Source organism: Mustela nivalis, assembly GCF_964662115.1.
Source record: "Mustela nivalis genome assembly, chromosome: 3".
Classification (NCBI taxonomy): domain Eukaryota; kingdom Metazoa; phylum Chordata; class Mammalia; order Carnivora; family Mustelidae; genus Mustela; species Mustela nivalis.
In genome coordinates, this window is record NC_139022.1 from 111995588 (window position 1) to 112139766 (window position 144179).

Genomic DNA, 144179 nt, shown 5'->3' on the forward strand with positions numbered 1-144179 from the left:
TAGGGGACGATCAGAATGGTGGACGGGAGGAGAAAGGACAGTCATTTCTGTTTCTCAGTGGCAGTCGTACCTGACCCTGAGAGGCTCCTGGCCTGCAGCCTCGTCTCCACGGTGCACACGATCCACGCTGGAGGTGGCCACATCTCACGAGAAGCAGTTGCAGTCACTCACCTCCTATAGCTGCATGCTGTGGTCTAGAATGCCCCCCCCAATAGTTCACGGTGAAATCCTAACCCCTGAGGTGACGTGTGTCATGAGTGTGTCACTTGTGAAGAGATGCCGTATGAAATTCCTAGCCCCTTCAGCACACGAAGATCTGAGGTGTCTGCATCCTGGAGGAGCCCCCCTCACAGGATCACACTGGCTCCCTGATCACGGACTTCCAGCTTCCAGAACTGTAAGAAGTCAACTCCTCTTGTTTATAAGCTGTCTGGTCTAGGGTATTTTGTTGGAAGAGCCCCCACAAAGCCACTATCCAAGCAGCAAAAATTAGATATAAGCAAAACCTGCAGAAATTTATGAAAATGTTAATGTGACAAAATAGACATTATTGAAAACTTGAGAACTGGAATTTGGACTCTGGGTGCTTGTGCTCAAAGCAGCAATGACAATTCTTAAACTCGTGTTTGCACGGTTCTGAACAGTGAAACAGTGATGTTTCCAGACACCCAGAAACCTCAACTAAAATGTCTATGGACAGTGCCTGAGTGTGCTGCTGCACAGAATCGGGATCTAATATAAAGAATCAGCTCAAATATTTGAAAGGCCCAGATGGTATAAAGGAGGCATGTGTTGAGGCAGCTGAAATTAATAAATGAAGAAAAAGGTGATCAGGTGAAGTTCTGAGGAATTTTAAATAATCTTTCTTGCTGATCCTTGAGCAGACCAAAACCAAAAACAAAAACCCTTGCTTGGGAGTCCTTTCTGGGCCCCCAGAGCAAGCTATCATGCATTCACTGATCTAAAGCTTCCACACAACTGAGTTGTAAAGGATCCAGTGGAGTGTAGGTTAGAGTTGGCCAGTGTCTTTGCTCTGTAGCTGTCGCCTTGCTGTCAGACTCCCATCACCTGGCCTTCAATATCAGGAGCACACCCTTTCCCCACTGCTTGTGAGGCTCCGGATCAAACATCTGGCTCTCCTTATTCTGATACTAACTTCCTTCCTTTGGGCATCAAAGGGCAGACAGAAATTGTTAAGATGATGAGAGGCTGAAGGTTGGGGTTACACGCAGCCCAGAGGCTGTAGCTACTTGGTGGAAAGCATCAAAAACATCAAAAAAATGAAAAGTGAATGTGCTAAAAATATAAGTTCTGAGCAACATGAGTTGTTTACTGGTTTAAGTTTTATTAGCCCGTGAGGAATGGAGACAATAAACCTAAGGTAACCTTTCCTTTGCTTTCTTTATAGTGTACTCAAAGCATATTTCAAGCAGAGGGTAAATAATTTCCTGTCAGTTTTGAAGATTTTTGCATTTCCACAAGTTTTAGCAAATTCCCGGCTATGTCTCTAAAGCATAAAAAGTAGGATAGATCTATAAAAAGTTTAGCTTATGAACCCTTGTGCATTTTATTCATGTCCTTTGAAACTGTGCTCAAAATAGAATCCTCATAAACCACTATCAGTTTCTTCAGATACTTTAATCAGGATGCCTTATTCTTACTATTTTATCAGTTGTGGAAAGAACTTCACCTTAACCCAATTACCTCAGTCTTCGGCCATGAAATGACAAATGTTATGATAATTTTTTGAAATACTAATATTTTTCCCATTGATTTTTCTACTTCAGAACCAACCTTACTTGGCCCATCTCCTAATACAGCCAAACCTACGGCCCAATGCACAAGGCTCCACACAGTGAGGAGTTTCTAACTGGATGTACTTGGTGAGTATATCCATATTCTTTGTCCTAAGCCAGGGATTCTCAGCTGTGGCACTATGACATTTGGGGCTGGGTAAGTCTTTGTTTGGGGAGGGAAGGGTGCTGTTCTCTGCACCACAGATGATTAGCAACCCCACCTGCCTCAAGCTGGGACAACCCAAACTGCCTCTAGACACTGGAAGTTTTTCCTGAGGAGCAAACTGTCAGCTACCTCCAAACTTGCTGTCATGTTGGAAATGGTCCATACCTGCCCAATATGGTAGCTACCAGCTTTTAAAAAGGGATGGTTTTGCAGGACATTAATCTTAACTGAAACTATAAGAATGCCAAAAATACCCTCTGAGTGAATTCTAGTTGGCCTGAACTAAGAAAGGAAAAACCAAACCAGGATGGAAAGAAAACATTTATTGAATCAAAATCAATAATTTCTTTTAATATCTACAAGCCAACACTGAATGAACACAATGTACAAAAAAAGTATGCTTATATTATAAAAATATGTCAATTTTATCTTCTGGGTGCTGAGCAGAAGTCATTTTAAAACAAAATCAAGGCAAACTTACTTGCTCTCTATAATGAAACTGCTATAATTTAATAACAAAAGTGAAAGCTAATATATACTCACAAAATATCTTTAAAGGCGATAATGCTGCATTGGAAATGCTGAACCCAGTCACCATAGTGAACATTTCTTATTGGCACCAACTTCTGCCTACATCATGGGAAAGCACCTCTTGTAGCAAATGCAGATCACTGACAGAATCCATGGCATTGGTTAAACCTTCATTCAGTTTCCTGTGCACTGAATGTTAGCATGTATTTCAGCAAAGTACTAACAGTCAATCCTATTGCTTTAGATTAAATTTTAAAATGAGACACATGGCCCAAGATTTACAATCCCACTGATGATGTGGGGAACTTGCCACCCTTCACTATCTTCAAGCCTCCCTAAAAAAATCTGTGTTTAAGATTACTGTGTTAAAATTTTTTGTCATTTCTTCTTGAATTTATTGGCACCTTCCCTCAGCATATGGTCTTGCACACGGGGTGGCTACTGCAGGTCAGTTACACACTCAAGAGCATACACTTGGGGTCACCACAGAGATATGCTCCAGAACTCAGTGAAGTATTTGGTCCACACAGAAGATCTTGATTAGAAAAAAGAGAAGTAAAACAACAACAACAACAAAAGCGAGGGGGGGGGGGTAAAACAAATCAGGAGTTCAAGACCTAGGAGCAGGGCTCCCTGTACTAGGAATCCTGGAGTTATAGGACATATATAAAAGTCCTACTAATTTTTAAAGTCAAAATAGACTAAAGAGCATCACTATGGACAAGGCCCAGAAAATCCAAGGTCTTCTAAGACCATGGACAAAGCACTATCCATGGCAGGACACAGACTCTGGCTGAGAAGAACGACATGGGTCCTCAGCAAATGCCAGAACGCAGTATACACACCGTAAATTAAACTGCAAATGGCCTTGTTTTATTAGTAAGCATAAATGTTTCCTTGACAGATTCTCTCTGGGACTGACACCTATGAAGCCTCCAACTGTTGAAATACAAGCACTGAGGAATCCAGCGCCTCACTGCACTGGTCAGTTCTATTCAGAAGCACCGCTTTCCTGGTTTGCCTTATATAAGCTATTTATCCAGTTACCTGGTTCATAAGAACCTGGGACTAAGATGCAAAGAAAATAATTACTTACCTAATTTCTTAGCTGTCTACATTTTCACCTAAGTCCCATTTGCTGCATAAAATATTAATCCTACTAAATGTAGTTAGTCAGGACTACACTGGACATAGGATTTAAACAACAAGAATACATACACCATACCCTCACAGAGAAGGGGAAGTACTTACAGAAATACCTGAAATACACATCATTTATGAAGAATAAAGATTATGGAGCCTGAGCAATGGTTTCTCACCAATCTCCTAACAAATCACCATATAGATTTCTTCACTGGCAACAATTTGGCCAAGTCACTCTATTGCTCTGGGTTAACTTCCACTGCCCCAAAACAGGTTTGAATATGGAAAGGCCACTGACACTGCAGTTAGTAGTACCGGCCAGAAGTTAATAGTGGAAACACATAGATCATCATATTAAAATAAGTCAAAACAGAGTGAGTACACATGAGCCTGGATGAGGGCCTGACCACAGCACTCTGACACACAACCACACTCGTTCGCAAATCACAGGTCCTCACTCTCAGAATAAATACATCGAACATTTACAACTGAATGAACACCTTATGAATGCCAGGTTTTAATTATAGAGTAAGCTACAGGTTATCTTTGTGTGTGTGAAACTGATATGACTTGGTGCCACAGCTAACCTCTCTCTAACAGCAGCAGTTACCCTCAGCCCACAGCAGCAAAGAAACACTCATTTCTGGGCTCCCAGACAAAGCAACTTCATAAAGCATGCGATATCTATTCTGCTCAAGTTTCAAATGAATAAAAATGATCATTGTGCTTATGGATGTCATACCTTCCAAAATATACAGAAACAGTGACTAACAATAGCAGGTCCTACCTTACCAACAAACTCATAAGGCAGAGAGCTGGAGATGGAAATAGAAACGTTTAAAATGGGGGGGGGGGGATGCAAAATAGTGCTAGCATTCACAAAAAAAGATCATGCTAAGATCAGATCCATAATTGATAAAAATGAAGCCACGATCCAAAGTCCGTGAGTCCAAAGGCATGCATGCCAGCCGAAGGAAATGCAAGGTTCATCTGACAACAGCTTCTTCAGAGCAGAACAAGAACGTCTCACTGGAGAAATCACAACAGGGTGAACAAGATGCCATCACACTTCTTTTTTGTATTTGAAAAGGAATCACAACAACAAATTAAAGAGGAGTGAAAAGAGAAAACACAAATTCACAATGACCTATAAAACCAAAAGAAAAATCCAAATTATTTTTACACTTTAATGTTTAATTTGTAAATTTTATCATCAAAGATTTCTCAACCATGCAGTCTAAAACATCAAGGTACTTCACTACACAGGACATTCCCCAAAGTATCAATACTCAAAATAGTAATTTCATTCATGTTTAAAGGATACTATCTGTCAAAGGCTCCTCCCCACCTGGCTGTTGGATCATGAGGGAAAGAACAAGTGAAAACTACTACTCAAAGTGCCTACAACCAGCCCGTGAAACCCTTAGCAGGGTAAAATATTTTGGCCTTTTCCAGCATATGACGCAGATACTCACAGGAGACAGGACTCGGGGCTATCCAGCCTTCGTATCGACAAGCTGCATCTGCACACTGGCAGACATCCCACCCCCGTAGCCTCCCTTCGACTGCATCTGGTTCTGAATGGAGCTAACCTAAAATAAGACAAAAACAGAACCAAATCAAGAACTAGGGACAATGCAACTGATCCTGGTCTCAATGTTTTAGCTAAGCAGTTTTGAGAAGGATCCTTTCTACAGAAAAAAATCTGTTTTTATAGACTTAAATTTCTGATTGCCCTTAGGGAAATGGTGAGGCTACTAAAAACACATTTCAGGCTTCAACTCCCTCTCCCCACTTAGCAGTGATAAAATAGCTGTGTTGTGATTCACAATGTACTTGGTAACATTTCAAAAACAGAAGTATACAGAGCAACTCCAGTTCTTACTTTAGACACCTCGTTCACATAGGTGATCACCTCAATTACTGAGAATCGAATAAAAATAAATACAAAGGAAATTAGACCAAAGATAAATTTTCAAAGGTCCCATGTGGTAAAACTTACATAACCGATACAGCCTTAAAGAATCCAAATTTATTCATCTATAGTCATTGTAACCTGGGTTAAGTATCTCTAAAGATCTGTGAAATAGTTAACATGATAATTTCTCCTCCCCACCAAACTGATGGACTGTAGGATACTGAACTGCTGGGTTCTTCTTTTACTTGGTGGAAGCAAAGGCAAATGAACTTATTGGCAAGCTGAGAAGTGCCCTTAGTGGACCAAAATTACTCCAATCTTACTTAGTTCATACCAACTCGCAACAAATGGTAAGTACAGAAGAGAATCAGGCTAGATTACCAGAAAAAGGAGCAGTGAGAAGGTGCTGGAGCTACTGACTGAACAGTGCTGAGGCCGAGCAGGGGTGATCTGCTCGAAGGGTCCCTCACCTGTCCATGGTTCCCTTGGGGGACAGCAGAAGGGAACAACATCCATTAATTAATCTACTTATCAAATACTTACTGTGCACATGATAGAAAATATGCTGTGTGAGGTATTTTCAACGTCGATCCTGAGTCCGTATATTTAAGCAAAGGAAGTAAGATCTGCCTCCTTTCTGAGCAAGGCAGGTTTAAATTTATTCTAGTAGAAAAGCAAAATATAAAATGTATACCTTCTTTAGATCCAGAAGGGTTTCACTGAGAAAAATCTTGGGTGGAACTTCTTACTCTAATTATGGCCTTATCTATATTCACATTACTCAAATGACCACTTCAGTTAGAAGTATTAAAAAAAAAAAACAAAAAAACCCTGAAATCTATAGGCCTATTTATTTTCAGTAACCTTGCTCAGTCTGAGAAGGCTACCAGCATAAGCTATCTGTTCGAAGTCATTTCCTGTTCCTTTCAGATAACCAATTTTGTGGCATGAACATGTTTCTATACAGGTACCAAAAATTCCCCCACCTAACGTGTTACCTTTTCTAGGCATTTCTGGGCTATTTAGAAAAAGTAACATTTTTGTGTTTTTCCATAGTGCATTCATAATGTCATGCTGCTTCTAGGCAAGAAAAAACCTGGTTTTTCTCCAAAAGTCAGTTGTTCAATTTCAAACAATACAATTTGGATTTTCTAATGGATTATTTTTGACTGTGTATATATTGTATTTTAACACAATAACACTCTCTTATTAAAGGAATCATGGGATCTATTTCTAGTATGAAAGGTAATCTTGGGAAGAAGAGTGTGTTTAGAGGAAAAGAGACACTCCCCCAAGTCATCTGCCCCTTCAGGAATCCAGTGCCAGGGCTTTCCATTTGCACCGAGCCAAGTACCTCATCCATGCTGCCCAGTTCTTAGTTTGCCTTAAGTTAGTCTATCCTATTTCTGCAGATAAACCACATTTATGGTTTTGTCTCACTCTGTGCAATACTATTATTGCACAGAAGAAAAGACTTCTCTCACCAAATCAGGCTCATATCAGTGACATCTCTCCACTGATGTCACCTGCAGGAACTCGGGGATTCCATAACATTGACCCTAACACACCCGCTCAAGCAGTAGCCTGGAACCGCGTGTGCGCATCATCACACAGACAGAAAACCTCTTGGAGACACAGTGGGTTCTAACAAGCTCAGACACACTTCATTAAAACATCTAGTCCGTAAGCAGAGCAGGCTGCCTGGACTCCGCAGGTAGACTAACAGCAGAGGGCTGTCTGGAACCAGCTCTCAGCCGAAGCCGCAGACCCGGATGCCCTACAGGAAGGAGACTGTCCTTAAGCTCTAGCTACGCTGCTGGCAACGAGGGTCCCCCACATCCATGACAGGCTCCTAGTGCAGACAAAACGTCAAAGAGGAATTTTTAAAGAAATCCTGAAATGTGTATAAACAGTATTTAAAAAGTTAAATACCATGAACTAAAAATATCATTCTGGAGTTTTTTAAAAACGTGAAATGGGGAAGAACATTTGTTAAAAAAATAAAATTCATGTATAATAAATTTGAAGCCATTCGCTCGACTTGTATGGGTAATAATAACCCTATTAACAAAAGCTATAGGTTCTCATTTCATCTTTGCATTTCATGCTGATCCAGGAAACAAAGCTACTGAATTGTATTGTGACAGTAACCTGACACCTCTTACATTTCCACAAAAGCAGTTGAACAAAACAAAGTACTTTTCCTACAGATTTAAAACAAACAAGATGTTTCCTTTCAGGAAGCTACACATGTTATCCCTTTGCTCACCTAGTAACTGATGTGACAAACTTCTTTGCTGTATCCAGGATATATGATCTACCTGTTTTAAAAGTCTCTGAGCTCTTATTAAGTCTTTTGTTAATTCTGTCCAGTAAATAAGTATACAATGGATAATTCTATATTTATACAAGCCTTAATGACTTTCTGGTTCTAAACACTTTAGAGGTCATTTAGACATATCAGTTTACTTTACAACTGCGGGTAAGATACTTTGTAGCTTATTACTTTAAGACAAAAAGAAGGACACCCTGACTTGGCAGCGCTTCTCTTACAGAGCACTGTTTTGTTGGCTGAACATTAAGGAGTACACATGTTCAAGTGAGTAAATCTAAAGTATGTTTTGAAATTCACTGAAATCTCTATAAAAGATAGCAAATATATACAAGTATTTACATTAATTATGAATAAATCACAAACATTCTAATATCAAGAAAAGGCTAGTCTTTTATAAGATAAATGCAATAAATATGTTTGCAAAAGGCAACTTAATTGAAGAGAGAAGAAATTAAATATTACTAAAAGGAAGACATTCACATTCCTTTGCAAGGAGTCAGGAGAGCCAAAAGGCCATAACTATCATTGTAAATTCAACTCCTTTTAAGTATTTTTTCAGGAGAAAGGTAGAAATAAAGGCATAGGTTAGCAAGTTAGAGGAGAGATTAATTTTCCACTGCTTATTTTCTTCTTTGGTCATATTACGTACTTATATTCAATATCTACAAATTCAGTGAGTGCTGTATAATCTTAAAGAATGTATGTAGCTGTCATACAGGTGACCTAAGTCTGTGCCCCAACACCCATCTGCATCTTCCAACAATACACTTACTGAATTCATTCCACTGAATAGGTCTCCCGATCCTACATGAGCCGTGTGCACAAAATTTGTTGGCTCTCCAATCATACTTCGGTCAATCCGCCGGCGCCTTTTCTAAAATACAGGAAAGAATGTGTTGAGAAATGTTTTTATTAGCAACATGCTTATTCTGTTGGATCTATTTACTGCGGATGAATGATTTTAATGTCCACAGTACAATTTCCCCAGGACATCCGGATCCCAACATCTTGGGACTATCAGAATTACCTCAAGAGATATATGCGCACGCACACACACAAAATGACTGGTAAAGCAAAACAGGTTATCATTTAGAACTTAAAATACATTATTTTGCCTAGCTTTGGCCACTGACTTATTTGTATAATAACTATTTGGGTTTTATTGTTTCAAAAGAGGTAACTGTAAAATTATCACCAGTGACCCTTATGCTTAGCAAAGAATACAGTGTGATTTGAATAGAACATTGATGTTAACATCACTTTCTAGCTTTCATTAATAAACTGACATTATTTTGATTATTTTTACTTAGATTATACCCCCACAACCATTCCACACTAGAATGAATCAGCTGCTTTGTTTGGAGGAGATGAACAGTCTGTTCACTCTCCTCTGGTCTGAGATGGCTGGGAATGAAACCCTATCCAAACTCAGTCTACTAGGCTAGGGCTTAATGACCCCTCCTAAATTCTGCCAACCACCTCTTACAGGGTACAGAATGCTGCTGTCACAGTAACTTCTGCTACTATCTGTAATCCTTGCCCCACCAATATGCCCATTCTCATTACAGGAAGTTCCTTATCCTACTGTTTCACTGATCATGAGATCTTTCCAGGGACAAAGGTTATCTTAAATCTGTCCCATGTTTTCCATGACCCCTTAGATACTGTGATCTGAGAGGGGACTGCACAGATGGCTCAGTGTCCCAACACCAATGCTGCTACTTCCCTTTGAACAATATACTCCAGAAATTACACTGAGTCTACCTCAACTGAAATGCTGGTAAATCCTAAACACTTACCAAGACAGACCCAAGTAACACCACCTCAGGATTAAAATACAATCTTCTACAAAGCTACAAAAATGGGGAGCTCATATATTAATTTCAGAAGCCAACATACATTGTTTGGCCACCTTCTAGCTTTACAGATGCCATTTAGAATCCCTTAAGAAGCCCAAGTTTTTCCTCAGAAATACTTACGTTCGTGGAGAGAGTGGGCTCTCTCCAAGTTCGCTAGTTTCTCCATCCGGTGCTTCCCATGGCAGGTGGTGTCCCTGTCTATCTGAACATAGGCATTCCTACATATTGGAAAAGTTTTTTTCTATTATGTTTTTATAACATTCCTTGTGTTCATTTGTGCAATTTGTTTCACTCTTAGGTGAACAATAGATTATGTGTGAGAATGTGTGTGTGTGTGTGTGTGGGTTTGTATAATCTTCCAATTTTCTGTTATTTTTATCTAATGTTTTTATTTCTCTTTATAGTTTTGCTGTACTGAAAACTAACTAACTTTAGTTGATCTTCTTCAGAAATCCACAAATTTTTCTTACAGACCACGACGTAAAGAGGCCATTCCATGTATTGTAGCTGCAACTGCACTGTGGTCCTTGCAGCATGAAAGCCACTACACACAGTGCACAAACAAAGCAAGGATAGCTCCATTTTAGTGAACATTCACTCACTCATGGGAACGAGGAGCAGATCCCAGCTCTAGAAAAAAAATTTTTTTAAGCAGGAGCTACATCAGACTATTTTTCAATTACGGTTATTTTTTCAGAAGCTCTGCTATGAAATTACATCACTGCAGTACTTTTTCATCTGAGAATTTGTATTACGGGTTTCCATTTTCCCTCTCAAAATGCTTGACTGTATAAATTATAGTCTGTAACAGTAGGAGCAAAATATTCTCATTTACTTCAAGCCCCCTTTTCAAGGGTTGATAAATTCAGTCTTTTGAGGCCCTCCTCCCTCAGATTCTAGAAAAATTTCAGGTTAAGAAGGTGTCAGAAAACCAAGAGAGGATCCAGAACTTTTGTCTATGTTCTTCAATTGTTCTATTTGTCAGCACAAGGCATGGATTTCTTGCTATCTCTATCTTACTCACTGCTACTTCAGGTGCCCTAAATGTATCTCAGACTCCATGCCCCTCAGCACAGACCTGACACCCACAGCATCCTTTGTCTAGGAACACCCATACCAGCAGTGTGCTGGTTCCCCCAGACTCTCAGTTTATCTGTTTCTACCCAGTCCATTCAGTGTACTTCCCCTTCACACTATTCTAAGATAACACAGCATAAATGAGCCATAAGAAGCAAAGCTACCTTCTCTTTTTTAGGAGTAAGGTAAGGAAAGAAGATGCTAATAGCTTTGTGCCTATTTTCTTCTTGGCTATACTGTTACCATCCACTGAATCTGCTTTGTTAGAAAGTTGTATACCCAGGCACATAAATGTATCTTCACCATCAAAAATATAAGAATTGTCTCAATTCCTGGGCCAAATTGTTGGGGTTTCTTGCCCAGTAAGGCCCTTGACTGACAGAAGGACTTCTAGCTTCTTGGCACTCTCCACACAGGAGGAAAGGGTGGATGGCTCCAGTTGAAGACAAAGGACAGCACTCAAGTTCCAGGGGCTAATGGCATCTATGGGCCTGCAGACTTTTCCTCCTAAGGCCTTGTGCAACTCACTCACAGGTCAGACAGCTCCACACGGCTCAGCCGGAGGGCCCTCTCATGCAGGTTAAGGGATGGGAACATTTCAGAGAGTAAGATCTACTTTACGGACACTGGGAGTCTTGACCATCCCTTGACCTATGAACACAGAGGAGAAACTTCTCGGGTTCTAACTTCATAATTTCCTCTGGAATGGTGTGTTCAAGGCTTAGCAAAAGGCTACGCTTAGCTCACATCTCCACACTAAATGATTTATTCTAACAACTGAACTACTAAAGGAAGATGGTGGGAGAGAAATCATCACCAGGCACTTAGGCCACTACCCAACTCCCCAGAAATGTCTCCTCAAAGTAATGAATGGATCAGGTGGTTAATCAAAATCAAAGACTATAACAAACATTCTGAATACTAAGGAAGGACGTTCAACAGAGACTACTCTCATACTAAAAATGAAAGGACAGGTAATTAATTTGTAAATCTGAAAACAGTGAATACATTTTAACTTCAACTTCACTGAGTTAAGAGGTTTTCCCCTTTGATTTTAGAAGGTTTCTTTGTGCTATTAATCTGACATCAATTTAAAGTACAGAGGTTAAAGGTTTTGTTGTTGTTTTTAAGATTTATTGGGGGGGGGCAGTGACAGAAAACGAACAGGGGAGGGGCAGAGGGAGAGGGAAAAGCAGAAGTCAGATGCTTAACAGACTGAGCCACCCACATGCTCCAGGACAAGTTGGTTTTTAAAGTCTAGTCTACAATATACAGCTGACAGGAAGGCTGGAGGAGCCAAAGAAGTCATTACAGTAATGTTGGTGGAAAGAGATTATTTGGATTCAATTACAGCAGCTGAGGTGGAAAGAACTAGGTAGATTTAAGAGATACTCAGTGGGTAAAATCAATAGCATTTGGTTGTTGACTGGATTTGAGAAGTAAGGAGCAGTGTAAGTTAAGAAAGATGCACAGATTTCCCATCTGAGAAGAATGTACACAATTCACAGGGGCAGGTAACACTGGAGGAGGGCCAGGCTTTAGGAAGATGATGAAAGTGCTTAAGACGCACGGACTTTGAGTTATGTCTGAGACATCCAAGTAAAGTTATCAAGAGGGCAAGCTGGATACGTGGATATAGGATTCTGACAAAAGAAATCAAGTCTCACCAGCACAATAAAGAAGGAAAGTGCACCCCACCATCAAGTGGAGAAAAATTAGTGATCAAAGGAGGCTTTAAAAAAAAAAAAAAGCCTGAAAGGGAGGAGGAAAATCTGGTGTGTGTTCTCTTCAAGGTGTCATGGAGGGTTCAGGCAAACACAACTAAAAGCAGGTGAGAGGTCAGATAAAGACTGAAAAGAATGCCTATGGAGGGGTAAGAGTGAAGGACTTCTGAAGAGCCGTACGAGTGTGCAAGAGGCAGGAAATGGAACATCGAACACAACGGAACACAGTCTGGCCATCTATCTGGATAAGGACAAGAAAGAATGGGCTGAGCTGAAAAGAGGACTTAATCTTTCCTTTTAAGATGAGAAAGACTTGGGGTGCCTGGGTGGCTCAGTGGGTTAAAGCCGCTGCCTTCGGCTCAGGTCATGATCCCAGAGTCCTGGGATCGAGTCTCGCATCGGGCTCTCTGCTCAGCGGGGAGCCTGCTTCCTCCTCTCTCTCTGCCTGCCTCTCTGCCTACTTGTGATTTCTCTCTCTGTCAAATAAATAAATAAAATCTTAAAAAAAAAAGATGAGAAAGACTTGATCTGAAGGTTAATTTCTGGTAATATCCAGTGAAAGAGTCTGAAAGTAAAAATGACCATCAACATGGTAAATTCCAGGGAGGGTACAAAGGACAGATCTAGACACAGGTTAAGATGTTCTTTGGGTTTGTATTGTTTATTAACCTAGATGCTAAGTATAATTACATATTTCAAAATACAAAAATGTACTATTTTTCAGTCACTACGGACACTTAAATAATAGGACACTTCTGTGGTATGTTGTATTAAGAATACAAGACAGAGAAGATTTAAATCATGGGCAAACAAGGGGAATTCCAGAGTTGGGCCTCTGCAAAGAAAAACAGGAAATGGTGCACTCACTCTGATGCGTATTAACTGTTGTCAGTAGCAGAGTCATCGTTTTTCCTGGAAACACTCTGCTCTTTATAAGGTACTCTATTAAGACTGTCAACCTTCTGAATAATTCTTGCCATCCTTGAAATACTATTATTCTACATAAGATCAAGGATTTTAGTTGGGTTAGGGATAAGATTAGGGAAAATGTCTCTTCATATTTACTCAATGTCAATGATCCCTCAGTAAAGTGGTTTAATCTTACAGATACATCATGAAAATTTCTTTTAAGCTATCATTTTTAAGTAATCTTTATACCCAACAGGGGGCTCGAACTCATGACCCAGAAAGCAAGAGTCGCATGCTCTACCAACAGAGCCTGCCAGGTGCCTCATACTGAAGTATTTTGGGATGAAATGTGATGTCCAGAATTTGCTTAACATTCTCCAACTAGAGGAAGGGTTTGACAGTATAAGAGGATGCCCTCCACTGACAACTCTGAAGCTGTGTCTCCGTACATGGGGGGGGGGGGGGTCTCTTCCCTCTATTTCTGTGTATATTTGGTAATTTTCTAACAAGTTTTTCAAAATAAGTTTTTTAAGAAGATGTGAGTTCTCTCCTACTTACACCTTTACACAAAAACCTAACAAGTACTGCTTAAAAGTAAAAACTGTGTAATATGAGAATGAATCATCAACACTTCATCTCTTTTCTGATTTCCACCAGAACTGAGTTTTGTCCTCATTCTTTCTGATACAATTCTAACATCATTCCCTACTTCCTGTCTTCCTCCCAAAAGTATTAGAAGATCTATTTTAAGTTTTTGAAAACTACACTGCAGAGCTACCATATAGTATTTGGCTAACAGCTACAATATCAATTTAGTTTGTGCCATTCATTTGCATCACTCATGCACTCCCATCGCATGTTTTTTCTCTGAAAAAAAAAAAAAAAAAATTACAACTGAAAAAAACAGCTTAAGCAGTAAGGCCCAGTGGCAAGGTGTTTGGTGTACTCAGAGCTTCCACAAGGTTTCTCTGCAGTGTTCTCAGCTCTGCCCTCCTGTCAGTTTCAGCCTCAGGCTAGTAGCCAACAGTGTTGCAGCAATCTAAGGCCTTCCATCTGTGTTTACAGACACAGAGAAAAATAGTGCTTTATAAAAAACAAGGCAAATTTCCCCTGAGGTCTCCACAAAACTTCCCCTGGCATCTGAGTTCTAAGCCCTGTCTTGAAACAACCCCTCTCATCCAGAGAATGTCTTCCCTGAGCCAAACTCTTGAACCCAACCAATCACTGCTGAAGGACGGCAGTCTCTGAGGAACAGCACAGACCTCGTCACAGGTCCCCAAGAGCAAGGGGTCAGCAGCTTCAACTATGGCTCATGTATCACAGAGGATGGGGAGAACTGATGCTGGGCTTGTAATGATACTATATCCAACTAGGCATCTAGTATGAAACCTAAAAATTACTAGTCAAATATTTATTTAAAAAAACAGGGGCGCCTGGGTGGCTCAGTGGGTTAAGACTCTGCCTTCGGCTCAGGTCATGACCCCAGGGTCCTGGGATCGAGCCCCGCATCAGGCTCTCTGCTCAGCAGGGAGCCTGCTTCCTCCTCTCTCTCTGTGATCTCTGTCAAATAAATAAATTTTAAAAATCTTAAAAACACACATACACACACACACACACAAAACGGAAAGGGCACCTGACTGGCTCAGTCTATTAAACGTCAGACTCTTGATTTCAGCTTCAGTCATGAGACCGAGCCCCACAGCAGGCTCGGCGAGCTCAGGGGGGCATGTGCTTGAGATTCTTTCCTTCTGTCCTTCCCCACGTGCACACATGCATACACTCTCTAAACTAAATAAATCCTAAAAAAACAAAAAACAAAACAAGAAAACACCCTGGAACATACCATTTGGAGAAAGAATTACTCTGAAATTCTCCTTCCAACAGATCCCTCTTCTTGGGTTTCTCACTTCTTTCTCCTCCTACTTCCATTTCTGTGCTACTGTTTATTTTGTGTAAACCAACATTCCTCTTCGCTCCTGCACATCTTATTAAGGCTAAGCTGATGACTATTGGCCTCTTTTCTACTTTTCTGGGCTTGAGATGATACATTCAACTGCTTACGACAAATCCAGAGGACATGCACGCTTCCTGAGTCCAACACTGAATACATAACCTTCGTGAAGCCCACGCCCCTCTCCAGTCCCTGTTTGGTAAACAACGTTTCTGCCAGTATTTCCAGTCAGGTTGGAGGGCTATCCCTCACTCACTGCGTCTTCTCCCTCACACATGGTCACATCCAATTAGCAAAACATCCTGTGGAGTCAGCCCACTTCCTCTCTCGGTCCCCACATTAGTGTCACACAGCCTTATTTCAGGCCCCTGAGCCTCTCCCCTGCCTCCCTACAGGAGCCCCTCACTAACTTGCTTCCAACCTCCTTTCCCCTCCCAAAATGCTTCACCTAAATCTGGACATTCTCAACTACAAAACCGATCATGTTACTCATCCATTTCAAATCACTCAATGGCTTCCCAAAACTTCCAGGATAAATTCAAAACTCCAGAGCCTATGGGGACCCTGTCTTTCTTGCCAACTTCATCTTTAACTACATTCCTTCAAGCATTCTAAGCTTTCATCTGCTATTTCAGGTTTCCTACATACACTGTGCCCTTCCAGTACTCCTCCTGGAAGAATCTTTCCGACGGCCTTTAATTTCACTAACCCAGTCCTGCCTCCCTTACACCCTTGAGTCTGGGGTTATGGCCCCTCAGTATTCCGGGACCACATGTTTACCTACCAAAGTAAACTGGCATCTCACACTCAATTTAAACTGTCCCCTGGATGGGAGATGTGTTCCTATATAGGTTGCCACGTAAAATGTGAATCTACAAGGCCCAGTACATAGTGTACAGCAATTCATCAAAAGAACTTTTTATGAATGAATAAATTTATGAAGTAATAGTAATAACAGTGTGGAGCCCAACACAGGGCTTGAACTCATGACCCTGAGATCAAGACTGGAGTTGATATAAAGAGTTGGACACTCATCTGACTGAGCCACCCACATGCCTCAACAATTCATGTTTTTAAGTCATAATTTTTCGAATGCATTTCTGCAATAATATAAACACTCCCCCCAAAAATAAAATAAATTCACTAACTCCCCCAGATTTCTTGAATAGTAACTAAATAGAGCTTCTAGAAAAACAGTGATTACTTTATCACTTAAGTGATCACTTAAAAGTTCAAACTTCCTCTAGGACTTCTGTCTGGGCAATTTAGTGCACAAACACATGCCACTGAGGAGCAATTCAGGGCCAGGGTCCACAGGGTAACAGGAGGCTTTAGGTAAGAGCACAGGTAGGTACTTCTAGAAACGGACACAGTGAATAGAAAATGAATATGCCAGGGTGCCTGGTTGGCTCAAAGAGCATGTGACTTGATCTCGAGGTCTTGAGTTTTAAGCCACATGTTCAGTGTCAAGATCACACACAAAAAAAAAAACTTACAAGAAAAATTAATGTGCCTGCCATTTGGGGCTGTGAAAAAAGCTGGTACCTTTAGGCTGTAAGACAGGAATCACACCAGGGCAGCCTAAGTAAATGAACAACTGAAAAAGAAAGATATGCTACTGACTTAACTTGGTGACCTAGACAAAGTATATCCCAGCCTACGTATCTTATGAAATATACCCATGATCCCCAGCAAATATCCACGAGCCCCACACAGTATATTCAATTTGAGGGAAACACAATGATACTCAACTTATGTATGATACTGTGTGAACTAGTAAAGCAAGATAATTCAAAATTTCAATATCATGAAAGAACTTCAGCTACCAACACTGGGACTCCAATGAATACTTTTTAATTGATTAAGTTCTTCTTTCCAGTTTATCTCTTAACTCAAGCAAAAGACCCTGCAGAATGGAAACTACTCCCTTAAGCAGTAAGGACTGCCCTGAACAGGCAAGACCCTCCTAACAGACTATAAGACAATGGTCAACTTGACCTTCACTGCCCACCCGGTGCATGAACTCAACCACCTCTGTCTCACATTTTCCTTATGTAAACCTGGAGACATTTTCGGGATTCTGGACAGTCTTTGAGATATTAGTCCACTGTCTTCCCAGTGCTGGGACTCATTGAAATAAATTCCTTTTTACCACCACTCTTCTAGCGGTCTGTGGATTTTGTCAGCAGCAAATGGCCAGACCTGGTCTGCTTGGTACTGCTAGAGCTAGGTGCTCCAGCAGCCCTCCACTCCAGCTACAATGACAGCACCCACTCTTTTTAACGGCACATGTCTGCAAAGCGGTGCTTTCTAGAGTGCTGTGATAAGAACCCAAGTACTGTACAAAAGATAACATGGAACTAGAAGAGAGGGTAGTGGTCTTCATTCTGATTCCATGGTTTGAGGAGTTATGTAATACCTAACACCCACATCCTGTAAGCCACCCTGATTGTATCAGAAGGAAAAAAAGAAATTCATTTTTCTTTTGTTGTATTTTTAAAGTCGACCAAAATGTTAGGACATAGTGTTTATTACGTTGTCTGCACAAAACTAGTTACCAAATCTGTAAAGAATTTCTCTTGGCCTAGAGGTGCCATGAAAAACGTTACTCAAGTGTTAAGGGCACCAAAAACAAACTCTGAGAGCCTCTGAAGGAGGTTTATTTTTTTGAAATATTGACAGTATGACTAGGCAACAGGCATTTCTAAAGCAAATAGTTACTTTTTTCTATGAGACTACTGACAGTGATTCCCTGGATACATGAGGTGACTTTGAGAGGCCTCCAACTGTCCAATTAGTTCATACAACGGAAAAAAACAGAATAACAAAAGCTATAAAAATGGATTTAACATTCTTTGTAGAAAAGGAAAAGTCGGTCTTCACTCACAAAAAACAGAAACAACTTTTACAGTAGTAATGTACCAACGCTCTCACCCCAAACCTACTCCACTTAGCAACTGGCTATCATTCCTTAAGACCCAGCTCAAACTCAGTCTCATAAGTTGTGGTCACTGATTAATCCATGATCTGAGCATTCAGAGAACAAGGCTCATATTTCGATGACAGCACTTAAAACACCAAAATAGTTTACTTGTAGTTTGATTTTCCTACCATAGTACACATTCTTCTAGGACCATAACATGCCTGACAAAAAATAGAAAATAAATGGCTGCTGTATGATAAACGGCTTATAAAGAAACAATTTCAGCTCAGTTTTCTAAAACCTACTAGTCTTATCCAGTATCCAGACCAAATGTTTTTCAAGGACCTACTTTATATGGAACACGTTTAAAGGGGGAGACAGGTAATGCAAATTCTAGTGGAGTTTAATTTCTGCGCAAAAAATCGCTCATCTGATGGCTTTTTTTCCCCTCTGCCTCACAGTAATGCTGTATTTAGAGCTCAACTGGCATCACTATTTTGGTTTTAGATTGGGTAGAACCTCAATAGCAGTTGTTCTCAAACTTTGTGCACATCAGAATTCTTGGAGAGTTTGTTAAAATGCAGGCTGGAGAGCTCACTTGCAGAATTTTAAATCCAGCAGTGTTGGGGAAAGGCCAGGAATCTGCTTGTCTAACAACAGTCCAAGTGATGCTGATGGCTCCATGGTTTAGAAACAGTGGCTTTAAAGACTTACAGCTGCATATTTTAAAATGAATAATGGCTAATACTTAAGAGCCATACCACATGTCACACCTATTTCTAAGCACTTTAAACACAAGAACTCAATTGCTAATACCTTGAATAGCAGAATGTGACATTTTAATATTGCCTTCAAATCTCAGGGCCTCTGGCCAACTCTCACTTAGTGTATCTTGACCTTTGCTCAAGTCTATGAATTATACTCTCACTTGTTCAACTGTTATACTCCCTGAATAAAATATTACAATCTTTGTTTTTTTAATTACTTAGAAAGCCATTAGGTTGAATGGTTTTTCTCATTAAAAATAAACAGCTTGGGGTGCCTGGGTGGCTCAGTGGGTTAAGCCTCTGCCTTTGGCACAGGTCATGGTTTCAGAGTCCTGGAATTGAGCCCTGCATTAGGCACTCGGCTCAGCAGGGAGCCTGCTTCTCCCCCTCTGTCTCTGACTGCCTCTCTGTCAAATAAACAAACAAAATCTTTAAAAATAAATAAATAAATAAAAACCACCTGAAACCATAAAACTCCTAGAGAAAAACATAGGGGATAAACTCTTGGAAACTGTGGTCTTAGCAGTAATTTTTTGCATTTGAAACCAAAAGGAAAAACAATAAAAAAATAAGTGGGGGGGCACCTGGGTGGCTCAGTGGGTTAAGCCGCTGCCTTCGGCTCAGGTCATGATCTCAGGGTCCTGGGATCGAGTCCCACATCGGGCTCTCTGCTCAGCAGAGAGCCTGCTTCCTCCTCTCTCTCTCTGCCCGCCTCTCTGCCTACTTGTGATCTCTGTCAAATAAATAAATAAAATCTTAAAAAAAAAAAAAAAAGAGTGGGACTGCATGAAACCAAAAAGCCTTTGCCCAGCAAAGGAAACTGTCAACAAATTAAATGGCAACCTACGGAATGAAACAAATTATTTGCAAATTATATATAAGGGGCTAATACACAAAATACATAAAGAACTCATACAACAGCCAAAAAACAAACAACCTAGCTAAAAATTGTGTGGAGAATCTCAACAGATATTTCTCTAAACAAGACATACAGATGACCAACAGGTAAATGGGAAGGTACTCAACATTAGGAATTATCAGGGAAATGCAATTCAAACCACAGTAAGGTATTACCTCATGCCTATTAGAATGTCTACCATCAAAAAGATAAGAAATAGGATTCCTGGGTAGCTCAGTGGGTTAAAACCTCTGCCTTTGGCTCCAGTCATGATCTCAGGGTCCTGGGATCGAGCCCCACATCAAGCCCCGCATCAGGCTCTCTGCTTAGCAGGGAGCCTGCTTTCTCCTCTCTCTCTGCCTGTGATCTCTGTCAAATAAATAAATAAAATCTTTAAAAAAAAAAAAAAAAGACAAGAAATAGCACATGTTTGCAGGAATGGAAATAAAAGGAAACCCTATCACACTGCTGGTGAGAATGTTAACTAGGGTTAGCTCCTATAGAAAACAGTTCAGAGGTTCCTAAAAAATTAAAACTACCATATGATCCCCCAATTCTACTACTGGGTATATATTTGTTGGTAACAACATGACTAGCTCCAAAAGGTATGTGCCTTCATGTTCACTGCAATATATTTATAATAGCCAAAAGGCATGGAAACAACCTAAGCATCCACTGATGATAGAGGGACAGAACACAAAGATGTATTATGCATACACATGAATATTACTCTGCCATTAAAAAGGAAGGAAATCCTACCATTCACAACAACATAGGTGAACCTGGAAGGAAGGCATGCTAAATGAAGTTAAGTTAGAGAAAAACAATTACCTTATGATCTCACTTATATAAGCAATCTTTAAAAAAAAAAAAAAAAAAAACTTACAGAACCAGAGAACATACCAGTTTTTCAGAGGCAGTCAGGTTAGGGTGGGGTAGGGGAAATGGGTAAAAGTGGTCAAAAGATACAAACTGCCAGCTACAAGATATTAAGTTCTGGAGATGTACTACAGAGCAGCATGGTGGATGACCCAGTGTACAGCACAGTTAATGATCCTGTATTGTTTATTTGATTGTTGCTGAAACAGTAGATGTTAAAAATCCTCATCTCAGGAAACAAACATCTGTAGCTAATATGAGGTGATGGCTATTAGCTGGACTTACCATGGTAATCACTTTGCAATACAGTAGACCCTTGATTAACAGGAGGTTTGAACTGTGCAGGTCCACTTATATGTGGAGATTGTCCGATACATGTAGTATGGTACTATCAATGTATTTTCTCTTCCTAAAGATCTTCTTAATAATATTTTCTTTTTTCCTTATTATAAAGGTACAATATATAATAGAGATAACATACAAAGTATATGTTAATTATTTATGTTATCAGTAAGGCTTCTGATCAACAGTAGACCATTAGCAGTTAAGTCTTAAAGGAGTCAAAAGTCATACATGGATATTCGATTATGTGGGGGATCTGTCTCTACCTCTGCACTGTTAGAGGGTCAACTGCATATATGTACATCAAATCCTTTACACTGTATACCTTAAACAAATATAATGTTATATATCAGTTACATCTCAAAATTGTAGGGGAAGAGAAGAGCCTATCCCTATCTCACAGAGGGAAATAGCTCCATTGTTCTCTCCTACGAATTACCCCTAACCATTTTAATTCCCTACCTGTGGATCCTAACCAAGTTTTCTACAACACACTTCCAGCATGAGTCATGGTTTTATTTGAATAATGATTTGATAAATCATAAGCATACCAGGATGATTATACAGAGGTCATAAAAACCTATTTACAGGTATCGCTAATGATTTGACCTACCCAATCTACTATCTCCCATCTGTGTCCATGAGCCCTTTCACTGATGAGTCAAACGAACTTTGAAGATAGTATGTAAATATAGTATGTTATACTCTATTTTTTTTCCTTTTTTTTTTTTTAAAGATTTTATTTATTTATTCATGAAAGATAGAGACAGAGAGAGAGAGAGAGAGGCAGAGGGAGAAGCAGGCTCCCCAATAAGCAGGGAGCCCGATGCAGGACGCGATCCCAGGACCCCAAGATTATGACCTGAGTTGAAGACAGATGCTTAACCATCTAAGCCACCCAGGTGTCTATACTCTATTAATAGTAAGGAAAACAAAACAGAGCAAGAAAAGTTTTTCCACTAATCAGACATAAAAAAGCAACTCTGGAAAAATAAGCACTGTTATTGTCACTTAAAATATACAAAAATATATGATTCCTCACAAGATTTTATTACCCATTAATCCATCAACATGTATCTAATGAGTTTCAATACACTGCTCAAAATGACACAACACTTAGAAATTTAAGGGAAAGGGGGTGAAAACCATATGAATAAACTGTGTAAGATAACATTGGAGGCCTCTATCTTTTTTTATCTTTCATACCAAAATTTATTAAATATGGCACAAAAGTCAAAAGAGCTTACCAGACCTTAGCTTTGCTAAAACCACCAAAGCTATATAACTAGCATTAGATCTTTAGTCTTCTTTTACTTCTTCACTTCAGTTATTCTGTCAATGTAAAATAGTCTCCAAGTTTATTTCAGTATTTGGTAAACAGATACAAGTTTCTGACTGTAAAGCTACAATTTACCAAAAGATAAAGAGTTGTGTTTACAATTTCATACCCTTAGCTCCTACTCTACTGATTGGGTAACTTCTTTTTTTCATATAGTAGCTTAGGGTATTCCAGACTTACAATAATAATTTTTTTATTGTTCTTAAATGATTTAAGGCAATTTTTAACATGTTTACCAGAAATAATAATAGATATCCAAAGTGACCAAGTGCGATTTATTCTTGTGCATAAATAAATACAAATCTTTATAGTGGACACATGCCATTTCTTTCTGCATATTTTTTGTTCTGGAAACACCAGTCTCCTTCCTTTCCTTTCAGGAAGTCATCTCTTCCCAAACCCAACCATACATTTTGATAGGCTGCCAATGACAACAGTCCACAACCCTGATTCCAAGGGTGTGCATACAACACAAACTGTGCCAGAATTCTTCACTGGGAAGGACGAATGCAAGCAAAAGTCCTTTGCTCCTAATGGTTGTTAAACTGAGATGATGAACCTGAACCTGAGGGCAACCATGTTTCCTATGAAGAAAAACACCTACCTCCAGTCAGAAAGTAAGAAGCCAATGTGCCAAGAATCAAGAAAGCGACAGAGGTGGGTCAGAACAGTGCCCCAGGCCCAAGATACAGAAGTTTAAGAAGCCAGATCCAGTTTTCCCATGACTAGTAATATAGCTGATAGAACAACTTATGGAAGTCTGATGAAATTTTTTTTTTAAAGATTTTATGTATTTATTTGGCAGACAGAGATCAGAAGTAGGCAGAGAGGCAGGCAGAGAGAGAGGAGGAAGCAGGCTGCCCACTGAGCAGGCACCCTGGAAGTCTGATAAAATTATAACCCAAAACCACCCCATTAATAGGTTAAGGTGCAAAGTGAAGAGAAACCAAAAGTGAGACACTGCAGAGACCTTAAAAAAAAAAAAAAAAAAAAAAAATCTGCCCTGGGCGCCTGGGTGGCTCAGTGGGTTAAAGCCTCTGCCTTCGGCTCAGGTCATGATCCCAGGGTGCTGGGATCGAGCCCCACATCGGGGGTCTCTGTTCAGTGGGGAGCCTGCTTCCTCCTCTCTCTCTGCCTGCCTCTCTGCCTACCTGTGATCTCTCTCTGTCAAATAAATAAATAAAATCTTTTAAAAAGAAAAAAAAATCTGCCCTCAATAACTAGTAGCCTACTTTAAATTCCATATTCTTATAGTTAGGTCAAAACTTTCAAAAATAGTAAGACTTTTCAGTATACAAGTTATACTATACCTTCTACTCTGGGGCAATAAGTGATAATTCTGTTCCTCTGGTTTCTAGATCTTGGTACACTCACTGGAATGCCAGCAGTAGCCCTCAGGTCAAAGGGCTTATATTAAGGAGACATTTCAATAAAAGATGAGAGCCACACTACCTATCACCCAGCTAGAGTTACAAGCAAGGGATTCTCTCAAAGTACCAAAAGGCAGGATATTTCATGCTAGAAAATATTTACCAATGGTGGGTTACTGAAAATGAACTCAAAATCCAATCCTAAGTAGAGACCTCTTTATTTTGCCCTTTAGAGTTTAATAGATAACTAACCTTCCCCCCTTTTCACTATAAATTTTGCAGTTGGTAACAGATGAGAGGTTTGAAGGAGACCCCCAATTTTTTTTTAAAGATTTTATTTATTTGACAGAGATCACAAGTAGGCAGAGAGGCAGGCAGAGAGAGAGACGGGGGAAGCAGGATCCCTGGTGAGCAGCGAGCCCAATGTGGGGCTTGATCCCAGATCCCGGGATCATGATCCGAGCCAAAGGCAGAGGCTTTAACCCCCTGAGCCACCCAGGCACCCCCCCACCAATTTTTTTAAAAAGACTGTATCTATTCATTTGACAGAGAGAGGCAGTGAGAGAGGGAGCACAAGCAGGAGGAGTGGAAGAGGGAGAAGCAAGCTCCCTGCTGAGCAGGGAGCCCCATGTGGGGCTTGATCCCAGAACCTTGGGATCATGACCTGAGCCAAAGGCAGATGTTTAATGACTGAGCCACCCAGGTGTCCCCCAAAATTTTTTAAAAGCAATCTCTAAGCAAGTTTGGATTAAAGTGACACACTGCAAGTATGAAAAACTGAAGCACAAAACAGGTTTAAAAAATAATCTGAAATCTGTTTTCTAAGTACTAATGACAGATTTTTCAGAGCTTTTGAGTATAAAAGCCTTTACAACACGAGAGATTTCTGCCGCCGCACCCCCACCATCAATCCACCTGAGACTATTTCTGTACAAGGTACACTCAAGCATGTGTGTAGGCATGCATAGCATAGCTAACTTCAGACTGGCAGAACACCTTGTATATCTTGCACAAAAAACATGATTTAATAAGATGGCCTCCACTGATTTCAGTACAGTGAGACCTGTATTGGACTTCCGACCTCTAAGTATACATAATAAATTCGTGTCGCTTTCACCTACTAAATGTGATAGACAATCTGCTACTGCAGCAGCAGGAAACTCATGTTCCTAGGGAGGTCGTCTTACTCCACGAGGTTCCACAGCTCCTACTAAAGCACATCTGGGAATCTTTGTGTCCTCGAGTCTTTCCTTCTCTACCATACTGACAGTTGCTCTAAAATAAACATCTTAAGTTTCAAAGAAAGTCCTATAATTCCCCCCACACACTATGTGAAACAGAGAAAGATCAACTGTTTATCTTAACTTTTTATAAATATTCTAAATATTGTTCACAAGTGAGCCAAGCAGAGTTCTATAATTAATTTTCTTGTACTATGTATATTGAATTGCTTCTTTTTCTTTGTTTCAATACTGTCCATAAATATCTTATAGTAACAACTGGTTAAACAGCTAAACAGCTGGCCCACACAGTCTGAAATGTTGTTATTTCAGTTCAGGCACATGTTCTTGTATTGTTACTTTGGAAATTTATTCTTGAAGGAATTCTAAAGAGCAGGGCGTGAGGCTGCTTCTTGTGGGTATCCCCTCTGTAGGTAACTAGTTGTGGCTGTGGCTCAGCCAATTCCTACTCTATCAACCACTTTTTATTATCTCTCTTCCATGGTAATTACCTCTTTAACCTTTTTGTCTTTGTGAATTTTATCTTTTCATACCTTTTTGTTTTTTAAATTCCTTTAATGTGGTGTAAAGTGGGTTTCAGGAGAAAAGAAATGGAGGAAGTGTGTGTGAGGAAGTCCAACATTCTCATCTTAAGTTAGGCAACTGGATTTCTCTTCCTTGTAACTGCGAACCAAGCCAAAATACTTGGGGCAAGAGACCAACTCTTCAAACTTGAAAGATCCTGTTCATTTCAAATATAATGTACTTAGAAATAATCAATGGAGATAAAAACAAGAAAAGGCAGAAAGAAATATTTTTAAATGAGAGGAACCCACAATTTATCAACTCAACATTCATTATTATAAGAGCACTCTGTAAGCCAGGCACTACACTAAGCACTTTACATAAATTATCTTATTTGACATACTTAACCTATTATCTACTTTAATATATTCAATCCTAGGAGTTGGGATTATTACTCCTATTTTTCCTATCATTATTCCTATTTGCAAATGTTTAATCTCCTCAAGGTCAAAGATTAAGTAAGTACTGGCACTAGAATTCAAACCCTTATCTGAACAACTCTAACCCCCCCAGAAATCCAGGTATCATAAGATAAGGAAGGGGGGGAATTTGTTTTTTCATAACTACCCTTAACTTTGGGGTTCCTAAAAATGAGATCAATTTCCCATAGCTGACTACTACTGAAAGCAAATTTCTCTTACGTTCCTTACTAATTTTACCTATTCTTTTTTTTTAAAAGATTTTATTTATTTATTTGACAGAGAGAGATCACAAGTAGGCATAGAGGCAGGCAGAGAGAGAGAGAGGAGGAAGCAGGCTCCCTGCTGATCAGAGAGCCCGATGGGGGACTCGATCCCAGGACCCTGAGATCATGACCTGAGCCGAAGGCAGCGGCTTAACGCACTGAGCCACCCAGGCACCCTAATTTTACCTATTCTTAAAGTACTCAAGAATATGGTACCTAGTAATAGCTTTTCTGTGTTAAATGAAAAGAAAGTTCTGTTTACTTAATCTATATGCAGAACTCACACAGCTAATACTTTTTCCAGTATTTTAATGCCTTTTGAATATAATATATTCATATATGAGTACATGCAGAAGTACTTGTGTATGTTAAGATCCCAGTGAGGAAATTACCCAGGTAGACACTGTAGTAACAAATAAAACCAAATTCAAAACCATACAAAGAGGGGCAGAAGGAAAAATGCAAAGAAGTAATGAAAATGACAGATATGTATATCATTAAGTTAATATATATGAAAGTATTTGAACTAAGAAGGTCTATAAAAATGGTAGATAATAATTAACATTTGATGGTAAGGAGAGCCTTTTAAAATGTTGAAACTGCTGGCTTCATCTTAACTTATTAAAACTACTGATGTGCATTTGCATACCTTCATAATTCAATTTCATATCCAATACATTATTCATTTCCATTTGGATATAAGTTGGAAACACACACCAAAAAGTAAACCAATCTTAAAATGCAAAGGCTCTACCATTAACTCATTAGTCTTAACTTAGTTTACTAGTTAAGCCAAATCTGCATGTCAGCACAAAAAAGCATTTGACTAGATGTCTATACAAAAATTACTTTCAGTTCACAAATAAAAACAGAAAAATCACAAATAAAACAACACCTTACCTCTAAAACAGAGGAATTTAAGCACAAAATTAGCTTTTCGATGAACTAAAAGAAAGTTCATTGTACAAAAGCAAATGGAGTATTAAGTACCAGAAATGTCTTATCTAAAAAATCAGAAGAATTTTTACTATGTACAAAGGTGCTAAGGGACCTTAGTACCTTTCAGTGTACTCGGGACTTAAAGGAGATAACAGCTGAGATCTTACAATCTGCTGCTAATAAAACTTATCTGTAATATTTTCTACCCACTACAAACAAGTTTTTGTTTAAAGATTTTTGTTTATTTACATGAGAGAAAGTGAGTGAAAGAGAGAAAGAGAGAATGAGAGTTCAGAGAGTCAGAGAAAGAAGCAGCCTTGCCACTGAGCAGAAAGCCCAATTCAGGGCTCAATCCAGGACCCCAGGATCATGACCTGAGCTGAAGGCAGACAATTAACTGACTGAGTCACCCAGGAGCCTACAAATAAGTTTAAAGTAGAGAAGGATAAGAAACAATGGTTTTTTTCTATGTGTTTACATCAGTGAGAAACATATTCTTAAGAAGTGCCTCTAAAAATGTTCAATAGGGGCACCGGTGTGGCTCAGTGGGTTAAAGCCTCTGCCTCCGGCTCCGGGTCATGATCCCAGGGTCTTGGGGTAGAGCCCCGCATCGGGCTCTCTGCTCAGCAGGGAGCCTGCTTCCTCCTCTCTCTCTCTGCCTGCCTCCCAGCCTACCTGTGATCTCTATCTGTCAAATAAATAAATCTTTAAAAAAATAAAAATAAAAATGTTCAATATACTATAAACCTAAGTATCTATCCCAGATAATTATTACATTACCACTACAGCATGAGGCTCCAGAAAATATTTAAATTCTAATTTCTCCTTAATCATAGAGTACATAAGATTTGTATAAACACTTCATTTTTCTACAATAGTGAATAGTTTGTTACCTGCCTGGTATACTCACTTTTTAAAATTTTTTAAAATAATAAAATTTATGATCCTTAACAGTATTATTTCCTTTCCTGTTTGTATATAATACCAAGACAATGTGAGAATCAGAACCCAATCCACACTAACTCTAGACATATAAAGACTTATTCTTCATTCTTGCTGTTTTCTGGGTTTAAAAAACCCTAAGATTCAGTAAAAGAAAACAAAACTTATGCTGCTATTTTAGAAGGGCCTTTATTTTAGCCATTTTAAAAATTTACCACCTTGGGGCATCTGGGTGACTCAGTCAATTTAGCATCTCCCTTTGGCTCAGGTCATGATCTTAGAAGATCAGGTCATGATCTAGGATGAAGTCCCAAGTCAGGCTTCCTGCTCTGCAGGGAGTCTGCTTCTCCCTCTCCCTCAGCACCTTCCTCCCGCTTATGAGCACACACTCAAGCTCTCTCTCAAATAAATGAAATGATACAGACTTTCACACTACTTACACAAATGACACAAGTTATAACTGAAGACATATTTTCTAAATAAACCTAACAATATCCCAGATGTGGTCAGCTGAGTAGCAAACAACAGACCTTTTAAGAAATGTTTCAGTATTCCTATAAGTAGCTAGTTAATATAAGCTCACATTACTCAACATGACCTCCAAGATAAGGAAGACTTTCTTTATGAACATAAGGATATGGATTTTCTAGCCAGCATAAAGAAAAATAAAAAGGATTATTTGTCATATACATACATACTTTTTAATTATTTTACCACAATGGGCTTTTTCCCCTCCTGGTTCGTACAAAAAATTCTTCCTGACTTTCTTTTCCTTTTAGTAGTATTTTTAAGAGTTATCTAAAAGTATCTTTTTTTTTTTTAAATATTTTATTCATTTGAGATAGAGTGTGAGAGCATGTAAGTCAGAGAGAGAGCACAAGTGGGGTTGGGGGCACAGATTCTCTTCTGAGCAGGGAGCCTGCTGCAGAGCTGGATCCCAGAATCCTGGGATCATGACCTGAGCCAAAGGCAGATGCTTAACCAACTGAACCATCCAGACACCCCTATCTAAATGTGTCTTTTCTGTACACTTAGAGAAGTGATCTTATCCTAGAATAAAAGTAGAATGTGCTGATGAACAAAAGTGTCAAGAGCTGAATTGGGGAATTCTACTTTAAGAAATCTCTGATCTGTGTATAATTCTGAGGCTCCCAACTGAAGAGTTGAAAAAAGTCAGGTTACTTTTCACTCCCTTACATTAAAATCCAAGAAAACACACCACAGTTAAAACTTCAAAGAGATGCCATTACTTTTCTTCCAGACTGATAAAAACGTAAAAGTCTGTCAATACCATATATTCATGAGGACATGGAACAATGGGACACTCAAAATACTGGTGGAAATGTAAACTGACCACAACAAATTAAAACAATTTGGTCTGGCATGGTAAAAATGACTGCCCTTAGACTTCAAAGCCACTGATTCCACTCCTACATATATACCCTAAACAAACTCAAATACGTATTCACCAGATAACACACTCACAGAAAGGCACAAGAAGGTTACTGCTAACAACTCAGATTTTCAAAAGGCTGATAGTGGATAAATATATTATGGTATAGTCATATAAGAAAATTTGCAAGAAAAATGAAATTTAGTTACCTGGATGAACATGGACCCATCTCAGAAAGTTAATACTGAATTAAAGAAGAAAACATAAAATTACATCCAGAAGAACCCCATTCATTTCAAGTTAGAACAAGTAAACTAAATTACACTGTTTAGGGATACATACATAGATGGTAAAATAATAAAACAGATGTAAGTGATTACTCTAAGACCCAAGGTAGTGTTGCCTCCAACTGTTGGAGTAGGGGTGTATTTGGAAAGCACAATAGGAAGCTTCTAGGATGTAATGTCCCATTTCTTAATTTAGGTAATATTTTCTTCCTAATATTTTTGTTTCATAATTATTATACTGTATGTTTAGATGTAAAATAAACTTTTAAATTATTAATTTTCTGGTGTAAAAGTGTGGTTATGTTAAATAACAGTCATTTACAGGAATAAATACTGACATAATTATGGATAGAATTATATAATACTTGGTAGTGGTGTTCAAAATAATAAAGGCAAAAGTGAATGAAGTAAGATAAACAAAATCACTAAAGAAATGAAATTGTTGGGCGCCTGGGTGGCTCAGTGGGTTAAGCTGCTGCCTTCGGCTCAGGTCATGATCTCAGGGTCCTAGGATCGAGTCCCGCATGGGGCTCTCTGCTCAGCAGGGAGCCTGCTTTTCTCTCTCTCTCTCTCTCTGCCTCTCCATCTACTTGTGATCTCTGTCAAAAAAATAAAATCTTAAAAAAAAAATGAAATTGTTGAAGCTGAAAGATGAGTGCATGGAATTCATAACCTACTGTCTATATTTAATACTTATTACCTTTGCTGTTGTTCTCCCTCTTTTTAAAGATGTATTTAATTAGAGAGAGAGAGCACACAGCAGGGGGAGGGCCAGAGGGAGGAGAGCTCCATGGGACTCAATCCCAGGACCCTGAAATCATGACCTGAACCAAAATCAAGAGTCAGAAGCTTAACCAAATGAGCCACCCCTGCACGTCCCACTGTTACCCCTTTTTAAGTAACAAAAGATGGCAGCAATCATCAATGGCTTGCTAAGAAATAGCTTGCTGACTCTGAGGAATAGAGTAAAAAACTCCAATCTAAACAAAGATCAATTTAAGAAAAGCAATAAGCAAAAATACCTAACATTTACAAACTTATAAAAGCACTGTAACCTCTGAAAAGAATGGCTTTCTACTATCTTCCCCCACTCATCTCCAAACTTGAACTCACATGAATTGCTAGGGGCACTAACTACCAGAGTGTCCTGATTGGTTAAGGGCAAAAACCTTCCACTCTATCCTCATGTCAAGAGCCTTTCTAATTTGTCCTTAAGCACATATACACAAATTCAGCTTTCTCCTCAGGATATTAAGTACACAGGGAATACAAACCACCACACCCCAAAGCAGCTGACTCTGAGGAAACATGGTGGTCACTCCTGAGACAGGGCATAAAATAGTTTCAGGAAACAATTTTTTTTTTTTAAAGATTTTATTTATTTATTTGAGAGAGACAGACAGTGAGAGAGAGCATGAGCGAGGAGGTCAGAGGGAGAAGCAGACTCCCCATGGAGCTGGGAGCCCGATGCGGGACTTGATCCCGGGACTCCGGGATCATGACCTGAGCCTAAGGCAGTCGTCTAACCAACTGAGCCACCCAGGCGTCCCAGGAAACAATTTTTTAAAAAATTTTATTTATTTCAGAGAGAGAGCATGAGAGGGGAGGTCAGAGGGAGAAGCAGACTCCCCGCCCAGCAGGGAGACCGATGCAGGACTTGATTCCAGGACTCCAGGATCATGACCTGACCTGAAGGCAGTCACCCAACCAACTGAGCCACCCAGGCGCCCCATCAGGAAACATTTTAATCAGTCCTCTGCAATACCTTTCTAAAAAGTAGGGATATTTTTCATGTCTCAACAGATAAGGATAACTGCCTTTTTATTAAGTAATTCATCTATTAAGTGTTTTGAGATTCCTGTGATTATATAACATGATTTTAAATGTACTTAAATCAGAAGCATGTACATTTTTGTTTTCAGAAAAAGGAATGAAGATAACACTTTTACCATATGCACACTGCATATGTGGCATACAGAATGTGCTTCATAAAAAGAGGAACTTCGTTCTAAATGAACATACCACCTGAGGTCACAGAATAAAGCACCTCTGAAGAAGCACCACACTTGAGTAAGTACTCCTCGACTTTACATAAAGCACCTGAAATCGTACAGCACCCTTAGCTAGTTTCCTCTAGAGCCTTCCACAGAATTGTTAGTTCTCCTCTCAGGCTGCAGTCACGGCTTTGATGCTTGTCAGGATGTCTACAGTCTTCTTTCAATTCCTAAACATCTAGTGACACATGCCATCCTCCTCCCAATTCCTCAACCATTTCCCTTGAAGAAACCTCAAGCACTTGAGAACATCGAACACAATGTTCTTAGTTTTCTTGTGGCCTGTCCAGCATCATCACACACATACAAACATATAACTGTAGGTTAAAACTGTATCAGAACAACAATAACAACAAAAATGGCAGAAAGAAAAGCTACGGAGGGAATAAACAACCTTATTGCAGAACACTCTATAGGCTGATCAAGAATTGCCGGCTGAGTGTGCAGTAAGGGAGTAACTCACCAGCCCTGAGTGTGACAGTATAGTCAGTAAGGGCTCACTCTCAGTCTGGGCTTACAGAAACATTCAAACCACTAGAAAAAGACTATGTTCTGGGGCACCTGGATGGCTCAGTGGGTTAAAGCCTCTGACTTTGGCTCAGGTCGTGATCTCAGGGTCCTGGGATCGAGCCCACCATGGGGCTCTCTGCTCAGCAGGGAGCCTGCTTCCCCCTCTCTCTCTGCCTACTTACGATCTCTTTGTCAAGTAAATAAATAAAATCTTAAAAAAAAAAAAAAAAGAGTATGTTCTATTTGATATTTTTGCTCAAAACCATTCAATGATTTCCCATTTCATAAAGAACGGATACCATAAAATCTTTTCATGGCCTGAAAGACCACATGTGAATAGGCCCTTAGCAACTTCTGTGAACTCATCTCCAAGCACCATCCCCCGTGCTTACAGCCACTTGGCCTTCTCTGATGCTATACACATACACACACTGCTCTCTCTAGTCTGACTAGAATTCATGTGCCTTATTCCCTTACATCCTTGCTTAAATAACACTTCACCAGAGAGGTCTTCACTGTACAACCTTAATACCCCTATTTCTCCTTCTTGATCTTCATTCCCTGCTTTCCTTTTCCAAAGAGCATTTATCATCACTTGACATCACATACACTTATTCATTCACTAAGTTTCTCCTTCACTAGAATGAGAGCCATGATGGCAGAAACAATGTCTGCTTTACTCATTGTTATTTCATCAGTACCCAGCACTGCAGAAATCCTGGAGCATTCGTGTATGCACAAACTTAGGATGACTGTGTGTGTATGTCTAAGTAAACTAACACATTTCAGAGACAAACAGCATTACAAAATATCATAAAATAAAATGAAAAGTGGGGGAAGGTTGTAATTAATATTCATTGTTTTTGAGGATACCTTAGAAGTTTATTACCTTGATTGTGGTGATGGTAACACAAGTGTGTACATATGTCCAAATTCATTATATTGTATACATGAATTATTTGCAGTTTTTGGTATACCAATTATGCTTTAATAAAAGTCCATCAGTACTCCAACACGCAACAATAAGTAAAAAGGTAAAAAATCAAAAGGTATCAGAAAGGTAAATCAAAAGGTTATCAGAAAGGTAAAGAATCAAAAAGGTAAATAATCACTACAAACCTATAAAGAGCTGCCTATCTTTTCATTTTTTTAAAAAATTAAATCGCAAGGCAGCAACCACCCACTTTTAAATTTCTAACTTTAGCTATAATTAGCAACAGCAACTACAGCATTTATAAAATACAGTTAACTTGAGAAGTTTGGATTGCCAAGACTCAAAAAAACTGGGACTCTATTATACTCTGTACTCTGCTGTGCTAAACTGAACGAGTAGGAAGAAAAAGTATGATTCTTATGCCACTTCACAGAAAAATGCATTCTGTTTTCTTCCCATATTGGGTTCTTTTTCACACATGGAATGCGCAAGAGTAGGGGGTGGCAAAGAACGAGTAGGAGAGCTGGCATTCAACACTTCATTTCAGAAAATACTTTAGAAACCTTTAGAGATGACCAAGCAGCTTTCAAAAAAGGCACTCTTGATAGTGTCTTATAGAACTGCAAGGATATGTTTTTGTAAACTATAAACATATGTAAAATTATTAGTGCATTCTTTAAATGTTTTTCTGATGCCAATAAGCTATTATTCTTGTACTATAATAACCACATGGGGGGCGCCTGGGTGGCTCAGTGGGTTAAGCCGCTGCCTTCGGCTCAGGTCATGATCTCAGGGTCCTGGGATCGAGTCCCGCGTCGGGCTCTCTGCTCAGCAGGGAGCCTGCTTCCTTCCCTCTCTCTCTCTGCCTGCCTCTCAGTGTACTTGTAATTTCTCTCTGTCAAATAAATAAATAAAATCTTTAAAAAAAAAAAATAATAACCACATGGCCTTTTTGAGTTTTGTGTGATTTTTCTCAGCAGGCCAAAAAGAATAAAAAATCACATGCCCATGGAACATTTATGGAGTATTTCACACAAATATATATTATTCAACAATAACACAGTACTGACACGTTATATGTATGCAAAAAACTGAAGCTATAAATCCTTCGTGTAGCAGAAAATGTATTTCTAAAGTCTCGTATTTGTAATTCCAAGGCCTTCTGTTCCTGGTGTTTGCACTCCTAATCTATATTTTCCTATTTTAGCTACTAGTGACTATACCTACATCACATACTGCAACAGGACTCACTTTATTATACACATTACAAATACTAGTCATGAAAAAAATCAATCTTTTCTTTTTGAGTTGACATTTTAATTATAACCCCAGTGGAAAGTTTGACAGTAGAATGTGAGCTCTGAAAATTATTATTACATTGTCTTGAGGAATTAATGATGATAAAATGTCAGTTTTGAGTGATAACAGTAAATTATAAAGAAAAACTTATGGAACTCCTTTTTATTTCCTGATGTACCATGAGTATTCATCATAATTTACTTGATTAAAAATACCCAAACAATGGGGCGCCTGGGTGGCTCAGTTGTTAAGCAGCTGCCTTAGGCTCAGGTCATGATCCCAGGGTCCCGGGATTGAGCCCCACGTCAGGCTCCCTGCTGGGCAGAAAGCCTGCTTCTCCTTCTCCCACTCCTTCTGCTTGTGTTCCCCTCTCACTGTGTCTCTGTCAAATAAATAAATAAATAATCTTTAAAAAAAAATAAGAATACCCAAACAGTGGAAAAACACAAAGTAAAAAAAATCAATCTTAAAAAAATAAAGCAATACTGGGGCGCCTGGGTGGCTCAGTCGGTTGAACATCCAACTCTTAGTTTTGGCTCAGGTCATGATCTCAGGATTGTGAGATCCAGACCTGCACTTGGCTCCGTGCTCATGCAGAGTCTGCCTGGGGTTCTCGCTTTCCCTCTTGTCCCCCTGCTCTCCCCTTGCTCTCACGCTCTCTAAAATACATAATACATAAATAAATCTTAAAAAGAAAAAAATTTAAAAATCTTTAAAAAAATACAAAATACTGGTTTCTGGTGTGGCACATAAAGAGTTTTGTGAGGTTTCACTCCCACCCACACACACAAAAAATGTTGAACGGACTAAAAACCACCAACTCTTCTCAGATCCATTAGAGAACCTAGATCACAGAGAGAATCACTGCTTCCAAAACCAGACACACACAGAAAACCACAATTTATGGGAGCAGAAACTTAAGAAACTTCCAGGTATCCAGGACCAGTGCAGGAAAATGTAAACTGTATCTGATGAATCAGTGGAAGAGGAATGTATATGAATTTAAGGGTTAAAAGCCACGGGGGGAGGGGGGCAGTCTTAGGTTTACCTCCAGGAATTCCACCCTATTCTCAAGAGAAGATGAGAGAAACAGCTCCTTGTGCTTCAGCCAAGAAAAAGGAAATACAGACATTTCTCAGTAAGGCAGGCCATTCTGTTCTTAACAAAGCCAACCCCTGGTACACCTGGGTGGCTCAGTCAGTTAAGCATCTGCCTTCAGCTCAGGTCATGATCCCAGGGTCCTGGAATCTAGTTCCAGATCAGATTCCCTGCCGGAGGGGCACCTACTTCCCCCTCTTCCACTCCCCTTGCTTATGCACGAGGGCAGGTGCTCTCTCTTTGACAAGTAAATAAAATCTTTAAAAAACAAAACAAAACAAAAGCCAACTCCTCGAGACACACACTTTTAACCAGAGCTAATGGGCTGGCGTTTTACCATGAACTAACCAACTCCTGGAAAGGGAATTATCCAATCCCAGACCCCCACCCCACCCCAGCAGCTTAGCCTTCCATACAGAGAAAGAGAAATATCTAATTCCAGCCCCTTCTAAGGTTTTTGCTTCAACCACGGAGTTCAAAACAAAACACTAAAAAGCACTTCCCTGAGTTAACAGCCCAGGGGCACAGACTCACTAAAAAAACCGAAATCCAACCACAACAGCACAAAATGCTTCCCCTTCCCCCACGCCTTATCAACACATCAATAAGGTTTCACAGAAAAAGGACGGAATTGAAAGGAGACATCTCAGACCTTTTTAAAGAAGTCTCCAAGCAAAAAAAAAAAAAAAAAAAAAGAAGTCTCCAAGAAAACAAGGCACAAAAACAAGGACACCAGTGGAAATTTTATCCTGACACCTATAGCTTCAGTCATCACAGCCCAGCACTACTACAGATAAACATAAAACCTCATGTTTACCTTAGTTCCTTTACTCAGTGTTACCCTATGTCTGACTTTCAACAAAATTTTACAAGGCATACTGAAACAATATGGCAACAGATTTTTAAAACTCCTTAGTTTAAAAACTGTTGAAAATTAAATCCTTGATAGTATCATGGATAACAAATTATACACAATAACTTAAATGTACAGGTAAACATATATTCGCTATATATACCCATATTATGCTTTATTTAGAATCTGTCCCATTTCCTTTCTCCCCTTCCCCCACATCACTGAAAATACTCAATATTAAGCTGGAGACCTCAACCAATGCAATAAGACACCAGGATAAGACATTCACTCATGAGGAAAAAGACTTAAAAAAAAAAAAAAAAAGAACCTATCACCATACAAAGGTATTTTGAAAATATAAACTATTTAGTAAGATGCATGGTTAAGAAAATTAGTGGATAAATATTTTCATTTCCTATATACTATTAAAATTCTCTTAGGAAATGTAATTAAAGAACAGAATTTGATTTACAACAGTAAGAAAAAACCCCAAAACACTTAGAACAAATCTAGTAAGAAATGTGCATAATTTAATGATAAAATTTTTAAGCTTTACTGAAAGAATAGAAAGGGACTATATAAAACATATATATATATATATATGCTTTGTTTTTAAATATTTTATTTATTTATTAGACAGACAGAGATCACAAGTAGGCAGAGAGACAGGCAGAGAGAGAGGAAGGGAAGCAGGCTCCCCACTGAGCAGAGAGCCTAAAACTAGATCCCAGGACGTGGGGATTGTGACCTGAGCCAAGGCAGAGAGGCTTTAACCCACTGAGCCACCCAGGTACTCAAAACATTTGCCATGTTTCTCAAAGGGATGGTTCAGAATTTTGAAGACATCAAATCTCACTCATTTGCATCTACATATAACACAATTGTAAAGTAAGCACCTACAGAATTAAAAATACACATTACAAAATACTTCATATAGAGAGAAAAGATAGAGAAAGACCTGATAAGGAACCACAGAACAACAAGCCAGCTCACAAGACAGTACCAATACTATTGGAAAAGATCCATGAAAGAGATTTCCTTTATGATACAGCAAAAATTTACTTAGTAACTACAGCAGTTAAAACAGTATGGTAGTGGCACAGGTGTAAACACAGGTACCAAAAAAAATAAAAGACTTCAGGAATGGACCCTTCAAATATATGAAAACATGGTTTTTAGCAAAAGTGACATTCGAAAAAACTCCTAAAAAGATTATTTAATAAACTGTCTTTAGGTAGCTGATTAGCATGAACTAATAGACCCCTGCCTCACACCACAAAGAACAATCTTCCCTATTCCATGGGCCAAAGAGCCAAATGTGAAAAACAAAATTATAAAAGTTGTAAAAGGGCTAATGGCAGAGTAAGTAGCACAAGGATTCTGCAACAAATGCACTGGCAACATCTATCTGATACAACTATTTTAGAACTCTGGAGTCTGTTCAAGGCTTGCAGCCTCCAAGGTAAGACCTGGAAAATAAACTACATTTAATTTCAGTCAATTTCAGCTCTAAGTACAGTAGCAGCTACACATCTCCACCCACTCCTAGCTGTTTCCTAGAGCGGCTTAACACACATCTTGTGGAACCAGGATGGGCAAAAATGAACCTCTCCTTCAATTACCTGTGCTTTTCATCATGAAGGAGCAAAGAGGGGCACCTTTGCGCTTCCCCTCTAGTTAATCACTTGCAGGGGATTTAAAAGCCAGCACCCTTTCTCCTCTCCCTCCAAACCCCTGACATTTTTCACTTTTTCTCCCTTTGGGAGCCAGACATGAAAGACTAAGACATTCAAAAAACACTGCATACCTGAGGAAAATTAGAAAGTGAGTGCATATGCCCAGGAACAGGCTCTAAAAATATTTGAGGAGATATCAAGATTACACCTCATTCTTCCATTTATGTTCTTACAAATGTAAATGAGTCAATATAAATTCACTTATTCAGCCAGCCAGCCAGACAGCCAGCTAACCAACTGGCATGTAAAGCTACATGCTCCAAGATAATAGATTTGCTCCTGAAAATACAAAGTCAATATGGTCAGGACCCCCAAAGAACTAAAAATGTGGTGGTAAAACGGTAGAACAGTTATTTACCATAAAGAAATTCTAGGCTATAATAGAAAAGTAAAGTAAGGAGCCAGTGGGAATACATGAGGTAATGGCTAAGTCAGGAAAAAGCTGAAGATCTGACAGAGGTGACATTTGATCTAGGCATCTTAAAAGATGAACAGAAAATTAGAGTTGGAGGGCAAGATTTGGCAACAACAATATGAGTGCACAGGTTAGAAGGCACAAAAGCAGGACATGCACCAAAAATTCACCTAAGACCCATTACTAGCTACAGAACTTTAAGCAAAAACTGTATCTATTCCAGTTGAATAAGGGTAATGGTATCTTCCTCGGATGGTAGCTGAGAGGAAAAAGAAGTGGTAGGTCAAGAATGATGTGAACAATCTGGCTTCCACAACTTTTACCCAATGACTTTCAAGGCTGACTCCACTGTTTTACTTCAAGCTGGGGTTTCAACCTCTCACTGTTCCTCTAGAAGCCGTCTACTTGGTAGAGGAGACAATCTCCTCAGTCATGTATAATGTTTAGCACAGTTCTTGACATACAGTATTTACTCAAAGTTTTTTCTCTCTCCTTTTTTAACCAGATGTTCAGAGTTCCATGAACTACTTTCTGACACTTCTTAGATCTGCCCTGCAATTACCACCAGGGGCCTCTCAGCTTGAGAACCAGTGGTACATTTAATAAGCACCCCACCCAATCTGTACACATATTACTTCATACTTACAGGCTGAGGCTGTTCTGCAATACAGCAGTTGAAACACAACCAGAATTCACTCATGCTTATAGTCCACAGTATAAATGAGCACCAATGAAGTTTTCAAATCTTGGCTCAGGAAACTTCACAAAGCAAGCTCCTTGATATGCTGAATGTCCAATGATGCCCAAAAAATAATTTTATTAATTCTCTGTGTTCTTGTTCCTGGAAGTCAAGTATCTTATACAGTCAATTTAATGAAGAAAGTCAATCTGTTTTCCTTTCTTTCCTTCTTGTTCTACAGAGACTCGCTTCTCAACCACCAGGAAGGTACAAAAATTGTTGTCCTGATGCAGGGCGTCTAACAGGTAGTCTAAAAAGAAGGAAAAATAGAAGAAAATAAGTACTTTACTTATGCTTAGATGCTTTTTTTTTAACTCTGTGACAAAATTAAAAATATTTCCCCAAAAAGTAAGCATTGAAAAAAAAAATTTTAATAAACTGATATCCAATAAAATTTTCTGAATACTCTTGAGTGTCAGGTATTAGGAATACAGCAGTGAAATAAGAAATCCTTGACTTCATAGGGCATCCTATTTTATGACTATAAAATTCTGAATTATTCTAATAACTTTATTTTTTTAAATCACTAACTAGAACACCATGATAGACATACAAAAGTCTGAAATTCCAAGAGAATTTTCATTTTCATACAGGTTTCTTCACCTGAACTTCTGTTCTCAAAGATAACCCAGAAAGTAACTGGTAGAGCAATCCACTCCTCTTAGATAATTAAGTAGCTGTTTAACTCATCAATAACCATAAACAAAAGTAGCAGCCTCTCCAATGACACTGAAATTGAACATGAAAGATGGACAGGGTCTAATTTTGGCTTCATTTTGTGAATTAAGACATTAGATTCCTGCCACCACCATCACCAGAATCAGTGTCAGTAAAAACAGTTTATATCCCACTGGTAGCCAACCAAGATGAGTCATTCAGAATCATGTCAGGCAATTTTCTATGTGGAGCTGGGCAAAGAGTGAACCTATGCTTTCTTCGTGACGCCAAAGCTGTTGACTTTAAGAAAGACCTTAGCCCAGTAAATTCCAAACTTCATGTAGATGATTGTTCTGAGATAATAATGCTGACAAGCACAGACAAGAGAGGAGAGCAAGTCTAGAAGACATGAACCTCTACTTCTACTCATCCCGAAGACCAGTTTGACCTATGAGCCTGAGCTTTTGTTTTGTGAAGCTGTTTCTCTCTCTTGACCCTGAAGCTACACTGAAATGGATTTCTATCACTGAAGCCTAGTACAATCATCTGGTAAAGGTGTCCACTAGACCCCTGGATGTACAGTTCTGAAGCCAAGGAAATTTCGCTGGAATTACCAGCAGATCATAAATTAAGACATGAATCCTAAATTCTTTTCCTTTGTAAGATTTATTTATTTATTTATTTATTTATTTTTAAAGATTTTATTTATTTATTTGACAGACAGAGATTACAAGTAGACAGAGAAGCAGGCAGAGAGAGAGGAAGGGAAGCAGGCCCCCTGCCGAGCAGAGAGCTGACGTGGGACTCGATCCCAGGACCCTGAGATCACGACCCGAGCCAAAGGCAGCGGCCTAACCCACTAAACCACCCAGGTGCCCCTATTTATTTATTTTAGAGAGAGAGAAAATGGGGGAGAGGAAAAAGGGGCAGAGGGAGAAGGAGAGAGAACCCAAGCTCACCAACACTCAACTGACTGAGCCATCCAAGCGCTGTCGCATCCTAATTTCTAAAGAAAGCTGCATCATGAAAAGCAAAGAGGGCCTAATAGAGAACTTTAAGTAATAGAATCATTTAACTATGGGTAGAGGAAAAAAAGTCCAGCAAGAATATTTGGGTATTACCACAAAGAGAGAGAGGGGAGGAAAACCAGTTAATGTATCACTGGAGCCTCTTTCAAGAAGGAAGTTGTGAATGGTATTAACAGCTAAGGAAATAGCAAAGACAGAGAAATGTCCATCAGAATGGGCAGAAGAAACTAGGTGGCCCTGGCTACATCAGTTTCACTGAAGTAGTGTAGGCAGATATCAGATTGAGTGAGTTGAGAAGTGAGTGAAGGGAAAGAAGCAGAGTCAACAAATTTAAGAAATATTTCCCAGAGAAGACATGGTAGGGTGGTAGATACAGGGAAGAAAAAAGCCATCCGGGAATGAAAAGATCAAAGACGCATTAACCAGATTACTCAAAGAGGTATTAACATTTTTGTCCCAAGTCATCAAACAGATACCACATATTTACAAATCTCTGAAAAAGATACCATACATTTATAAGCTATGCCAACTATAAATCAGTAAAAGACAGCTAGCTACATTACAGGATCACAGACCCTGAACACTAAGCGAAATAACATTCTTTCGTGTTCTCCAAAGCCATGACTGGAAACGTGGTAAGACATAAATGACAATCATTTTTGTATTTGTATGGATGAAAATCTTCAATAACATAAATGCATATATGTTTAATGTCACAAATGTGGGACTCTGATTCTACAGAGCTCAGCGGACAAATGTCCTAACATACTACAGGAAAATGACAGGTTAAGACTTAAGCCTATGTTCAAGAAGGAAGAAAATTTATATTCTTGCCATAGTTAAAATTGAGAACCTGGAAGATTTATTTTTAAGCAGGGATGAATATTCCTCATCTCACCCAAACTTCCAAAACAAAGAAATGGCAATGTTGTAACTGACTTTGTCCAATGAACTAGGTAAATACTGTGAAGGTTCAGAAGCTCAAGAGAACATTAGGTTTCACTTACTTCCTTCTTAGGAAGAATCTAAGAAGGAAAGGGTAAAATTCACAATAACAGGAACATTATTTTAGTGTTGCATTGAAGAAGCTTAATTCCTGATCAAAGACCTCAAGCATTAACAAGTCATTGTGCCAACTGTAAAATAAGTCATGAAGATGAAAGAAGTACAACATAGGGAATACAGTCAATAATACGGCAATAACAATGGTGGTGAAACATTGTAACTACATTCCTCTCTTGATGAGCATTTCATAATGTATATAATTGCCAAATTACTATGCTGCAAGCCAGAAACTACTATGTCAACTACACTGCATTATATAAAAAAAAAATTTTTTAATGAAAAAAGATGACATTGTGAAATGGAATTTTTTTTTTAAGATTTTATTTATTTGACAGAGATCACAAGTAGGCAGAGAGGCAGGCAGAGCAGGGGTGGGGGATGGGGGGTGGGGAGGTGGGGGGGTGCGGTGCAGGCTCCCTCCTGAGCAGAGTCTGATGCGGGGGCTCTATCCCAAGACCCTGATACCATGACCTGAACCGAAGGCAGAGGCTTAACCCACTGAACCACATCAAATGAAATCTCTCTTAACCAAGTCTATCTATAAAAACCTTTGTTTGAAACTGAAAAGTCTTTATGTTCATCATTGTTGCAACACACACATGGAAAAACTTCGCATCTTTTGGATTTAAAATCTGGTGTTTAAAAATCTATGTTTTAATTTACTCTAGTTTCTTATCTACATATAAAGGCAGGCAAATTTGCTTTTTACTTGCAAATTATGTTTTCCAGAAAGCATCTTCAAATATTAATTTTGGACGGGGAGGTGTAGATTCTTCTCTTTAAAAATTTTATTTATTTGAGAGAGAGAGAGAGAGAGAGAGAGAGGGTGAGCACAGAGGTAAAGGGAAAGTGAGAGTGAGAAGCAGACTCCCCCTGAGAAAAGCCCTATGTTGGACTCAATCTCATGACCTGAGCTGAAGGCAGACGCTTGACCAACTGAGCCACCCAGGCATCAACTTCTTCTCTTTTTAACTAACTGTTCTTTCTGTTTAATACTAAAATAAATAGCTTCCTAATATACAATCTGTAATAATTTATCACTTAACACCCTGCATTTTTCCAAATTCAAACCTCCTTCCCATTTAGAACAAAGTTCTTCATTAACTTGTGAATTTTAAAATATACAATTTCCCACTCACAGGTATCTGGGAAAATGACATTCACAAGACCTCCTCTTCTCTCATATTCAGTTGAAGAATGATTTTTAAAAGTGCAATAATTTGGGGCGCCTGGGTGGCTCAATGGATTAAAGCCTCTGCCTTCGGCTCAGGTCATGATCCCAGGGTCCTGGAATCAAGCCCCGAATCGGGCTCTCTGCTTAGCAGGAAGCCTACTTCCCTTCCTCTCTCTCTGCCTGCTTCTCTGCCTACTTCTGATCTCTCAAATAAATAAATAAGATCTTTTAACTAATAAATAAATAAATAAATAAATAAATAAATAAATAAATATGCAATAATTTGTGCCTCATTTTGGGAAATAAGAGAGACAGGATATACAGCTTAAGTTATTTCCACCTAGATAATCAATCTGGTGAAATGTACTTTCAAACCAAGCAGATGTTTGCAACTCCACAGCTCTGTATTTGTTAAGTAAATATATAAATCTAAAAATGTCTCAAATAGGGTGCCTGGGTGGCTCAGTGGGTTAAGCCGCTGCCTTTGGCTCAAGTCATGATCTCAAGGTCCTGGGATCGAGTCCCACATCAGGCTCTCTGCTCAGCAGGGGAGCCTGCTTCCCTCTCTCTCTCTCTGCCTGCCTCTCCGTCTACTTGTGATTTCTCTCTGTCAAATAAATAAATAAAATCTTTAAAAAAAAAATGTCTCAAATATGCCTTGGAATGTCAAGTCAATACATTTCCATCTTCCTGCTTTTCTAAATGAACTTCCTTGTCAGAATTATTTTTCAAACGTATATAGACTTGAAACATTTATATATGAATAATACTTGAGAGAAGTATTAAATTTATCACAATATCCCTAGTAATATATAAACTTCAATTACTTTCATTTCTTAAGCTGACAGGTGCTTAAAAATGTCCATTCTGAAAACCTTATACTTTTAAAATCTTAAGACAATGAAAGGAGCGTCACTTTGCAATATCAACATCTAAACTTGGCTTAAAACACAGTTAAGCACATCCCACACATATATAAGGGGTCAGACTGCTCTATAGCGCCAGAGGGTTATTTCACAAATGCATAGATTCACAAGACATACAATTTTAGAACAGCTTAAATTAAATTACCTAGCCATTTAGTGATTGGCAGAGATCCCTTGAATTAAAAGCTCAGTCTCCCCATTTTTAAAGAGACTGGCATGAATCCAAAAAAACAAAAACCCACAACCCTGTAGTAGTATTCTCCACCATCAGCTTTCCTCTCCCATTCTGCACTTTTATCAGTTTTCATCTCTCCAGAGTAAACATTTAGTAATAGAAATGCTGGATCTTATGCTAATTTAATTTTAATTTTGTAAGAAACTGTTCACCCGTTTTCCAAATCCATTGTACCATTCTGCACTTGTGCCAGCAATCTATGAGCATTCCCATTGTTTCACAATTGTCAGTCTTTTCATTATTGGTCATTCAAGTGGTATGAAGTAGTATCTTGCTGCAGTTTTAATTTGCACTTTGATGGTAACTAATGATAAGCTTATTGGCAATTTATCTATCTTCTTTGGTTACATATGTTGAGATCTTCTGCTCATTTTTACTTTAGTTATCTTACTCAGTTGTGTTCTTTATATATTCTAGATAAAGTCCATTGTCCAAAATATGCACTGTGAATATCTTTTCCTGGGCTTTCTTTTTTTAAACATCTTTCGGGGTGCCTGGGTGGCAGTGGTTAAGTGAGAGGTCATGATCTCAGAGTCCTGGGACCTAGCCCCAAAGCCTGCTTCGCCTTCTGCCCTTCCCCCTGCCTGTGTGTTCTCTCTCCTCTCATTCTTTCTCAGATAAAGAAATAAAATCTTGGAAAAGAAAAATCTTTCAAAGTGGTGTTTTTTTGTTTTTTTTTTGTTTTTAAAGATTTTACTATTTTATTTGACAGATCCCAAGCAGGCAGAGAGGCAGGCAGAAAGAGACGGAAGGAGGCGGCTCCCTGCTGAGTAGAGCCCGATGCGGGGCTCAATCCCACAGATGCTGGTATCATGGACCTGAGCCAAAGGCAGAGGCTTTAACCCACTGAGCCACCCAGGTGCCCCTCAAAGTTTTATTTTTAATTTGATAGTCTGGTTTATCAATTTTATCTTTTGTAACTTGTGCTTTTTGTGGACTGTCTAGGTTCTCTGCATTTTCATATACATTTAGATTCACTTTGTGTCGATTTCTACAAAAAAGCTTCCTTCACTTCTGATTGGGACTGCATTTATACTAACAACTACATAATGGATAGTTACATTTTAACAATATTGAGTATTCAAATTCATCAACATGACATACCCAAGAATTTGTAGTTTTCAGTGTACACACTTTACATGTGTTTTTCATCAGTTTTGGGGTTTTTTTTTCCCCCAAGATTTTATTTGAGAGAGAGAGCAAGAGACAGCAGGTGAGCAAGTACAAGCAGGGGGAGGAGCACAGGGAGAGTGACAAGCAGACTCCCTGCTTAGCAAGGAGCTTGATGCTGCGAGACTCAACCCCAAGCCCCAGGGATCATGACCTAGGCCGAAAGCAGATGCTTAACCAACTGAGCCACCCAGAACATTAATCACTGATACTGTGTTCATTAGGTAACTTATTCACAGTCTACTCAGGCTTTTTATCCCCTCACATCTTCCTTTACCCCTCTTAATTAAAACTTAAGTATTTAACACTAAACATATACATTATGTTTAGGGGTATCTTTGGCTCAAATGTGCAAGAGTTTGCAATATGAACACAGACGAAAGTACCATTCATGAACACCACTCTCTCATGCCCTACACCCCACATTTCTTCTCCCTCTTGTATGAGAATGAGCCATGTTTTCCTTCCTCTCCTTAACAATCCTTCTCCTTTTCCTTTTCTGTTACTTTTCTTCTTTTCTGCTTTTCATTCTCTCTCTTTTTCTTTTTCCCATTTCCATTGTATTATTCCCTCTCCTTAAACACTTCTTTAGCATCCTAGATTAGAAGTAACAATTATGTAATAGACTCTCAGTGTATTAGGTGATGGACTGAAATCCTATAGAAATCTCTATTATCATTCTAAACTTTTCTCCTGAGTCCAGGGACACATTTATTTACACCTAGGAAAGAACATCTCATTTAGTCTCCTATTTACCTTAAACCTGGTATTTGAAAAACAGAATTCATTGCCCTTTCCTCTATATCTGGTTTTATGTTACCTTTCTTGGTCGGTGGTACCACCACAAACTCTTTACCAAGGAACACACATTTGAGTTCTATCCTACTACTGGCAGTTCTCTGAATAAAACCATACTTGTCCAAAACTTTCTTATGTTTAAACAAATCCTTACCATTATTCAAAAAAATACAAGCACATAGATTTTTAAAATCCAACTAATAAAAAGCCACCAAAAACGGCAAATCTCAAAGAAAGCAAGAAAGAAGAAAGACAAATCTCTAATCTATCCCTTTTCATCTGTTGGTTGTAGTCATTTTTAACTTATCAACATGTTTCCCTCTGGTACTTATAAATAAGATACTTACTGCTACTTCTTAAATTATTGATTTTTAAATAACTTAAATTTTCTGTTAAAACAGATTAGGACAGGTCTTTTTTTTTTTTAATCACACCTCCTACCCTCAAACTCCTTGTCACTGTCACCACTAGATTATAATTTTTCAGCGAATCAATATTCAGTGTTTCTGCTATTTTAACTGCCACTGCTAAAACACGTAATATATTAGAATCAGCTATCCCTTCTTGAATCATCTTTTGTTTTCCCTGAGGTTAATAAGTCCTAAGCTTTTTTATTTGCTTAGTTTCTCTGTGTACCTGTATCAGAACTGTAAAATACTTTAATTAGAGCTATAAAAGACCTGTAATTTCCAAATACCTAACCACACATGTAGACATATTGATTAAAAAATTTTTTTTTTTGTTTCTTCACAAAATCTGGCCTCCTGCTTCAAGTCTAACTAGCTGCTCCTTTAAAAAGTTCCCTCAGTTCCTTTCCTATTTCTAGTTATTATGTATTCCTTTTTTCATCCTCCTCAGCTTATTTTGTAAAATCACATATTCCAATAGCTTTTTGTGTGTGAAAATAGTTTATTTACTATACCTTCTAAGTCCAGTAGCTTCTTAAGAAAGAGTACATAAGAAGGAAAATGTTTAAATCCCTGCATTTGACATCTGATTGAGTACACAGTATCAGGTGAAAGATCTTTTCCTCAGGATTTTAGAGGAACTGTTTCATGATCCTCTGCCTTCCAGAGTTGCTGCTAGTAAGTCTGGTGACATTTTAATTTGGTTTCTAGGTGAAAAAATTTTCCTTCTCTCAAAGGTTTAACAATTTTCTCTTTACTCAGAATTCTCAAATTTCACATAATTTGGTTTTGTCCTTTTTCACTCAGTGTGTCAAGGACTGAAAGAGTTCCTTCAAAAAGGAGAATGGTGTCCTTGACTTCAGAAAAATGTTAAGTACCTATATCATAGGGTTGCTGTGTGAATTAGACAAAACACTTATACTTGGCACATGGAAGTACAGAATGGTGATGATAATCAATGGTTATAGATATTTACTAATTTCTTTGATAACCAATGTTTCTTTTCAACCCTTCCTTTAAAGATGAACTTCCATCTTCATGAAGTACATACTTCAAGAGTTTTTTTTTTCCATAATACATGCTGTTAATAATTATCAACAAGTGGTAACCTTCCACTTCTCTAAAACAGTGAGGGTTTAAATTTCAATTCTAAAACAATTTACTTACAAAGGAATTGCTAAAACAGAAATCTCCCATCTAACCTTTATTCAGAAACATTATTAACACAAATTTCTCTATTGTGCCCTTACTCTTTCATGAGAGCTTAACAGCTAAGAATGAAATTCTTGGTTGACAGTGCTTTTCCTTCAGTCCTTGGCAGTTATTATTCTGACCTCCACTGTTGCTGATGAGAAGAGTTCACTGTTAATCTAACTTGTGGTCCTTTGAACATAAACTTTGGTTTTTTTCCACCTATGGATACTTTAAAAATTGTCTTTCCATTAGACTCCAATTTCATAGACTCTCTAGCTTCAGATACATTTCTATTTATGATTCTTTCACCTGTTTCTCAACTGCTATTTCATTTTCACCATTAATATTTTCTCCCAACTATTGACTTTTAATTCAATAATCAAATTTTTATCTTTTTTTCCCCCCAAGATTTATTTGACAAAGAGAAACAGAGTGAGAAAGGGAGTACAAGCAGGGGGTGTGCCGAGCAGGGAGCCTGATGTGGGGCTTGATCAAAAGACCTTGGGATCAAGACTTGAGCCGAAGGCAGATGCTCAATGACTCAGGCACCCCTAAGGATACATTCTTATAATAAGCTCTATTTATTCAGGGTTTCTCTCTCTCGTATAAAAGGCCTTGGTATCAGAGATTTAAACTTTCAGAAAGGAATGCTTGTCCATACCTAGTTACTGCCTGAACTCACTGCCAAATCTATTTTGCAAAAGCAAGGTTGAAGGAAGGCAATTAAAAGGCTTGAAGAATGAAAAGTATGTGTAATTCAGGCTTCTTACTCAGGGATGGACTCTCCTATCAATCCCCTGAGAAGGTGAAAGTCAAATGAGCACAAACTGCAGTCATTTTTCTGGGTTTAGAACTAGGTAAGGCAGAGACCAGGGTTTGATACTGTGTTCCAAATTCATCCCAGAGAGAAAAGATCACTGTGATTTATATTTGATCCTTACCTGCTTTGTGATAATTGCCTGAAATTTTTTTGCTAACTTGGTCTTTTCCCTAAATAAACGAGGTATTCTCAGCTGTCAATGATTCTTTGGCTGGGACAAACTTTTACATGATTAATTTGCTAAGACAAGAGAACTTTGGTACTCCTGTGGCACCTGGGTGGCTCAGTGGGTTAAGCCTCTGTCTTCCGCTCGGGTCATGATCTCAGGGTCCTGGGATCAAGCCCCACTTCGGGCTCTCTACTCAGTGGGGAGGCTGATTCCCCCTCTCTCTGCCTGCCTCTCTGCCTGCTTGTGATCTCTCTCTCTCTCTCTCTGTTAAATAAATTAACAAATCTTAAAGAGAGAGAGAGAGAGAGAGAGAGAACTCTGTCGCTCCTTAAAGAGCTCTCTTAGCTGTTTTAAATTCCTCCACCTCAACACCACCATAAATTAACAAAGTGATTAACATTCTACCTTGCACAAAGTAAAAGCTGACTTATGTTATTAGGTTATCAGTTTCCTCTCAAGTCAAACATCAAACAATATCAACAGAAGGTCAAGCATCAGACATAGTACATCATATAAGTTTAAAATGGTTCAAAGATTTTCTTGTTAAAGAGACCAATAATATCTACAGAAAAAAAACTTTCTAAGAATTACATATGTACATACTATCTTTTAAGTTCCAGATGGAAGATATGAGCTCAAAAAAAAGCTGTACACATCCCGTTTTACATAAATATTTCACATAATTAGTAAGTTAAAGATCAACAATGACAACACCTGCAAAAAAAGCATTGCCCCCTGCTAGACTTACCAGACTACAATTTATTTACAGCACTAAACTAATAATTAATTATTATTTTTTCAATAGTTGCTTAGGTTTGTATGTGGTTGTCACTAAGGCTGAATAGGTTCTCATCTTCTTAGGGTAGACAGGGAGGAGAAAAGGAAACTACTGTAGAAAAATATGCTCTATATGTAGTTATACAGAGTTGGACTAGGAAGCCAGGAAAATGTGAATCAAAAAATAAACCATTAGCTTTATTACAAAGAAAAAATAATAAAAATATACCAAATTTAGTAAAAATAAAAGCCACAGGAATCCTTACCAAAAAATAAATAATGTGTAATTGAACTACTGCTTCTGGTACCAAAAAAATAAAATTTATACAAAAAAGCTGGTCTTTCTCACCCTTACCAAAGAGATTTTTTAATCTATAGATCTACAGAACTGTTTCCACAGGCCTTAAAAAAATTCTAGAAAATATCATACTGAAATCCTTTGCTAATTTTACAGAAGCCATGAGAAAAAACAAATTGAATCAATGCCATCAACTGCAAATCAGAACATGGTATCTCGACCCATATTCTCACGAACAGAGAAGCAGTACAATATGCTGCCTGTAGTAATGAGTTTGTATTTTCCCAAAAGAAAAATCACTGAACTCTTTAGTAAAATATATTATAGGCAGACTAAAGATTAGGTTCATTAAAACTTAATGTGTCTGGCATAGTAAAATAATAGAAAAATTTAAGTTGTCAAAGGAGAAAACCTACTGTTATCTTTAAAAAAGCTCTTCTTAATGGGGGCACCTGGGTGGTTCACTGGGTTAGGCCGCTGCCTTCGGCTCGGGTCATGATCTCGGGGTCCTGGAATCAAGTCCCACATCAGGCTCTCTGCTCAGCTGGGAGCCTGCTTCCCTCTCTCTCTCTCTGCCTGCCTCTCTGTCTACCTGTGATCTCTCTCTGTCAAATAAATAAATAAAATCTTAAAAAAAAAAAAAATTAAAAATAAATAAATAAATAAAACTCTTATGAACATCCTCGATGCATTTATGTAATAAAACTTTTTGGGACGCCTGGGTGGCTCAGTTGGTTGAACGGCTGCCTTCGGCTCAGGTCATGATCCCAGCGTCCTGGGATCGAGTCCCACATCGGGCTCCTTGCTTGGCGGGGAGCCTACTTCTCCCTCTCCCTCTGCCTGCCACTCTGTCTGCCTGTGCTTGCTCTCGCTTCTCTCTCTATGACAAATAAATAAATAAAATCTTAAAAAAAAAAAAAAAAAAACCTTTAAAAACATGATGAAATAAAAACTCCCAAAAGTTACAGGACATTCCCCCAAATTAATGTACTATTCTCGTTCCTTGCCCACACATGAACTTTACAGGAGTAAGATTATGTTTTACTAAAATCAAGAAAAATTAAGTTAGAATTCACATGAAATGATAAAAAATGTATCTATGTGAGATTCTAGTTAGTGGTTAAAAGCTATTGTCCTTTTGGTTGCTTAGAGAAAAACTAAGGAAAAATACTTCTCTATAACCTTTTATCTTCTAGCCCCAGAATGAATTTTATTTCTAGGAGTGTGTGGGTGGTTTAGCTGGTTAAGCGTCTGCCTTCAGCTCAGGTCATAATCCCAGGGTCCTGGGATCTGGCCTCGCATCAGGCTCCCTGCTTGTCAGGAAGCCTGTTTCTCCCTCTCCTACTGCTTGTGTTCTCTCTCTTGCTCTGTCTCTGTCAAATCAATAAAATCTTTAAAAAAAAAAATCTTTCTATAAATAGTGTTGACACTTTACATGTAAAATTATAAAAAAAATTTAGAATAGTAATCTCATAGTATGATAATCTCAAAGATAACAAACAAGTTCAATCTGAGTATAAGACAAAGAATACTTAAACACAAAGTATAAAATACCTGTAATATCATATTACTAATGAAGTATTCCACTGCTTTATTTAAGTGCAGTGTATCAGTGAGAAAATTAAAAAGTACACTCACATTTAGCATCTTTTAAAGTATTTTACTCCAATCGCGTAATTAATAACTCCCTAATACCACCTTTTAACTGGATAACAGAAACAAACTTCAGAAGGTGGGATCAAGAAAGTGTAATATGAAGATCCTGAGCCCACCTTCTCTCAGGGAAACACCAAAATCCATAAAAACATATTTAACAACTATCTTTGACAATTAACTCAAGACTAGCAGAATGGACCATACACACTGATATATTTAAAAAAAAAAAAAAAAAAAAAAAAGCCACATTGAGAGGGTAGAAGAGCCAGACAAGCAGTTTAGTCAGGATCCACACCACAGGCACAATGACCCACAGCAGGAATATCACAACTGGAGAAGCCATCCCTGATAAACGAGGGTCCAAGCCCCACATGATACACCACAGTCCTGGGCTCCTGCATTGGAAAGACAGGCACCTACAATGTCTGCCTTTGAACACCAATGGGGCTTACATCCAAGAAAGCCAGAAGGCAGCAGGAAAACAAGATTCTGCTCTTAAAGGGCATGCTTCATCTCAATGGCACAGAGGCAGCTGTGCCTGGGTTACATGTGAAGGAAATCCACTAACGAATTTTAGTAAAAGAGGGGTAGCAATCTGATGGCAAGTGTTCTGGGGAGCAAACTGCTTGTGGGTGTCCCTTTTCTTACCCTCCTCTACTTAGCTGGCCTGTGAGAACAATTTCTGATATTTTCCATTTACTTTGGTAGCACCACTAACCCTGATCCAACACTGGATCAACACCTCACCCAACCCACCCACACAACTTGGGAGTCCTTCCCAAACAGTACCCCTCTGACCCCCACCACAACTGGCCAGTGGCCTTGGCTGGCCCTGAGCCCCTCCTAAACACCCTGCCCTGGGGGACCAGTCCCAAATACTGAAACTCCCATAACCAACACAGCCATACCTCATACAAGTTGTCCAAAAGACCAGTATACCCCAGCTGCTGCAGCATGGCCTTATAGTCAGCCGCACTGTGGGCCAACTACATATATCAGTGCACCTATAGCAGTCATGATTTGACCTCTCAGCCAGATAAGACATAGGACCTCCTTGTTTACCATCATGCATGCAGCAGTTAGTGGCTAGACCTCAAGAGACAGACAGACCAGGGGAAAGTCCTGCACACCAGCAAGTCCGCATCAATCATGACCCATCAACAACAAGAGGGGAAATGCAAACCACACTGAGAACATTCCTGGAGCACATGACTCAGGTGACCAGGGGAATTCGTACTACAGGGGCCCACAAAACATCTTTTACATGAAGACATTCCTTACTGACCAGGAGACAGAAATGATCTATTTAATTAACAGAAATAAGCAGAGACTAAAGCAAATGAGGAGGCAGGGGGAGTACGCTCCAAATGAAAGAACAAGACAAAACCTCAGAAAATGACTAGAAAATGAAACAGAGATAAGCAATCTACCAGATAAAGAGTTGAACGTAACTAACCAAAGATGCTAACCAAACTCAAAAAAAGAATGAACACAGTTTAAAAACGTAGAGTCATGGAAAATACTTGGGGGGGGGGGGGATCAAAGTGGAAGAATACAATAACTAAAATGTAAAATACACTAGCGGAATCAACAGCAGACTGAATGACGCAGAGGAGCAGATCAGCAATCTGAGAGACTATAGTGGTTAACACCCAATGAAAACAGCAAAAAGAGGGGCACCTGGATGGTTAAGCATCTGTCTTTGGCTCAGATCATGATTCCAGGGTCCTGGGACAGAGCCCCATATCAGGCTGCTTGCTCAGTGGGGAGTCAGCTTCTCCTTCAGCCTTTGACTCTCCTCCCACTCTGGCTCTCTCTCTCAAATAAATAATTTTTTAAAAACCTTTAAAAAATAAACAGCAAAAAAAGAGAAAAAAGGAATCCAAAAAATGAAAATACTTTTTAGGTCAATACTAGGACATCAAGTATACTAATGTTCACATTATAGGGGTTTCTGACCACCACCACAAAGCAAAGAAAAAAAATGGAAAAAAACACATGGAGGCTAAACAACATTCTACTACACAACCAACAGGTCAAGAAAAAAAATCAAAGAGGAAATCAAAAAGATGAAGACAAATGAATACTAACACAATGATCCAAAATCTTTGGGACACAGTGAAAACAGCTCTAACAGAGAAATTTATAGCCATACAGGTCTACCTCAAGAAACAATCTCAATCAAACCTTATACCTAAAGCAAATTAAAAAAGAACAAAACCCAAGGTTAGCAGGAGGAAGGAAATTATAAAGATTAGAGCAAAAATACATGAAACTGATACTAAAAATAGGCAAAAATCAATGAAACTAAGAGCTGGTTCTTTGAAAAGATAAACAAAAGTGATAATTCTGTAGACAGACTCATCAAGAAAAGCACACAGAGCTCAAATAAATGAAATCTCAAGAAGGAGAAATGACAACCTATACCACACATAGATTACTATGCACACAAATGAACCACCAAGAGAAAAAATGGATGAATTCTTAGAAACATACAATCGGCCAAGACTGAGTCAAGGAGTGGCACCTACGTGGCTCAGTCGGTTAGGTGCCTGACTCTTGATTTCAATATGGATCATAATCTTAGGGTCCTGAGATTGAGCCTTGCATCAGGCTCCACACTCAGGAGGCAGTCTGCTTGAGGATTCTCTCCCTCTCTCCCTCTGCCCTCTCCACACTGATGCTTGTGCATGAGCATGCTGTGCTCTCTCTCTCTCTCAAATAAAGGTTTTTTTTTTTTTTAAGATTTTATTTATTTATTTGACAGAGAGAAATCACAAGTAGATGGAGAGGCAGGCAGAGAGAGAGAGGGAAGCAGGCTCCCTGCCGAGCAGAGAGCCCGATGCGGGACTCGATCCCAGGACCCTGAGATCATGACCTGAGCCGAAGGCAGCGGCTTAATCCACTGAGACACCCAGGCGCCCCTCAAATAAAGGTTTTTAAAAAATTTTTTTAAATTCTTCCTCAAGGACAAAATCTAAGCAGACCCATTACTATTAAGAAGACTTAATGAGTAATTAGAGTAATTAATAACTCCCAAGAAACAAATGTCCGGAACCAGAGAACTTCATAGCTGAATTATAGGAAACATTTTAAAAAGAGTTAATACCTATCCTTCTCAAACTATTCCAAAAAACTGAAAAAGGAACACACTCCAAAACACATTCTATCAGGCCAGAAATAACCTGATACCAAAATGAGACAAAAAACACCACAAAACAAAATTCCTGATGAGCATTGATGTAAAAATCCTCAACAGAACATCAATGAACTGAATTTTCTGATACAAGGATGGTTCAATATCCTCAACTCCATCAACACATTAAACCACATAAACAAAAAAGGATAAGAATCGTATTATTATCTCTACAGATACAGAAAAAAATTTTTTGACAAAATTCAACCACCATTTATGATAAAAACTCTCAACAAAGTGGATACAGAAGGAACATACCTGAACTTAATAAAGGCCATATATGACAAACCCACAATTAACATCATACTCAAGGGTAAAAAGCTGAAAGGTCTTCCTCTAAAATTAGAAACAAGACAAAAGTGCCCACTCTCACTACTTTTATTTAACACAGTAATGCAAATTCCTAGCCATAGCAATCAGATGAGAAAAACCAATCAATCAGTGGCATCCAACTAAAAAACTAAGTAAAACTGTCACTACTGGCACATGACACATTATATACAGAAAACCCTAAAGATTCTACCAAAAAAAACCCTACTACGAATACTAAATTTAGCAAAGTTGCAGGTTACAAAATTAATGTACACAAATCTGTTGCATTTCTATGCCCTAATAATGAACTATAAGAGAAATTAAAAAAACAATCCCATTTACAATCACATCAAAAAGAATATGCAGGAGTAAATTTAACCAAGGAGGTAAAAAGACCTGCACTCTGAAAACTGTAAGACAAAGACAAAAGAAACTGAAGAAGACATTAATGGAAAGCTATTCTGTTCTCATGGATAGCATAAATCAAAACTGTTAAAATGTCCATCTACCCAAAGAAATATATAGATTCAATGCAATCTGTAGCAAAATACCAATGGCATCTTTCACAGAACAAGAAGAAAGAATCTTCAAATTTGTATGGAACAACAAAGGAACCCAAACAGCCAAAGCAGTGTGAAGAAAGAACAAAGCTGGATATATATCATGATCCCTGACTTCAAATTATCCTACAGAGCTACAGAAATTAAAACAGTATGGTACTAACACAAAAGGACACGCAGATCAATGGAAGATAATAGAGTCCTGCAGTAAACACACACAGATACATACAGTAAATTAATTTTCAACAAGGGAGGCAAGAATGTAAAATGGGAAAAAGAGTCTCTTAAATAAATGGTATTGAGGAAATGGACAATTACAAAGAACGAAAGTGAACCAGCTTTCCTTTTCCTTTTTAATATTTTTTCCTTCCTTCCTTCCTTCCTTCCTTCCTTCCTTCCTTCCTTCCTTCCTTCCTTCCTTCCTTTCTTTCTTTCCTAAGTAATCTCCAGGGCTCAAACACAACCCTGAGATCGAGAGTCACATGCTACATTAACTGAACCAGAGCCACCCCGGAAAGTGGACCACTTTCTTACACTATATACAAAAATAATCTCAAAATGGATTAACAACTTAAAGGTAAGACCGGAAACCATTAAATTCCTGGAAGAAAACACAGGCAGTAAGCTCTTGGACATCAGTCTGAACAGTATTTTTCTGGATCATCTCACCAAGCAAGGGCAACTAAAGCAAAAATAAACAGGTCTACCTGAAACTAAAGGCTTTGGATGGCAAATGAAACCATAACATAACAAAAGGCAACCTACTCAATAAGAGAAGATACTTGCAAAAGATCTACCCAAAAAGGGGTTAATATTATAAATACAGAAAAAACTCACACAACTCAGTATCCAAAAAAAAAATCTATTAAAATTCGGCAGATGATCTGAATAGGTATTTCTCCAAAGATATGTAGAGAGCCAACAGGCACATAAACATATGTTCAACATTACTAACCATCAGCAAACTGTAAATCAAAACACAATGAGATCTCACCTCACACCTCATAGAATGGCTAGTATCAAAAACACAAGAAATAAGTTCTGGCCAAGATGTGGAAGAAGGAGAACCCTCATGTGCTGTTTGGTGGGGATACAAAATGGTGCAGCCATTATGATAAAACAGCATAAAGATTCCTCAAAAAATTGGAAATACAAATACCATATAATCCATCAATTCTACATCACAGTATTCATACCAAGAAAAGGAAAATACTAATTTGGACTAATATATGCCACTATGTTCACTGCAGCATGATTTACAATATCCAAGATATGGAAGCAATCTAAATGTCCACCAAATATGGAAGGATAAAGATAATGTACTCTATATACACACTAGAATATTAGCCATAAAAAAGCATGAAATCTTTACATTGGCAGCAACACAGATGGACTTAGAGAAAAATCCTTAGTAAAGAGTAAGTCAAACTGTTAAGGAAAATACCCTATGACTTCACTTTTATGTAGAATCTAAAAAAAAATCAAATGTATGAATACATGTAACAAAATAGAAACCAAACTCAGATATAGACAACAATCTGGTGTTTGCTAGAGGGATGAGGAATAGGAAATACTTAAAATAAGGGGAAGGGATTAGAAGGCCAAACTATAGGTATACAATGTACAGCGCAGGAAATATAGTTACTAATATTTAGCAACTCTGTATGGGACAGATGGTAGCTAAATTTATCTCTGTGATCACTTCCAAATGTATACAAAATGCTGAATCATGATGTTGTACATAAGAAACTATTACAATATTATGTTAACTACACTTCAATTAAAAAAAAATAAGCATATATTTTTGAATGTACGATTTCACTATAAAGATATGTACATATGTACGTATTCATGCATTTATTTTGACAGATTTTTTATTTTGCATACTTTAATTTCAGAACAAAATAATTTTAAAAATCCACAATATGCATCCAAACCCCTTGACAGATATTGTTTAGCAATAACCATGTATGAAGCCTAGTAACATAGCAATTATCAACAGAGTAATTAAAAGAGATTTGAACACTTCAAAAAATGTATTACTAACTAGGTTACCTATAATATATATAGTATGCCTAAACCTATAGGGTCACCCTCTATTTCATCTGTCTACGGATGATACAATTGACTTTGGGGTTCCATTTAGTTAAGTTCCCTCACCACACCACCAAAACCTTACAGATCTGGTGGTTAAATAAAATCTAAAAGAAATTACCTCTTAGTGTATTATTTCTTATTTCTATTAAATAGTAAGTATTTCTTATCTCCAGAAAGTATTACTACTTATTTCTAAGAGTTTAAAAAATAAACCCTGAACAGAAATTGCCTGATGCAGTAGCAACCAACAGGAAAACTTAAGAGCAATTTGGTGCTGCTAGGTGGCTATTTGTACTGAGACTCAAGCCCTCTCCCACTCCTTAAAATTACCTGAACTGACACAAACTAAGATGTGGCTGTTAGTCATTCCCACTACATACTATTAGATTCAGCAAATAATAGTCCCCTAACCCCCCCCCAGGGGACAATTACCTTACTAACCACAATAAAGACACATCTGGATCAAAACACTACTGCAAAATAAAGATGAACACTAAACAACTTACACCATTTGAAGAAGAGTGCCTGACCTGGACAACCCAGAAATGTACACACAGTAACTATAAAACCAAAGGAAGGAAAGCTCATTAAAACTGGAGCCGAGGCGGGGGGGGGGGGGGGGGGGGGGGGGGGAGGGGAGGTGGGCAGGGTGCCTGGGTGGCTCAGTGGGTTAAAGCCTCTGCCTTCAGCTCAGGTCATGATCTCAGGGTCCTGGGATCGAGCCCCACATCGGGCTCTCTGCTCAGTGGGGAGACTGCTTCCCCCTCTCTCTCTGCCTACTTGTGATCTTTCTCTCTGTGTTAAATAAATAAATAAAATATTTTTTTTAAAAAATGATGAGAATAAACCTTTCCAGAACTAAAAGTCAAGATTTAAAAGCTCAAATAAGTTATTAAGGAAAAAACGAATTCCTAGAAAAATTAAGATGATGTAAACTGGCAGTATGTTTAGAAAATACCAAAAATTTTTACAGGTATTGAGTTAGTGTCAGTTCTGAAAATCCAGAAGTTACTAAAATTAATCCAAAAAAAAAAAAAGGCAAAATCTTTATATGCACAAAAAATGTTTTCTTGCAATACTTCTTATGACAGCAGGGAAAATCCCAGACACAATCTAAATATTGGTAATAATTAAATTACCGCTTCATAACAGATTTTATACCACTGTCAGAGCATTAAGAGAGAAGACTACGTTTACAAATTTTATCATTTGAGGGCACCTCAAGAGCCCAAAAACCACAAATTTACATTAAAACTACTGTGAGCATTTATTTCTTAAATTACTAAAACTTAAAAAACCTTATTTTTAAAAATCTGACAAACTTGGTACATTGTGTTCTCAATACTTTACCAAATGGGCCAGCAACAATTACTTTTTAGATATACTGCACAGAAATATTAGCTTCCCAGAGTCTGTAGGGTGTTTTTATACTAAAGGACAATATAATGCAGCTACTTTTATTGAGTAAGCAGCTTATGACAGCTTTCTGACTTACTAAATAATAAAATATAGTATGGAAAATTTCAACATCCACTATTGCAAAGAAAGAACTGGTCTTACTTCTACTAAGTGCTTTATATTTTTATCAGTTTTCATTAGCTCAGCTCCACATGAGACCATTGCCTGCCTTGATTTCTGGAATTCTGCCCCAATTCTTCTCTCCTAGTCTGTGTTGCCAGGGTTGCAGCTGCACAACCAATTCTTATTAAAATGTAAGTCTTTGAAATGCATGTCTATGGAAAGGGATATAAAGGATTTCATTATTTTTCTCAAAACCGAGAGTGAGGATTAAACCCCCACCCTTCCCAAGCCATACTATCACTTAGCAGCCTTCTTTACCAACTCACACACCAAATATCATAAATCCAACTGCTCAGTTTAAATGTTTAAATGAAAAATCATAAACTGCATAGTAGTGAAAAAGTCTAGCAAAAATTATTTTCAAATGACTTCTAATACTTACAGTGTAATTTTAGGTTATAGATAGATACTCACACAATGATGCAATACTTTTAAATACCACTACTAAATACTTCTAAAGAATAAATACTAGCAAGATAGAATAGGCGATTCTGTGATAGTAATGCCAAAAAAATAATTTCAGAAACTTCAAGTCAGGAAAAGAAAACTGCAATTAATTTACTTAAAATGGAAAATATTTTACCAGGCATTAATTTTGTTTTGAGTTCCACATTGGGCTCCCTGCTCTGCAGGGAGTCTGCTCTTCCCTTTCCCTACCCCAACTTGTACTCTCTCTCTCTCTCTCAAATAAATAATGCCCCTAAAATTTTCCTGGAGAAGAAAAAAAAAAAAACTGGAAGACAATTTATACCCCTTTTCCATTTTTCACTGGGATTTCATGTACTTTTGTTCTCTGGATAAAATCCTCCAAGACTGTTTGACCTTCCTCTTTCTTAAAAGACAACTTATGACTGAATTCATCTTGTGAGAAGAGTTAACACAAAACTTTCACTATGAAGGTAAAACTTTTCAATTAAAAGTAAATAGGGGGGGGGGGCACCTGGGTGGCTCAGTGGGTTAAGCCTCTGCCTTCAGCTCAGGTAATGATCTCAGAGTCCTAGAATAGAGCCCCACATCAGGCTCTCTGCCCAGCAGGGACCCTGCTTCCCCCTCTCTCTCTGCCTGCCTCTCTATCTACTGTGATTTCTCTCTGTGTCAAATAAATAAATAAAAGCTTTAAAATAGAAATAATAATAATAATAAAAACAAAAGTAAACAAGAGCATCTGATGGCTCAGTCGGTTAAGAGTCTGCCTTCAGGGGCGCGCCTGTGTGGCTCAGTTCATTAAGCGACTGCCTTCGGCTCAGGTCATGATCCTGGAGTCCTGGGATCGAGTCCCACATTGCGCTCCCTGCTGGGCAGGGAGTCTGCTTCTCCCGCTGATTTCTCTCCTCTCATGCTCGCTCTCTCCCTCCCTCTCAAATAAATAAATAAAATCTTAAAAAAAAAAAAAAGAAAGAAAAAGAAAGAAAGAAAGAAAAGAAAAGAGTCTACCTTTAGCTCAGGTCATGATCCTAGGGTCCTGGGATCAAGTCCCACATTGGGCTCCCTGTTCAGCAGGTAGCCACTCTTCCCTCTCCCTCTGCCCCTCTCCCAGCTTGTGCTCTCTCTCAAATACATAAATAAATAAAACTTTTTTAAAAACTGAAATAAACAGAGGTCAAATACTATGTTACAAAGTGAAAATGACAAGTGTTTTTATTAAATCATAGTGTTTATAATGCTGGTACACAGTAGGAAGTCTCATAACACATAGAACCTTCGAATTTCAACTACTGGCAAAATTCTTTGGGAATAAATATAGCCTAGTCTGTTCCTGGGTCATTCAATCATGGTTAAATAGAAGGAAAAAACAGGGGAGGCACAGTAAAGGGTACTAGCCCTTTAAAATCTGATTTCACAACACACACCTCAAGTTACAACAACAAAGCATACTGAGAAAAAGTTCTAAAAAGTGGCTACTTGTTGCATTTTAGGTAATCAAACTGAAATCATTAGGTCAAATATACTTGATAAACTTTTTTACCTATACAATAAATATATGATTATAATGCTTGTTAAAAGCATGTATTGAGATCACCCCATATCCATTATGAAGGCTAGTAACCAAAATAAAGAAAGAAAGAAAAAGAAAAAACAGACAATTAGTACTGCTGAGAACATGAATAAATTGGGACTCTTCTGTGTTGTTTGTAAAACCATAAAATGGTGCAACTCCTATGGTAAACAATAGACAATTCCTGAAAAATCTGAAAAATAATACCACCAAATGATCCAGCAATCTCACTTCTGGTTATCTATTTAAAAGAACTGAAGGCAGAGTCACCAAGAATATTTACACGCTTATGTTCAAGGCACTACTATTTATAATAACCGAAAGGTGGAAGGAAGCCAAATGTTCATCAACAAATAAATATATAAGCAAAATGTGATACACACATATAATGCAATACTATTCAGTCTTAAAAAGGCAGGAAATCCTGTACCATGCTACATGAATGAACCTTAAACACATTATGCTAACTGAAATAAGCCAGCCACAAAAAGACAAATACCATATTCCACTTATATGAGTAATTCCACTTTTATCTGAAGTACTCAAATTCACAGTAACAAAGTATAATGAGAGTACCAGGGGCTGGGAAGAGGAAGTAAACAGAAGTTTTTGTTTAATGGGTTTCAGAGTTCACTTTACAAGATGAAGATCTGTTTACAACAATGTGAGTATATTACTAAACTATACTTTTAAAAATGGTTAAGAAAGTAATTTTTATATGTTTTATATCACAATAAAAAAAAAACTTCCTAATGTAACTGGAAATGAGTCTCACCCTTAGAGATTCTTAGAGATTCTGATGAGTTGATAAAGATTAAAATTTGGATAAGTATGTTTTGTTCCTCAGTACTAAATATTAGTGAGTGCGTGTGTGTGTCTTTTTGGTAAGCAATATGCCAATATATCACCATGGTATAAAACTCAAAAGATGCAAGAGTAAATTATGAATAATAAATCTCACCATTATCCCTAGCCATCCAATTTTCTTCCAGACAAAGCCACAAGTATTAGCTTCTTGTGTAATCTTTCACAGATGCTCTGCACACATAGAAGAATGCACATATATATTTTTTCCTTTTTAAAATATTTTCATGTGATTGCACACATCATTAGGCACCTTGCTTTTTCACTTAACACTTTATCTTAGAAATCAGGCAGTATCAGGGGAACCTGGGTGGCTCAGTGGGTTAAGCCTCTGCCTTCAGCTCACATCGGGCTTCACCCCACATCGGGCTCTCTGCTCAGCAGGGAGCCTGCTTCCCCATCTCTCTCTGCCTGCCTCTCTGCCTACTTGTGATCTTTCTGTCTGTCAAATAAATAAATAAAATCTTAAAAAAAAAAAAAAAAGAAATCAGGCAGTATCAGTAACTTTTAAAAAACTGTCTCCCTCTATTTATAAAGGATGTATTTTATCATGAGTATAATTAGTCTCCAACAGATGTAAAGTTATTTCTAATCTTTTATGTCTATAAACATGATGCACAGAATAATACTGTATATTCACACATGTATAGTATGATGGTTTACAGATTTAAATTTTGGTAGGCATTTTAGATTTTCACAAATATTTTCCAAATTTCCTCCTAACAGAATATACCAAACTGCACACCCACTAACAATGCATTAGAGTGTCTGTATTTCCAATCTTTGAAAAAAATTCCTAACTCCAATAAATAAAGAAAAAATGTGTTTTCTTCCTCTGAAGGATCTATTTTTTTAATTTTGTACTACTACTTTGCTATAATACAATTTTTTAAAAAAATCCTTTTCTCTGCTGATCTGAAATGCATTTTTTTAAAGATTTTTTTTTTAAGATTTTATTTATTTATTTGACAGAGAGAGATCACAAGTAGGCAGAGAGGCAGGCAGAGAGAGAGGAGGAAGCAGGCTCCCCACTGAGCAGAGAGCCCGATGCGGGGCTCGATCCCAGGACCCTGAGATCATGACCTGAGCCGAAGGCAGCAGCTTAACCCACTGAGCCACCCCGGCGCCCCTTTTTTAAAGATTTTATTTATTTATTTGACAGAGAGCAACAAGTAGGCAGAGAGGCAGGCAGAGAGAGGAGGAAGCAGGCTCCTTGCTGAGCCAGAGAGCCCCATGCGGGGCTCGATCCCAGGACCCTGGGATCATGGCCTGAGCTGAAGGCAGAGACTTTAATCCACTGAGACACCCAGGTGCCCCTGAAATGCACTTTTATTGTATTCTGAATTTCCCTATGAATCTGGAACAACTTCTATTCTATACTACTGACCTAGCTCATATACAGAATCACAATGTTTCCACTATTTTATTTTTTTCATCATTATAATTCTATGGGTTTTCTTTTAAAGATTTACTTATTTTAGATAGAGAGTGAGTGAGTAAGAGGACGAGAAGAGGGAGAGAAAATCTCAAGCAGACTCCACACTGCACCTGGAGCCCAACACTAAGCTTGATCCCATGATCAAGAGAACATGACCTGAGCCGAAACCAAGAGTCCAATAACCAACTGAGCCACCCAGGTGCCTCCATCATTATTGTTTTAGAATATTTTTTTTAAAGACTTATTTATTTGACAGAGAGAAAGAGATCACAAATAGGCAGAGAGGCAGGCAGAGAGAGAGGAGGAAGCAGGCTCCCCGTTGAGCAGAGAGAGCCTGATGCGGGGCTTGATCTCAGGACCCTGAGATCATGACCTGAGCCAAAGGCAGAGGCTTAACCCACTAAGCCAGCCAGGTGCCCCTGAATACATTTTTAATATATGAAAGAACTACTTCCTTTTCTTTCATAACTTTTCTGGGTATTTTTTGTCTTTTAAATTTTACATTCATCTAGCCTAATTCTTTAAAACCTTTCTGCTATTTTTATTGGCATCATGCTGTATTATAAATTAGAACAGTATTTTTCAGATGCTGAATTCTAATAATGAGTCTCTATCTAAGTCTCTTTGAGTCTAAGGTGATTCTACTACAGGTAATCTACTTTTTGAGAAATAAACTATGTGTCCAACTGAAAAACTGTACTGGTTAAGGGACAAGGGGAGCCATTACACAGTGTGGTTGTATCTAGAAGGCTGACTACAGCCTCTATGTTTCATCTCAATACAGATTTGTCATTGTTCATGAAACAAAAGACGTTCCTTCCAGAGGCAGAAACTGTTCTCCAAATCACTTTTCTGTGGCTCTAGTGTAGAGAACTATAGTTGAAATAAGTGGTTTAGAATTCTATTCTGTATAAAGAACTTTAAATGAGTAGTTTACTACACGCTTAGAACACCAGGATGAAGTGGGACCCTGAATCTGAGGGAGAAAAATAATTAACAGTGGGAACCAGAAGGATATTTGTCCCAATCCCTACTCCCCACTCATTTATAAGACCAGAATTTCACCTGAGTACAAAGAACTGCATAAAACTAGAAACCTATGTGTTCAAGTATATAGATGAAAGGAATGGCTCCCAAGGTCCTATTAAGTGACAGGTAGAACTTCACCCTAAGAAAAACACCCATCCTAACCATGGCCAGCTCAGCTTTGGCAGGCACATCTAGGTCCTAGGGCTCTCTATCAGCCTCAAGTTTCTTTGCCCAGAAATCCATTTGAAATCTATAGTTTTTCACCCTAATAGCACACAGTCACGATTTTTTTTTTTTTAAAGATTTTACTTATCTATTTGAGAGAGAGACAATGAGAGAGAACATGAGCGAGGAGAATGTCAGAGAGAGAAGCAGACTCCCCGTGGAGCTGGGAGCCCTATGCGGGACTCGATCCCGGGACTCCGGGATCATGACCTGAGCCGAAGGTAGTCGTCCAACCAACTGAGCCACCCAGGCGTCCCCACAGTCACGATTTTTAACCATATTACTTCGACCGTCCTTGACGGTAATTGTTTCCCTTTGGGTGGATAATATTCTAACTCTGGTAACATATAGAAATTGATACAGAAATGATCAAGTCAAGCAAAACCTACACTATTAATATTTTAGTGCTCTTATGTATCTATAATAATTTATTATGATATTTTATATTCTATTTATTAAGATATTTAAAAGATAAGAAAATCTAATATGCTAAATTTGCAAGTTTAATTTACTGGACATTTAAAAATTATTTAAGTTCTGGGGCACCTGGGTGGCTGAGTTGGTTAAGCGTCCAACTCTTGGTTTCAGCTCAAGTCACTATCTCAGGAGTCCAGGAATCCCAAGTCACGCTTGGCACTCATCATGGAGTTTTTTATGTCCCTCTCCCTCTGCTCCTCCCCCTGTTCTCTCTCTTTTCTCTCTCAAATTAATAAAATCTTTAAAAAAAAAAAAAGAAAAAGAAAAAGATTAAAAAGTTTTAGGAAGATTTGTTTACTGGTAAATCTGCCCTGTAAACTGCTTGAAATATATGAGGGAACCAAAGAAATGTAACTCTACCTTAGAATATTTAGGGATGTAATTAGGGATGAAAGTGTTAGCCAACATTTAAAGAGTAAAATTTATTCTTCCCTCTTGGCCATTAAAACCCAATGACAAGGGGTGCCTGGATGGCTTAGTTGGTTGAGCATCAGACTCTTGGTTTTGGCTCAGGTCATAATCTCATGTGTCATGGGGAATAAGCCCTACATGGGTCTCTGTGCTTAGTGGGGAGCCTGCTTGAAGATTCTCTCCCTCTTCCCCTGTCCCCCATTCACGTGCACTCCTGCTCTCTCTCTCTAAAATAAATAAATATTAAAAAACAAACAAAAAATAGTAAGACCACAGCAATCAGACAACAGAAAGAAATAAAAGGCATCCAAATTGGTGAAGAAGTAAAACTTTCACTATTTGCAATTAACATGATACTATATATAGAAAACCTTAAAGGGAGGCCTGGTTGGCTCAGTCAGTTAAGCCTCCGACTCTTGATTTTAGCTCAGGTCCTGATCTCAGGGTTGTGAGATTGAGCCCCCTGTCAGGTTCCTCACTCAGTGGAGTCTGGTTGGGGTTCTCTTTCTCCCTCAGCTCCTCCCCACTCATGTCCCCACGCACATGCACACACTCTCTCACTCTAAAGTGAAATCTTAAAGAAAAGAAAGAAAGAAAGAAAGCCCTAAAGACTGCACCAAAAAACAACTAGAACTGATAAATGAATTCAGTAAAGCCACAGGATATAAAACCAATGTACAGAAATCCACAGCATTTCTATACAGTAGTAATGAAGCAGCAGAAAGAGAAATTAAGAAAACAATCCCAGGGAGCCTGGGTAGCTCAGTGGGTTAAAGCCCCTTCGGCTCAGGTCATAATCCCAGTGTCCTGGAATCGAGCCCCGCGTTGGGCTCTTTGTTCAGTAGGGAGCCTGCTTCCCTTCCTCTCTCTCTCTCTCTCTCTCTCTCTCTCTGCCTACTTGTGATCTCTGTCAAAAAAATAAATAAAAAATAAAAAAATAAAAAAATAAAAGAATACAATCCCAATAACTGCATTGAGAATAAAAAAATAACTAGGAATAAACTTAATCAAAGGTGAAAGACCTGTTCTCTGAAAACTACAGAACACCAATGAAAGAAATTGAAGACAACACAAATAAATAAAAAGACATTCCATGCTTATGGACTGGAAGAAAAAATACTGTTAAAATGTCTATATTACCTAAAGGAACCTACATATTAATACAATCCCAATCAAAAGAGCAACAGCATTTTTCACAGAACTAGAAGAAAAAAATCCTAAAATTTATATGGAAGCACCAAAGATCCTAAATAGCCAAAGCAATCTTGAAAAATAAAACTGGATGTATCACAATTTCAGACTTCAAGTTATGTTACAAAGCTGAAGAAATTCAAACACTATGGTACTTGTATAAAAACAGACACATAGATCAGTGGAACAGAGAGTAGAAAGTCCAGGAAGAAATCCATAATTATATGGTCAAATAATCTTCAATAAAGGAGGCAAGAATAAGCAATGGGAAAAAGTCTCTTCGACAAATAGTGCTAGGAAAACTGGACTGCTACAGGCAAAAGAATGAAACTGTACCACTTTCTTATACCATACACAAAAACAAACTCAAAATGGTTTGAGAACCTAAATGAGAAATCCAAAACCATAAAAATCCTACAAGAGAGTACAGGCAGTAATTTCTCTTGACATCAGCCATAAAAACATTGTTTTAGATATGTCCTAAGGAAAAAGAAATAAAAGCAAAAATACACTATTAGGACTACATCAAAATAAAAAGCTTCTGCACAGCAAAGGAAAAAATCAACAAAATAAAACAAAACCTGCTAAATGGGAGAAGGTGTCTGAAAATGACCTACCCAATAAAGAGTATGTATCCAGAGGCACCTGGGCGGCTCAGTGGGTTAAAGCCTCTGCCTTCGGCTCAGGTCATGTTCCCAGGGTCCTGGGATCAAGCCCCGCATCGGGCTCTCTGCTCAGTGGGGAGCCTGCTTCTCTCTCTCTATCTCTCTGCCTACTTGTGATCTCTATTAAATGAATAAATAAAATCTTAAAAAAAAAAAAATCAGAGAGCATGGGTGGCTCAGTCATTAAGCAACTGCCTTAAGCTTTGGTCATGATCCCAGGGTCCTGGGATCCAGCCCCACATCAGGCTCCTTGCTCAGTGGAGTCTCTCTGTCAAACAAATAAATAAAATCTTGGAACTCCTGGGTGGCTCAGTTGGTTAAGCAGCTGTCTTCGGCTCAGGTCATGATCCCAGCGTCCTGGGATGGAGTCCCACATTGGGCTCCTTGCTCCGCAGGGAGCCTGCTTCTCCCTCTGACTCTGCCTGCCACTCTGTCTGCCTGTGCTCGCTCTCTCTGACAAATAAATAAATAAAATCTTTAAAAAAAATAAAATCAGTATCCAAAATACATAAAGAACTTATACAACTCAACACAAAAATAAATAAAATAATTCAATTTAAAAATGGGCAGAAGACATGAAGAGAGAATTCGGCAAAGACGACATACAAATGGCCAACAGACAACATGAAAAGATGTTCAACATCATTCACCATAAGGGAAATGCAAATCAAAACTACGATGAGATTTTACCTTACACCTGTCAGAATGGCTAAAATAAAAAAGACAAGAAATAGTAAGTGTAGACCAGAATGTGGAGAAAAAGGAACCTTCGTGCACTGTTAGCTGGACTGCAAACTGGTACAGCCACTATGAAAGACAACAAGGAGATTCTTCAGAAAATTAAAAATAGGAGTACCCTATGATCCAGTAATCACACTATTGGTTATTTAGTCAAAATATACAATACCACTAATTCAAAGGAATATATACACCCCTATTTTACTGCAGCATTATTTACAACAGCTAAACTATGGAAGCAGCCCAAGTGTCCAACAATAGGTGAATGGATAAAGAGGTAGTGTGTGTGTGTATATATATATACAATGGAGTATTACTCAGCCATAAAAGAGTAAAATTTTTCCATTTTTAATGCCATGGATGGAGCTAGAGAGTATACTACTAAACAAAATAAACCAGTCAGAGAAAAACAAATACCTTACGATCTCACTCATATGTGTAATTTAAGAAACAAATGAGCAAAGGGAAAAAAAAGAGAGAGAGAAACAAACCAATAAACAATACACTATGAACTAGAGATGAAAAACAGGGTTACCAGGGGGAGGTTGGGGGTGAAATAAGTAAAGAGGATTAAGAGTACACTTATCTTAACGAGCACTGAGTGATGTATGGAAGTGCTGATCACTATACTGTACACTTGAAACTAAAACAACAATGTATGTTAACTACATTGTAATTAAAATAAATTAAAATACCCAATGACAATACACATAGCACTCAACTTGTGGTCAGTTCTATGGGTCAAACCATTTTTAAAGAAAACTACAGAAAAAGATGACCATGGGAATATGGTCTTGAGTGGAAAATGTCTATATCCATCCTAAGATCAACACATTTCCTTTAATTAGTAACGTTTCCTCTATGTATTTTTCAGCGAACATGTACATTAAAACCATTTACAAATATCACATGCTAACAATAAATGAAAATAGGTTTCTTGCATGTGACTACTTTCCAAAGAAGAAATGGCTTCCTTTATAAAAGTGTGTGTGTCTTATATCCACATAGCCCAAAACATGCAGAGCATTTTCTGATGCTGGTCAGAAAAACACTTAGTAATCAAAACCACAAAAGGCCTGCCTTTATGATTTCTTCATGGAAATCATAGCCTTTACAGTGAGAACATAGAGCAACAGCTACAATAAATTCCAGCTGCTGTGGTAAGGATGATTATACTATGGTTAGCTGCTGAATGGGCCCAACACTGAGCCCCAATTCTATTTACTTAAGCAAAGCACAGCCCCCTCAAATAACATTATTTCCAGATACTTAAACCCTGGATCATTCGCCAAAGTAACTAGAAATTTAACATCAGTTTCATTCCCTTAAACTGTAACACTATTATCAGATGTTTCAAAAGTATTTTCTAGCTACAGATAGAGACAGATATTTTGGATCATACTGACAAAACTAAAGACCTAATACCAAATTATTCCACTCCCTAAAAAACTCCAAAAGTACTTCACAGATAATTACTAGTTTAACAGGAGAAACTCTGAGCCATTCAGGAGCAATATCCAAATGGGGGAACCCCATTCTACCTCCTTTTTTTTATATGCACATTTCCTCACGCTCTCACATTTGGTAAATGAATTATTCCTCACATGTGTGTACATGTGTTTGTGTGTGTGACAGAGAATAGAGAGAGAGAAATACCTAAACCCACCAGAGAGCTTCTAAAGACTGGCACCCACAGCAAGATGCTATCAAGTCAGCAAAACTGGCAAATTTGAAATCAGCCACACGATCATGAAAACAAGAAACTACAACAATAATAAATATGTACTTTCTGGGGTTTTTCCATCTCTAAAATTGATATAATATTTTCCTATCATTAGCCAAAACACAGGCTTATAAAGATGCCTCACTAATCAGATAATTAAATCAGATAATTAAGCCAGATAATAAAAAGGTAAAAACTAACTTATTCAACATATTCACTACATGTTATATACATGTAAAATATTCACTACATATTATCCCCCCACAAAACTTTTTTAAATACATAGACAAATATAACCCAGCAAATTATACAGAATAATAAACAGATTTTTAAATGTATAAAAATGATTATACCAAAGATTTAAAAGATGTATGTACAGACTATGAGAGATTAAAAATGAAGTGGAGTATGGGGTGCCTGAGTGGTTCAGTTGGTTAAGTTTCTGCCTTCGGCTGAGGTCATGATCTCAGGGTCCAGGGATTCAGCCCCACATCAAGCTCTCAGCTCAGCGAGGAGTCTCCTTCTCCCTCTTCATCTGCGCCCCCCCCCCAACTCATGCACGTGCGCACGGTCTCTCTCTCTCTCTCACGCATAAATTAAATCTTGAAAAAGAAAAATGAAGTGTAGTATAAGCAGGTACAAGTAACAGCAAATTTTAGTTTATAGCAATTCTGATACAGCAACAATTAAGACTTTAAAATCTGGCTTAAAAACATATCCAAATAGGATTTTTAATAGCTTTTTTTTTTAAGATTTTATTTATTTATTTGAGATCATGACCTGAGCTGAAGGCAGATCCTTCACTGACTGAGCCACCCTGGCACTCCAGATTTTTAAAAACTATTAAGATAACAGAAGTACTTCAATCCCTTTCATATTTTATTTATAAAGAATACTAACATCTGGCTTCATGCTCAGGGGTGAAATAGTATCAACGTTCCAATTAATGGTTAAGCATTTAGTGAAATGATAAGTGCATTAAATTAACCAGACAACAAGCTCACTGTAATCACAATGTCCCACAAGTTCTAGCCAATGTAACTAGTAAGTGAACCAATATGATATAATATCTGAAAAGGATAAGCAAAATTTAAAATTACGTTTAGTTACAAACAGACTATATTCCCAGAAAAGCTAAGTGAATCAATTCCAGGACTATTAAAAATACTAAGTATATTTGTTAGGCTGGCTGAATAAACTTAACAAAGAATAATCATCTTACTCATGTTAACAATAAACAGATGAATTTAAGCAGTACAGCACCATGAAGAAGCAGGGCAACACAGGTTAAGCACATGCATATCAGAACCAAACTGATGCAGAGTATAATCTCAACTCTATTACTTCATAGCTACATAAACCTCCATAAAATCACCTAACGCCTCTAAGTTTTCTCAAGTACAAAAATGAGTGCTTGTCAATGTTGGCCGTGGAGGTTGACACCATGGGCACAGGGTAGAGGGGCAAGTTAGCCACTCTAGCCCACCGCTACGGGTGGTGGGAGCGCTAGTTTAGGGAAAGGGGTATACATGGGGAGAGAGGGTTGGGCAGCCCCCTACGCACTATTTAATTTTTTCCAGTGCTGCAGCGGCAACTCCTCAGTGCAGAGAGACCTCATTCCCAGAGTGACAATAGCCACTGCCTAACCTAGCAAGAGGAACACCCATTCCTGAGCAGCCCTCACTGGTGCAGGAGGAGCAACCATGGAAAGAAATTTGCCTCCACTGGCCCAGGCATGAAACCAAACACCATGGCCACTACCTTTCTAGTTTTCCTGAAGGAGCAGCTCAACAGAGAAGTCATTTCCTTAGAGATCAACAGATGTGCCAAACACTGGTATAAAGGAACCTGGAGTTCTGACACTGTCCATCTCAACAACAATGTCATCAGGACAGCATCAGCACAAGGGACCTTCTATTCACCAGCACAGACATCTCTCCATGTAACATCACCAGATAACTCAAGAAGTTCAACACATATGGATTCTTATTCCAAGAGTAAATACCAGGAAACAAAGAGTTTCCTGGCTCCACACTGGCTAGACAGCCTGAAAGGCTTACAGTTCCTATTCTAGTAAGTACAACCAGCTTAGGAAAGACCCTAGTCTCCCAACCTGCTCATCACTCCTATCTACAAGGGGAAGACCTGTTACAGCTCAATGTTATCAGAGACCCAACCTCGGAACCGTGAACTCCAAAGATCACAGGCAGCACTGTATCACACAGGTACAGTAGGTGTTGGAAACGTGCAAAGGATGTCCAGTCAGCAGAGCACCCTTATATACCAAAGAAATAATTACTCTCTGAACACAACAGCTACCTGCATGGAACCCTACGGGCCAATAAAGCACTGAGTGCAGCAGTTGACATTTTAGCACACTTCAGCATGCAACAGCACATGTGGTGCTGGCACAAGATCCCCATCAATAGACAATATTCAGAAAGACTCCAGGGAGTTTGCCAGGCATGACCCCAAGCTACCTGAAGTCATTCACATGCTGCAGCACCCCTCCCATCAGGTGAGGCAAATGCAGCCACCTACCTGCAGCACCTGTGCTTTGGCAACAACAAAAGACAGATGGAGGTGTATAGGTAAGGAAGAATCAAGTATCTGGTAGACTTTTTGGACAAAGTTCAGAGGAAATGCTGTGGTGCCCTCGGAAACCTTATATCTGCCAAGTCTACAAATAAAAATAAAATAAACTGGCAATAAAAAATATTCGTGGGGGTAAGATACCTGCTTTGTTCCAACTGATGAGACAAATCTACTGATGCAGAAGTACAGGAATTTGTTACAGGAGTTCTTTGGAATTTATTTCCATGTGATGTTATAAAGACAACAATCAATCAAGGTGCTCTCTTGGCCTTAATAAACACTGTGAATGTTCCAGTTATTCTGGATGGAATAGCTCTTTTCCATTTTGATGATCACAAAATTAAATTTCAGACTTTACTTGTTCTGTCTAATATGACAGGTTGCCAGCTCCACAGGGGAGGAAGTGAAGAAGCAATGTGACCTTGTGAGGTGCTAGTAAACTCACTTTTGTATGGGATCCACACATGTGTGAGCACATATGGTTACAACACCAAGATTGTGGTGTCCTGCATTTGCACCCCCATGGAACCTGTGCAATGGCCCTCAGGCCCAGCTGCTGGGCCTGAATTAACTGGATGCCTTACCAGGAAAAGACTCTCCCAGCAAGGACTTGGATCCCGGATGTCAGGGGAAAAAGAAAAAGAGAAGGACACAAGAGGATCAGTGGGATGGAGTTGGTCATATCCCAAGACCGCCAAAGTCCTCCAACGGGTTTAAGATGCTACTGGACTCTTCTACCAGAAAGTTGCACACCAGCTACCTTGAAAGGCTCTACTGAACTCTCCAGAGCTTCCCTGCTGGAAACTAGTTTGCAGAGTACATCCAGGTGACCATCCACAAAGACAAAGGGGTACCCATTCTTCTAGGACTTATGAGAGCACATAATGATAGATGCTCCATCTGAAGTGACTGCTTTGAGGGATATGGTGCTAGATGTCTGGAATAAGAAGCTCACAGCATGAGAGAACTGGCCAACCACCTTCCCAGTAGCAATGGCCCCCATGTACTGTCTGATGAGACCAAACAAGACAACTGCTGTGCTCTGCATGAGATTACCAGCAAAAACATGGAGAACAACAAAGTCCTAGCCAACTCAGGGGAGATAGAGAAGGTAGTAAACATAACCAAGAGCAGAGAAGACAGATCATTGCTGAAAGCGGTGAAGAAAGCAGCCCAGGTCTTGAATACATTATGGCATCAGGACCTCCAAAGCATTTCTAAAAAGAATGGGTGCAATCAGAACTATTTTGTTATACCTTTATTTCATGTTAGAGTGAGACCAATTCAATTTGCATCCTTCTTTGTCTACCACTGATTAACAAAGGTCACCCATCAGCAGCATTTCCTCCTCACCAGCCTAGTTAAGAAACTCTTGCTCTGAACACGACAGGACCCAGCCACCTATGTGGTATTATAATAGCCAAAAGAAAATCAAGCATAAAGGCCTGTACTCTGGCTCCAGCAAATTTTCACCTACTTACACGAATTCTTATTCTTCACCAGCAAGAAAACAGAAAGCTACTGCACCAACAGCTGTATTGTAGTCAAAATGATTCCAACAGAAAGAACCCTGACATACAAAGATGTATTTGCAGTTTCCTCATAGCTACAAAGATCCTTATTCTGATGACTGAATTTACTTCCCAGCTATTACTAATTATTCAACATAGTATGGACTGAAATTAACCATAAGTTATATAGACTTTTATTCCACTAAATGACCTTCTTATACAGTAGAACAGCACCCTGGGTTCCCAGATTAGTGGATTGTAGCATCAAAATGCTCAGTAAAAGAATTCTATCTAATCCTGTTTTGAATGAGAAGAAAAGCCTGTCTTGCTGATTTGTGGATGAAATGTGCAAGTATGGAATATATGAATGAAAAGCATTTTTTTTTCTTTTTTGAAGACTTATCAGTGAAGTAAGGAAACCTTTGGGAGAGAAGATTTTGACTTTCTAAGCTCTACTTAGGTATCAGAAGTAATCACTTGTAGATTCTGTAGTCAGGTAAAGGTGCACACAATGCAATGAAGAAGTTAAAGAAATGGGTGAAATGAGATAGGAGATGTATAGGTGAAATCATAAGAAAGGGGATTGTTCAAATGTGAAGAAAGTTATGTTTTGATAAACTGAACAGAAAAAGAAATGGAATGCATATCCCTCATGTTTTATGGCTATTACAAAAAAACTGTTAAATATTTAAGATAATATTGAAAGTACACAGAGTATGTCATTTAGCAATTCGACTCATGTAAGGCATTATTTGTATTTATTAATAACAGAAACCACCTTGTCCCTTCCTTAAGTAAAAAAGAGATATTAATACAATGTGTGCACTATATTAACCTTTCTAAAATTAGAAGAATTCTGAAACCCCCTGTATATTTGGCCTCAAGATTCTGAATAAGGCAAACAAACAAACAAAAATTGAATAAAGGATTGAGAACTGTACCTTTTTCTATTGATTTATTAGGAAAAAATGAATAATAATTTATATAAAAAATAATGGTAGATTGCCAATTCCACAATTGTTTCAGCAGCTTCAAAGGTAGGAAGGGTTCAGCAGGAGTCTCCAACAAAGAGCTAGTCTTAAGAAATGATGGATACTCCTTTTCTTCCACAACCCTAACCTTGTTTAGTAAGAGATTATTAATCTCTGATAATAATCCTACTAGTATTTAGGACACCGTGTCAGTCTATTCCAATTAACAATAAACTGCTTAGCAATGGCATGGACTAAGTATTTATTCACCACCTTAACTCTTCTGCTTAATACTTGAATCCTTGTAATCAGTCAATGAACAGTCTTATCTGCCATCTATACACCTGATAATGGACTGCATTATCAGACTTATCTAATTCACAAGTTTTATTAAGTCCTTGAGTTATCATTATATAGTTTAGAATGGGTGCTAATAAAAGATCTATCAGTTAAGATGTTTTCATATACATGAAACATAAAATCCAAAGCACAGGGACGCCTGGGTGGCTCAGCTGTTTGGACAACTGCTTTCGGCTCAGGTCATGATCCCGGAGTCCCGGGATCAAGTCCCGCATCGGGCTCCCAGCTCCACGGGGAGTCTGCTTCTCCCTCTGACCTTCTCCTCGCTCATGCTCTCTCACTGCCTCTCTCTCAAATAAATAAAATCTTAAAAAAAAAAAAAAAATCCAAAGCACACTGGATTAAACTGGAACCTAATGGCTCACATAAAATAAATAAAGTCTAGGGGTATACTACCTTCAGGGAGGACTCAATCTAGTGGTCAGAGCATAGTTTTTCTCTGTTCTACTCCTTCAGTGTTTACTTCTTATTTAACTGGTTTCCTTTTATGGCCAGAAGGTAGCTGCCAGGAGTTTAATGACAGTACATTTTGATTTCTGTTGAAATACAGCCCCCCCCCCAAAACAAACAAACAAACAAACAAACAAACAAAACAGTGCCTTTATCCCAGCATTCCTAGCAAATATCCTAAGATCATTCTGATTCATCTAGCTTAGATCACATGTCTGCTGTGATTGCCTGGGGTCAAGGCACATGTTCCATTCTGACAAACTCTTCATAACATTTATGAAATAAAGCACATTAGAGCTGACCTTAGTGATTTCAACTTCTAGTATTACTGAATGGTATTACTGAATTAAAATTGATAGGTTAAGCACATCATACACCTTTCACTCCCTCTTAAAAAGTTATTCCCCCAAATTTTAACAACAACCCATCAAGGAAAAAAAAAATCAACTCTTCCCTAAGTGAAAATCACATTTTCAAGGATTCAAAATGTATTACAAAATTACCCACAGGCTTTATGATTTTCCTTTTTAATACAACAGAAACCAAGACTATGTATTTTCTCAGAGCAAAAGAGGTTTACATTCAACTTTTTCAAGATTACAACATTAGAATTTAAATAAAGATTGCAGAGTACATGGGTACCTTGAGTTAGGAAAAAAAGTGGTTTTATTTCATAGAGCTATAAAAAATAAGTAAATAATCCATCCTGTAACTCAAGACTCCTCTTACAAGGTACTAGATTCACCACAAAACCTACCTCCACACACAGACACACAACTAGGTCCTAAGAACAGAGCAGAGATGTACAGCATAGGGAGCCTTTTTGTAAATGTGCATTTCAAAGCCAAATACTAATTATTTCCAAATTACTATGTTTCATACTTTTTAACATCCCTTATTTCTATAATTAGCAGAGAAAATAGAACATAAACTATTCAGTTTTTATAACAGAGAGTGAAATGTATTTCACTGAAAGCTAGAACTCAAATATATAGGAAAAGCTCTGAGACTTACAATAAAATTGAAAAAAAAAGGCAAAATACAACCACCATTTTCTTAAGAGTAGAACTAACCACTTGAATATGTGTTATACAATAATCATCTTAAAAGCCAAGCTTTATTTATAATCGCAAGGAGAAACAGTGTGGTCAAAGAAGAGGATGTGAATTAAAAGGAAATCACTGTAGGTGCGCCTGGGTGGCTTAGTCAGTTGGTTTTGGCTCACGTCATGAGCAGGGACTCTACTTAAGAGTCTCTTTCTCTCTCTCTGAAATAAATAAAAATTTGGATGGATGGATGAATGGATGGATGGAAGGAAAGAAGGAAGGAAGGAAAACCTCTGTACTTGTTCAATTCTGTAGACTGGTCTTTCAAATACTCATTTGTTCAAACAATTCAATTCAGTAAATAAGCTCTGATGGCTTTATTAAGAAGACAGTACTGGTGTTAGACAAAGGAGGGATATAAACACAGTCCTTAACTTCAAAAATGTTTACAATGTGCCTCAAAAGCAACATACACAAAGGAGCATCACTGGACAGCACAGAACATAATCAAGGAGAAATAAATGCTTGAGACACTAAAGACAATGGGTAATCAGAAAGAGGAGAAATCAAATGAGAGGATTTCTACAGCAAGTAACAGAAAACCTACAGGGAAACTGCTTAACATTAAGGAAATGTATTATCTCAGCTAACAAGGAATGCACAGTGAGGGTGATTTTACATGTGTTAAGCAGAGTCCAGTTCTACTTCTCTGCTGTTCTCCTGCCTCTACCTACCTTGATATCAGGGCAACACTTTCAGGCTAGTAGCAAAACGGCCACAGCAGTTCTAGATGTCACATCCAGATAAAACCACTACGGAGAAGAGGGATCAACGGTTTCCTTCTTTCTCAAAATCAAGGAAACCTTTCCTAGAATCCTCTTACAGATTTCCCTTCTAGTACTCAGTGGCCAAAACTGGATCTATTCCTAAAATGATTTCAAAGGCAAGAACGCCTATCATTAACCAAGATTTGAGTAGATGCTGATAATTATCATGACCATCGTTTTAGTGTTAGCTGAATATTTTAAGAAGACAGGCCTTGGGGGCACCTGGGTGGCTCAGTGGTTTGGGCTGCTGCCTTCAGCTCGGGTCATGATCTCAGGGTCCTGGGATCGAGCCCCGCATCAGGCTCTCTGCTCCGCGGGAAGCCTGCTTCCCTCTCTCTCTCTCTCTCTCTCTCTCTGCCTGCCTCTCTGCCTACTTGTGATCTCTGTCTGTCAAATAAATAAATAAAATCTTTAAAAAAAAAAAAAGAAGAAGACAGGCCTTGGAAGATGGTATAATTAGGAAAAGAAATAAAAGAGAAAAATACAATGGCAAAGGAAAGGATGTGCATAACTGAATAAAAAAGTCAAACTGCAATCATACACTAAATACATTATTAGGCACAAGGAACTTTCCTAAACTGCCCTGTTGTCATTCTCTGTAATAAAAAATTAACTTACTATTCAACAGTGAGTAAATGCTAAGAATGGAGGAGGAGGAGTTCTCTTTTTATGATAGGATTTAGTTAATTTTCAGTAGGGACAGTCAGACTCACCACTCCTGGTCAATGGAGTCACCCATTTAGCTATCTGTGGGTTGAGAACTTTCCATATTATGCATACAGATGACTGTAGACTCACTATCAATAGAAGTTGTTCTTTGAAGGTTTCTTCTCATTTGGGTTCCAGGTTTCAGTCAAACGTCCACAAACTTCACAACCAACCCTGTGTGCAAATGAAAGCATGCAATCAGGAGGCAAAAAAAGCTACAGGGAACAATTCCCTCCTCCCCCATCTATAACTAACTGATCCATAAGGAAACTGAACTTAAATACCGGATTCAATAAGCACCATGTTCAAACTAAGCAACTTGCATTTCAAAAGCTGTAGTGTGATTATTACACAGTTATCACCCTTTCACATCATACATATTATTGTGTCTACAGTGTACCAGGTAAAACTCTTAGCAAAAGTTGCTCACTAGATAGAATCCAACACACATTTGTGTGGTGGATCCAAATAAGGCTGACCTACACATAGTATATTAAAGGACAGCTGCCTACATTTATAAATCAGAAGACGACTCTACATGAAAATTAAGATTTCTAACCTCTCTTGGGAAAAAAAAAAATCGGAAGATCTAGCAATAATGGGCCCACATTCCCACATGGTAACTAACAATCTGGTGGAGCTGATGAGCAGCTAATCCTTTGGATGGGTCACAGGCTTTGCATTTGCCTGCAGATGTCATCACTCTCTTGCAACACAACTCAATTATCTGTCTTGATCCTGCTGGCATCTGACTTTGCAAATTCTCCTAGATTTCTAAAATAGCTCACAGGGAACATATTTTACTGTCAAAGCCAAGCATGTTTTTCTGCCTTGACAATACAATATAGTATAGGGCTAATAACTACATTCACTTTGGAGTCAGCAGGCCCCAGGTTTGAGTTCTAATTCTGAATATAACTTAGCTGTATGACCTCAGGCATATTTTTAACCTAAGATATATTTCTTCTTCTACAAGCCTCCTAATAAACACATATAAGCACTTAACACAGCCAACAAACAACTGGCCTAAAATCTACCATGTCCAAGCTGAATTTACAATCCCAAATTCAGGGCTTCCTCAGTCTTCTGCATCCTTATAAGCTGCAATGTGATTCATGCGCATAAGCCTCAAACCTCAAAGTCCTAATCATATATTTTCTTTCATTTTCCCAAAACTAGTACCACGGTACTTGATTCTCTAAAATATGGAATTTGAATGAATTTTCAGAATCCCATAAAAAATAATAATTCCTCCTTCAGAATCAATTACTTTCCTAAAATCACCTACAAATACAAACTAAGTAATGATACTCTGAAGTTTCAAGGTTGCATATCATGAGGAATACTAATAATTCATTTTAAGAAAATGAAGACGGCAGGTGCCTGGCTGGCTCAGTAGGTAGAGCACGCAACTGTTGATCTCAAAGTTGTAGGTTCAAATCCCATGTTGGGTACAGAGATTACTTTAAAAAAATGGGGTGCCTGGGTGGCTCAGTCAGTTAAGTATCTGACAATTTTAGTTCAGGGCATGATCTCTGGGTGAGATCAAGTCCCACGTGGGGCTCTCTGCTCAGGGGAATCTGCTTGAGATTCTTTCCCTCGGCCCCTCCACCTGTGCATACTCTCTCTCAAAGAAATTACCTTTAAAAAAAAAAAAAATGAAGACAAAATACTGGGGGTAATATCTATCATTCCTTGCAAGATACTGGCCCCATTACATTTTGTAAGCTTACATGTTTCTTCCAAGCTAAACTAACAATGAACTAGGATGCTACGTTTCATCTGAAAACAAAATTAAGAAAAGAGATAGTTAGAATTTTAAAAATCAACCGTTTCTATAGAACTATTCAAATAACAATCAGAAAACCCACTTTTGGGGGCACCTGCGTGGCTCAGTGGGTTAAGTCTCTGCCTTTGGTTCAGGTCATGATCTCAGAGTCCTGGGATCAAGCCCCGCATAGGGCTCTCTGCTCAGCGGGGAGCCTGCTTCCCTCTCTCTCCGCCTGCCTCTCCGCCTGCCTCTCCACCTACTTGTGATCTCTGTCAAATAAATAAATAAAATCTTTCTTTTTTTTTTTTTAAGATTTTTATTTATTCATTTGACAGAGAGATCACAAGTAGGCGGAGAGGCAGGCAGAGAGAGAGGAGGAAGCAGGCTCATTTTAAGTTTTAAAACAAATTGATTGCATATTAATAACTGGTAGCAAAACTGATTAATATGAAAGGCAAGACCCTTTCAATGTATTAACTATGAAAATCATGGCCATTATCTTTCTTTCTGGAAAATAATTCCACTGAATAGTGTATTATCTCAACGCTAAAGATCAAAACCATAATTACCAATCACAAAGAAAGCATATACCAAAAACTGCACTCTAGCTAACCTCATATAATTTGGCATGCGCAAAAAGAAAATTTAGTGGATTTCATTACTACTCATTCACATGCAGTCTACAAAGTAACCCAGGCTTTCATTACATCTGGTAGGAATCAGACAAAAATTTTTTCCCTGTCAACCAAAAACATTTTAATATAGGAATTTTATTAGCATTCATCTCAGTATCACTACTACAATGTATTTCACATTCTTCTTAGAATTGATGAAGAAAATATGAAATCAGATCCATTTAATTGTTAACTGCTGGCATGGCTTGGTGCTTTTTACACCTTATTAAATGGCACCTCTACCCCCATCTACCTGTTATTTATACTGATAACAGCAAATTACATTACTTCTTGTGGTGAATTTAAGCACTAAATTTTATTTTAGATAATATCGAAAGTGTGTAAGCCCATCTCTATCCAGAGATATCTATTCTCCAAGCTACCAGTCTCAGTTCCATGACACTGCTATGAAAGAAGGGGCTTCATCTTTAGAGAAATGAGTTAACAGTGCTACCTTATAATACTTTTAGGGCAGTCACAGAGAAAAAATATGCTAGTTCTGCATCAGCACAAATGACACAACTAGAATGAATGAGCAGAGGCTCTATTTTCCACATATTAGATTATCTTTCTAAGCCACTGTTGCCTCAAAGGGGATGTCCTGCCTGGAACACCTATCATCAGCAGTGAGGATATTACTGGCAGTGACTTGAAAATAACATATAGCTGATCTAGACCAACTTTATGATTCCTTGCAACCCTCAAATGCTTTTCTGAATTTAAAAATAAAAATTCATTTTTAAGTCCCCAAACCCACTACAATTCAAAAGTCTTAGGTTTAAGCGGGTCAAATTACAAGAAGCTAAAGACCTAAGTCTTACAATAACATTTCTGTTTGGTTTCCACTTTTCCTCAAAGTATAATGGCTTCAATTATCAGGCCTTGACCCTATTAAATTACTCTGATACTGAAAGAAAAATATGTACTATGTATGTGTTCCATCTTCTTGCTCATTTAATTTCAAATGCTAATTCTTTCTTTCTTCCCAAAGAAATATGGACCTGGCAAAAATAATAAAGATCTATGAGAAACCTAGTTCAATTTCTTCATTTTACACATTCAGAAAGGTAAAAAAATTTGCCCTAAAATTCTTAACTAATCAGTACACTATAATACCTATTAGTACTGCAATAAATCACTACCATTTATTTCCACCTTAAGTACACTGTAAAGAAAGGCATATAACCATTCAGTTACACAATTTAAGTGAAAAGTTATCTGGGCAATAGTATCATAGGCAGTGGTGATACAATTAAAGACTCAAGACATTTTGCTTCTTGGTACTGTTCATTGGTGCTGTTAACATTCCTAGACCCTACAAGTATAGGATGTGGGAGGGTTACAGAAATGGATAGAAGCGATGGTATATACACGAGTAGCTGTGAATTAGGCAAAACTTTTAAACAGGGAGAATGAATGTATTTCTAACTACCAGAATTTCAAAACTAATGGAAAAGGCTGCATATGCCTTCATAAAAAAAAACAGAAAAGGAGGGATGAGGTAATAAAGATGGACTACCAGTGGGAACGCAAAGTTGTACAACCACTTTGGAAATGTTGTAGAAACTTTCTTTATAGGTATACACACACTTTACCAGGCACCAAAACAAACCACTCCCAAGAGAAATGAAAACAGGTCCATACAAAGAATGCAGACTAGAGGAGGCAGTAGAGGATAGCAATTAAGAAAATGGGCCCTGGGGGCGCCTGGGTGGCTCAGTGGGTAGGCCTCTGCCTTCCGCTCCAGCCATGATCTTGGTGTCCTGGGATAGAGCCCTGCATCAGCTCTCCGCTCAGCGGGAAGCCTGTCCCCCCCTCCCCCCACCGCCTGCCTCTCTGCCTACTTGTGATCTCTGTCAAATAAATAAATAAATAAAATCTTAAAAAAAAAAAAAAAAGAAAAGAAAAAAAAACTGGCCCTGGAGTCAAACTGTCAGAGTTTGAATTCTGGCTCTGCCACTTACTAAATGTGTTGAGTTTAGACAAGTTACTCACCATGCCTCAATCTCCTAAACTATAAAAAGGAAGTAATTCATAAGGCTACTGTGAGGTTTAAATTATGTTAATACATGTAAAATGCCTCAAATGTAGCCTGGCACAAAATAAGCCTTCAGATAAATGGCAATCAGAAGGGGAATGGGATCTAATACATGATGTAACATGACAAAAGTAATTATTCTGAGCCAAATTAAAGGGCATTTTAAAATACAGATGCACACCCACAGCCAGTGCTGTATAATGTAGCGTTTAAGAGTTTACTTGGATTTTGTTTATGTCACTTCACTGTTTCCAAAGCTGACTGCCATGGAGAACTATAGGTAAACTTCCCTGAGATTTGGTTTTATCAACTATAAAGAAACAACAGCTACTTACCTCAGAGGATTATTTTAAGAATGTAATTAAGATGTATAAAGTGCTTGCTTAGTACAATGCTTGACACACAGTAGCTAAAAAATGACAGTATTTTATTATACTATATTGAATTAAGCACATTATAACTATAGTGACCATTTGTTATTTGCTAATGACAGCCCCAGTCTATGCAAGTTTTCACAATGTGATTACTCAGAAGTCATTCCCCTACCTCAGTATGTCCCAGTTTAGATAAAACTTGTTCTCAATATGTCCTGGTTTTAGATGATACATTATACGGTTGCCCTAATTTGTAACTGAAATACTTTCAGGATTTTCCATCTATTTAGTTCTTCTCAAATGTTCTCCTATCTCTCTCTTTTAAGATTTTATTTATTTATTTGACAGACAGATCACAAGTAGGCAGAGAAGGAGGCAGAGAGAGAGATGGGGTAGCAGGCTCCCTGCTGAGCCCGACATAGGGCTCAATCCTAGGACCCTGGGATCATGACCTGAACTGAAGACAGAGGCTTTAACCCACTGAGTCACCCAAGTGCCCCTCTTATCTCTTTTTAATGGCATTACCTCTTTGCTCTCCAACTCACCATCCCCATTTTGCATGCACACTGGCAGACACACACACACACACACACACACACACACACACAGAGTCTGTGGCCCTCGCTCTCCTTATCTCTTTATCCAGGTGCTTGGTAACCTCCAGGCCTCTTTGTTGCCCTATACTCCGCAACAATGTCATATTTTTTCCAAGCCTAATCTTTCTCAAATTCCTATCTGTTCCTTCAGTCTGAATTCCAGAATAAAACCCTACTGACCTAGAAATATCATCACCACCAGTATGTTACCGTCTTTAGGAATATCTACATTTTTTTTTAAAAGATTTTATTTATTTATTTGTAAGAGAGAGAGAGTGAGAGCGAGCACAGGCAGACAGAGTGGAAGGCAGAGTCAGAGGGAGAAGCAGGCTCCCTGCGGAGCAAGGAGCCCGATGTGGGACTCGATCCCAGGACGCTGGGATCATGACCTGAGCCGAAGGCAGCTGCTTAACCAACTGAGCCACCCAGGCGTCCCTAGGAATATCTACATTTTAACAGGTTAACGACTTGAGAAACAATGCCTTACCCCAAAGTAGAGAACCTCTAGTAACATGAATTTCAGACACTGAAAACTGACTAAGGTAGATATTTTAGGAGCTATTTTGCATTTCTCCAATCAAAGGATTGGGTGGGTTTCTACTAAATAAATAAATTGGAGCAGCCCTGATTTCTTTCTTTTTGCTGGTTCCCAAATAATCCAATCAGAAACACCAAAGGTGTTTAGCTCAAGTATAATAAGGTCACAGTTCTTTAAGAGTTTCAGTCTGTGCTTTTCTCTTTCACTGTACAAATGCTCTTCTAAGTTATCTTAGCTCACTCTCCCGAGTTCAATTACCATATGTATACTGATGACCACCAAACCTACTTTCCCAGCAAAGCTCTATCCAAGGTTCTCCAGCCTAGATGTCTTTCAGTTCAACCTCAAATAACCAAAGGCATCTAGTACACCGCACCCCCATGTGCTACTCTGTCTCAAGCTTAACTGAACCCCACTTCCCCAGCACTCCTCTATCCCAATCCCATTCATATGATTTTTTTAAGGTTTTATTTATTCAACGGAGAGAGAGAGCGAGCACAAGCAAGGAGAGGTGCAGAGAAGGAGAAGCAGGTTCTCTGCTGAGCAGGAAGCCCAATGTGGGGCTTGATCCCAGGACCCTGGGATTATGACCTGAGCAGAAGGAAGACATTTAACCAACTGGGCCACACAGGTGACCACCCCCCCCAATTCAAATGATTTTCATTAAATTCTCCCACCTACCCAGTTTCACAAATCCTTGACTTCTACCTTTCCATCACTCCCAGCTATAGCCAAACAACAATGGAATTCCCTGAACTATTTTTCCAGTCTGTTTCTTTCCAACCTAAGAATCACTGGTCAAGGTCTGAGCGCCACCATTATATCTAAAAAATACCATTATAGCTGTTAACCCATCTCCAAGCACATCTCAGCCCCTCCAATTCATTGGCATTTGGGACAGAATGATCCTTCTAAAATGAATGGCTGGTAGTGTTTGTTTATTTTTTACTTAAAACTGCCATTAATGGGGGCGCCTGGGTGGCTCAGTAGGTTAAAGCCTCTGCCTTCAGCTCCGGTCATGATCCCAGGGTCCTGGGATGGAGCCCCGCATCGGGCTCTCTGCTCGGCAGGGAGCCTGCTTCCTCCTCTCGCTCTCCCTCTCTCTGCCTGCCTCTCTGCCTACTTGTGATCTCTGTCAAATAAATAAATAAAATATTTTTTTAAAAAACTGCCATTAATGATTCACTATTATCCTCAGGAACAGTTCAGTTAATACAATTTCTAAGGGTCTTTATGACGTGGTCCCCAGTTTTCCCTTTAACATCATTTACTTCCTCTTCCACTCAATGCCCCATAACTGTGCCATCCAACCGTTTTCAATTTCATTGTGTTCCATGAAACACCAGGTTCTCTCTGTTTTGACTACAGGCCAACACACTTGCCTTCCATCTCTTGCCTGGCATACCCTTCAGAACTTGGTATGGCCATCACTTCCTTCAGGAAGTTTTCTTCAACCCCCAAATCTGTATCAGGTGCTCCTACAGTGTATCAGGTATCTTCCCTTTAGGGCACTTATACTAAAGAAGTTATCAATCCTGCTTATACCTCCACATCATGAAAAGGAACTTGGGTCTGTAATTTCAGATTCACAAGTTCACGAATAGGGCATCCTGTTTTGGGTACTGTATCTTAAGAGACATTTTTGTTAGCCAGAACACATCCAGAAAAAGAAAAACAAAGCTGGAGGCATCGCAATCCCAGATTTTAAGATATATTACTATGTTGTAGTAATCAAAATAGTATGGTACTGATACCAACACTGACACACACAGACCAATGGAAAAGAATACAGAGCCCAGAAACAAACCCACACCTATATGGTCAATTAATCTATGAGAAAAGAAGCAAGAATATACAATGGGGGAAAGATGGCCTCTTCAATAAATGGTGCTGGGAAAATGTGACGGCTATGTGTTAAAAAAATGAAAGTGAACCACCTTCTTACACTATACCCAAAGTAAACTCAAAATAGATTAAAGCAATGAATTCATAAAAATCCTAAAAGAGAACACAAGCAGTAGTTTCTCTGACATCAGCCCTAACAACATTTTTTAAGATACGTTTCCTCAGGCAATGGAAACAAAAGCAAAAATAAACTACTGGCACTTCATCAAAATAAAAAGCTTTTGCACAGCAAAGGAAACCATCAACAAAACAAAAAGACCAACTACTGAATGGGTGAAGATATTCACACACTCTCAAAAAAAAAAAAAAAAAGAGAGAGAGAGCGAGATTGTGCCATTTACAACAACATGGATGGACCCAGGGGATATTATGCTAAATAAAAATAAATCAGATTGCAAAAGACAGACACCATATGATTTCACTCATGTGGAATATATAAAAACAAATGAGTAAACAAACAAAAAGCAGAATTAGACCTAGAAATACAGAGAACAAACTGATGGTTGTTGTCAGAGGGGAGGCAAGGTAATTGGGGCGGGGGTAGGTCAAGCTGGTGAAGAGGAGTGGGTGATACAGGGATACAGTCATGGTATGAGTAAGTCACAGAAATAAAAGCATAGCATTTAGAATATAGCCAATGATATTGTAATAGTATCACATGGTAACAGACAGTAGCTAAAGTTGTGTTCAGTACACCATAACACATAAAGAAGGTGAACCACTTTGCTGTAGATGTCAAACCAGTGTTAATGCTGTATGTCAACTATACTCAAATTTTTTTAAAAATTAAAAATTAGAAAAGGAATATATCCAGAGAAGAGCTGAATGGTGAGGAGTCTGAAAAAGATGTCAGGTACGAGTTAAGGGAACTAGAGATTTAACTCAGCAAAAAACAGAGATAGGACAGCCTTCAAATATGTGTAGGCCAAAGCACACAGCATAAGAGGAAGCACTACTGTGGGTTATCAAAGACGATGGAACCAAAGCTATTATGCATAAGTTTCAGAAAGGCAATTTTTTATTTAAAAAAAGAACCATATTAAGTATAACTGCCCGCCAAAAGATACTGGACTAGATAGAGAAGTGGTGAATTCATACTCCCTAAATTTTTTAAAAAAATAAGGAATACTAAAAAGATCCCTACATTTGATGGGTATTAAGGAGAGCACTTGTTCAGATGAGCACTGGGTGTGATATGTAAGTCATTAGTCACTAAATTCTACTCTTGAAACCAGTATTACACTATATGTTAACTAAAATTTAAATAAAAACTTAAAACAAAACAAAACAAAACACTGTGGAACATAAAGAATAACATGGAAAACATTAGGAAAAGGAAAGGAAAATGAATTGGGGGAAATGGAGAAAGGGAGACAACCATGAGAGATTGTGGACTCTGAGAAACAAACAGGGTTTTAGAGGGGAGGAGGCTGGGGGTCTGGGTGAGCCTGGTGATAGGTATTATGGAATACTGGGTGTCGTACAAAAACAATGAATTTTGGAACAATGAAAAATTTTTTAAAATAAATAAAAAATTAAAGAAAAGATGCCCACGTTTGAGAGAACATCAAACTAAGCAATTACTGACAGACCAAATAAATTCTAACATTCTGAATTTGTAAAATGTATATAAACTAGTAAATTTTATACAAAATTTATAAAAAAAAACACGAGTTTATAGAAGTATTTTAACTATGACTTGGTGGCAGATGAATTAAAATACATTACCATAGCCTACCCTATTAAGAACATAATGTCTTGGGGCGCTTGGGTGGCTCAGTGGGTTGGGCCTCTGCCTTCGGCTCAGGTCTTAATCCTGGGGTCCTGGGATGGAGCCCCACGTCCGGCTCTCTGCTCAGCGGGGAGCCTGCTTCCCTTCCTCTCCCTCTGCCTGCCTCTCTGCCTACTTGTGATCTCTGTCAGATAAATAAATAAAACCTTAAAAAAAAATGAACATAATGTCTTAAGGGGCATCTGGGTAACTCAGTGGATTAAAGCCTCTGCCTTCGGCTCAGGTCATGATCCCAGGGTCCTGGGATTGAGCCCTGCATCAGTCTCTCTGCTCCCCGGCCCCCACCTGCCTCTCTGTCAAATAAATAAATCTGTCAAATAAATAAATAAAATCTTTAAAAAAAAAAAAAAAGAACATAATGTCTTAAGATATAAGATTTAACTGTCTCACAAAGAAATCAGAGGAATCACTCATTATTTAAAAAGCTGAATACAGGGGCGCCTGGGTGGCTCAGTGGGTTAAAGACTCTGCCTTCGGCTCACCTCTTAATCCCAGGGCCCTGGGATGGAGCCCCGCATGGGGCTCTCTGCTCAGCGGGGAGCCTGCTTCCTCCTCTCTCTCTGCCTACTTGTGATCTCTGTCTGTCAAATCAATAAAATCTTTAAAAAAAAATTTTAAGTAAATAAGTTGAATACATATTTTTCCCCTATTAATGAACATTTCAGAGAGGAAAAAAAAAAGCACATTAAGTAAGACAGCAAATAAGGAGAGTTTTCTTTTTTTTATTTGATCCTGAGGGGGGGGGGGGAGAAAATCTAAATGAAAATTGGTCAGTTTATTCAGACAGAATGCTTATTTCTCAAAGGATAAAAAGGTATCAAAAAGGCTTACGGAATAATCTTTAAAGAGACTTTGTAGACTACCAAATACTTGGCTTTTGATTTATACAGGAGGAAGAGAGAAAGGGGAGAAAGAATTTTTAAAGTTTTCCTAATGTTTTATAGAATTCAATGGTCATGGAAGGGGGCTCAATACTCTGTCCTGTCTGCTGCCATATTTAGTTGTAACTTCAGGTCACACTGATCTGGAAAAAGCCAATTTTACATGAGTGAGAACAAACATGCAAGAAAATAGGAGGTCTTTATCTTCATGGTATAACTTTATTAACAAGTACGAAGCCTGAATTAGTCATTCAGTGTCATCTCTAACTCTCTACTATTTACAATCCCCATACTTGTACTTTACAATACTAAGAGAAAAAATATTCCATTCTCATTAAAACATAACTTTTCTTTTAAGATTTTAATTATTTGACAGACAGAGATCACAAGTAGGCAGGGAGGCAGGCAGAGAGAGAGGAGGAAGCAGGCTCCCCGCTGAGCAGAGAGCCCCATGCGGGGCTCCATCCCAGGGCCCTGGGATTAAGAGGTGAGCCGAAGGCAGAGTCTTTAACCCACTGAGCCACCCAGGCTGCCCCTGTATTCAACTTTTTAAATAATGAGTGATTCCTCTGATTTCTTTGTGAGACAGTTAAATCTTATATCTTAAGACATTATGTTCTTTTCTTTTTTTTAAGATTTTATTTATTTATTTGACAGAAAGGCAGGTGGGGCCAGGGAGCAGAGAGACCGATGCAGGGCTCAATCCCAGGACTCTGGGATCATGACCTGAGCCAAAGGCGGAGGCTTTAATCCACTGAGCCACCCAGGCACCCCAAAACATAACTTTTAATAAATAGACTTCACTCTTAAGTTTGATTTGATTCAGAGATGAGATCTTTTCTCCTTATAGAGTCTTTTAAAATAAATTTAAATAAATAAATTTAAAAATAAACTTGTGAAACATTATCTTTTCATACAACTTTACAAAACACTTTTGTATATATGGAAGGCTGTAACAGTAAAGAGACAAGCCTCTATTTGGGATTGAATTGTATCCATTTCCCTCCACTGCCCCTCTCCCAAGAAATAATATGTTCAAGTCCTAACCCCCACTACCTCTGAATATGACCTTATGTGGAAATAGGGCTGTTGCAGATGTAATCAGTTAAAGTGAAGTCATACTGTAATAGGGTGGGCCCCTAATCCACTATAATGGGCACCTTTATAAGAAAGCAGCCTTGGGAAGATAAAAACAGGGAGAATGCTATGGGATGAGGAAGACAGAGATTGTGGAGTTATGCAGCCCCAAGCTCGGAATGCCAAAGACTGCCTGAAAACCACCAGAAACTAGGAAGAGGCAAGGAAGGATTCCCCTACAGGTTTCTGAGGGAGCATGGGCCTGATGATGCCTTAATTTTGGATTTCTAGGCTCCAGAATGAGGAGACAGCAAATTTCAGTTGATGGTACCTCACTGTGGCAGGCCAAGGAAATGAATACCTTCCATTTGATTGGAAGAGAAAAAAAAAGAAAAAAGAAAAGAAACAAACATCACATGAATCTAAATGTTACCATCGTGAGTGCTACAATCCATCATCCAATGAAAACAGTGTTGGCATCGCTTTGCAACTGTAACTGCCAACAACAAGGTCTCCAGCTCAATACAATTTTGAGTCCATGTTTCTATTAACTATCAATTTATTCACTATCTAGGCTAGACTGCTATCTAGGCCAGTGGGTATTATAAATACCCGTATTTTTTTTCCATCACTTTCTAATTAGGCAAACAGTCCTTGCATTCTTTACATGTTATTTACTCATTCTGACTAAGTAATATGAATACAAAATAAATGCGATGTGAATTTTTTTCAATGAATTCAAAGTTTTTTGGTTTGGGGTTCTTTTCAATATTTTTTTATTTTAAATTCAGTATAGTTAACATACAATGTTTTATTAGTTTTATGTGTATAATATAATGACTCAACAATTCTATACATAATTGGCTACTTTCCACTGTAAGTCCCCTATACCTATTTTATCCACTCCCTCACTTACCTTCCCTCTGGTAACCATCAGTTTGTTCTCCAGAGTTAATTGTCTGGTTTTTGGTTTGTCTCTTTTATTTGCTTTTCTTAAATTCAACATGAGTGAAATCATACAGTATTTGTCTTTGTCCGACTAACTTATTTCACTTAGCATAATACTCTAGCTCCATCCACATTGCTGCAAACGGCAAGACTTCATTCTTCTTTATGGCTGAGTAATATTCCATTGGGTATACACACCACATCACTTTTACCATTCATCTATCCACAGACACTTGGGTAGAATTTGAACTATTACATCCTTAGTCTGTCTACCAATCACCCTGTTCTCCCAAAATAAGCACTATTAACATTTTCTTATGTATCTTTCCAATGATATTCCATATATTTATAAAATTACATATATAAAATATACAAATTTTTGTGGTAGGCATAATGGTAGCATACTCCATTTACCATTCCATACCTAATTTTTTTTAAAAGATTTTATTTATTTGACAGAGATTACAAGTAGACAGAGAGGCAGGCAGAGAGAGGAAGGGAAGCAGGCTCCCCGCCGAACAGACAGCCCGATGTGGGGCTCGATCCCAGGACCCTGGGATCATGACCTGAGCCGAAGGCAGAGGCTTTAACCCACTGAGCCACCCAGGCGCCCCTCATACCTAATTTTTATTACTTCCTATATCTGAAATGATTCTTACAGGTATGACTTTTTTTTTTTTAAGATTTATTTGAGAGAGCAAGCGAGTGGACGCACATGCACACCACACACATGAGTGGGGGTAAGTGTTCCACTATATAGATGTATCATAATATATTTAACTAATCCTCTGTAGATGGATATTTAGGCTGCTGCCAATATTTATCTTTATCATAAATGATGCCCTAACAGACGTCTTTTTATAGTCTTGTCACTGAGCCTTTCTTTTGCCATCCTATTTATAAGTGCAATCACCTGTTCCCTACCTTGACAGTCCCTACCTTGATCCCATGTTTTATTTTTCCTCGTGGCACTTCAAGTTATCTGGCATTCTATATATCTCATTCATTCACTGCTTGTCTTCATCAACTAGAAAATAAGCTCCATGAAGACAACAATTTTAATTTGCAACGAACTACTACCTAAGTTCCTGGTACACAGCTAGTGTTAAGTATTTACTGAATAACTCAATGTTTTTAAAAAATTCCACAAAAGAAAACCATACATGATAATGAAAAAGGACAACATATCTTCCCTTTAAGGCAAAATAAGTAAAAGTTCCCGAACTGATCAGTAATTTGTCCTTTTTGTCCTGTATTAATTAGCTATATTGTGTGAAATGAGATTGCTACATTTAATTTGATCTATATTTTGATATACGCTGTGAATGCAGTAATGTCTCCATTTATCTCATCCTATTTGCCCAAACATAGAGCTAATATTGAGATCTTTCTGAATATTAAAGGACAAGTCTCTGCATCTTTTATGTAGTGGCCCTCCCACAATAACAGCAACCATTAACATGAAATTTCTTCTACCAGCTGTACATTTTCAATCACCAAAAGAGTGACTCAGTGTGGTATTATTTCTGGTAAATGCAGAGGGTGCTGAAATCTCAACTTATTTTGAGAAAGTCAATATATATTTAATTTGTCCCAACTGCCTTTCTAAGGGCTTAAGATGTGGTAAACTGCGTCATTCTCTTGCACAGCACTCAGTACGCATTTCAATTAGGCCCTGGCACACAAGGGCCTCAAAATAGCCCCTGACAAATTGCTCACTGGGAGGGAGTGAAGAGGGGATATACTTTATAGAAAAGATAAAGAACAGGGGTGCCTAGGTGGCTCAGTCAGTTAAGTGTCTGCCTTTGGCTCAGGTCATGATCCTGGGGTCCTAGGTTCAAACCCCACCCTAGGCTCCCTGATCAGTGGAGAGCCTGCTTCTCCCTCTCCAGTTTCCCCTGCCTCTGCTCTCTTTGTCAAATCAATAAAATCCTTCAAAAAAGAAAAAGAAGTTCTCATTTTTATATTAAAATTTAACAAATCTAAATAATATGCTATAAAAATATCTTTGTTCAACCATTCAGATTTCCAATTAACAACTATACATACTATTACTCAGGATGAAGATCTCCATCTTAAAACAGTTTAGTAATCAATACAGATAGTCCCTGACTTAAGGATTTTTCACCTTTACCATGGTGAGAAAACTACATACACTCAATAAAAACAGTACTTCATAATAAGTTCCAAATTGTGTTATTTTCTTGGGATAGTGATATAGAGCACAATATTTTCTTATGATGCTGGGCCGCAATGGTGAGCCACAGCTCCCAGTCAGCCATACTATCTTGAAGGTAAATGACAGATAAACTTACAACCATTCCGTTTTTCATTTTCGGCATTCAATAAATTACATGAGATATTCCACACTTTACTGACCAACTGTAGGCTACTCCAAGTGTTTGGAGAACATGTAAGGTAATAGGCTAATGGATGATGTTTGGTAGATGCATCAAATGTCTTTTAGGTTCTGGATAGTCTCAACTTACGATATAACCCATTCTAAGTTGAGGAAGATCTATACGTTTTTCCAAGAAAACACAAAAGCCAATTTCCCTAACAATTTCAATTCTACCCACTCCTGTGTATGTACAACCTGTCTGTTACCAAGAGCCAAATAAGCTCTAAACTTAGCAAAGGAATCATCAGGAAGGTTTATGGGTACTAGGTCATGTTTATTACAACACCACTTTGAAAGGTTTCTCTAAGCTTAAAAGCAAGAGGGAAAATATATAAAATTTGCAAGATAACTTAGATGTAAATGAGAATCTTGAACTTTTACATGTATTTTTAAAATTGTATTTCTGAAACAGGTAAGATTCTGTATTTTAAAAAAAATTATGGTCCACAAACAATAAATCTGAGGTTTACTTTTTTTTTTTCTTTTTTAAGAGGGGGACAGAGAGAGAGAGAGAGAAAGACTCTTAAGTAGGCTCTGCGACCAGCATGGAGCCCAATGCAGTTTAATCTCACAACTCTCAGTTCATGACTGGCACCAAATTCAAGAGTGGGATGCTCAACCAACAGAGCCACCCAGGCTCCCCAGATTTACTTTTCTAATGACAGAAAGTACAGTAGTCTTCCCCTTATTCCTGGTTTTAGTTACCCACCTTCAACCACAGTCACAAGGACATGATCCTCCTATTGAAATATAATCAGGTCAAGAGTAGCCTAACATTACCTTACAATGCCTGTGCAGATCACCTCACTTCAACTCATCACAGAGGCATTTTTTTCATCTCACGTCATCACAAGAAGGATGACTATAGTACAGTGAGATGTATCAAGATAGGGGCGCCTGGCTGGCTCACTCGGAAGAGCATGTGACTCTTGATCTTGAGGTGGTGAGTTCAAACCCCACACTGGATATAGAAGATTACTTTAAAAAAATCAATAAAAGGGGGCACCTGAGTGGCTAGTTGGTTAAAGGATCTGACTCTTGGTTTTGGCTCAGGTCATGTCTCAGGGTCATGGGATCCAGCCCAGTTTCTGGCTGCATGCTCAGTATGGAGTCCTGCTTATCCCTCTCCCGCTGCTCCTCCCCCTGCTGTATTTATTTCAATAAATAAACTCTTTTTTAAAAAAATTTTTTTATTTATTTGACACAAAAAGAGAGATAGAGAGAGCCCAAGCAGCGGGAGCGTCAGGCAGGCAGAGAGAGAAGCAGGCTCCCCACAGAGCAAGGAGCCTGATGTGGAACTCGATCCCAGGACCCCGGGGTCATGACCTGAGCTGAAGGCAGACACCTAACCACCTGAGCCACCCAGGCACCCCTCAATAAATAAAATCTTTAAAATAAATAAATGAACTTTAAAAAAAAAAGCTATTCTGAAAGAACCCACATTCGCATAAATTTATTCAAACAAAAAATTACAGTAAACTGTTAAAACTGTTCTTATTAGATGCTGCTATCAATTTCTTACTGTGCCTGATATATCAACTCTATCATTGATATTTATGTATTAAAAAATATATAACAGAGGTATAGTAACAGAGGGCTCACTACTATCCATGATTTCAGACATCTACTTGGGTCTTAGAAATACGTACACCATAGATAATGGGGATTACTATATGCTGGATGGTTTGTGAAGGTTTCCCCATATCCAACTTTTTATACTGACTCATGTTTTCTTCCAGTATTTCTAAAGTTTTCTTTTGTATACTCAACTCTGGAAAATCAAGAATTTATCATGGTATAAACTGTAAGGTAGATAATCAGTTTATTTTTTTTCCAATTTCTGTACTGGCAATCACATTCATGAGGTTCTGATTACTATGATCAAAGGGCTATAGAGTACTATGAAAGCCACAATGGAAAAAAAAAAGAAAGAAAACCACAATGATTTCATCACAAAGGTCAGTTTTGCTGTTAGTCAAAACAAAGCTTTTCAAGGCAAAATTAAAAAGGAGGAAGGTAATATACTTAAAAAGATAAATAAACAACACCAATTAAAGCAGAAGATAAGCTATTCCCTTCACTCAAGGATCTTCAACCCAGCGTAAGGTCTGATACTTTCCAGGTACTACAGAGGACAGGTCTGGACAGTTGTAAGGAAATTCATTTCCAGATCTCCAACTTCCTTCTATGCTTTTTTCTGAAACTGGTAAGCCCTGGCGCACTGGGCTATCTCAGTCAGTGGAGCTTGCAACTCTTGGTCTAGGGATTGTAGGTTTGCAAGGCCCATGTTGGGCATAGAAATTACTTTAAAAAAAGAGCTTTAAAGTTTTGGGGGTTTAAGAATTTTATTTATTTATCTGAGAGAGAGAGACAGAGACAGAGAACGAATTGGGTGAAGAGCAGAGGGAGAAGCAGACTCCCCCACTGAGCAGGGAATCTGATGTGGGACTCCACCCTGGAATTTCCAGATCATGACCTGAGCTGAAGGCAGATGCTTAACGGACTGAGCCACCTCGTCACCCCTACTTTAAATGTTTTTTAATTAAATAAAATTGATGTGTCAAGGCATCATTCATTCTCTTCCTCCACCTTCCCTTTCACAGTAACACTTCCATCTTGTAGGAGAAAGCCACATTTCTTAACTCATCTCAAACCTTAACATGGTACTGATTTTTAACAAGTCTATGCACCAAAGGCATAACTGGCAGAGATGGAGTCTCATTTAAGCAAAGCAAGAAATATTCAAAGAAATTCACAGCAAGACTCGTTACCTAATCAATCTATGTTAGAATCTGGTAGTGAAAATAGTTGTCCAGTGGTTGTTCAGTGCAGGTGTTATTATTTCTATTAGCACTGCAAATGTCAGGCCACTTTTGACAAGAAAAACATATATAATCTGGCTTGACAGTGAGGGCTAACAAATTTTACAGCAGTTCTTTCCAATAAAGTAAGCAAAACAAATAGGGTAAAAGTGTCTGGCAGCATATTCTTTAAAATCAAAGACAACATAAAATATTTCAGAAATTACATCTTTGATAATTTCATAAATTTGAAGTTTTAATGTCAGTTTTAAAATTTATGAAGTACAAAGTTTTTCAAAAAACTTTTAAAGATACATATATAAGAAAGTTCAAAGATAACATTAACTTGTAGACATAGAATAACAGTGCTCTAGAACTAACTACAACAGCAACAGAATACTACCAGCTCTTTAAAAATAATTAAATTAGAAAATAGCTGGGAGGAAAAAAATGGAGACCAACCCTTCAATTTCAGTACCCAAAAATGTTTATATAAAATCTAATTTCATGTTCCCTACAAGCAGTCAACAGCCATCTCTAAAGCAGACTTAGGGGGCACCTGGGTGACTCTGTCACTTGAGTACTCAACTCTTGTTTTTGGCTCAGCTTGAGATTTTCCCTCTCCTCTCCACCCCCACCCCCATCTTGTTCATGAAGGCACTCACTCTCTAAATGAGTAAATAAAAAAACATTTTTTAAGATTTTATTTATTTATTTATTTGACAGACAGAGATCACAAATAGGCAGAGAGGCAGGCAGAGAGACGGGGGAAACAGGCTTCCCACCAAGCAGAGATCCTGATGTGGGGCCCGATCCCAGTACCCTGACCTGAGCCCAAGGCAGAGGCTCAACCCACTGAACCACCCAGGTGCCCCCAGTAAATAAAATTTTTAAAAAATAAATAAAGCTGAGTCAAGTTTCCAGGTGAACTTAATACTTTCTCTTGCAAACATCAGATGCCAACTGAAGCTATATAACAACTTATTCTCAAATACTTAATATTGGGGCACCTGGGTGGCTCAGTGGGTTAAAGCCTCTGACTTCCACTTAGGTCATGATCCTAGGGTGCTGGGATTGAGCCCCACATCGGGCTCTCCACTTGGCTGGGAGCATGCTTTCCCCCCACCCCCACCGCCTCTCTGCTTACTTGTGATCTCTGTCTGTCCAATAAATAAATAAAATCTTTAAAAAAAAAAAAACTTAATATTGAAGAACCTAAGATATAGCATTTGAAAGTTATTTAGTAAAAGGCTTTGTAATGATATGCTCACCATACTCAAACTACTGAACACAGAATATGGGAGGTATAAATATTCTATGAGGAAAAAGAAGTTTCTTTAAAACACTATCATGGCCTCTGGGTGACTCAGCTGTTAAGCATCTGACTCTTAATTTCGGCTCCGGTCATCTACCTATTTCATTTGAGAGAAAAAGCACATGCATGTGCACACAAGAGGGAGGGGGCACACAGACAGAGAAGCAGACTCCCCACTGAGTGAGGAGAGCCCTATGTAGGGCTCAATCTTAGGACCCTGAAATCACTGACCTGAACCAAAGTCTGACTCTTAACCGACTGAGCCAGCCAGATAGATGCCACAATAAATTAAAAAAAAAAAAAAAAAAAGGCTCAGTATCAAGAAATCATACATGTTTTCATTCTAAATCATAAAGGGAAAAGCTTTTACTAGCTCCCATATTCTTTTTAAAGATTACTACAGCTTCTCCTAAATTGATAAAGTAATAAACTGAGGTAGCATGAACAATTTTTATAAAAAGACGTTTACGTATTAGAGGACACCTGGGTGGCTTAGTCAGTTAAGCCTCTGCCCTCAACTCAGATCATTATGTTCCTGAAGTTGAGTTCCCACACTGGGCTCCCTGCTCCATGGAAAGCCTGCTTGTCCCCATCTGCCTGCCCCTTCCCCTGCTTCTGTGCATGCACGCACATACTCTCCCAGACAAATAAAATTCTTAAAAAAATAAATTACATGTTAATTCAATCCTAGAAAAACAAGCAATAAGGGGAAAACTTAAAGATTTTTTGTTGTTGTTGTTGTTCATTTATTTTAGAAAGAGAGAGGGTGACAGAGAGCATGAGCAGGGGGAGGGGCAACAGGAGAGGGAGAGAGAATGATCTGAAATGGACTCCCTGCTTAGCTCGGAGCCTGGTGTAGTGCTCAACCTCGTGACGCTGAGATCATGATCTGAGCTGAAATCAACAGTTGAACTACCCAGGCATCCAAAAAAAACATAGTATTTTGCAGTTATATTCTTTGAAAATATTTCACCTATTCATCTATTCAACCCATAGGTAAACACAGTATGAAAGAACTTTCCAGAAACACCTGAGTTTTTCCAAATGGAAATATTACAATAGACATGCTACTTTAAGAAAGTAACAGAATGGTAACGGCTCACGTTACAGGAAAAGAAAAATCAAGTCTAAGGTGGATTTCTTTCATCCTACCATCTTCAAAATACACTGCATGTAAAGACATACAGCCTTATCACCAAAAAAAAGGAAGGCTTCCATTGAATGTTAGGTTACTCAAGTAGCACTTGGCATTCATTCTTTCCTACTACTCCTTCCATATACACCTTCCTGTATCTCAGGTACAGGAAAGCTAAAACAAAATAAAACCAATAAACTACACTTCCCAGACTTCGAGTTATAGTTTGTATTCAGAATGTAAATCAGTTTCTACCAGTAAGAAGTCCTCTTTTGAGATTTGGGAAGCAAAAGTGAAGGAAAGAAAATTACAAAGTTATCCTTCCACTTCTGATTTAAATGGTAAGCAATGACACAACAAAATCAACGTGATTAGAAGCAATTACAGTAACTTTAGTCACCAGATGCCAGCAAGAAGCAGTCACATCACATATTCAGCATTCCTTTGATGGGTCCCCAGTTTTACCTTCCTGACCTTTCAGCTATGGCCTCATGCTCTCAAACATAATCCAGTGATGGTTCTCTGACTCCAACTCTTCCCCACTATCCAATGATTTTTTTTAAAGTATCAAATTCCCTGTATAATATCTACCTGAAAATCCCAGAGTACTGTTTGTATCTTGCAAAGAACTCTCACAGATAGACTATGGTTAAGTTTAAAATGTACATGGCTGGGGTGCCTAGGTGACTCAGTCAGTCAAGCACCTGACTCTTGATTTCAGCTCAGGTCATGCCCTCAAGGCTTGTGAGATCCTGCCCAGGGACTGGCTCTGCATTCAGGGGGAGTCAGCTTGACATTCTCTCTCTCTCCTGCTCAAGTGATATTGACTGCCATAAAAGCACATTTCAGAGTTGACAGCTGGCTTTTTTTAGTCTTTCAACTGCGGCATAAAGTATTTCTTTTAGCATTAGTCCAAAATGACTTTATGTAAAATATAAGACAACTGTTAGGGCAACATACAAAAGTAACATTCTAACACTGAATGATCCTGTCTGAAGGAATTTATCAGTAATACACAATGGGGAGTCCGCTTCTATCTCTCCTTCCCCCTCTGCCTCACCCCCTGCTTATTCCTCTCTTATAAATAAATCTTTATTTTTTTTAAGATTTTATTTATTTATTTGACAGAGATTACAAGTATGCAGAGAGGCAGGCAGAGAGAGGAAGAAGCAGGCTCCCCGCTGAGCAGAGCAGAGAAGAGAGCTCGATGCGGGGCTCGATCCCAGGACCCCGAGATCATGACTTGAGCTGAAAACAGAGGCTTTAACCCACTGAGCCACCCAGGTGTCCCTTCTTATAAATAAATCTTAAAAAAAAAAAAAATCCACACAAAAAGCTGCTTATGAATATTCATAGGAGTATTATTCGTAATAGCCAAAATGTGGAAACAACCCAAATACCCATTAATGGATGAATGGATAAATGAAATGTGGTATATCCATACAACTGTAACATTCATCCACAAGGGAGAATCAAGTGCTGATACATGCTACAACATAGATGAATCCTGAAACATCATGTTAAGTGAAAAAGGCCACTCACAAAAACACACTGTATGGGGTGCCTGGGTGGCTTAGTGGGTTAAGCCTCTGCCTTCGGCTCAGGTCATGATCTCAGGGTCCTGGGATCGAGCCCCGCATCGGGCTCTCTGCTCGGTAGGGAGCCTGCTTCCTCCTCTCTCTCTGCCTGCCTCTCTGCCTACTTGTGATCTCTGTCAAATAAATAAAAATAAAAATATTTAAAACACACACACACACACACACAGTATGATCCTTTATATAAAATGTCCAAAGGAAGCAAATCCAAAGAGACAGAAAACAGATTAGTGGTTGCCAGGAGCTGGCGGAAATGGAGGAATGGGGAATAACTGCTAATTTCTTTTTGGGGTGATGAAAATATTCTAAAATTAGACAGTACTGATGATTGCACAACACTGACTTACATGCTTTAAAAGGTAAAATACGTTATGTGAATAACAACCCTAACACCAATCCCTAGGTGCAGAACACACCAACACCAAGCAATTCTCCAACACTACCTGAGTGTCCTATAATTCAGCTCGATCCTGACATACCTAGAGACAGCACCAGGTCCCAGGCATGCCAAAGGCTCAGTCCTACAAGACTGCCCAGCCCTTCCGAAGCCAATCATAACATAAGTCCAGACTGTTACCTGTGCTTCTAAAGTTCCCATGACCCCCTTCCTCAGGTTTGATTAATATGCCAGGGCAGGGGCACCTGGGTGGCTCAGTGGGTTAAGCCTCTGCCTTCAGCTCGGGTCAGGATCCCAGGGTCCTGGGATCAAGCCCCACATCGGGCTCTCTGCTCAGCGGGGAGCCTGCTTCCCCCTCTCTCTCCGCCTGCCTCTCTGCCTACTTGTGATCTCTGTCAAATAAATAAATAAAATCTTTAAAAAAAAAAAAAATGGAAATATGCCAGAGCACTTTAAACAAGTCTGAGAAACATTTCAGTCATGAGATTACCAGTTTATTATGAAAGGATGTCATTCTGAAAGGCCAAATGGAAGAGATACACAGGGAAAGGAAAGGGATCTGTAGCTTCCTTGCTCTCCGAGCACATCACTCTCCGGAGCGCCTCCGTGTGTTAACCACGGAGGTGTTATCCTACCCCATCCTCTGGATTTTATGGAGGCTTCATTACACAGTCATGATCGATTAAATCATTAGTGTCTGGCAATTCAAACTCCAGCACCTGGCCCCTCTCCAGGTCAGAGAAGTGGGACTTGAAGTTCCAATAATCAATTCACAGTTGGTTCCCCTGGCAACCAGAGGCCATCTGTATGTGCTTCCCAAAAGTCACCTCAGGAACATAACAAAATACACCTCCTCTTAGGAAATCCAAGGGTTTTAGGAGCTCTGCACCAAGAAAAGGGAAGACTAAATAGGTTATATCTTATTGTAACTCACAGTATCACACCTATTATCTCGATAAAGCTGCCATAGGGTTTAAAAAAAAAAAAAAAAAAAAAAAGAACCTCCTCCCTCAAAAAAAGCCTGAGGATTATTTTCTTAGGCTATAGCCTCAGAGACAAAAATACCAGTCTTTGGGCACCTGGGTGACTCAGCTGGTTAAGCAACTGCCTTCAGCTCAGGTCACAATCCCAGAGTCCTGGGATCAAGTCCCACTTTGGACTCCTGGCTCCACGGGGAGTCTGCTTCTCCCTCTGACCTTCTCGCCTCTCATGTTCTTTCTCACTGTCTCTCTCTCAAATAAATAAATAAAATCTTAAAAAAAAAAAAAAAAAACAAAAGCTAGTCTTTGATATATGTCAAAATGCTTTTGAAAATAATAATAATAATAATGGGTTCTACAAATGCATACTCCCTCCAGCAATAAATTTAGTACCTTTGTCACTGTACTCAGGTAAATCAGCACCGTTTCTTAAATCCTAAATCTGGTAAGAGAAACTTACTCTTATTAAAGTTGAACACTTTTTCCCACATTTTAGTCACTTTTTTTCTCTGCAAAGGGTAAGTTCTCAGCCTTTAAAATACACATCTGTGGGGAGGCTGGCTGGCTCAGTCGGAAGAGTAGGCAACTATTGATCTCAGGGTTGTAAGTTTGAACTCCATGTTGGGTGTAAAGATTACTTAAAAATAAAATAAACAAACAGACTTCTTTATGCATACAACAGTTATACCATAAACCAAAATTACTTTCTTACCATTTTGACCAGCAATAATGAACTTAGTCTCACTCTGTTCTACTTCAGCTTTTAACTTTAAAACTTTCCCTGAAAGTTTTTAAAATAGTCTCAAGAGGGGCACTTGGGTGGCTCAGTCTATTAAGCATCTGCGTTTGGCTCAAGTCAAGATCCCAGAGTCATGGGATCAAGCCCCACATCGGATTCTCTGCTCATCGAGAAGCCTGCTTCTCCCTCTCCCACTCCCCTTGGGTTGCGTTCTCTCTCTCCCTGTTCCTCTCTCTGTCAAATAAATAAATTAAATTAAATAGCCTCAAGAATCACTCCCCTAAAATAGGCAGATTAAAAGGACACTACAATATGAGTTCACCTGGGTTACTTGAATTTCCAGTTTCCTGACTGCAATTCACTTTAAAGTAAAATATCCAGTTGACTCTGGAGACTTTTTTTTTTTAACATTTTATTTTTTTATTTGACAGAGAGAGAGACAGAGAAAGAGGGAACACAGGCCAGGGAGCCTGAGAGGGAGAAGCAGGCCTACCGCAAGCACGGAGCCCCTCGAGGGGCTTAATCCCAGGACTCTGGGATCATGACCTGAGCTGACGCTTAAGGACTAACCCATCCGGTCGCCCCTGGAGATGTTTTAAAATAATATGAAGTGGGGCGCCTGGGTGGCTCAGTGCGTGAAAGCCTCTGCCTTCGGCTTAGGTCATGGTCTCAGGGTCCTGGGGAGCTCCGCATCCGGCTCTCTGCTCAGCAGGGAGCCTGCTTCCCTCACTCTCTCTGCCTGCCTCTCTGCCTACTTGTGATCTCTCTCTGTCAAATAAATAAATAAAATCTTTTAAAAAGTTAAAAAAATAAAAAGAGATAGAGTACAGAGCTTGTGAGCAAGCAGTTTACAAAAAATAAAAAGACACGGTTAAAAAAATAAATAAAAACAAGGTAAGAAACCAACTTTCTACTTTACCACAGCTAATGAACATAACTGTGATAAAGAAAAAGTCATTTAAATTATACAACCCTTGGGCACCTGGGTGGCTCAGTTGTTAAGCATCTGCCCTTGGCTCAGGTCATGATCTCAGGGTCCTGAGGTCAAGCCCTTCTTCGAGCTCCCCAGTCAGTAGGGAGTCTGCTTCTCCCTCTCCCACTCCCCCTGCTTGTGTTCCCTCTCTCGCTGTTTTTCTCTGTCAAATAAGAAAAAAAATCTTTAAAATTATTCAGTCTTTAAAGGACTCTTCATTAGCTTTAAAGAACTACTTTTAGTCCAAAACAGCTACTTGATAAGATTAGGACTGATTTACAAAGCATGGAATATACCAATATATCTGAGGGACTCTTCCACAAGGATTTGCCCATACATGAAACAAAATCAAACATTAATACAATAATTCTTTTTAATACAAGAATTCTTAAACTAAAACTTTTTTTCCCAAGAACTTCCTCATTCTTCATTCTGATATATTAAAAAGGATAGCAATATCTAATAAAATTGTCCCAAACCAGATAAAAGCCTTGAATAAAACATATTTTTCTTCTAAAATTATTTTAATATTAAGGCATCACTAGGACTTGGGCAGACCAAAAAATAGGAACTTATCTACAGCCCCTTATTTTACCCTAGAGCTATTATTAAAATAAGTCTACTGTACACAAAATCACGTACTGTTTTCCTTTGCTGGTATAACACAATCAAGCTATTGTGCAAAGGTAAAAGAGCTCTTAAGAAAAAATTACTGCTCAAGTAATTTTTGAGTTGAGGTGACTTACCACAATTCTACTCTCCCTAAACACCATTGTTTTTAATCACAACTTTACTTACAGCTTTACCCACTGTCAAACAAAATTTTCACTTTCCAAAGAGATTTTTTTCAAACTGAAGTAATAAAAGTAATGCTTTTATGATCACAGTATTTGCTAAATTGTGTACTAAGATCTTATTTCAGTTTTTAAAAAATGTTGCTAAGCATCAGTCGCTAAGCATCTGCCTTCAGCTCAGGTCATGATCCCAGGGTCCTGGGATGGAGCCCTGCACTAGGCTCCTTGCTCAGCGGGAAGCCTGCTTCTCCTCCCACTCTTCCTGCTTGTGTTCCCTCTCTCGCTGTCTCTCTCTGTCAAATAAATAAATACAAGCTGTCAGTGAATCAACAAAGTTCAATTTTTAAATTAATTTCCTCAAGAAATTTTAAAATAAATTTCCTCAGGTGCCTATAAGAAAATAATCTCTTTATAGAACTTGGGGGGGAGGGGAGATAAGGGTGAAAAATGGCATGGAATGTCCAGGTGATCGTGGAAGAGACAATAGCAAAAACCTACTAAACCTGAGAAATAAGACCACATCATTTCATTGATTTAGAGATACGGTTCCATAGGAAAAAAATCAGAGTAGCAGGAAGTAAATCATCAGAGACATGAGGTAAGCACTTAGAGGAAAATGGGCGGAAGAAGAAAACAAACCAGGAAAAAAATGAAAAACTGAACTCAGGTATATTTATGTAAATCATTCTGAAAAGCAAATTTTAAAATAAAAGTTATTTAATAATTTAGGACCAAACCAATCCGCTCCACTTCCTTCACCAGGAAAAGAACACCTTACAATGGGCTTAGCAACTCAGTAGGAAAACCAAAAACACCTTCAAAGGCATATCAAGATCTTTTATGCCTGTGTTGGAGCAACCAGTCAAAATAAGGTGTTCAGTTAAGCAATTAACATACACACAAATAACCAGTTTTTACACAATAAAAGAATCTACAAACCATCATCAGATGTGAAGGGAATGCAACTTTGAAAAACAAAAAAGGGACAGCACTAATGTAAGTCACTGAACTGACTTCACAGACCACAAGGAAGAAATTATCTTTAAACCAAAATAACTAACTCTGCTACATTAAACGATAAGAAAAAATGTTCATCAATAGTCAAGCATTTTTATCCATAAAAACAGCAATTTCATATGGTTCCATCCAGTGGTCTGATGATAAATATTTAACAACTACCTCTCTGGAAAAAAGACCCTGACTTACAGCTTTTGTAAGTCAGATTTTGTAAGATCTCCATGTCATAAATGTCCTACCACAGCCAGTTTCAGGCTGCCAACACAGTGTTACTGAACATGGAGCTGGAGAGATGCAAAAGACCAGCTCACCAGTTCCAACACACCAATAGTTTTTCTACCCAGTACTCGCAACTAAGATTCATCAGAGCAGTTCCTAAATTTTTTCATACTTTCCTTAAATCAGGCTTTTACTTGAATGATCCCATTTCCTACTCCCCTAGGCTAGGAGGCATACATTTCTGACACTTTAAGACATCAATACACTAAAATTCATTCACAAAAAAGAATAAATTTTAAAAAAGAATAAATGAGATTACTACCTTATTTTATTCATTCAACTTTTTTACTAAACACTTATCTAGTGTTATGTATTGTTCTGAGCATTGTTACAGCAAGGAACAAGAAAAAGGAGTTCCTTGCTCTCATAGGCTTATGATCTACTTTAGGACACACTTAAATTAAAAATATATTATTTGGGGGCACCTGGGTGGCCCAGTAGGTTAAGCCTCTGCCTTCAGCTCAGGTCATGGTCTCAGGGTCATGGGATGGTGCCCCACATCAGGCTCTCTACTCGGCGGGCAGCCTGCTTCCCTCTCGGTCTCTGCCTACCTCTCTGCCTGCTTGTGATCTCTCTGTCAAATAAATAAATAAAATCTTTAAAAATACATATTACATCTCTCTATCTATCTATATATATATATATATTAATTTAAGGTCTGACAAATGCTATAAAGAAAGTGTAACAGTGATGGGAGGGTGCTATTTTAAACTGAGTGGGGAGGAAATTAGGTGATACTTAAGCTGAGATCTTAAAGATAAGAGGCTACCCTTGCAAAGATCTGGGAACCATAATTTCAAACAGAGGAAACAACTAGTATAAAAACCATAACCAACAAGCAAGACCTGTTTGAGAAATTTGTGGCTAAAGGCAGTGAGCAAACGTAAGCCACTCTGAAAGGCTGTAAGGTCCATATTATATAGACAGAGTGTGAGTGAGTTTGTATTTTCTGGGAGAGTACAGTTTGTATTTTATTCTGAGTAGACTGGGAAGAGTAGTGTGGTAAATCTGTTAAATGAATAAATGCATGCATACTTTCACAACCCCCTAAGAGACTTGGTTGACAGCCTATTACTTATATTCACTTTTCTCAATATGATTATTTTGGTTACTTCATAATCCACCTAGAACTTTATGAAGTTAAAGCAGGCCATCGCAGGCCTCAAACTATGAATATACCTGAAATAAATTTAGAGGTTTAACTACTTACTAGTTCAGAAATAGGGATTTTTTTCTTCAGAGAGAGAGAGAAAGAAAATGAGTGCACGCAAGAGATGGGGGAGAGGGGCAGATGGGGAAGGTGGAGAAATCTTAATCAGACTCCATGCTCAGCACAGAGCCCACCACCCAGTGCAAAGCCCCATGCAGGGCTCTCTCTCACCACCTGAGATAATGACCTCAATCAAAATCAAGAGAAATAGGGACGCCTGGGTGGCTCAGTTGGTTGAGCAGCTGCCTTTGGCTCAGGTCATGATCCCGGCGGCCTGGGATCGAGTCCCACATCGGGCTCCTTGCTCCGCAGGGAGCCTGCTTCTCCCTCTGACTCTGCCTTCCACTCTGTCTGCCTGTGCTTGTGCTCGCTCTCACTCGCTCTCTCTCTGACAAATAAATAAATAAAATCTTTAAAAAAAAAAAAAAAAAATCAAGAGAAATATGCTTAACAGACTGAGCCACCCAGGTGTCCCAGAAATAAGGATCTTATTAATCCAATATGGGTATTTCATATGTGAAATGGTAACATGAATTCAGATAGACCAAAGTCAAATTCTAATGAAGATTACATAATTACCCTACAAAATAGAACAATTAACTCAAAACCGTAGGGAAACACTTGTTAGTTTGTCATCCAAAATGATTTTACAAGATTTGTATATAAACTTTAAAAAATGTCATGTTTCGGGGCACCTGGATGGCTCAGTGGGTTAAAGCCACTGAGTTCAGGACATGATCCCAGGGTCCCGGGATTGAGCCCCGCATCAGGCTCTCTGCTCAGCAGGGAGCCTGCTTCCTCCTCTCTCTGCCTGCCTCTCTGCCTACTTGTAATCTCTGTCTGCCAAATAAGTAAATAAAATCTTTTAAAAAAAAAGATTTTAATAAAAAAATTAAAAGTCATGTTTTAATATGCAAATTTTTATATTTTAATTCCCTATTTAATATAAGAAAAATATACCAAATCTGACTTACAGATATCACTGCTTAGGAGTTAAAGTAAAATATAAAGCATACACAAGTTTATATTACATCTGCATATTATAAGAACAAACGATACATACCAACACATACATACCCATACCTCTATGACCATGAAAATTAAGTCCGCATTGTGGCCACATGAAATTATGGCCACATGACTTGTCCCATCAGACAAGTCAATCAAGACAAATTACTGTATATTACATAAAAATAGGAAAATGTGGGCACCTGGGTGGCTCAGTGGGTTAAGCGGCTGCCTTCGGCTCAGGTCATGATCTCAGGGTCCTGGGATCGAGTACCGCATCGGGCTCTCTGCCCAGCAGGGAGCCTGCTTCCTCCTCTCTCTCTCTCTCTCTCTGCCTGCCTCCCTGCCTACTTGTGATCTCTCTCTGCCAAATAAATAAATAAATAAAATCTTTAAAAAAAAAAATAGGAAAATGTTTAGATTGGTTTTTGGAGAATAATTTATGCTTAATGCATAAAAAATTATTCATTCAGGAACTTCTAAGCCACCTCTTTTAACAATTTCTTTAAATGATTTTTTAAAGATTTAACCATTTGCAAGAACAGTGTGAAGTGTGAGCATGCATGCACGCGGGCGCGCACACATGCACGCGGGCGTGCACACATGCGCGTGTGCGCGCGCGCGCACACACACACACACACACACACACACGGGAGTTGGGGGAGGGGGGCAGAGGCATAAGGAGAGGGAGAAGCAGGCTTCCTGCTGAGCAGGGAGCCCACCAGGCACTCAACTCCAGAATCCGGGGATGATGACCCAAGCCAAAGGCAGATACTTAACCAACTGTGCCACCCAAGCACCCCTTAAAGATTTTTTTCAATCAACAGGAAATTAGACTTATAACTTAGAAAAAAAAGAGTTTAAAAATAAATTTTAGGGGCACCTGCCGGGCTCAGTCAGTGGAGCGTATTATTCTTGGTCTCAGGGTTGTAGATTTGAGCCCGTTTTGGTGCAGAGATTGCTTAAAAATAAAATCTCTAAAATTAATTAATTTTTAAAAGGGTTTACAAAATCTTGTCTCAGCATAATGAAAGACTGAAAGTTTGCATTAATTTCCCCCACACTCCTTTTTCCTACCTAAATATTAAATTACAATTTTAAAAATGCATTTATATGCATTCAAGTATTTTTCATTTATGAGCACAAGTATGCTTATAAATACACTCAATAAAATTGTGCACATTAATGTAGCTAGCTGCTAGCTTACGACAGAACTACAATAAAACTACTTATAGGCCCCACCTTTTCCGAGGGGGTGGTAAACATGCTGTGCAATACAGAGAAAACACAGCATACTAATAAATTTGTGTATGCTGAAAATCTCTCTCTAAAGCTATGATACCTCTGTTTGGGCTCTCTACAAAACAATTAAGAAATACTAAGAATATCCTCAGATAAAGTCGGTAAACAGCAACTTACTTTTTTTTTAACAAAAGGAGTTTGGCAATAGAAAACCAACCAAGTTTTGGATCCCAAACTCACTTGAACCAATATCCCTGATAAAAGAAAGGTGTAATATAGCCCAACTTCAAGAGCCCAAGTCCATGTAAATTACCAACCCTCAGAATTCTAGAAATAAGGGCACCTGGGCAGCTCAGTCATTAACTGTCGGCCTTCAGCTCAGGTCATGAATCCCAGGATCCTGGGATGGATCCCCACCTTGGGCTTCCTGTTCTTTGAGAAGCCTACTTCTCTCTCTCCAGCTTGTGCGCATGCTCTCTCGCACTCGCGCTCTCTTTCTCTGTCAAACAAATAAATAAAATCTTAAAAAAAAAAAAAAAGAATTCAAGAAAGCCCAAAAGAAGTACGGAGCAAGCTAAAGATAGTTTAAGTATTGTCACCCTACTTCCAAATCAGCCTTTTCTTTTTATTGCGTTTACTTTACCTCTCTGTTGCTTTCCTACCTCCTCTGTCCATAATCATTTCCCACTGTTTTCACTTTCCATACACAAAAATTAATCTAACATACTTTTTCTCCTTGTATCTAAAAGTTTTTACTTAATTCTTCTAGGACTACATGGTTTTAAGTGAAATACTTTTAGTCAAACTACTTTTGGTTAGGGGCGCCTGGGTGGCTCAGTGGGTTAAGCCACTGCCTTCGGCTCAGGTCATGATCTCAGGGTCCTGGGATCGAGCCCCGCATTGGGCTCTCTGCTCAGCAGGGAACCTGCTTCCCTTCCTCTCTCTCTGCCTGCCTCTCTGCCTACTTGTGATCTCTATCGGATAAATAAATAAAATCTTAAAAAAAAAAATACTTTTGGTTATACAAACATGCATAAAAGCTGTCTTCAAAGACATGAATAACAAGATAAGCAGTCACTCATTTAGCAAATGTAAATGCCCATCATGGGCATGTCTCTGTTAAAAATACTGGATATTCTGCAGTGAATAAAAGAAAGCTCTTTCCCTAAGGATACTAAAGCAAAACTGTGCTTGGCAGGTTCAAGAAAGCTCAAGAACACCCATATGCCTGGCATGGAATAAACCAAGGAGAAAGTAATAGGACATATCATCAGAGAGGTAGGAGGCACAGATGATGGAGGGCCTTGGAGGCCCTGTTGTATTCTGGCTTTTGCTCTCAGGAAAGCCACTGAAGGATTCTGATCATCCAAGTAACATAATTAAACTTCATTTCAAAAGGATCACCCTGGATACTGTCCTGAGAACAAAAAAGGGCAGAAGCATCAAAGAGACCAGGAAAGAGACTGCTAAAATAAAATAGGCAAGAGATGATGGTTGCTTAGAAAAGAGTGTCATGAGTGGTCTTATGATAGATTTTAAAGTAAATACAGGACATACTTTCATGATACGTTATTTTGAATTAGATGTGGGGGTGTGAGAAAGTGAAATCAACAATGTCTACAAGGGGGCGCCTGGGTGGCTCAGTTGGTTAAGTGACTGCCTTTGGCTCAGGTTCATCACCCTGGAATCCCAGGATCAAGTTCTGCATCAGGCTCTCAGCTCAGCAGGGAGTCCACTTCTCCCTCTGACTCTTCCTCACCCCCGCCCCTGCCTCGTGCACTCTCTCTCATTCTCTCTCAAATAAATAAAATCTTAAAAAAAAAGAAAAAAGTGTCTACAAGGTTTCAGTCACAAAAAACTAAAAGATGGGATTGACACCTCTAAGATGAGGGAGATGGGATAAGAACAATAATTGGGGTAGGAGAGAAACAAAGATGAAAAGTTCAGTTTTGACTTATGAAATATGGGATACCTAATTCGGAATGTCGACTCAAAAGTTGGGTACACATGTGTGGAGGTCAGGAAAGAGATCCAAGCTGAAGAGAACATTTTTAGTTTGAAATATATGGTAATTCTAGCTAGAGAATAGGATGAGATTACAAAGGACTACATATAAATATAGAAGAGACTTAAACATAGAGCTCTGGGACACTGCCTATTTTTTAAAAGTTGGGGCTACAAAAAAGAATCAGAAAAACAAACTAAAAATAAGTAATAGTGTCCCAGAAGCAAAGAAAAAAAAAGTTTCAAAGAGAAGAAAATTATCAACCATGACAAATGCTGCTGCTGCTACATCAAGAGGATTAGGACTGAAAACTGACTAGGGAATATATCACCAAGGAGGTCATTAGTAACCTCAACAAGAGTAGTTAGGGTGATGGGGCGTCTGGGTGGCTCAGTGGGTTAAAGCCTCTGCCTTCGGCTCAGGTCATGATCCCAGGGTCCTGGGATCGAGCCCCGCATCGGGCTCGCTGCTCAGGAGGGAGCCTGCTTCCTCCTCTCTCTCTCTCTGCCTGCCTCTCTGTCTACTTGTGATCTCTGTCTGTCAAATAAACAAATAAAATCTTTAAAAAAAAAAAAAAAAGTCGTTAGAGTGAAAAAGAAAAGAAGATAAAAGAAAAAGAAAAAAAAACTGAATGTAATGGATCCAAAAGAGATACAGAGGACTGATGGCCATAAATAAGAAAAATGTGGTGTTGGGGGAGGTTTGTTTGTTTTAAAGATGGGAGATAGTTCAGCATATCTCTACACAAACAGGAATGATCAAGTAGAAATGGCAAACAGGGATGACGCAGCTCACTGGCAGGCAGGAGCCTGGGATGAATACTGAGGCAATGCACAGAGTTCATGGCATAAGAGAAAATGCAGGGGGCACCTAGGTGGCTCAGTTGGTTAAGCATTTGCCTTCAGCCCAGGTCATGATCTCAGAGTCCAGGGATCGAGCCCCAGGTCGGGTTCCCTGGTCATTGGGGAGCCTGCTTCTCCCTCTCTCTCTGCCTGCCACTCCCCCTGCTTGTGCTCACTGTCTCTTTCTCTCTGTGTCAAATAATAAAAATCTTTAAAAAAAAAAAATGCAGGAAGTGTGGGTATAAATGCAAAAAGAGATTAAAAAGTTTCTTCTGATTGCTTTCATTTTTAATATACAGGAAGCAAAGTCATCAGCTGAAAATGCAAAGAAGTGAGAGAGTTTCAGGAGAGAGATAAAATAGTCACTTAGGGGAGTGGGAGAGTGATTCAATCAACAAATGTACTAAGATTACAGTACTGGGGCACCTAGCTGACTTGGGCCGTGGAATGTGTGACTCCTGATCTCAGGCTTCTGAGCTGGAGAGCCATGTTGGGTGTAGGGATTACTTTTAAAAATTAAATATTTAAGATTACAGAACTGTAGGAGCATGAAGAACTCTCCTGAATTTACAGGGAGATGAGGTGATCATTGGTGTTTTTTTCCCTCAAGTCGCACTCAAATGCCATGTACAGGCTAGACTAGATGGAGAAGGGGTGGGGGCAGATTGCTAGACGAGTACAGTAAAGAAGTGCGACAGAGAACTGAGGGTGTACAAAAGTAAAATCTGTAACAGAGGACCACGGATTCAAAGCATGGATATGGAGAAAGGAGGCTTGGGACAGTACATTAGCAACATGCTATAGGTCCCAGACACAGAAGTCCTGTTTAAGTGGGAATAATTAACAGAAAGAACTGGAAAGGTACAATGTTGAGGTCTGAGTGGAATGCACGGAACTGCATATTATGAAATAATCTTAGTAAAGAGCAGGTCCAGTTAAAAAGTAGTCTTCACAGAACTACTGTGAAGACTAAAGCAAAACCTCTCCTTAGGCACAGTGAGCCTGCAGATGAGAGAAACTGGAAGATGAAGGGATAGTAATGGAAGAATTATATCACAAGAATTGTAGCTGGAAGGTTCCCAGCCGTGGAATCCCCAAGAAAACCATTTCCAGCACTTCTGGAGAAAGTCCACTTTGAACAACCTGCCTGATTCAGAAGGCACCAATGCCAGAGCACAAGAAGATGAGCCACATTAAAAACATACCACCACCACCACCCCCAATTCTCTATTCCCACTGAGTTAGACCCTGGGCAGCTGAATGGACAGCACAGTGATGCTAGTAAAATAAAAGACACCTACTAGGACTCTTGCTCCAAAGCAGACTTCTAGGACTCAAGAAGTTCTGAGCCATAAAGAGAAGTTCTGAATTATGTAAGAGTTTTAACACTGATTATACTGAACTGTACCTTGTAATGACTAAAGTAAAACTATCATTGACAAGTAAGAACAAGAATTCCTAAACGCTCATCCAGAGGCAGGGAAATATTTACTCTACAGCGACAGTTTAAAGGTACAGGAAGAAAGTTGTTTTCTCCTTAAGTTTTATCAAGTCCCATCCACTGCACCTACCAGTTCCACAAATACCCTTGGGTTCTCACCATATGTAAGTACAAAATATATACAATTCTGAATATACAAAAAATTCAGTTTTGCTTTATTAAGCAAAAAGTGGAAGTATATTATTAAGCTACATGGAACAAAAAGATTTTATGTTACTAAAAGATGCTTACAATAATCCAATCAAAGATTTAACAAATTTTAGCATGAATTTCTAATGGCGTAAAATATAAAATAAAAATTTAAGGGCGCCTGGGTGGCTCAGTCATTAAGCGTCTGCCTTCCACTCAGATCATGATCCCAGGGTCCTGATACCGAGGCCGGCATCAGGCTCCCTGCTCGGAGGAAAGCCTGCTTCTCCCTCTCCCATTCCCCTGCTTGAGTTCCCTCTCTCGCTGTGTCTCTGTCAAATAAATAAATAAAATCTTAAAAAAAAAAAATTTCAGTGCTCATCATTTAGTCATTTTCAAAGATACTTAAATTTAACATGCAGTTATCTAATGCTTTCTAGGAAAAAGAGAGAGTTTGTTTTACTGTAATCCATTTTGACTAAAATACATTTGCAGGTATTTTATGGTGTCATGATAAAGATAGCTTATTACCAAGTCTTTTGGCTTTCAGTTCAGAAACTCCCTTTGGATGGATTCCCATAACTCTTTCAGCTAAATCCTGCCCTGTTATTTGTTTGTATTATAGAAAAGTTCCAGTATTCTTAAGCTTTGAGGTAAGGCAGCAGTATGCATGAAGTTAATTATTAACAAGCTAAATTTCAAGTTTTTCCACACAGTATGGGGAAAAAATCAGGATAAATTCCCTCACCCAACTAATAAGTAAGAATTAAGGATAAGTACACATTTCACTCAGTTCTTCTCAAGAATGTACAGAGAATCCATAATGTTCCTCTCAAAAACATCACTAACAATTTTCAGTACAATGCTAAAATATTTCATGGGGACTGAGATTAAGAACACTATAACAGATGAAAACCAATACACATTTCCAGTTGTGAGGAAAAAAAAACTTAAGACATGTTAACAAAAGTACCCCAGACTCATCCAAAAGCAGACGAAAACCTAAACACTTCCAGAAAGTGACACCTGAGATATAAAAAAACTTAATAGTAACCTGTCCTAGAGAATAAATGTGACAAATTACTTACAAAGCATTTTGGAAATGTTTTTATACACATGCTAATTGATATTTTAATGACCTATACAAAAATTAGCACAGCTGCAATGCTTTTTTTATGGGCATCATTCTTAAATCACTTTATTAATTACATACGATAAAGGAAACACTTTGCAAAGCATTCTGAAGGGTCTTAAAAAAACGAACAAACTCCCTACTCCCATCCTGTCACACACACACATACCCTGAGGAAGAAAGCATCATTTCAAATCTGCAACAATTATAAAATGGGATGATCCTGGAATTTATTTAGACTCAAAACATTATAAACTATTCTGAGATAGAAATAATACTATGGGGGCGCCTGGGTTAAAGTGGGTTAAAGCCTTTGCCTCTGGCTCAGTTCATGATCTCAGGGTCTTGGGATCGAGCCCCGCATCAGGCTCTCTGCTCAGCGGGGAGCCTGCCTCTCTGCCTGCTTGTGATCCCTGTCAAATAAAAAAAATAAAAAAATTTTTTAAATTTTAAAAAAAAGAAATAATACTATGAAAATATAGTATTTTTTAAAGGTACAAAAACATAATCATGGGTTTGGCTTTTTTTAAGATTTATTTATTTGACAGAGACAGAGCAAGGCAGCACAAGCAGGGGGAGTGGTGGAGGGAGAGGGAGAAGCAGGCTCCCCGCTGAGCAGGCGCAGGGCTCAATCCTACGATCCTGCTATTACAACCTGGGCCAAAGGCAGATGCTTAACCTACCAAATCACCCAGGTTTCCCATAGGTTTTTATTTCTTGAAAAAATTTTAGTATTTCTCTATACCGTTGACTGTCAGGAGCTCTGATGATGAAGTTCTTAACCAAATACAATACACCAAGCATTTTATTCAACGTATCACACCTTGCTTACACTTTCTTCAACATCACTATTATCACCTACTACACTAGGTTTCTCATCAGCACCAGACTATCAACAGTATATTGTCAAAGTAACTCTTCCTACAATAAATGTACATTAAAAAAATAATAAAACAAAACCCTCTACCACTAAAATTTGAGATTACTTTCCACATTACTCCCAGGCACAACCACAAAAAACAAACAGCCAACATAAAAACCTGAAAGTTCTATCTAAAAGTACATATTATCTTCAATAATGTATAAGGTGTTAACAAGTCAATCTACCTAAACTGAAATGCCATCTATGAAAAAATTTATTAATCTACATTATTTTGTAATGCTCAAAAAAATGACACTGGGACACATCAATTTGGCCTTTGGATAGGCCAAATAAAAAAAAACACTTAAAAAAAAAAAAATCCCATGGGGCGCCTGGGTGGCTCAGTTGGTTAAGCGACTGCCTTCAGCTCAGGTCATGATCCTGGGATCAAGTCCCACATCGGGCTCCCAGTTCCACAGGGAGTCTGCTTCTCCCTCTGACCTTCTCCTCACTCATGCTCTCTCTCGCTGTCTCGCTCTCTCAAATAAATAAATTAAATTAAAATTTTTTTTTAAATTCTATATATTTAAGACAAACGCACACAATGCAACCTTATGTTCAGAATAAATACTACAAACAGCATTCTCCTTTTAGTAAGCAGTTCCATCACGGTCGCAATACTAGGGGGAAAGTCCAAATATGGAACCACAAATTCTCCCTAGTAGTCCTTCCCTTTTCACCATGATTAAGTCAATACTGTATTTATCTGTAAATAGCGACTAAAAGGTCAAAATAAAACTTCCAAATAGGTGCTTTATTTAAAACATTTCTTGTAGAAAAGTAATCCACTGTTTCTCCTTGGAGAATTTAAAAAATAGAAAATACTGTATAGCAAAGATTATTTACAGAAAACAACCAGAAGTACTCTCCTATAAACACACTGTACCAAAATCATCCACTATGGAAGGAAGGGAAAAAATTAGTTTGTTAAACCTTTTCCTCCCTTCATTTTAAAATGTAGACTGATTTTATTAAACTGACAATAAGAAAATGCAAACCAATAATCTCAACCCTATGAAGTTACTTATTAACCTTTATTTTTATTTATTTATTTTTTTTTTACTTATTAACCTTTAAATAGACTGTTAGGGATCCATACTTCCTGCACTCCACTTGCCAGCTTTCCTGTAAGTAGGCAGTAAGGGTGTAAGACAGTCCTTACTGGCAACATCGATAAGGAAAGAACTTCACGCTCAGGTTAAAGCGATAATTGTGGGGTTTGTTTGCTTCTAGAAACTCAGCAACCAACACAGGTGCCAGTACATAATGGGTACTTAATGAACACCCGCTGAATAAACGGTAGGGTTTAATTAGTGTAACATTAGTTTTCTTTTCCCCCTAACTTTAGAGACCCTCTGGCTCAAAAAGCAACTGAAGACCATGCCACCATGCCCCGCCAAAAGCACATAAACTTATCTATTCATAATGAAATAGACTTTGGGTGTCTCAAAAGAACAAAGTACAATCCAAACACCTCTTCTTTAATTTCTGTTCTTTCGAAAGAAAATCAGAAATAACCCTTGTCTTTTTAATACTTATTTTTTAAATAACAGAAAATGTCTACCGACTTTTCCTCCAAATGAAAAATTTCACATTCCAACTATACTTCCTACACTTGTAACATTGATAATAACTGATCATCAACACTACATGTATGGTGGGTAAAAATTTAAAAAAACAGCATATAAACAGAAACTGCATGTTGTTTCCCAACTTTTTTTCCCCCTTGAGTCAAGAGGGTTTGTGCCTAAATTTTTAAAAGCTGTGAAATCAGTTTTCACGTTTCAAGATTCGTTCATTCATTCAAATATTTTACTGAGCACCTACTATAAGCCAGGCGCTTTAAACAAAATGTCAGTTCTGTAAACTGAACATCAGCACCAAATTCCCCTACAAAAGTTTATCATTTGAAATAACAGCAACTACAGAGAAATTCCAATGTTGTTTCAAGTACACATGAAATCGGTCCACCGGGGCTTTTCGGCGATAAATGGGGCATCAGACAGCCGCTACCTACCACACCCGTTACCAAAAATCACAACTGAAGCGGCAAAGGAAGGACAACCTGTACGAGTAACACGAGCTCCTCCGTGTAGGTGGTCAGGCAGGGCTTTCTCTCCGGGGCCCAAAGAGAAGCGAGGCGAGACCCGCGGGCGGAACGCACCGCCCCCCGCAGGAAAGAGCTCCGGCTCCGCAGGCAGGGGTTCCCGCCCCACCCCCGAACTCACACCTGGAGGACCCCGGCCCTCTCCGCCTGCCCTCCGCCCCTCCCCTCCCGACTCCCAGACCTGCAAAGTTGGGGGGAGGGGGCCTTTTCATTTCCATTTTACATCAGGCTGGCGGTTGGCTCCCTCAGCCGCCCGCCTGTCGTCAATTTTGAACTGAGCATGTAACCATTTCTCAGAAGGAATGGAAGAAAAACCAAAGGCAGGGTCCGCAGCAAGACCTCGCCCAGACCTGAAAATGGAGCCGCAGGCTCAGCCCACAGCCCGCAGCGCGCGGGGGGCAGGGCCGGGCCGCGCTCCCCACCGAGCCCTCGGCGGCGGGGGTTCGAGGCTGCGGGCCCCCGCCCAGGAGGCCGCGAGGGCGAGGTGTGGGGGCCGGTGCACGACCAGGGCCGGCGGGGCACTCACCGTCGCCTTTGTCTGGACCGCCGGCTCCAGCCGCAGCCGCTCTCGGTGCGGGCTCCGCGGCTCCTGCCACCCCCACGCCCGCAGCTGCGCTCCCCAGCGCGCTGGCCGCTTCCTGGCCCCTCCCTCCCCGCCCAGGCTCGCGCGCGGGCGGAGCGAGAGGCGGCGCGCGCCCGGAGAGCCGCGCGAGGACTGCGCCGCCGCGCCGGCCCCACCCCCTGCCCCGCCTGGGCGTCGGACTGAGCCAGCTCCCCCGAGACGCGCAGCTCCCTGCAGCTGCGCGGGCTAGGAAGCCCCTTCCTAAGCGAGAGGAGGGCCGAGAGCTGGGGCTGGAGCCCGCGCGGGAAAGGACGCGTCGGAAGATGGCGACCGGGGCTGGGTGGGAGCGCACGACAGCCCCTCCTCGCCCTCCGCCCGGCGGCTGGCAACGGCGGCTCGCGCTCCCACCCCGAACCGCGCGGAGGGGCGGTGCCTGCGCTCCTAGCGGGACCGCGGACGCTCCCAGGCTGGCCAGGCTAGGCGCGGAGTCCGGGCACCACTTGTCAGTTGGAATTGTTGGAAACATGCCCTGAAATCCTCGGACCACCGCTTTTTATTAATGTAAACGTCAGAATCGTTGAATCTGTCCTAACTGGCTTTTACGGCCTAGAAGTTCCACCTGACATTTGAAAAGTGTGAAATTACTTGTCTCCTGGAATCTGAGCCTTCTTTTTTTTTTTTTTTTTTTTAAAGATTTATTTATTTGACAGAGAGAAATCACAAGTAGACAGAGAGGCAGCCAGAGAGAGAGAGAGAGGGAAGCAAGCTCCCTGCTGAGCAGAGAGCTCGATGCGGGACCCGATCCCAGGACCCTGAGATCATGACCTGAGCCGAAGGCAGGGGCTCAATCCACTGAGCCACCCAGGCGCCCCGAATCTGAGCCTTCTTTAGCTGTGTTTTGTATCACCCAGAAATCAGTAACACCTAAGAGTGCCCATCCAGCTGCCAGCCTTCCCCCAAACGCCTACATTAAGTTTTCAGGCCTACAACACTTGGAATATGATGTAGTAATATATACGTCGTCTTCATCTGGATTGATTATACTAGTGCAATATTAGTTTTCTTTCTCCCCTAAGTTTCTAATTGTCCCTTGCTCAAAAAGCGGTTCAAGACCTAGCCACGGTCCTTCTAGCTAGCTGCTCATAACAAATATTTTGTGGAGACCTTGGCTCCCTTTCTTCACGGATCTTCAACTCTACCCTGTCAGGCAAGACCGTTGTACTCTCAGAGTAAATCAGAATCAGGCCAATCAGTGCATTACTTCCGTCTTCTCTGACGTGGATCATACTTAAGTGGCCTACTTCAGTTGCTAGCTAAATGGTCTCTCTGCCCACCATTAACTCTATTGTCTGCAACTCTTATTCTGCAATCTTTACTTAAACACATTCTCCTGTAAACATGCAAAAGCATATGAATTTTTTTCTACAAGTGTGGTATTAATCTTTCAAAATTACTTTACAAAATTTAGTACCAGTTATTTCTTACACATAGGAGAGATGGTGTATGGCGTCAGAGTCTGGGGTTCAAACTCTGCTACATAATTAGCTGGGTGACCCTGAATAAGATTCTTAATCCTTGTAAATGTGTCTTTTCTTCTAACTTAATGGGACCATATCAACACTTACCTCCAAGAATTGTGAGAAATTCAAACTCAACCAAAATCCTTAGCCTTGGGTCTTGCTCATGCTAAGTGCTGGTAAATGCTAGCTACCATCATTACACAAGCATACAATTAAGCTCAATGCCCTATATTTTTATACTGAGAAAATGGCTCATAATAGGACCCAAATGGGATGGTTTGAGTTCTACATCAAGATAGTATAATATGCAATTAAATGAACATTTTTAAAGAGACACTAACATTTCTTCTATCACCACGAGTGGTAGGCACAGTTCTAGATAAGAAGGAAGCTAAGAGAAATAAGGCCCAGACCTAGAATAGTTTTACAGTTGAATGACAAGAGACATATAGTTAGCAAATAACTACTTTCAAAGTAGTATGAGCATACTTCCTGGTTTGTCAGGGACACCTCTTATCCTGGCTTAATAGTTTTTTGTGTGTACTTTCATTCTCAGTATGTCCAGGTTTAGACAATAAATTATGTGGTCACCCCTAACTAGAAGTATGTATGGCATGCTCAGAATACAGAGAAGGAACCATCAGTTCTATGTAAAGCTATAGAGACTTACACTGCTCCTTAAAAGAAACATTTAGATTGGCCAAGTGGACAAATGAAGGAGCCAAAGAAGGACCAAAAAAAAAAAAAAAAAAGGCAAACAGAAGATCTTATTTTTATTATTCTGAATAAAAACCATAAAATGTTTATATACTTGTTAATAAACTTAGTAAATTCCCTTGACCAATGTTAAATGAATTACTTGGGTGATTTTGTACTTTTTCCTAAAAATATAACAGCAAAACCTTAAGACACAAACAATATAACACAGATTCATTTATTTGTATGATAAATATCTATTGAGCATCTATTATGTATACATATGTCTGTCTTGGATGTGATAGAAGATACAAAAAAAATTTTTGTGACACAATTTTAAATAGAACAAAATCTAGTGGCAAACACCAAATACCTTAGCTAGTAGTCAATGTGATAAGGAGACACAGAGCACATGAAGTGTGATTTGGGGAGATTGAGAAAAATTGGGAGACATCTGGAACTGATTGAGAAAGGAGAAAATGACCAGTTCAGAGGAGTATCATGATCCATGGTCTTTTCCGTGATGGAGGCAGTCAAAGGTAGAAGAACCTAAGTGAAACTTCACTCCACACTTTTACCCAGAGCTGCCCCTTGCTGTTCATCAAACCACAAATATTTATTGAATGCCTGCTGTTTGCCAGGTAGCATACCAAGTGCTGTGGGAAAACTTAGTATAAAGCATGGTCTTTGTCCTTAATGAAATGTCACACAGCAGCATTTGAATAATTAGACATAGTAGCCTTATGAATGCCATGGAGGGCATCACTGAGGTCTGTATTGTCAGCAAAGGTCTCTTAGAGGGAAAGGAATTTGAGGTGGGTCTCTGGGAAAAAGGGAGTAGATCAGTGTTTTCTGTTTATTGCATACCTCTGGTGGTATGGGAGATGATTTTAGGTAATAACTTAAAAGAAGCATGGATAGAGGGGGCATGGATAGGGACAGGTAGTTTGGGGACCTGCAGCTTCAACACATAGCCTCAAATATACAGCTGACCCCTGAACAATGCAGAGTTAGGGAGGGGCCCAGCCCTTCCATGTTTAACTTTTAACTCCCTGCAAAATTAGCTAATAGCCTACTGTTGATAAGAAGTCTTACCTATAACATAACATAACATAACATAACGATAGTCAACTAACACTTTTTTTTTTTTTTTTTTTTTTTTGAGAGAGAGTGTGTGAGCTGGGGAGGGAGGAGCAGACAGAGAGGGAGAGACAGAATCCTAAGGACGCTCCCTGCCCAACATGGAGTCCGATGTGGGGCTCCACCTCACAACCCTAAGATCATGATCTGAGCTGAAATCAAGAGTCAGAAGCTTAACTAACTGAGCCACCCAAATGCCCCATATGACACAGTTTTTATGCGATATGTATTTGTATTCTTACCATAAATGTTATTAAGAAAATCCTAAGGAAGAAAAAAAGTTCCTTAAAAAAATACATTTATAGTACTATGCTATATTTATCAAAAACAATATGTCTGTAGGTAGACCCACACAGTTCAAACTTATGATGTTCAAGGGTTAAATGTAATCGCATTATAGCCCCTCAGCTCGAAACAAAAACCAAAAACCAAAAAATGAAACAAAACAAAACAAAAATAAAAACAAAAACAACAACAAAAAGCGTTAGGAACTGTAATAAAAATGCCCCTGGGGACAACTAGAGAAGAAAGGAGCCTTTTGAGAGGCATTCTGCTATGTCAGGTTAGAGAGTACCAGTGACTAACAATTTTTTTCTTTTTTCCTTTTTTTTCTTAAGTTAACAGCTAAATATGACACATAACTCAGATTTTCCACATATGATAGTGAGAAAAATTTCGTTGACACATTTGTTAACAATTAAAAGGAGTCAGCTAAAAGAAACCTCTCAAGTAAACAATAGTAGCAATAAAAAGAAAGGGGATGTGGCACTTAGGAGAGCACAAAGTTTAGCAAAGACAACCTCAGCAACTAGCACTTAATTAAAGGCGAGTTCCCAGGAAGAGCAAGAGCCACAATGTATTTTGAGGTGAATATTGGCAGATTGGCATACGAGAGTGAGGAAAGAGTCCAAAAGGCAGGTAACCAAGAGGGTCTGAGGTCTGTACTATGCTGGGAAGAGGGTGCTACTCCCTGCACCTTGAGGAAAGTCCTTAGCTCAGTGACCAGGAGAACGGGCCCCAGTGACCTCTTAGGAAGCCATTCAGAAGGCACCAGTAGGACTCACACCTCTGCGGTTTACTAGGGCTTTAGCAAGAGGAGAGATGGAAGCTCCAACATACCTCAAAATGTCTGGACATTGCTGCCCTTAAACCAGATAGGACAGAAATGTTACAGTTCCACCTAATGCCCTTAACCTTTATGTTGCTTTCACAAGGAAAGTTTATGATGAGTAAGATTTGAGGGTATAACTGGAAGAAAGGGAAAGGCGCACACCAGGATCTTTCATGTCCTATTCTCCATTCCTTCCCTAGCAGGTGTTACTGATAGTAAGACAGCTCTTGCTTTTCTCCCTGTGACTAGCAAAGCTAAGTAGCTGGGAGAATTTTGATAGTTGGCTCTGTGTCATTGCCACCGTGGTGGTGTACATGCTCTATATAATCCCCAGAACTGTAGTGGGCAGATTGAAGAAAATGTACCACCCACTACCCCAATATGCGGTGCTCTCATTCCTGGAACCTGTGACTTGGATGAGATAGTTCCATGATTATGTTATATTTTGTTTCATAGTTGACCTTAAAAGAAGATTATCAGGGTGAGCCCCATCTCACTACAAGAAAATTTCAAGTAGAGCGTTTTCTACCATGAGTGGCAGAAAGAGAAATCAAGGAAACTCAAAACATGAAAAAGACTTGATGAGCCATTGCTGGCTGGAAGACAGGGTATGGGGCACATGTCAAGGAATACACTCCATCTCCAGAAAGAAGGAATGGCCCCTGGTAGACAGCCACAAGGAAACAGGACCTAGGTCCTATTACCCACAAGGAGCATGAATACTGCCAACGACAATAATGTACTTGGAAACAGATTTATGCCCGCCCCCCCGCCACAGTCTCCAGATGAGAACTCAGAATTGCAGGCACCTTGATTTCAGCCACGTGATAACCATGAACAAGAATTCAGCAATGACATGTGGGACTTCTGACCTACAGATAATATGAGCTAATAAATGGGTGTTGTTTAAAGCCACTAATCATAATTTGTTACACAGCATTGGAAAACAAAACCACTGTCACGGAATTAACCCTCTTCTAGACAGTTTGTGAGGTGGTCCTCCATCCTCAAGAGCATATCTGAATTTCCACTCTATTGTCTATTCATAAGACCAATGGATCAATACTCAGGCATTAGTAAACAATTCTCAGTCATTTATGACGACATGGGGGAGCAGAACCATAGGAAAAGACTGGAATTCCTGATAATTTAGTATATGAGGGGCTTAAATGTTATTTTCATTTGGGTGAAAAAGGAAATAGGACCTTATTTTGAAGTAACAGGCTTCAAAGACCTGGTAAGACCTGGTAAAGTCTGGTAAGACCTCACAACTGTGGGTGTTATTAGAATTTCTGTTAGCATACGGTGCCAGTCTCTGAAAAAAAAAGTCAGATGAGAGTGTTCTCTAGTAGAAAGAGGATCGATCTCCAGAGTCAGGTAGATTTGAGTAAGTTTTATTGACAGTAGCTGTTTGATCAAGGGCTTAAGGAAATTTTCTTAAACTCTTTGAGCTCCAGTCTGCTTATCTTAGAATAGGAATAACACCTATCTAATAAGATTTGGGGAGAATTAAATAAAATAGCTCATGTAAAATATCAGGACCTGCAGCACAGTAGACTATCAATTACTTTGTCTCCTCTACTGGGGTGGAAAATTTTTCACAACTTCCTTGCAATGTTTTTAAAGTAAAAGTAACTAAACTATAGCATATACCAGAGTAACGCTATCTTAAAGAAATATAATGCACGTTGCACACGTAATTTTAAACTTCCTAGTAGTCACATGAAGAAAAGTAAAAATAAGCATATAAAATTAATTTTAATAATATGCTTTATGTACATAAAATCCATAAAAAATACTGTCATTTCAACGTGCAACCAACATAAAACTATATTAATGATGTATCTTACTTCTGAAACTAAGCCTTCAAAATTGTTATTTTTTTATACTTACAGCACAACTCAATTCAATATAGCTACCTTTCAAATGCTCAATAGCAACACGTAGCTAGTGACTACAGTACTGGGTGTCTAAATACTAGATCTCTAAATAAATATTTCAAAATATTCTCCTTTATTCTTTGTTAATTCTAAAATAAACATGAGGAGGTGCTAAATAGGTAATTGAAGATATATGAGAACATACATGCATATACATCACACTCTGGCACATACCAAACCTAGATTGCTTTTCTTTTTTCTTTTTTTAAACATCAGGTCTTAGTTACAGCCAGCTATACTTCAATCAGAGTATTAAGGTATAACTGGTACATGGCTTTCTAATTTCAAATTCCAAAAGTACTACAAATCAGAACTACATAGCCAACATAAAGTGAGACCAGGCAATCATGATAGTTAGGTTAAAACAAAATCCTGTCTTGCACAAAAGAATACAGGTTGTTTTTTATAGTATCTTTAGTCAAGGATTATATATATATATATATATATATATATATATACATACATATATTGCTTTTCCTTTGAAGGACACTGGACTAGACTTTCGGATTCTACATAAGCTTGTTTATTCTACCATTTCTTTCAATATCTCCATTATTGAGAATGAGGACTGAAGTGTATTGGAAATGGCAGGAAAAAGGAGTCATACACAGCAGCCCCTTAAAGACACAGAAAAAATCTGCAATACTTCTACTGGGATTCAGACAGAAATCTCACTGCTAGGGTGGATACACTCAGACAGAAAAAAAAAAAAAAAAAACCAAAAAACAAAACCCAGACCTAGTCAAACACATGTAACACATGTAATAATAACACTGAAAGAGATTGATACCAAAAAACATACAATGAGTATGTGTAGGAACAGAATCTAATCACTGGGGATGAGGGAAGGTTTCACTGATAAGTAACCTACCTGAGAGGTTTTACAAAATGGTCTTTGGAGCACCGGGTGGCTCACTTGGTTAAGTGTCTACCTTTGGCTCAGGTCATGATCCCACAGTCCTGGGGTCAAGTTCTGCATCAGGCTGCATGCTCAGCAGGGAGCCTGCTTCTCCCTTCCCCTCTGCCTGCTGCTCCCCCTGCTTGTGCACATGCTCTCTCTGTCTCTCTTTCTCTCTCCGTATGTCAAATAAGTAAATAAAATCTTTCAAAAAAAAATTTAAAGATGTCAGTCTTTAAAGAATGGTTAGTAGGACTTGATGTAATTCAACAGATACATGCTATCTCCGACTGTGCAGCAGGTCCAATACTAACCAGTGGAGATTGAGTGATGGAAGTCTGCACTTAAACTATTGGGATGGGGAAGGAGAATAGTGGAAGACAAGGGAAAACCAGCAGCACAGCACAGCTGTGGATTCTAATAGCTCTTTGTACTTCACACCATGTCTGACTGCACCCTACTTCTGAAGTCTTCCCAAGTTCTACCTCTTGTACTCACAAATGACTTCTTGCTTATTCTCTGTTTCTGACACTCCATACACAATATAACTCTTGGTTTTACCTTGTTCTCAAGCCAGGCTGGCTATGAGATCAAGGGACTCGATACATAACTTCATGTCTGACCCAGGCCCGGCAACCACAGGGACACCCTGCCCACGCCTGCTCTGTCTCTAGCTCTAACCAGGAAGTCAATGAATCAAGAAGTTGCTACCACAACTTCCTGCTCCAGCATTACTCTGGTGTGAAGAGGAAGTTGGGCACAGTTGAGTTAGTTTTATCATAGAGATAGCTCTAGTAGAGGACATTTGGCCCCACCTGGAGGAATCCAGAAAGGATTCTGAAAAAAGCAGATGCTTGAGAGGAATTATCCAAAAATGAAAGGAAGCATCAGATTTTTTTTTTTTTCCACAGAAGAAGAGAATGTATGAAAACAGGGAGAGATGGGAGTGTGATACCTTTAGAAATCTAAGGAATTGAATGCAGGGTCTGAGAAGGATGCCTGTGGGCATGGGGAGGAAATGATGCTGGATTTGCATAAAGACAGTATGTCATCCTAAGGAGTAGTGCTTTATATAGGATATGATAATAGTTAGGGCAGAAAGACAAAACACATGAATGGTATTGCTTTAAGGATAAAGTTTATGTGTATGGCCATATCGTTAAAGTATCACATATAACCTTTGAACTTCAAAATATTCCTGCTTCAATTAATCCTTGATAAGCTCCATATAGCATTTGTGCATAAAGGAGAGTATGTGACAACTTGAAATGGAATTTACAGTACCTATATGGTGATTTTATGCACATCTGTGTGCTTCTAATAAATCATCAGTATTATGGAGGTTGACTTCTTCCTGGTTTATTTCCATTACTAGGAACAGTTTTGTATTAACTAGAGTTATCCCTTTGTGAACAGTAATTGCTCACATGTGAGATTCAATGGGCACCGTCAATTACATGAGTTTACTCTGCTAGTCATGTATTGTCTCCAAGAAAACTTCTTTTCATTTTTCTCTTTTCTCACAATGAAGAATTACATATTCTGCTCTAGTAAAAAGTGGGTTAAATACAAAGAGAAAAATTATAAAAATCTCTTTAAAAAGGCTGATGTCTTAAAAGAGAAAGGAAATTAACTTTTTTGGGAGGGATATTAACATTTTGACCATTTGACAACTTTATGGGAATTTCTTAAAGGGAGAAAAGATGAGCGGTGACTGGGTGGCTCAGTTGTTAAGCATCTGCCTTCGGCTCAGGTCATGATCCCAGGGTCCTGGGATCAGAGCCCCACATTAGGCTCCCTGCTCAGTGGGAAGCCTGCTTCTCACTCTCCCACTTCCTCTGTTTCTGTTCCCTCTCTTGTTGTGTCTCTGTCAAATAAATAAGTAAAATCTTTAAAAAAAAAAAAAGGAAAAAAGATTAAAGATTTTTTAAAAAGAAATAACTATTTTAGTAAAAAGAATGATCTCTACAGTGATTTCTTGGTATAGAAAAATAAAAAGAACTAAAGGGGCTTATTATAGCTTTTTGCTTCAGGTAAGTCCTGCCCAACATGTTCTTTTGCCCACCAAGAAATAATTTCAGTTCTCCTTTCATAATCCATTAACTAATAAATTGTCAATCAATAAGAGAAATATATAAAGTATTAAAATGAGTCATCTATTTGTTAAGAATTTTGACCCTGGGATCATGACCTAAGGCAGACTCTTAACCGACTGAGCCAGCCAGGTGCCCCTGATAGGTATTTTTTAAAGTTTTAAAATTTTCTCTACAGAGGTCTTGGATATTTTCTGTTAGATTTATTCCTAAAGGCTTGATATTCTCTCTCTCTTTTTTTTTTCTTAAGATTTATCTGAGAGAGAGAGAGAGCACACACACATACATATACATGTGAGATGGGGAGGAGCAGAGGGAGAGAATGTCAAGCAGACTCCCCACTGAGTGGGGAGCCCCACCAGGGCTCAATCTCAAAACCTAAGGGATCATGACCTGAGCCAAACCTCAGAGTCAGAGCTTAACTGAATAAGGTACCCAGGTGCCCCTGATATTCTTCATTACCACAAATAGGTTTTTTTTTTTTATATTTTCTAGGAGTTTGGTGCTAGTATATAGGAATGAGACTAATTTTTGTCTTATATCTGATATCTTATTAATTTGTGTATTATTTTGAGTTTTCCATGTAAATTGAATCACCTGCAATTTTTTTTTAATAGAACACTTTATTTATTTATTTATGTAAATGTTTTATATATTTGACAGAGAGAGAGTAGGCAGAGAGGCAGGCAGAGAGAGAGGAGGAAGCAGGCTCCTGGCGAGCAGAGAGCCCGCTGCGAGGTTTGGTCCCAGGACTCTGGGATCATGACCTGAGCTGAAGACAGAGGCTTTAACCCACTGAGCCACCCAGGTGCCCCATCACCTGCAAATTTTGACCATTTTACTTCCTTCTTGCCAAACCTTATGTTTTTACACTGGTTAGGATGTCCAATGTACAATTTAATAGAAAAGATTATCTTTCTCTCATTCCTAATTTAAAGGAAATATTTCTAATATTTTATCACTTTGAATAATGTTTGCTTTAGGTTATCTATAGATACTATTACTTACATAAAGGAAGATGAGAAAGTAGATACAACAAATATATAATTGGTTTTCTCCAAGGTCTGAATCCCCCCGAAAAAGGACCATTTTAAGTATTTAAGGACACAAATCAAGAAAACTTTTTCTCCAGATAAAGGGTAACTTATCTTTTATTCTACTCTGAACCAACCAACATGAGATATATCCTAGCAAAAAAGTTACTGAGCATCAAAGATAAAGAAATAAAACTTTGATGTGCTAGGTAAAAGATAAAGTCACAATGACTGAGTTTTAGATTTCTTCATACCCTTGTTTAGAAATCAGTAAAATAATGTTCTCAAAGAACTCAAAGTCCTCAAGGAAAGAAAGTGTGACTCGGGAATTTTATGCCTAGTAAATTACTCCTCAAGTATAAAAGCAATAGAAGTACAATTTTGAATATGGAGGAATTCAGGGAGTTCTTCTTCAACAAACTACTTGAGGATTTACTTTCAGTCAACTGAGAGATAAATGGAGAAATGATGGCAAAAGGACAAAGTATGCAATATTAAATTCATTTAGCTGTGAAAATAGAACAAAATTGGGGTGTCTGGGTGGCTCAGTGGGTTAAGGCTCTACCTTTGGCTCGGGTCCTCTACCATGGTCTCAGGGTCCTAGGATTGAGCCCTGCATTGGGCTCTCTGCTCAGTGGGGAACCTGCTTCCCCCTCTCTCTGCCTACCATTCTGCCTACTTGTGATCTCACTCTCTCTGTCAAATAAATAAAATCTTTTTAAAAAAAAAATAGAACAAAATAAAGGTGTGTGGTTGAAGAAAAATATATAAATGTCACAAACTCTAATGCTAAAGTAATGTTATCTTTAACAAAAGTTGGCACAGGAAGAAAAAGAAGGTAGAGGCTCAAGTAATACCTATAAGAAAATTCATCTGACATTGGGATTTTTAAAAACCCTTCCAGGAGATTCTACTATGCTGAAGAATTTAGGAACAACTGCATGATGGAAATAATGACAGTCACTTTCCTGTTTAGGCCTCAGCTCAGCGCAGAAAACACTTAAGTTCTACCATCTCAGGACGGTTGAACAGGAGATAACAGTGGTAACAATCTGTATGTTAAAATGTGTAAGAGAAAACTAAGTATTTTTTTTTCTTCTTGTCATGACACATTGTTTTAACATACAGCCCCACCAAGAACAGGCTGTTCTTGACTATGAATCTAGCCAATTGTAATAAAAGTCACTAACAAAGTTTAAATTGAATAAATCCAACAAGGATACTCTGTACCAAGGACATGCATATCATCCGTATCAAACATGGAGACTGAAAAAAGGACAATAAGCACAGCACAGACCCAAAATAAATACATTAGAAACAAACAAAAACCAGAAATAACCACCTGTGAGCTCTGGCACCCAGCAAGTTCAAAAATATTTGGGGTCTCCTCCTTGGGAGGAGAGGAGCGGGGAACTAACAGAACCTTGTCCTTTCTTTCCTGTGCCTCTAATTTTCTTATTCCATTGTGTGTTTACTCATTAGCCTATTTGCTTGTCTAGGGTTTTACTCCACAGAAGCAGCAAAATCTATTCCAGGTATTTGTATCAACCCATCAGGCTGGCTGCAATTCTGAGCCATCATAGTTAATATCTTTGCTTTCTTCTACATCTTCTCTGTATACCGTAGGAACAGCTCCCATCATCCCTTATTATGGTTCCCCTGTAATTTTGAATCACCAGCTTCAGCCATAAAAAAATACACTTTCCCATGAACACTTGTTTTTCTGGTAGAAAAACCACCCAGAGTCTCCTTTCTGCAGCAAATCTATCATCTCAGAGTGACTTGCCTACTTTCACATTTTGAGGATCTTGCTGCTGTGACCTAACCCCTTGGGACTTAGAGTAGCTTCCTCAGCAGTCCCTCTTGCTCCTGGGATCATAGAAATCTGTGGCTACTCCACTCACTCTGAGGGTGGCAGACACCCTGGCCTTCTTCCCCCCCGGGACTTAAGACATCGGGCCCAGTCCAATTTCCATTTTTGAAAATGTTCTGGGGCGTCAGCGTGCTCAGTCCATTAAGCATCTGACTCTTGGTTTCAGCTCAGGCTATGATCTCAGGGTCCTGAGATCCAGCCCCATGGCAGGCTCTGAGCTCAGTGGGGAGTCTGCGTGAGATTCTCTCCCCTCTGCCCCTTGCCTCATTCCCCCCCCCCAATAATTAAATAAATGTTTAAAAAAGAGAGAGAGAATGTTCTTTGTGCATTTGCAATGAATGTTTTCTGCGGTTGTGAGGGCAGTGTTTTCTATATTACACTGTCAAGCTTCCAAATTATATTGCTTAAATTTGCTTTCCATTTCCTGTTTTTTATATCTTATTTATTCTATCAATATCAAAAGAGGTGGTTTAATATCACCAATTGTAATTCTGATTTAGTCTAATGTCAATTTTGTCTCTTAAGCTTATATAAATTTGGAAATTTATGTCTTCCTAGTGAATTGGATCTGGATCTTTTATTATTATTATTATTATTATTATCTTTATTTTAAGACTTTATTTTTAAGTAATCTCTATATCCAACATGAGGCCAGAACTCACAGCCTTGAGATCAAGAGTCACACACCCCAACAACTGAGCTAGCCAGGCGCTCGTGGGCCTTTTATTAAGTATTTCTCTCTAATGGTAACTTTTTGTTTTAAATTCTGATACTGTTCAAGCTACATCAGCATTCTTTCGGTTAGTATTTGTATGATTTAACTTTTGCCCTTCTTTTGCTTTCAACTTCAAGATCTCCACTCAAAACAAAGGAGAGTTAACTGAATTTTAATTCGACAGCCCTTTCAGTCAGCACATTGAAACTATCAGTCCATTGTTTTCTGGCTTCCATTGTTGTTGTTGGGATCTAACTGTGGCTCCTTTAAAGTTATGCGCTGCAGACAAGAGCCTGGGCTTCAGAACTCCGGCTCAGACAATCCAGAGCAACTGTTCTAGATCAAAGTCCTCTTTTTCATGGAATGAGATTATGAGCCTCATGGGCTAACCTAGAAAACCTGACTTATAAGGAACTTTACCTTTTTTGGACATCAGAACCTCTTCATTTTCACCAGGAATTTTTGCTTCAGAAATGAAGAAGTACTGAGATCAAGATTGGTTACATAATTCATGTGCCCTGTACAAAATGAAAATGTGAAGCTACTTATTTAAAAATAGTAAGAATTAAAAAGTCCACAATTATATGGTCCATTAATCTTCAACAAAGGAGGCAAAAATATGCAGTGAGAAAAAGTTCTTCAAAAAGTGGCATTGGGAAAGCTGGACAGCTAAGTGTAAAAGAATGAAACTGGACTATTTTCTTACACTATACACAAAAATAAACTCAAAATAGATTAAGGACCTGAATGTGAGACCTGAAACCATAAAAATCTTAGGAGAGCACAGATGGCAATTTCTCTGACATTGGCCAAAGCAATATTTTTCTAGGTATATCTCCCGAGGCAAGGGAAACAAAAACAAAACAAACTATTGGCATTTCATCAAAAGAAAAAGCTTCCACACAGCAAAGGAAACAATCAACAAAACTAAAAGGCAACCTAAGGAATGGAAGCAGATATTTGCAAAGGACATACCCAATAAACAGTATCTGAGATATATAAAGAACTTATATAACCCAACACCAAAAAAATAAATAATCCAATTAAAAATGAACAGGAGACATGAACGACATTTCTCCAAAGAAGACATACAAATGGCCAACAGACACATGAAAAGATGTTCAATATCACTTATCAGGGAAATGCAAATAAAAACTCCAATGAGATCACCTCGCACACGTCAGAATGGCTAAAATCACAAAGACAAGAAACAACAGGTGTAGGCAAAGATGTGGAGAAAAAGGAACCCCTGTGTACTGTTCGTGGGAATGCAAACTAGTATAGCTACTGTGGAAACAGTATGAGGTTCCTCAAAAAAGTAAAAACAGAACTACTCTATGAACCAGTAATTGCACTACTGGATATTAACCCAAAGAATATAAAAACAACTGATTTGAAAAGATACATGTACCTCTGTGTTTACTGCAGCATTATCTACAATAGACATATTACAGAAATGGACCAAGTGTCCATCAACAGATGAATGGATAAAGAAGATGTGTCACACACACACACACACACACACACACACACACGAATATTATTCAGCCATTAAAAAGAATAAAATCTTGCCATTTGCAACAACATGGATGGAGTCAGAGTATAATTTTAAGTGAAAGAAGTCAGCCAGAGAAAAGCAAGTACCATATGATCTCACTCACATGTGGAATTTAAGGAACAAAGCAAATGAGGAAAGGTAAAAAAAAAAAAAAAAAAAAAAAAAAAGGGAGACACAAACCGAAAACACACTCTTAACTCTAGAGAACAAACTGATGGTTGCCAGAGGAAAGGTGGGTGGAAGGATGGGTGAAATAGTTGATGGGGATTAAAAGTATATTTATCATCAGAGCACCTGGGTGGCTCAGTGGGTTAAGCCTCTGCCTCCGGCTCAGGTCATGATCCAAACCTGCTTTCCCCTCTCTCTCTGCCTGCCTCTCTGTCTACTTGGAATCTCTCTCTGTCAAATATATAAAATATTTTTTTTATTTGACAGAGAGAGATCACAAGTAGGCAGAGAGGCAGGCAGAGAGAGAGGAGGAAGCAGGCTCCCTGCTGAGCAGAGAGCCCGATGCGGGACTCGATCCCAGGACCCTGAGATCATGACCTGAGCCGAAGGCAGCGGCTTAACCCACTGAGCCACCCAGGTGCCCCATAAAATATTTTTTTTAAAAGAGTATATTTATCATGATGAGCACTGAGTAATATACAGAATTGTTGAATCTCTATATTGTATGTTAACTATATTGGAATTAAAATTTAAAATAAGTAAAGTAAGTAAGTAAGTAAGTTAGACTATCAAGACAGCAACAGCAGAATATTAAACCAAGTTTAGCATCCTTCTGAACCTGAGAGCCTGTGTGACTGCAGAGTTTGCACACCCATGAAACTAGCCTGTGTGAGACAGATTCCACTTGCTGATCTCATCTATTACTCTTCTGCACAAACAGAGCCATTTGTTCCATTAGGACTTCAATGAAACTCAAAGGAAAAGAAAACTGATCACAAGAAAGTAATTCTAAAACTTTAGATATTGATAACCTGCTTACAAATATACACAGACCTTTTTCTAGAAATGTTATATAAATGAATGAATTCTTACAATTCTCAGCTATTGATTTCAGCAGAAGTGTGAGAGAGTGAAAAGACTCGTTTACCACAACCATGACCACTTAGAAGAAGGTAGTACTGAGGCAGAAGGAATTCACTTCTGTTTTCTGAGCATTTACCCATTGCTAACAACATCCTTTAAGTTTTACAGTGAAAACAATAATTTAGATGAAGTAAATACATTCTAGCAAGGAAAGAGTAGTTGTGGAATCTGTGGAATGTAGGGTATCAAAGCAAATTAAATTAAAATTTAGATATCTAATAAGATACCATGCTTTCATCAGGTTGGGCAAATGAAAAGCAATAATACTATTCATTCATTCAGGAAATGTTTATTGAGTGCCTACTGTATGTCAAGCAGAGAGATGAAAAAATAAGATTGTAGGGGCACCTGGGTGGCTCAGTTAATTAAGTGTCTGCCTCTGAGGTCACAATCCCAGGGTCCTGGGATAGAGTTCTGTATCAGGCTCCTTGCTCAGCAGGGAGTCTATTTCTCCCTCTAACCATCCCCCTTGTATACACACACACTCTCTCAAATAAATAAAATCTTAAAAAAATAAGATTGTGGGGTGCCTGGGTGGCTCAGTGGGTTAAGCCTCTGCCTTCAGCTCAGGTCATGATCTCAGGGTCCTGGGATCAAGCCCCGCATCAGGCTCTCTGCTCAGCAGGGAGCCTGCTTCCCCCTCTCTCTCTGCCTGCCTCTCCATCTACTGTGATCTCTCTCTCTGTCAAATAAATAAATAAAATCTTTTAAATTAAAAAAATAAGATTGTGTATGTATGCATTGGAGATGAATGTTAAAGAGAAAAAAGCAGGTAAAAGAAATATGGAACAGAGAGAGATTGAAATTTTAAATTGGTAGTCAAGATAGATTTCACTGAGAAGGTGACTTTTGAGGAAATGCTTGAAGAAGATGCAGGTATTATCAGAGTTTGGAGTATGTTCATGGATATGAAGAGATTGAAGATAAAGATGTAAATGATGGATGATGGTCTGAGAGATAGATCAAGGGACATAGGCAAAAGGATTAAACCTGCAAAGGCTAAAGACAATTCATTTCCTAAACCAGAGAAAATGACTTAAAAATGAATTCTGAGGAAAGTGCAATGTAAATTGTTGATGTTCATACCAAATTAAGGCAATTTCAGCAATCTTAAATCCTGTGTGGCATATGACAAAACCTAAAGAAATAATGATGACATAAGGAGAGAAAAGAAAGTGCATAGGATAAAAAGGCAAGAATTTATAATTTGACAGTTGAAGGATAGAATAGGGAAAAACAAGTTCATTTAGAATAATACATGAGAAGACAGCAGTTAGTGAATTATTAATATCACAGCTTATAGAGGAAGTATCATGAAAAGTAAGGCCATAATTTTATAATCTTGAGAAAAACAAAAGATATGAAGGAAATTCAGGGATAGAAATTATCTAGCATGCACCAGAAATTTATTTATTGTCAACAAACACTGGTTTCGATTTCATCTTTCCTGGCAATGAAAAAAAAATAAATTACATTATGGCATATATTACTCAGTTTCTGACATAAGAATGCAAACAGAGGGTACCTGTGGCTCAGTCAGTAGCAGCTCTTGACATCAGGATTGTGAGTTCAAGCCCCATATTTAGTATAGAGCTGACTTAAACCAACAAACAAAAAATAAATAAAATAGAAAAAAATGTGCACAAAAAATGTGCACAATATCACAAAATGTGATATGGGCATATATTTTTCCAGAACTAAATTTAGGATAAATTTTCCCCAAGCTCTTTGATGTTTAAGGAGACTTGGATAACATAACAGCCATTTTTATCATGATTTTATTAAAACTAAAGAATTATTATTCAAATTTTTATAAAACAGAAGGCATAACCTCAGATTGCAGGCAAACAAGGATATAAATCATTTGTCCTGTAATGACCTTATAATACAGAGATTATTTTTTAAAAGATTTTATTTATTTATTTATTTGACAGACAAAGATCACAAGCAGGCAGAGAAGCAGGCAGAGAGAGAGAGGAGGAGGAAACCAAGGAGAGAGCCTGATGCAGGGCTCGATTCCAGGACCCTGGGATCATGACCTGAGCTGAAGGCAGAGGCTTTAACCCACTGAGCCACCCAGACGCCCCTATAATACAGATATTTTTAAAAAATGTTTACTCCCTTTTAAATTTTTTAATATTTATTAATTAATTTATTTAAGTAATCTCTGCACCCAACATGAGGCTTGAACTCAGGACCTGAAGATCAAGAGTTGCATGCTGACTGAGACAGCCAGGCACCCAACAATGCAGGGATTTTTACTCTCTATATATTTTTAAAGAGATTTTTATTTATTTATTTGACAGAGAGGGAACACAAGCAGGGGGAGTGTCAGAGGGAGAAGCAGGCTGCCCGCCAAGCAGGGACCCAGATGTGGGGCTTAGTCCCAGGACCCTAGGATCATGACCTGAGCCAAAGGCAGAGGCTTTAACCCACTGAGCCAGCCAGGCGTCCAGAATCTTGCTTAAGTTCTGAATAAGATTTGCCTGGAGTTCATGGGAGAAAGCTAAGCGTTATGCTTGGTTGCTCCTCATTATATAAATGTACTTTCTTGATACCTCTTACAAAGTCCTAAAATAAATGGTCAGTAGATACAATCAGATGTACAGGGGCACCTGGATGGCTCTGCCAGTTATGCATCTGCCTTCATTTCAGGTTGAAGGAAGAGTAAGAAGAACAGAGTCAGAGACAGGAAATGATAGAAGGACACTTAAATGAAAGAGAAAGTAAAAGGATAAACCTTTCGCTGGTGTTGGGTAAGGCTTTGTGAAGGTCTGAAGACAGAACAAAAACCTGAGAAGGAAAAAGGAAGACAACAGCAAGAGAGAAGACTAATGAGACTAATGAAGCATCATTTCCAGAGAAGGTGGGCAGGGAGGGTTCAAGAAACAGCATGACTCAAGACTCACGAGGCTATTTAAAGAATGCTGAGGGGCGCCAGGGTGGCTCAGTTGGTTAAGCATCTGTCCTGGGCTATGATCATGATCCCAGGGCTCTAGGGTCCAGTCCCACATCAAGCTCCCTGCTCATGGGGGAGTCTGCTTCTCCCTCTCTCTCTGCCCCTCCCCACTCCTTCTCGTGCGTGCTCTCTTGTGCTCTAATAAATAGAGCCAAAAAAAAGAAAGAAAGAAAGAAAGAAAGAAAGAAAGAAAGAAAGAAATTAGATGTACAGTTTGAGGGTTAACCAGACAAAAATAAACATATGAAGAAAGGTAAGAAGTAGAGAAACTTAATACTGATCTGTTTATGAAAGAACAGAATGGAAAAGTAGTTTATATTCTGAGCTAAGCAGAACATAATATAAATCCATATATGAATTTTGAGATTCAGGAAAAACGTGGCATAAAACATAGAGAAGTGTTTAAAATTTGTAACTGAACCTGTAAGAAAAGAAAAATTCATAGGTGCCAGAAATGAAAGATAATTTATTTCTGCAGTGGGGGGTTTATTAACTGATACTAAGGCAGATACTGGATACAAATGTTGACCCTAAGAGCTGGAAACTGGGGTGTAATAATTATAGCTTTTGTCCTTTCAAAGCAGAGATATAGAAGTTATACTTCCTCTAAAAAGAAATGGCCTGTGGAAGGGTTTCCCCTCTGGGTAGACAAACTCTGTCAAATCAGAGAAATATCAAGGAAGTTTGCTCTGAACAGGACTCTGGAATAGAGAGCCCCACTCTCCCACTGAGAAACAAAACGTAAAGCTAAGCCTCTCTCAGATGTGGAATCTGAATTTATTCTACCCCTACGATGAGGGAACTCTTGGCCTAGACATTAATATTAAAACTGGTGTTGGGGGCACCTGGGTGGCTCAGTGGTTTGGGCCTCTGCCTTCAGCTCAGGTCATGATCTCAGGGTCCTGGGATCGAGCCCCACGTCGGGCTTTCTGCTCAGCGGGGAGCCTGCTTCCTCCTCTCTCTGCCTGCCTCTCTGCCTGCTTATGATCTCTCTCTGTCAAATAAATAAATAAAATCTTTAAAAAAATAAAAATAAAAATAAAACTGGTGCTGGACCCCATTGAAAAACACTTAAGGTGCTGGGCAGTAGCAAATCCAAAATAGCTCTATAGAATGCTTCCTCAGTAGTGGTCACATGAATTTTGTACTCAAGGTTCACAATAAAAAGGACAAACCCGCTCAAGATATTAAAAAAAAATCACAAAACATCTGACTTTATGTCCACAAAAACCCAATAAACAGGAGGGTGAGGAAACTCAACAACTTAGTTACAGAAAAACATTTCTTCAAAATAATTATTTTTCAAATTATTAAAAAGGTAAAATTTTAAAAATTTAAATTATTGTTATTAATAGTAATAGTAGTGAATTTTTCAAAGAAAAAAGATTAAAGAAAGACAGGAAGCAAAATTACAGGGTGATACATATGAAAGACAACACACAATTTTGATTTAAAAAATATATAATTTCCAGGGGGCACCTGGCTGGATCAGTAGGTACAGCATGCTACTCTTAATCTCCAAGTTATGAGTTCAAGCCCCATATTGAATGTGGATATTACTTAAACAAAACAAAACAAAACTTAAATATATATATGCATATGTATACACATAATACACACACACACATATATATGATTTCTAGAAATGAAAAATAGTGATTTGAATTGAAAAATTCAATGAACTTATTGAAGTACAGATTATACACAACTAAACAAAACAAAACAGTAAAGTGGATGATGGAGTAGAGAAAATTATTCAGACCATATCATAAACGATAGTAAGATGGAAAATAGGGGCACCTGGGTGGCTCAGTGGGTTAAGCCTGTGCCTTCAGCTCGAGTTATGATTCCAGGGTCCTGGGATGGAGCCCCTCATAAGGCTCTCTGCTGGCAGAAAGCTTGCTTCTCCTTCTCCCTCTGCCTCTGCCCACCGCTCTGCCTACCTGTGCTATCTCTCTGTCAAATAAATTTTTAAAAAATCTTAAAAGAAGGAAAATAAGAATGAGTGAAGAAATGAGGGAATGAAGGATGAATGAAGGATAGGGGCACCTGGCTGGCTCAGTCAGTAGTGTGTGTGACTCACGATCTCAGGACTGTGAATTTGAACCCCGCGTTGGGTGTAAAGATTACCTAAAAAATAAAATTAAATCTTTTTTTAAAAAGTTATTTATTTATTTATTTATTTGAGAGAGAGAATGAGAGAGAAAGCATGAAAGGAGAGAGGTGAACAGAAGAAGCAGACTCCCAGGGAGCCCAAGGTGGGAATCGATCCTGGGACTCCAGAATCATGACCAAGCCAAAGGCAGTCCCCTAACCAACTGAGCCACCCAGGTGCCCCAAAATAAAATTAAATTTAAAAAGAGAAAGAGACATGAAAGGTAGAATGAAATGCCCAATGTAGTCTGAAAGGATTTTTATTTATTTTTTTAAGATTGTATTTATTTATTTGACAGAGGAGACGCAGCAAGAGAGGGCATACAAGTGGGGGAGTGGGAGAGGGAGAAGCAGGCTTCCTGCTGAGCAGGGAGCCTGATGTGGGGCTTGATCCCAGGACCTCGGGATCCTGAGCCAAAGGCAAACACTTAATGACTGATCCACTCAGGAGCCCCCTGAGTGGATTTTTAAAATTAATTAATTTTTTTAGAAGGGGGAGGGGGAGAGGGAGAGTGAGAATCTTTTTTTTTTTTTTTTTTTAATTAACATATAATGTATTATTTGTTTCAGGCATACAGGTCTGTGAATCCTCTGTAGTCTTCTTCTTCTTTTTTTTAAGATTGTATTTATTTATTTGACAGACAGAGATCACAAGTAGGCAGAGAGGCAGGCAGAGAGAGAGAGAGAGGAGAAAGCAGCCTCCCTGCCAAGCAGAGAGCCAGACTCGGGGCCCAATCCCAAGACCCTGAGATCATGACCCTAGCCAAAGGCAGAGGCTTTAACCCACTGAGCCACCCAGGTGCCCCCATGAATCATCAGTCTTACACAATTTATGGCACTCACCATAGCACATACCCTCCCAGTGTCCATCACCCAGCCACCCTATCCCTTTCACCCCCCTCCCCTCCAGCAACCGGAGAGAGGGAGAATCTTAAGCAGCCTCCATGTCCAGCCAAAGGTAGGGCTCGATCTCACAACCCTGAGATCATGACACTGAGATAGGGACCTGAGCCGAAATCAAGAGTTGGACACAACCAAGCCAACCAGGTGTCCCTGAAAGATTTTTAAAGTGGATAGAGAGAATATAGGAGAGGCTATATATGAAAATGTAATGGCTAAGAATTTTCCAGAAATGATGATATAATAAATTCCCAAATCAGAGGAGAGAGGACAAAGACTGGAGAATAATGAATAAAAATAAATCCACATTCAGACACAGTGCAGTGATACCACAAAATGCATAGATTACAAGGAAATTGCCATGGCAACCTCGAGAAAAGATGCATACTTCAAAATACTTCAGAAAGAAAAATCTGAAAGACACAGGGAAAAACAATTTCATTGCTAACAGTTATAGCAATAGCAACTACAGAGAACAGAAAGCAAAGAATAATACTTCCAAAGTGCTGAAGGAAAAGAACAGTCAGAACAGAATTCTGTATCCAGTGAAACTATCATTCACAAGCAAAAGAGAAATAAAGACATTTCAGACAAAGCGATTAAGGCAGGCTGCCTCTCACAAACCTTCAGGAAAAGAACCTTCTGAATGAAAACAAAGCTGAACTAAGTCAGAGTGAGATCCAAGAAACAATCGTGATCACATGACTAGAAGATATTAACCTAATAAAACAACAGCAAAAATGACTAATCTGGTGTTTAAAATAGGTGATTTCCCTCTCTGTCCTCCAAATATATGTTACTGATTTTGGGGAACTAGGTAGGCTTATTATAATGTTTACATGGAAAAATGAGTCCGAAAACTTGGGAAGAATTATGATACAGGAGACTAATGAATGGGAAATCTTTCTACAGGACATCCAAACATTTTTTTTTAAATCAAGATTATAATTAGAATGATGTGGTCTGGCATCTGAATACACAGACAATCAGTAGAACAGGATAGAAAACATGAAAATTGTTGTAACATATACGAGAATTCCAACTTAACAATGGTTTAACTTATAATTTTTTGACTTGATGATGGTACACGCATATTACAGATTCAGCAGAAAATTGCACTTTGAATTTTCCATTTTTATCTTTTCCCGGGATAGTGATGTGCAGTCTGGTACTTTCCAGTGATGCTGGAGCAGTGGCAGTGAGCCATAGTGGCCAGTTGGCCAGGCAATCATGAGAATAAACACCCGATACACTTAAAGCATTCCATTTTTCACTTTCAGTACTGTATTCAATAAATTACAAAGCATTTGGCATTTTATTATAAAACCAGCTTTATGCTAGATGATTTTGCCCAACTGTTGAGGTTAATCTAAGTGTTCTAAGCACATTTAAAGTAGGCTAGGCTAAGGTATGATGCTTAGTATTTTAGGCAGATTACATGCATTTTCAGTTTATAGAATTTTCAACTTATGATGGGGTTATTTGGAAATATTTATATTGCGAAATAATCCCATCATCAGTCAAGGAAGATCTGTATGTGACAAAGGTAGCACTTCAAGTCTCGTGGAAAATATGAATTAGGCAAATAGTGTGTTAAAGTAACTGGTAGATTTCAGGGGAAAAAATAAATTTAATCCCTACTTAACTAAAACCTCACACCAAAATGAAATCTAAGTGGATCAAAAACTTAAATGTAAAAAAATTAAAATTATAAGAATACTGTAAGAAAATACAAAAGAATATTTATGAAAAATCTTGAAGTAGGAAAGACTTTTCTAAGTGTGATCCATCCCAGAAACTGTAAAAGAAAATATTGATAAACTTATTACATACAAAACCAAAAATTCCTGCACAGCAAAACAGAAACCAAACCAAACCAAAACAACCCAAAAAAACTCCCCCCAAATTTCATTAAAAGATAAATGTCAATCTGGGAAAAGAATCTTAAAATTCATATCATAAACAAGAAAAGAAAAACCAACAATTGTCTTGAGAAGTGGGCATAGGATGAGAACTCACAATTCACAGACAAGGAAATACCAATGGTTCTTAACATGTGAAAATATATAAAAAGACTTTTGACTTGAGTCACAGTAAAAGAAATGCAACTTAAGACTCCAGTAAGATGGATTCTTTACCTACCTGCTTTGTAAGCAACACAAATCTCTAACACACTATTAACAAGGGTATGGAGACAACTTTTTTTTACTATATATATTACTGGTAAAAACATATTTTGATGGAACCTGAAGGTGACTATGTATAGGTAAATGCTATTTTTCAAATAAATCTCACAATTTCATTTACATAACAGAAGTGAATTTCTTGTAAATGAAATAGTCCAGTGCAGGATTTCCTAGTAGTGGGAGCAGGTGATGGGAAGGGAAGGTGTAGGGATATAGAGATCTGATCTCTGAACTAACTTATTCAGGGACCTAGGTTGATGGTAATTCAGTCCTCTCCAACAGGTAGTTTTCAAAGTTGCTCTGAGTAACAACATTCATCAACAAAGGTGGAAAGAACTTGAGAGAACTGTACATGGTAAATATCTTAGCTTGAGATGCTTTAACAAAACACTGTAGACGGTGCGTTAAAAAAAAGAATTTTTTTTTTTTTCCTCAGAGTTCCAGAAGCTGGATGTCTGAGATCAGGGTGCCAGGACGGTCATGTTTTGGTGAGAGTCCTCTTCTGGGTTGCAGATGGCTAAATTCTTGTGTGGCAGAAAGAGAGCTAACTAACTCTTCTGCCTCTTTTTTTATGGGCATTAATCCCATTCACGAGGGCTCCACTTTCAATGACCTAATCATCTCCCAAAGTCTCCACCTCCAAATACCACTGCACCTGAGATTAGGGTTTCAACATGTGAATTTTGTGTATTTACAAACATTCAGTTTTTGTGTTTTTTTTTCTAAATTTTCAGTACTTTAATTGGAATGTACCAAATATCCTTCCAAACTGCAATTTAAATGGTGTATGCAAGTGTTATAATCTCTTTGAATAAACTTTTTAAAAATTGAGGTAACAGTTGCCTATATATAACATTATATCAGTTTCAGGTATATGATACCAGGACGGGATATTTGTATACACTGTATACCAACCCTCACCATACAAAATTATAAATTTTCTTTGCGTGTGATGAGAACTTTTAAGACTTATTCTCTTACCTACTTTCATATATGCCATGTAATATCATTAACTATAGTCACCATGGTGTATATTATATCCCTATGTCTTATTTATTGTATAACTGGAAATTTGTGCTTCTTGACCCTTTTTACCATTTTGCCCACCCACAACGGCCTCCCTGTTGGCAACCAAACCACCAATCTATTCTTTTTACCTATGAGTTTCATTTTATTTTTTCGTTTTTAGATTCTATATATAAGTGACATCATACAGTCAGTATATGTGTTTCTCTGTATAAATTATTTCATTGAGCATAACACCCTCCAGGTACATCCATGTTGTCACAAATGGCAGGCTTTAATGTTTTTTTTTTTTTTATAGCTGAGTAGCATATCTATGTACACACATATATATCTCAGATCTTCTTTATTGATTCATCCATTTATCCATCTATTTCCATATCCTTATAAATAATGCCACTATAAACATGGGGTGCATATTTTTTCAAATTAATGTTACCATTTTCTTCAGACAAATACCCAGAAGTGGACTTGCTGGATCATATGATAGTTCTATTTTTAGGTTTTTGAGGAACCTCCATAGTGCTTTCCATAGCAGCTGCACCAATTTGCATTCCTACCAACAGTGCACAAGGGTTTCCTTTTCTCCACATTCTTTTCCAAACATGCTCACCAACACTTTCACAACGGGAAGTTTTAATGGGGC

General features: G+C 38.7%; 1 protein-coding gene and 1 long non-coding RNA gene across 29 annotated transcripts; both read right to left on the reverse strand.

Annotated features, from left to right (window-relative positions):
* Nucleotides 1-2270: 2270 nt before the first annotated feature.
* On the reverse strand, nucleotides 2271-119182 carry CDC42SE2 (CDC42 small effector 2). 28 transcript variants are annotated; one of them, XM_082725778.1, is made up of 8 exons: nucleotides 118606-118749; nucleotides 114100-114250; nucleotides 109785-109940; nucleotides 79052-79135; nucleotides 39524-39866; nucleotides 8662-8763; nucleotides 5112-5228; nucleotides 2271-4665 (listed from the first exon to the last, which is right to left on the reverse strand). In XM_082725778.1, the coding sequence occupies exons 5-7, from the start codon at nucleotides 39575-39577 to the stop codon at nucleotides 5130-5132; spliced, it is 255 nt and encodes an 84-aa protein (XP_082581904.1). In that variant the 5' UTR covers nucleotides 39578-39866; nucleotides 79052-79135; nucleotides 109785-109940; nucleotides 114100-114250; nucleotides 118606-118749; the 3' UTR covers nucleotides 2271-4665; nucleotides 5112-5129. The 28 variants fall into 28 exon arrangements, 25 of the variants coding, with proteins under 25 accessions (XP_082581904.1, XP_082581900.1, XP_082581896.1 ...); XM_082725774.1 differs by having other exon boundaries at nucleotides 2271-4707; nucleotides 118606-118748; XM_082725770.1 differs by having other exon boundaries at nucleotides 2271-4707; nucleotides 78967-79135; nucleotides 118606-118748.
* On the reverse strand, nucleotides 10111-17134 carry LOC309862178. Its single transcript, XR_014310331.1, has 2 exons — nucleotides 15302-17134; nucleotides 10111-14325 (listed from the first exon to the last, which is right to left on the reverse strand). It is a non-coding gene; the product is annotated as an uncharacterized lncRNA (long non-coding RNA).
* Nucleotides 119183-144179: the final 24997 nt, after the last annotated feature.

Excerpts from the sequence above, each read along its gene's own strand:
- CDC42SE2 (XM_082725767.1), bottom strand. The coding sequence starts at position 39,577 with ATGAGTGAATTCTGGTTGTGTTTCAACTGCTGTATTGCAGAACAGCCT. Across the intron at positions 8,764-39,523 it reads TTGCAGAACAGCCTCAGCCT|AAAAGGCGCCGGCGGATTGA; the intron begins GTAAGTATGAAG and ends CCTGTATTTTAG. Across the intron at positions 5,229-8,661 it reads TATTCAGTGGAATGAATTCA|GTTAGCTCCATTCAGAACCA; the intron begins GTAAGTGTATTG and ends GTCTTATTTTAG.